The sequence below is a fragment of the Cololabis saira genome, chromosome 3 (genome assembly GCF_033807715.1).
Source record: "Cololabis saira isolate AMF1-May2022 chromosome 3, fColSai1.1, whole genome shotgun sequence".
Taxonomy (NCBI): Eukaryota; Metazoa; Chordata; class Actinopteri; order Beloniformes; family Belonidae; genus Cololabis; species Cololabis saira.
The window spans coordinates 16,670,248-16,812,952 of NC_084589.1; the positions used below are offsets into that span (position 1 = coordinate 16,670,248).

Genomic DNA, 142,705 nt, shown 5'->3' on the forward strand with positions numbered 1-142,705 from the left:
CGAAAAACCAAAATCACTCAGCTTTTGACTTTTACATTTTGGCTTTTAATGTTTTATTGACTGATTCATTGACAATGCATATACAGTTATATTCTACATATACATTAGATGTATATTTGTTATGAAATCTTAGCGGACCTCAGTGGCTCTGCTGCGAACACTGGAAACTCCTATGGAAAGCGGACAGTCTACAAAACACTTAACTTCTTCCTGTGCACTTTTTGCTTGATTTGTGTCTTTTTTGCTTGGGTTTAGATAGAAAATGGTTTACAATATAAATCCTACCGTCTGAACTGTGTATATTTGAAGTTTTTCAGTTCAAGAGCGTGAGGAGATGCAAGTACATCATCGAGATATGATCTGTTTGAGGAAAAACAAAAAGGGTTCAAGCTTTTGGAAAGGCTGCAAAATTAAGCTTTAAAAGATTAAAATCATCCTTCTATTGCTGGGACCTATCACTGTTTTCATCCAGCAATAGAGGTCTGAACATCATTATTTCTAAAATTAGCAAACATTGTGGTAATTCATTTTCATAAATCAAACTTTGGTCAAAATCGTGTAAATTTAAAGATCGTCTTGAGGTGTACTTATTACTCAGATATGTGTGGATGTTTTCAGTTTCTTGTCTAAAATCTTTTTAAGTTTCCATCTGTTTCATTTTGTTCCGCTCAGTGAAGCAATATATTTTTTTATCTTTTAGTTCAGCATTCCTGACTTGTTAATAGCCTAAGCTAGTCATGTTGTCCTAATTCCTAAAGTTTTAAATCTGTAAAGTGAAAAAGAGAATGACTCCTTAAAATAAATTGCAGCTAAAGTATAACCAGATGGTGTGTCTTTGGCATGGCAGAGCATAAAAGTTTCATAATTTTGCACTTTCCATTCATCTTTTTTCTTTTCATGTCATTTGCAGTACAGGTGGTTCTAGCACATGACATAGTGTAATTGTGTGGTGGTGTAAATGATATACGTGTTGTAACGGTTACTGCCTTCATAGTATCCATACAGCATTCATGCAACGGTGCATCAAATCACGCAAAATGTGCAGTTACACAGCTGGCACTTCAAACACCTTATTTTAAAAATAAGGTAATTATATCATTTTAGCTGCTTATGCAATGGTGCATTCAATTACACAAAATGTGTAGTTATGCATCTGGCATTTGATAGGCCTTTAAATAAGCAAATTGTTGCCCCTTTACTGCTGGTTCACACTAACTCATCAACTGTCAACCCGACTTCTTAAACACCATTTCCAGAAAAGCTAAGAAGCTATTTAAAGTGGATCAAAAACTTAAATCTGCAATGTATTAAAGGTGTTTGAAGCTTTATTACATAAAGAAAATGATTTTCGGTGTCTTCCCTGACGTATTTAATCGTATTTAGGAAATATGAACACATCTAGAATTTAATTCTGACACCATACAAAATACGGACGAAGGCTAAGAATAGCGCAAAAGTTTCTAGAATATGCAAATACCATCATTGTACAACCAGCACATTAAACAATGATAGATGAGCTCAGAATTGGTCCGGCACTCCTGCAAAATTGTAAAGAACGTGTCCTTCTCTACATCTATACCACATAGTATTGTAAAAAGACACTAAATGTCTGGTTAAATCTCAATGTATAAAAAGCTACTCCTAAAACCACTGTTGGATCTGCATGACCTTGGAGGCAAATACCACCTCTGGGCAGAAACGGCCCTGAGATGGACAGAAAGATGTGTCAGACAAACATATATTCCAGCTTAAGTTTTAGAAAAACAAATGATGGCTTCTTTGTGCCAAAGATGAAAAACATCATCCTGGCTGTTAATCAAAGAAAGGTGCAACAACAGTGCCCATGAAGGTATGGAGGCACATCAATGCCAATGGCCTGGATTACTTGCATATGTGTAAAGGTACCATTGAGAAGAGGTCTATATTGGATATTTCAGGGGCCACATGCTGCCACCAACATCGAGTTGTTTCCAGATAGGTTTGTGGTTATTTAAGCAAGGAAATGCCAGATTTCATTCTGCAGAACTTACAACAGATGTGTGTGCTTGACTAGCCCGCCTGCAGTCCAGATCTTTGTCCTATTGAAAATGTATGATACATCACAAAGAATGAAAACAGCCAACTGTCGAGAAGAAAAAGTTTGGTATGCAACGAAAGTGGATGCAGATTCCTCTTGCAAAATCAAAATGTTTAGTATGATCAAATCCTAAACCACGAAAAAGTGCAACTAAAAGGAAGCATGACGTAATGCAAAGATAAATATACCCCTCTCTACACCAGCTTTTTTGAAAATGGGGTTAATATATCAACATCTAGAAGTGATTATTTTATCTTGTCATGGATTAAAGGTTTTAAGCAAGGAATGATGATACAATGCCAAATGTCTTGACAGACAATGGACACAACCCAACTAGCTGGTGGGGAAGTCTTGGCACCAAGCATTGGCGTGTCTGGGGTAATGACACATCATAAGTTAAAACATACAAGGCTTGATTAAACTATTTCACAAATTCACAGGCAAAATGGGACAAACATCTGTTACTGTTTGCTATTGTTTTAAGGCTTTTCCTACATGCTGCTTACTACGTAAAAGTGGACCTGCAGTGGAACCAGCCACTGTAAATAATTATTTTTCTGCGGTTGATGACTCACATATCCTCTGCCACTCTATGAAAACAACAGCAATCCTAACTGTCAGCGCCATCAAAATCCTCCTGTCATCCCGTCTGTGTGGAGTTACTATAACAGTCCGCTGATGGATTTTATTTTAGTGTCACTTGGCAAAAAAGGTAAGCAAGATTTTTCTTTCAGGGAATTTTAGGAGGCATTTGTGCCACCATTCTTCCTCTTAGGAAATAATGTTTAAGTTTATACATTTCCAGAAATTAAGAACTGAATCTTAAGCTCGTTTTACTTTAAATGTCAGTTTTTCAAAGTATACATTCTTAAAATTAAACTTGTTGATTAGGTCTCCAACCTGTACAGATACAGTTAATTCTAAAGTTTAGAGAATGTCTCTGGTTCACTTGATAAAATATAAACATATTTTTTTGTATTATGAACCAGATTGTTTAAATAAGTGATGCTTTAAAAATACAATATCATGTCCTCATAATTCCTTGCAGTAGCAGCATCCAAAGGACAACTAAACAATTAGAATAACTAGAAACTATGGTTTTTGTAGCTTTTTTTTATCTCAATGTACTGTATTTCTGTAGTTCAGAAGTTTTATTTTCATAATCTATTTTTGTTACGTGAAACAGTGAGATCGGACTGCGCAGAGCAAAATACATAACATATTTTGCTTATTTTATAGAGAACAGTGGCCGTTCCGCCCAGAGGTGTCAAGTAACAAAGTACAAATACTTTGTTACCTTACTTAAGTAGAAATTTTGGTTATCTATACTTCACTGGAGTAATTATTTTTCAGACGACTTTTTACTTTTACTCCTTACATTTTCAAACAATTATCTGTACTTTTTACTCCTTACATTTTAAAAACAGCCTCGTTACTCTATTTCATTTCGGCCTTTAAAAAAAAACTATCCAGTTAAATTGCTCCATCCAGATAGAGTGAATTTGGTTGTGGTTGTTTCAGATGTTCTTGTCCAGTTTTGTTCTTACATCCGTCGCCTTCAGATTCCTGCAACTAAACTTGGATGTACATTCCAATAAAGGTTAGGATAAATGATAACATGCCTCTGAAGTTTGACTTTTTGCACCATTACAATACTTATAGGCAACTAGTCATCATATCTCCTGCTCTCTGAAACACATGTTAATGCTCAATAGTACACATATAGGGTTCTTTAATATATTTGCATTATACTAAGATGCATTCATTTTCAATGGCTTTTGTCCTTAATGGCTTTTTTCCCCCTTACATTACTTTTACTTTTATACTTTAAGTAGTTTTGAAACCAGTACTTTTATACTTTTACTTGAGTAAAAAACTTGAGTTGATACTTCAACTTCTACAGGAGTATTTTTAAACTCTAGTATCTATACTTCTACCTGAGTAATGAATGTGAATACTTTTGACACCTCTGGTTCCGCCACAGCAAATCCACACTGCAGCCTGGAGTTGACCAGACAACCATTTGGATTACTGCCACTGATCACCTTTATACGTTGCGTCTCACAATACTCAGTGCCCTTAAATAAAGTCTAATTAAAGTCTAATACCCTCCTTTATGTGTGTTTTATCAAAGAAACGTAAAGGAAACAATGTGTTTATAGAGTAGGCTGCCCTTAAAGAATTTAATGAAGGTGAGTGTTTTTATCAGCTCAGTCAAAATGTACAAGACCCAAAAGACACATGCCGTCCTTGTGGGTTGGCTTCAGCAAGCCTGCACGTTGAAAACACAACTGTACATCTGTTTTTTCTTCATGTTTTGTTGTTGATTAAGATTATGGAGAAGAAAAATGAGGGCTTTAGCCAAAAAATAACAGAAAAAATTATTCTTGACAGACACAGAAAAGTGATAGGAGGACATGGGAACTCCAAAGAGAAAGAAGGCCCCAGCCAAGATTTGAGCCAGGCACACCCTTGCTGTGCAGAAGTGTTAACCAACACAACAGTGTGAAATGCGCTGTCTCTTTTGAACTTTGACATTCAAGGTGGAAACTGCACTAAAGTGAACCTGCTGGGATGTCATTCATTGGAATATTGAAATCTGTCTTGTTTTTTCGTTTTTGAATAATCAGTCTCACTGTAGAATGATGGACTCCGAATAGTTGGGAAACGTCCTTATAGCCCTTCTCAAGTGCGATAATGGCTTGTCGAAGATTATAACTGATGTCTTTCCTACTTGGTATTCTATTAACACACGATAATGTCCCAGGTCATCAAACTGCCAAAGCTTGTATTTTTCCAGAGGTTCTAACACCTGCTGATGATCAGTTAATAAAGTGCTTTTGATTTGCAGCATCTGCTTTGTATTAACTAGTACTTGCAGAAGCAGTAGAGGTGGATCTACTTTTTTCACAAATTGATTCCATGTTTGGGTTAATTCTTTTTAACTTAATAATGACACCGAGTTGTATATATTATTTATATCCCCATTGGATAATGGGGATATAATAGCTTCATATGGCTATATAGCCTCAAATGTCACTCTTGAGTCAATACCTACCGTATCAGACCTCAGTGCTGCATTCTAAATCTATCAATCACAACATTCTAGCACTGACTTTTCAAAGAAACGTCATTGGCCTTGTTTAAGTCACTGTTATAAGACACATAGCAGTTTTTTCATGTGAACGAAGAATTTTCCGCATACGTCAAAGTTGGTCATGGTGTTCTACAGGTTCCTGTGCTTGGGCCAGCAACTTTCAATTTATTTTTGGTTCAGGGAGATAAAAATATAAGGAAGCATAACATACAAAATGTCATTTTTATGAAGATTATGCTTAATTATAGCAATCCATGAGGTCAGATGAAACTAGCCGGTTAGTTGAACTACAAGTTTGACTTACACATAAAGGCCTGGATGACTACTAATTTTCTGTTACTGAACTTAGATATGAGTGAGTAATATACCGATTACCAAAGTAGTTATTCTGGATGGCATAACTTTGACATCTAGACCTACAGTATAGTTATTTTTCACCAAGATCTGTTCTGTAATTGACACATGCCACATTTGTTGCCTGGTTAATTTAATCATAATATTGTCAAAACAAGGAAAATCCAGTATCAAAATGATGCCGAAAAACTAGTCTGGGGAAATGTGTTCCTTTAAGATTGGATTATTGCAATTATATAAAGTGACTCTGAAGAGCATGTAGCTGATCTGAAATGCCTCAGCAAGAGTTCTGATGAGGATTAAAAGAGAGATTATATTTCTCCAAATCTAGCTTCTCTTCATTGACCTCCAAGGAAATCCAGGATAGAGTTTAAAGTTCATTTCTTCACATACAAAGCCCTTAAGGACCAACTTCCATTTTCTGTTAAAGAGCTCATTGTTCCATATTATCCCAACAGAGCACTTCACTCTCAGATGGTTTAGCTGAAGCTCACAGAGTCTCCAAAAGTAGAATGGGAGGCAGAGCTTTCAATTATGAGACTCCTCTCTTGTGGAAGTGGCTCCCAGTTAATGTTCAAGGACACAGAAATACACTCTACCTTTAAGATAGTGATCCTGAGCCATCACTTTGGTTATACTGCTATAGACCTGGGTGCTGGAGGACTTCCAATGATGCACTGGCCTCTTCCCTCACTCTGATCTCCTGAATAAAAATGTATTACTAGCCATTTTTACAATTAATAACATTGTTTCTTTTATCCGCCTCATTGCATATATCCCTGAACTAATATACTCGCGTTTGTTGGCATTTCCTGTCTCGGGAAATGCCCCCCCATTGGGAAAATTTGATGCAATCTGTTGGGTTCCTTGGCTAGCTCCTTGGCTGGATGTTTTTTTGTTGTTGTTTTATGACTTTAATATCTAATAAAAACACTTTTCCTTCTCCCTATTTCCCTAAAACGTGTGAGGGCCATGAATTTTACGATGGACCTGAGCTCACATGTATCAGATGGGCTCCGCTTTTTTTCCTTTTCTATTAACCATTGAGAGACATGGCATGACATCCGCCTACGCAGGGACACCCTGGCAGTGGAGGACTTCCAAAGCAGGAATAAAGGCAGATGTGTACATGTGTAATTATTTGCAAGTGTCATGCCTCACACGTATGTCCTTCATGCACACATAAAGATTATAAACAATCCTGATCATTGCCTCTCTACGGGGGGGCTACACGTCAGAGCAGTGAACGAAAGACATTTCAAGCAGCTGTTGCTTGAACATAAAAAAAGAAAGAAAAACAGGGAAAATTGGCTGTTATCCAGCCAAAAATAGTGCATGAGAAAAGTTAATAAGAAAGAAATGGTAACACTATTGGACAATATGACCTTGTGGCTTGATGTTATCGCCTGGTAACATGATGCTTATGTAAAAAAAAAAAAAAAAAACCTATAATCAGTTCTGTGATGTTTAACACTGTAAAAATCAAACACCTAATAATAACCAGGACCGTTGACTAGTATAATATGAAAACTTTTCATGAGAAGCAGCACGCACTTGTTCTCAATTCATTTTTGGCACATTTTTGCAGCACATGCCGAGCTGCGCTCTGCATGACTGAAACACAACAGCGTTCAAAAACCAACAACAGACATTCAAGGAAAACTTAATTTCCTCTCTCACACCAATTTTTGCACCGGGGACACATATATTAGAGTTGTTGTGAAGACAAATCCTCTGCATGCTGTGTTTTTCATGAAGAGGGATACATTTGGATTTTACATGTGCATTTCTTAAATGCAACAAAGAAACTTTAAAACTGTTCCCATATGAATCTTTTGGCCTGATATGATTTACTGTAATGGACTGGCGACCTGTCCAGGGTGTTCCCCCTGCCTCCCGCCTGTAATGAGCTGGGATTGACTCTGGCAGACCCCCGTGACCCCTACACTGGACAAAAATGGATATAGAAAATGGATGGATGGATGGATGGATGGATGGATGGATGGATGGATGGATGGATGGATGGATGGATGGATGGATGGATGGATGGATGGATGGATGGATGGATGGATGGGCTTTATTCATTCAAAAAGTGTATCAATACTTGAAAAAATGTATTGCTTGATTGAGAGAAAAAATTAAAAAGCAGATTGTTTATTTTCAATTTATAGAAAATGCTATCTTATGTATTTTTAAATCAAAAACCAAATTCAGTCCACTATTGTCTTGCAAAAAGTCTAAAAGCTCAAATTATATATGCATTTGAAAACCAATTTCAAACTCAAGTATCACTTTAATGTAACTATTATTTTTTATTTTTTTTTACCTTGTCTGCACACATATTAATGGTTAATACCATGCTGGTAAGAACCTAAGGCACGTGCATTGTTACTATATTTATCACATTAATATATATATACATATATATACGCATACACATACATATATATACACATACAAACCCATCTTTTTTTGGCGGGGGGGGGTGACATCTGCTGCTAATCCAGGACTCGAGAACACACACGGAGGTGCACGTCGAGCACTGGAAATCTGCAAAAAAAAAACAGAAAAAACAAAACAGACAGGAGACCGGCACGGAACCGGCCAAAACATGAGCAGCAACCGTCCCAAGTCTCGAGATTCAATCACAATCTAAGCTAAGCTATCGCCATTAACTAACCCCAAAAACTACGGCGCAAGCATGCAGGTGAACGGGCCGGTGTATATGTCTATATATGTGTGTGTGTGTGTGTGTGTGTGTGTGTATGTGTGTGTGTGTGTGTGTGTAATAATCATATCAAAGCTCCACCTGAAGTGTATCTATAGTGGGGGAGGGGGGGGAGGCAACCCCGCCACCCGCGACACCAGAGGCCGACGAGGAAGAACCCGGAACCCAGGCCACCAGCAACCCCACAGAGGGGAGAAGAGGGCGGGAGGAAACCCACCGCCAGCGAGGCCCCCCCCCAGCGGCAGCCGAGGGGGGGACCCACGACACGGGAAGAGGCAGCCAGTTAATGTTACTATTTAAATGATTGCACCTGGGACACGTTAACCTAATAGGGTGAGCTTTGTCTAGTTACATCTTTAAATGCTTTGACAAAGTGAACTTCTCTCTGGACAGTACCTGCAAACCTTTAACACGTGATGATATACTTTCATGGCCGTTCAATTTCTATGCTGTTATTTCAAGAAACCTCTACTGTATTAACCTGTCAAAACCTCCGCTGGACTGAAAAGTTCACAAGAAGATAAAAATCACTTCTCCCAACAGATTTATCTTATAATACCTCCTCAATGCTGCCTAACATTTGTAGTTGTAGTTCCCTCAAACCTGCTCAAACATTTAAAACGCGAGTGTTTGGCTGTTTTTCATCAATCCGCCCGCTTACAATATTATCTGTGTAAAGATCAGTATTTTATGTCTTTGGCGTTCCACGTCAAAAAGGCCTCTGAGTGATATCGTGATAATGCACGATCCAAGAAAGACACGGCCCCAGAGAAGTAAAAGCAACACTGTAAAAACAAAAACTGTACGCATTTCTCAGACATGCTTGTGTCTGATGTGTTTCTAAAAACAGTTAAAAAGGCACAAAAAGGCTTAATTCATTGAGATGTAATTAAAAAAATATTTGTTGTTGAAAAATAAAGTTATGTAAAGGTGTACTGATAGGCATAGTAAAAAAAGAAAAAGAAAACACACCAAAAATGTACTTATTTCAGATAAAAAAAGACAAATATGTAATTTTTTAAACTTAACAGAAGCAGATCATGTTAAAGACGTATCTGAGATGGCTTAAATCAGTCCACACAGTAACAACGGGTGTCCAAGGTCGTGCAAACTGAAGATGTATCCCTCTGAGGCTTGGATGCTCCTGAAGCATCGATCTGAGTCCTTTGTGGTGGTCTTGCCAAGGAGGAGATGGGAGGATGTTTTCTGCCTCAGAGTACTTCTTACTATGATGTTTGGGTCTGTCTTACAGATAAGAAAGACGACGAAAACAGTTTGTCATTGGGCCCGCTCTCTTACAATTATGTCTCAGTGAGCTTGATTAAGGTCAAGCATCTGATGGAGCACTGAAGGCAAGCATTATTTGGTTTGTTGAACTCAAGAACCAAGTTATGTCCTCCAGAAGAGGCTCCTGTACGCTAGGATGCTTTCATAGCATCCATTTTATAGAAGATGGGTGTTTGACAAAAATGTGCTTTTCGACTTCTAACATGCACCTGTCCTTGTCCGTGTCGACTCTCTGTCCATGTGGGTAGCCTGTAAGTAAGGGTGGATCACACATAAAAATACTGATCTTTGCAGTCAAATGTAAACCTTATAAGATAAATCCTTACATGAGTTGAGATACTTGATGAGAAACGTTGTGTTGTAAGTCATTGTAGCAAGCTCATTGCCACGGGGACCGACCGACAGGACAGAGGACACAGGGTTTAGTGAAGGAACCGGTTTATTCACTCCTTCACTGCAGACACGCATACACCAGCACCTTCAGCAGAGACCTCTTGCTGCTGTGCAGCCACTTCTTATGAAGCCAGGCAGGGTGGAGAGGTTGATTGGGCACAGGTGGGCCCAATCACCTGAGTGGCTGCTCCTCCACCCTGCTACACACCCCGATCGCCCAACTCAGGCCGGGGTCCATCTGGCCTAGCCTAGCCAACCCCCCCCCCCCACAGCGGGAGAGGAAGCCAGGAGCTGCCGTCTGCACCTCCAGGCCTTCCCGGTTCGGCCGACCACCGAGACCGGTCGGGAGGTCGCCCTCGGACCGACCGCCGAGAGGGACGCTCTCGGGACTGGGCCCAGGGGGGCCTCGGGGCAGACGGCATCCGCGGCACTGGCCGGGTTGCGTCCAGGACCACCCCCTCCATGACGCAGCACTGCTCCAGCCACTGGTCCGCCTCCGTCTCGGCGACCCCCGTCTCTGTTACGAACCTCAGGCGTGGCACCGGGGTGGGTCGCGCTGCGGGTCACGCTGCAGCTGGGGCCGCCTCGGGAGCTGTCGCTTGGCGGCCCGCAGCCTCTGCCTCACGGCCTGCCGGCTGCGGCGCCACCAGCGCCACCAGCGCCTCCAGCGCTGCGAGCTGCTGCTCCCCCTGGCCCTGCAACAAGGCTGACAGGTCTGCCAGCGCCTGGGCCAGCGCCTCCAGGGCCCGCTCCCCGCATCCCTCCTTCATCCTGTCGGGGCCCCACGTTGGGCGCCAGTGTAGCAGGGCTAGTGCTACGGGGGCCGACCGACAGGACAGAGGACACAGGGTTTAGTACAGGAACCGGTTTATTCACTCCTTCACTGCAGACACACATCCACCAGCACCTTCAGCAGAGACCTCTTGCTGCTGTGCAGCCACTTCTTATGAAGCCAGGAAGGGTGGAGAGGTTGATTGGGCCCACCTGTGCCCAATCACTTCAGTGGCTGCACCTCTACCCTGCCAGTGTCATCTATCACACCATTTATGTGTGGCACCTGTAGCTACAGCTGTAACCAGTTGGGAGGGAATCTGTAATATGTCACACACAAATGTGCACATCTTTGACCTAAAATACTAAAAATACCCAATCTGAGAAGCTTTAATCTGAGTCAAAACAGTGTGCTTGCATTATGTCTGTGTGTTTCTGTGTGTTCCTAACTAGAAGAAAACTCTGGGGATGAAGTGCAGGTGAGTTTAATTTGTTTGGCGGCTGTCAATGATGCATGGTCTCTCGTAGCATTTTTCCTGCTTTTCCCTGCTTTTCTAGCAAGCATTCACATTGCTGGAAGTTATGTTGTTTCAACATTTCTGAAGTACCCCATCACCAAATACCTACCTAATTGTTTTTTTTTCGTGTCCTAACACAAATTTCAAGAATGCATCCGATCCTGCAGCATCATGTTGTTGAAACGGTCATGTGAGAAAGAACGCACACCCTCCTTTAATTCTCAGCTTTTACGTATCAAGACATCTTTGAACAAAATTATATGGTTAAAATATGCAAAATACATATTTTTTGTTTGTTTGTTGTTGTTTTTTCATAGCAAAGATTTTAGAGTCAAAAATGAAACCAAATATCTAAGGGTTAAAGCTTGCACAGCAACACTGATCCCGTCAGAATAGTTGAAAAAGAAAAGCATCTGTGCATTGCAATGTTCCAGTTATCAGGTAACTCACCCTTCACAAAAGGTTCAAGTTATTGCTACTAAAAATGTTTGTGAAGCTCTTACTCACAGACTCTTTCTGCATTTTGTTTTAAAACCTTCAGATAAAGATTTTGTTTTTCTTTTACTAAACTCTGACTTCCTTTATTTCACACTCTGTGAAAATCACCCTCATTTACATAGCTACACTAACTTGACCTTTAGTAGAAACACATAACCCTACTTCAAAAATAACAAACTATCCCTTTTGGGCAAAATATTGACTGAGCGCTAATCCCTTTTCTCAATTTAATAAATGACATAGTCTTTTAAAGTCTATAAAACATGCCCAGCGTAAGTCAAATTAGCACACTGCCAAATCCAGACATGCCTCTTATTTTTTATTTTTTTTTGCAGTGTGGGATAGAGAGAGATTATTCTGGATCCATGGATGGCTAACCAGATCGAAATGTTGATAACCCACATGCTCATCCTTGTTTGGCTGTGGAAGCAGAAACTCCGTCTGTGTGGGACTCACAGCTGGTGTAAACAAATATCTGTCAGTCAGTGTGCATTTACTTGCCACCCATCACACTGTTTGCTTTCTTTTGGCTAAGAAGTCTGATAACTTCAGCTGAAGGGTGTCGTGAATGTAAACTATCAGGACAAGCCAAAGACATCTCGTCTCATGAATTCATTTATTGAGTTATAGTCGGTGGGGGGACTTCAATAGTAGTCGTGTTATAATACTTAGCAAGATAAGTGCAGCTAACTTTCCTCCTATTCTTCATGTATGGACAATTTCTGTATCATCTGAACATCTGAATGGAGTTGCAAAACCTACAGTACTTGCAGGACTCCTTATGAAATCACCAGCGTCCTAATTTTCCATCCTGCTGTCTTGGTTTGATGGGGAGTTCATTTCTAGGCGTCTGATGATAGTAAGCAACTACACTCCCGTATTTCTTATCAGCTGCAGGATGGAGAAGTCCATCTAACTGGATTTAAGCTTGTCTCTGTGTTTATTTTTCTGATTGATAACGTTCATCTGCTGAACCCTGCTCCACCCTCTCTGCACTGTTGCTTTACAATAAATAGTGGCATCACAACCCAGGAAACAAAAAAAGACAAGCTACACCCACAAGGTGGTAATCAGAGACGTCTTCTTTGCAGAAGTCCTCCTGAAAAGTCATTCATGTAAAAGAGCAGTGTCCGTGTTTGTCATTCGTTTTTTTTCTTTTACACAACAGTGCAAGTATATCAGAAGGAGGTGTTTTGTTTTCCCAAACTGTTTAGAAAATGTTTATTTGGTTTTAATCTTTAAATTTCTCACCTTCAGCTCTGTGATTTTCTTTTCTGTTGATTTCAATTCCTTCCCCGATAGCGATCCCTGTTTCAGCTTTTCATTCATACTGGAAACTCTCTGATTGTTGGATTTGACAGGCGTTCTGGTTGCTGGATTACACAAAACATCACAGTCAGACCCGGTGAGTCAAAAAAATAAATAAATGAGTAAACTGTGCTTCACTTCAGCTACATGAATCATACAGACTCCACCCTGTAGCTCGGGCAATGAAAGAAGGAAATCATTAAAATAATACAAAAATAATCAAGTGAAAATGATTATAATATTGATATATTATACTGCTATTTAGTCCATGACATAACCAGGGTTGAAACACAAATCCACCTGTTCAACTCATGTTTAACGTCACCAAACACTAATCTTCCTCTCTCCATTTTAGCGACTTATATTGTCATGTTAGGGAGTGGTAGCCTAGGGGTTACAGAGGGGGCTGGATTGAAACTGAGGTCAACCACTTTGGGTTTGCCCTTTACCCTTACTGGGCACTGTGCCATTGCATGTCCTAGTTTGACTAGAAATGGCTTAAATGCAGAGACTAAAATTTCCCAATGGGAGGAAAAAGTTATTTATGTTGTTGTTCTTGAAATGTGACAGCCCCTCGCTCTATTTCTACTCAATTGATGATGGAGACACTGCTGCATCTTTTACAGGGCCCTTTAAGTCCCGTACTGGAAGGCTGCCGGCCTGCGTGGTTTGAGACGTTTCCCAGCTCTCACACACCTGTTTCTAATGAAGTGTCATTACCACCCTGGTACCGAGCTGATGGTGAGCAATTGATTTGAATCAGGTGTGCAAGAGCTGGGACGCATCTTAAACATGCAGGACAGCAGACCTCAAGGACTGGAGCTAATGTCCTAGTATCCTAGCCTGGTCAGCCATCCTCATTACTGTTTCTCTTCCATGTAAAGAATTAGTCTTAAAGTCTGGTTTGATTCAGAGGTGTCAAGTAACAAAGTACAAATACTTCGTTACCTTACTTAAGTAGAAATTTATGTTATCTATACTTCACTGGAGTAATTATTTTTCAGACGACTTTTTACTTTTACTCCTTACATTTTCACGCAATTATCTGTACTTTTTACTCCTTACATTTTAAAAACAGCCTTGTTACTCTATTTCATTTCGGCCTTTAAAAAACAAACTATCCAGTTAAATTGTGCCATCCGGATTGAGTGAATTTAGTTGTGGTTGGATGAGAAGTATAAACATAATACCATTCCGACACCCTATTGGTTTGTACGCGTCTGCTCTCTGAAACACATGTTAATGCTCAATAGTACACATATATGGTTCTTTAATATATTTGCATTATACTAAGATGCACTCCAATGGCTTTTGTCCTTAATGGCTTTTTTCCCCCTTAAATTACTTTTACTTTTATACTTTAAGTAGTTTTGAAACCAGTACTTTTATACTTTTACTCGAGTAAAAAAATTTGAGTTGATACTTCCACTTCTACAGGAGTATTTTTAAACTGTAGTATCTATACTTCTACCTGAGTAATGAATGTGAATACTTTTGTCCCTCTGGTTTGATTACAGCGTTCTGCGTTTCTGTTCACTGGCACAGATGGAAGAAGTGTGTGTGGGCTCAGTATGGCTGCGCATGTAAGAGGCCAAGAAGGCAGCATATGCATGTCGTATACCTTAAAAATCAGAAGAGTTGCTACTATATTTTCTGTGTGCTGCCAGTGACTTAATTTCTACTAAGCTTAAGAAATTATGAACGTTTGCATTCCAATCATAGACATGTAGACCTCCAAACAAAGCAGAACTGACCAGCTACCTGCTCTGTGATTTTATATCTGATGTTCATGTTTGTCAGTTGTATGCTTTTATATCAGATGTTTCAATGGATACTCTTAAGACTGTGTGTAGTGAGAGTGAACATATGAAAAAACGATGCCTGATTTATGTGTAATTGTGCTAAATCAAGATTTAGACTAGAATAACACGAGTGCAGGCCAGGAGGGGATTCACCAGGATGAGTCAGTGGTGCCTGTGGGCGGGGCCGTACAACTTGAGTAGCAGAAATGCACCCTAAAACTCAGAAATCTGAGTGATTGTGGGTTTTTTTTCTTAATCATTTCTTCTGGCAGTGGTTATTGGCCTTTAATCATGAGAAAATAACATTCACCTCTGTACTGAGAAAGCGAAGATGGAGACACGAGGTTACAAAAACAACCTGTCTTTCATTCTGTCCAACATCTCACTTGTTTGCAACTAATAGATCTGGGCCTTCCAACAATTTTAGTCCAAACTGTGACGCTGAGAAGACAAAGCTGCAGTTGTTATTCCACAGCATGGAGATGACATACAAGAAAAATCTACCTGAAAATGAATTATTTCCACTGTTTTATTTTGATTTAATTCCATTAGTTGGACTTTCTTTTTCTTTTTTTTTTTTTTTGGTACTTGGCATTGTTTCCGAGTGTATCTCCTACCCTTTCATGCTCATAGCAAGAAAAACCATGTGAATGAAAATGACTCCTGTTCTATTTAATCTATGTTGGAAGCAGTGCCTGCATCGCTTTATTTTAATACAAAATATAATTAAAACATCAGATATAAAATGGGACAGGTCAGCTCCAGAGAGGGTATCTGGTCAGCTTTGTTTTGTTTGAGGTATAATTGCTTTTGATAGAAATGCAAATGCACATAATTTCTTAAGCTTACTAGAAATGAAGTCACTGGCAGCACACGGTATTACTGAAGAACTCAATAAGAGTAAAAGATTTTGGCTGACCCTCCACACCAAAGAGCTGTTTATCTTAAATGTTTGGAAACGAAACCATTTGTGTTTGCTTGAATTATCCCAGATTGGATCCAGATACACCAAATTAAATGCAAGAAAATGTTTCTCATTGAAGGTAAAATAACATATTGAATGAATTTTTTTTTCTTGTTTTCCTTCCCTATTACTGTGTTTATTGATTTTTTTTTTCCTCCTTTTTTTAGATTAATTTTATAAAGCTGTCAAAGCAAACAGAACAGGATATGTTAATGTTGTTAAACAATCTTATAATAAATTTGTCCTTTTTAAAGTGGACATATTGTGGAAACAAAAACATTTTTACACTTGAAAGCATAAAGCAATTCAAAAAGATGAGACCAACTTTTCATTTTGAGTCCAACTAAATCTCTAACTAATGAGCTCTTCTGCTTAGAAGGATACTGTGATTTTTATCTCCACTGCATTTACTTTACCTCTGAAGTGGGAACTGCAAAGCTGTAACTCTGAATTTAAATGAACACCCCACAACAGAGGGATTGGTAAGCAGTCTAGTGTCTGACTTCACCCCCTTAAACTGGCTATAAATGAAGACATGGTTGTAAAGGGAGCTGTTGTACTGTTTTACTGTGGTATTGACACCAAAATATGTCAGACATTTCATTAAGATATGGATATGTGAAGAAATTAGTAGAGTTCAAGTAGCTTCGTTGGTTTTGTCCTCAGTGAGGTGGGCCGATGCGTCGGGATATGCTCATTTCTGACATGAATATTTGTTATTGATGATAAAGAGGTGGCTGATGGCCACTCCACTTTGTGTTGGCGTGCACCTTACCTCACCTTTGGTAACACGGCTGATGGGATTCATGCCGATGCAGAACCGCAACCAGGAGAGTGCATCTTCTTTGACGGACTCATAAAAACAAGTACTGTAATCTCAAACAGCATGTCAGCATTGGGTGCAGTGGTTACCAGGGCTGTCCACTGTAGTCTTTAGAGCTTAAGCAGAAGGGTATAACAAATATTCTAAATATGTCACGCCAGATGTGTGCATCACAGTGAGACCAAACGAGTGCGGCCCATGCATGCGACTGAGAGAGAGTTATCAATACGTGTGTGAGTCAAAGTACACAACAAAATAGATTGCATGCAAGTGGGGAATAAAAACCTTCTTTTTCTGGGAATAAATGTGATGCGGTCGAAGTTTACCGTTAACGTGACAGCTTGTCACTGCTCAGTTTAAAGTGTTGCCACATAGCTGAGGTCTCCAGCGTGCTACTTTCCTTCAGCAGCTAAAATGAACTAAAGCAGTAATACAGGTGACGCTCGCGGCCACCAGTGAGTGAATTTTGCCGTTTTGAAAAAAATCAAGTCAAAGAAAAAATAAGATAAAAAGGAATTTACGAAGACAGAACTGTGAAACGGCATTTACTTTGATTATCATCTGCTTGCAGACAGTATGAATCAGGTATATTTATCTAAACAACTTACATTAATTTGTTGTATCCATTTCTGTATTGAGCTTTTTAAATTAGCATTTTCCACATCATCGCCACTTCTTCTGATTGACTTTATCAGACAGTGACTACGTTTACATGCAGTCAAAATTCGGGTTATTACTAATATTCCGGTTACTGAAACATTCGGAATATTCCGTTTACATGTGTGAGCAAACAGGGTTATCCCTGTTTACATGGTAATTAATCATTCAGGATATCCCGATCAAACCAGCGACGCACGGAGAACGTGATGACGCAAGTAGCGTAATTTCCGCTTCTTCTTCCTGTATCCAAATTCAAAACAAATGCTGCTTCGCGCAACTTTTCGCTCACCTTCTTGTAAATCTCACTATCCCGGTACTTTCTACCGTCTACAAATGCCAAAATGTTCATATCCTTCATCACATTTATGAAGTGATTAGATTCAATTCAATTCAATTTTCAATTCAATTTTATTTATATAGCGTCTAATAGCTTTCAGTTGTACGGCACCCAGACTCTGGAACTCCCTCCCCCCATACATAAGACAAATAGACTCCATCACCACATTCAAAACACAACTCAAGACTCACCTGTTTAAACTTGCCCATTCACTTTGACCGGTCACCACACACTACCTCCCACCATACTGTTATCTGTACTGTTGCTCCTTGATTGTCTATTTGTATGTATTGTGTATGTGTGTATGTATTATAATTTCTACTGTATTACTATTATATTTCCTGTATTGTATTGTTTGTTTTTATTCTGTAAGGTGACCTTGGGTGACATGAAAGGCGCCGTTAAATAAAATGAATTATTATTATTATTATTAATACAACAGAGTTGTCTCTAGACGCTTTCCAGAGACCCATACCCAGAACATGACCCCCGAGCAGTTATTACATAAACAATGGCAGGTAAAAACTCCCCTAGTGGGAGAAAAACCTTAAGCCAAAAAGTGGCAAGGAAAAACTCCCCTTTAGGAGGGAAGAAACCTTGAGCAGGACCAGGCTCATAAGGGGGGACCCTCCTGCCGGGGGCCAGACTGGTGGGTCAGGGACGGCAACAGCACAGCAGGCAGGTGGAAGCAGCAACGGGATGACCAGGGGTGGGGACCGCAGGCCAGCACGCAGCTCCCGAAGCTCCGGCCCAATCAGCAAGTCCCAGGTTGTGCTCCGTAATGCAAGCTACAAGCCACCCACGACCACCTGCAGGAGATTCCTCCTGGTCTTGCGTTTCGCCGTGTTTAGAAGTACGTCCTGGACTCAAAAGACCAGGATTACTTGTGAACAGAGCAAGCGCAGAAAACAAATTCAATTTCCGTTTGATGGGGATATTCCGTTTGCCGTTTACATGACCCAATATTCGGGTTTTAAAAGGAGTAACCCAGGGCTCATATTCGGGTTTTTAAAAACCGGAATATGAGCAAATTCTGGTTATTCAAAGGGGTTATTGGTGTTTACATGGCCGTGCAAATTCGGGTTATTGCCAATATTCAGGTTTTAAAAGGGTTATTGAGTGCATGTAAATGCAGACAGTGTTCACTGGCTGTTATGTGACCCTCATGCAGGTCTGAGAAACAGGTTCATAGTTTGGTGGAGTCATCTGAGTTTACTCTCCGGCTGCTGACGCCTGAAATACGTCTTGGAAAACGGTCCCTTATCTAAAAAAAAAAAAACATTCATTCCATTTCTCCTACAAGTCTTTTGTATATAAATCTTTGACATTAGTTATACAGTGGGCTGCAATAAGTATGTCAAACAAATGCAAATTGATAAAATATCTGAAAGAAGATGTTTATCCTTTTAAAGAAGTGTTGCAGTCTGAGAACAATATGTTGCTCACACTGAGGGCCATACCAGCCGTCAAAGGTCCTAATGAACACCCTAATGAATCTTTCTCTACGTTCTGCTACTTTCCGTTGCCTGGCAATAGTTACATCTTATCATGACAAAGAGTTTGGACTCAGTTTTAGGATGCAACAGATGAATGACTAACACCACTTACTGGAAAAAGTTCCTGCTTATCAGTGTTCCTGTGCTTCTGAGACAACCAATCTTGAATGTATCTATCTTGAATGATCCCAGAGGGGCATAACTCCCACAGAGGAAGTGGTTTACAGGCCTACACACCAATGCTAATTCCTTTTAAATATCCACATGTGTCAGTGATTGTGGTTTAACGGGGTGAAAGCCCAGTTAGCACTGAATAATCACTGAAAAATGTTGCTTTGCTTTTAGCCTCACTTTTGTCACTGAGTACCTTAACTTGCCAGGATGGAGACATTGATGCTGATCTTTTTCTACAGGGACACCTGTGCATTCTTAATCAGATGGGCATTTGCAGAGGAACTAAAGGATGGTAAAAGATTGTATTTAAGAGACATGTTGTTGTTGTTATTGTTGTGCATAGTAGAGTTTTATTTTGGATTTCCAGAACTACTATCAGTTCAAAAACACGTATGTACACAATTGTCACTGTGATTAGAGATACCTGAGTCTTAAAATGTAGGCCAGTTGCCTCCCGATCGTCACTTCCAGTGCTTAATTGAGCTAATCCCCTTTCCTGAGCAGCCAAGCATTGCCGAATGGCCCTGGAGGTGGTGTCAAGGCAGAAGGAGGGCCATCATCTGTCCAGCTCTGTCTTTGTTTAGGACAGGCTTGCTTTGCTTACAACTCTTATTAAAAGTTAGTCACAGAAATGGAAAATTCAATGTAAGATTAACTGAGCAATTTGCTGTTGATTCCCAGCTTCCAGCACTGCTGTCGCTTTGAAAAAAACACTAGATTTCTATTATGGATTTTGAACTTTTAGACGTTTCCTAAAACACGTTTTTAAAACCCTAGTTTTAACGTACTTCTAATGGGTTTTAACAGCTCTAGAGTTTGGCAATGCTCCTGCACTTGTTGAGCCTGATTCTGGCAGTTCAGATGATCACTTGGGATTCACTTCAGTGATACCTAGACTAAACTACACTCAACATCAATGGAAAAATGCACCAGGTTGTGCAGGCCAGGTGTTTCTCCAGCAGTTTGAGATGCCGTCCGGAAGCGGTCTCGCAAGTGTTGCATCCGGATGTAGGCGCACAGATGTGCAGGCGCATAATGGTTGAGTGGTTACACCCCAGCCGGTGGCCAACCTTCCTGGAACTCATGCCAGCATGCCTAAAGCATGTTGTCGTTTGTCACGTGGGAGTCGCTGCATTCTTAATGTGTTGGAATAATTAAGTGGGTTTTTTTTTACTCCTCCTGATATACATAGGCATGCAGCCACACCCTAAAAATCCACCAAAAACTACTCATGAATACCACCGCTGGACTTAGGGCAAAAATTGCTCATAATGTGGCAAACTTAACTCATATGGTGCAGATTACATAATTGTCATGATCTGCAACAACAGTTTATACCACACAATACCAATCCCATAAATAATATAATATATCGAGTGTTGCGTTTTAATTGTGGTTGAGTATATGTTCAGTTTAGACTACTTTGGTAGGTTTAGTGAATGGATCACTGATCCTGACGCAGCTGCAGCAGTACCTACTTCCTCACATTACAGCCCAGCCTAATAAATATTGTGTTCATTGAGAATCTGTTAAAACAGCAGGGAACTATAAAGTGTTGGTTGTGTTTGTGACTTTAAGTGCAATCATCTTGCATGAAGTCCCATTTTCCAACAACATTAGTGAACTGATTGTTTCCGTGCATAATTCGTTTCACACTATGAACATCCCACCTGATACAATAAAGAAGCCGTGTGAGATTTCCTTTATGATGCAACATTCCCAGAGTGGGATTATTGCTTGGTTTGCAAATAAATACCAGGGACGATTAGGAGATTTAAGACTCGGCCTAACCTGCTCAATGGTGGGAAACTGGCAAGTGCGATGGAATTATTTAAACTATTGTGAATTTAACTTTAGACAATGATCATTTTACTACTCAATTGTAACTCTGGTTTATGTCCAGCTTTTCTTTACTCTGCCACAGCACTTTGAATTGCCTTGTTGCTGAAATGTGCTAAACAAATAAACGTGCCTTACCTCTCCCTGCCTAGTGAGCCATACAGATGCACAGATACTCAGTTGAGAGTAAAATAATCAAAACATCCTCATTTCGATCTTTACTCAACTTTACACCACACTACTTTTGTATGCCTAGTAAATATGAAAAAATATCAACACCCGTTTCAGAAGAATGGGATGGAGAGACTCACTCCACACCTAAGACCAGCTGCTATAGGTAGAGCAGTGACAAAAGCATGGCACAGTAAAACAGTAAAACAAAGTATTTTGACAACGTTTTGAAAGATAATAAGTCTCCTTCAAGAAAAAGTCTACTACTCTGGTTAAGTTGAACTCAATCAAGGTGATTGAACTTGTTCAACTTCTTAAATAGAATTAAGAAGCTCCATGTTCAAAATCCAGTTGAAGCAAAGGATTACTAATGCATTTGTATAATGTGTGTGCGTGTGTGTAGGATTTTTTGACTTTCATGTCACCAGAACAAAGCTTTACATCCTTTCATTTTAAAGTGAATTTCTATCTCATGCCTAGCAGGTAATTGAACATGTGCACATCCTCTCATGCCTCCTGTCACAAGAAGGTCTCTAAAGGGAGACAGAACAGGTGTCTCTGTTATGGAAAGTGCCCGTCATAAATTGTGATTTTTTTTTTTTTTTTTCATTAAGCATACACATGGATAAGATTTAACAAAGCTTAACTACATTTCCTTACATACATACATACAAACATGTTAAAACTTTGCAAGGCTGGGCAGTGGTTGGGTGTGGTTGTGGAAAATATCACATCTTCAACAAAGCCAACTACCGCCGGTTGCAGAGGAATCTAAACCCTTATAGAAAACTAAATACTTCTATCTGCCAGAATTGTGTGTTTCAATTTTTTAAGCAGGTGACTAAAAGGCATATACTCAAACTGGCAGCGGTTGGAAGGAACCTGTCTCTCTGAATTTCCTGGTCAGACGGTGGAGCCCGTAGATCTGATACCCTGCAGAAAACTGAGACGACCACGCTCCAATTAGACTGAGCTGCTGCTCGCCTTGATAGCCCTCAAGAGCAGATGGAGCTTATAAACATGCACATGTGTGTATTATGTGTGCGTTTTTGCATTTAACAAAATGTAGCCTGGACATTGCCACAGTGTTCCAGCGTTGCTAAAAGAGCATATATCCGCCAAAATCTAATAAAATCCATAAATTGTCCTCATGGAATGCTGTGGTCCAGTGTATGGTGAGTAGGCTGCAGGAAGCAAATGAAAACCAGCCAGTAAAGTGTGTGTGTGTGTGTGTGTGTGTGTGTGTGTGTGTGTGTGTGTGTGTGTGTGTGTGTGTGTGTGTGTGTGTGTGTGTGTGTGTGTGTGTGTGTGTGTGTGTGTGTGTGTGTGTGTGTGTGTGTGTGTGTGTGTGTGTACACACATATACAAGCAGATCTAAAATGCCAAAGCAGACCAAGTAAACCCTATATCACAAGTTAAAGCAGCACCAGAGTTGTATTTATTGTGTTCATCAAAGCCAGTATTGTTACAGTACAGTAATTCTGTGTTCATAAAAACTGTTTTTCCAAACCTAATAAAATATTTTGTTTTTAAAAATTAAAGAATTTGAAGTACTTAAATCCTTATTTCAATGCTTCACTTCATTTAGGCGACATATGATGGAAAAGGGAAAAGTGCCTAAAGCGTACGATTAACTGCACACAGAAAGTCCCGCCAGGCCCGGGAGTTCAACCAGGGACCATGCTGCCATACAGAACTGCTACTCATATCTAATCTACACAATCTGGAACAGTGTTTCCTTAAAACTTTCAGAATTAAGAAAATCCTACATTCTAACCTTTTTCACATTGGTGAAGTAATTACCACAATTATCATAATTAGGGGTGGGTATTGGGAAGGACCTCACGATACGATACGCATCACGATACTTGAGCCACGATACGATACACATTGCGATATCCCGATTATTATATTCTACATAGTTCACCGAAAAATTTAAAAATGCATTACACATCTTAAAATCCAAGTTGTATATATGTACATCAAATGATAGTGATGGATCTTAAAATCTGAGTTGCATGTTCATCAGATTATAGTGACAATTCATGGGACAAACTGAGTCAAAACAATGTTTTAGCATAACTATACAAGCTAAAGTTACAACATATTTGTATATGTTTTTCATATTATTTACATCATATGAAATTAACATTAAATTTAGTATGAGGTTGCTTTAATTATGTGGCAAATGATAATAAACACAAGCAAGATGGGTACTAAAACCAAGGACAGGCACAGTGATCAGTCAGTATAGATATAAATCCATAAATAAATAAACCTCTGTCCATTATTTTTCATTTTTTAAGGACAGGCAATTGTGTTATATAAAAAATAAATTGTAAAATGAAATAAAACTCGAAATAAAACCTGAGCTCAGTGCAGGGCCCTCCCAGGGTTGGTAGAGAGTGGCAATGCCCAGGACTGTCACTTAGGTAGGAGCACTGGGTGATTATAATGGGAAAAAAATCGGGGATAAAAAATATAAGAAAAAAAAAATATAAAAAAAAAAATAAAAAATAAATCGATATTCAAATTTTGAATATCGATATTGAATCGGCTGGAAAGGTATCGCGATATATTGCCATATCGATATTTTTGCCCACCCCTAATCATAATATATTCTGTTTTAAACAAATTAGGAAGGATATATTTCTTATGCAGCATTTTTTTAAAGATCATTTTTGAATGTATGTAGTGCTTATAGTACACATAATAACTTCCCAACAAGTTCAACATCCCAGTAAGACTTAAAGGTGCGGGGGGATACTTGAGCGGGATGATTTAACTCGTAGGAAATGAGCCGAACACAGCGGTACATTACTTCCTTTGCAGGCTCAGTAATTCATCAATAGCTTAAGCTCTGAAACTCAGCTCAACATCAGCTTTCCAGCAGAGGGTGACGTCTTGGGTTGATGCTAGGACACACAAACATCTTGATGGCCACTCCTCTGAAATCCAGTATCAGTCAGAACTACATTCAAGGGGAGGAGATGAGTGAGGACCCCAAACCTCTTAAACACTATTTAATCACTTGAAGGAACAGCAGTAACCGTGCAATCCAGCACTTACACTCCCACTAGCTATTTAAATCATCGTAATAATTGAGAATAAGGTTGATGGATGGGTTTAATAGCTGGAGAGAACAAGACCACTTACACGCTCCATCAATCCCAACCTTCTCGGGGTGGGGGGAGAAAAGACAAGAACCTTCTCCATGTCCAGGAGGTTTGGCTGCACCTTTTAGGGGAGCCTTTCCCAAATATATCAGCGTGAGAAGATACCAAGAAACAAAAGATGTGAAACTAGAAGAGTGAGGCGGATAGGGGAGCAGCTGTGAGGGATGAGAGTTGAAAGTTAACAAGAACTGAAGAAGGTGAGAGTTTGTTGGGTTTTTCCAGGGCAAAGAGAGGAGTTGATTTAAAAAATAAACTATTCATTCATGTTTCTTGTCGTGTCTGAGTTCGGGGGTGCACCGACTGGTAAACAAAATTGATGGAACGTTGTGTTTCTGTGAAAGGAATCAATTTATGGAACAATCTGAACAAAGAAAACAAAGAATCCAAATCAAACATTACATTCAAAAGAACAATTAAAGCCTGTATGTTAAGGAAATATAACGAAAAATGTTGAGTTTGATTGACATACCCGTAGGCGGTGGTAATTTTATTTAATGTTATTTTAATTTTATTTTAGTTGTTTTTATTCACTTAGTGGTTTTTTTTTTTTATTTATTTAATTTTTTTTTATTATTATTAATTTATGTTATTTGTGAAAGGGGCAGATCAGATAAGATTCTTCTTCTTTCTGCTCCCTTTTCATTCATAAGTTAGGAACATTTGTATTTGTGTTTGTATTAAATTGTTTTGTTTTTTGAATGAAATAAAGAATAAAATGAAATGAATGAAATGGTAAACAGGAATCCAGGGGGGAGACAGCAAAGAAGTAAAAGGGTGTAAAGAAAACGAGATGAGACTTGAGAAAGGTCTTTTATCGTTTAAGCCCTGTCTAATTTCCAATGTTCCACAGACAGAATATGAGTACCCAAAGTCCTGGCACCTGTTGTCTCTTCGCTTTGTTTACAAGACGGAGAACGCTCTGTATGTTTTCTAATTGTTGATTGGAAATATGATTTAAAAGGAGCTGTGGCGTCCATGTTCTGGTAGCAAATGTCAGCCAACATAATGACACTGAAAGTGACATTTTACTGTAAATGTGTACTGTAAAAAAGAAACTTCTTCAGTTGGTTGAGATGCTTTTAAACAACGTTTGAGAACGTGCCTTAAACTAAGTTATTACTGACCTGTAACCACTACTCTCACAGGTCTCACAGGTAAACCCTCTCAGAGTGCAGGGTTGCCTTCAAATGAAGCTCAGTGTATAAATAACTTCATTAAAAAGAAACATATTCGTGCAGTCTTGTGTCCAGGAAAACTGGAATCTCATTATCCCTCTTTCCCACTTCATTTTTCAAAATAAACACTCTGAAATGCTTCCCTTACTTGCAGTATAAATGAACTGCATCCCGGTCTGGCTGACCCTCAAATTCCACATTACTCTGCTCATAGCTCCCCTCGTCTACCCTGCTCAGTGGAGGAGAAGAAATATATCTAAGAGGTAAGCTATTAGGAGAACAAACCTAATCTTATTTCCTGGTTGTGCAGGATCATGTCAACATCTTAATCAGCTTCTTAATGATACCTTTGGTTTTGAAAATTTGTTTAAACCAGGCAGGATTTGGTACATTGTGAACTAATCACGCAGACATGAGGTGGGGGTTGGGGTGGGGGTGTCGGGGTGAGCAGGAGGAGAGGGAGAAAAGCTGGGACGAACACCTGCTTGCAATTTGAAAGAAAAGAGAGAACAGCTTTAAATCTGGCCTGGATGGCTGACTGGCATAGGAGCACGGCATTGTTTCTCAGATCAGTCCGATATTAAACTTAAATAAATGCCAACATTTCTGGAGTGCAGGGCTAAGTTTTGACATTTTTTGACACGCAGCCAGTAGCACCAGTGGGTATGGATGTCCTTAAGGAGAAGAATGTGATAAATGTCTTTTCCAACTATTGTAAATGAAAACGTGTCCATGTGTTCTTTTTTGAGGCAATTCTCAGTGAAACAAAATCCCTAAGAGGACTAGTCTGTTGCTGCCACTGTTCAGTTGTTAAGGGTTTGATTAGATTGAAACTGGTTTAGCGAGTAAAAGCATTCCTTAATTGTCCCACCGGGACACGAAACTAAAGATTGTCTGCGTGAGTCATATTTCTGTAATTATGCAAGTATGTTTGCCTCATGTTCTGCAACAGATCTCAAAAAGATCCCTTTTTTGTAAACGGTGATCAGATGTATTGATTACATATCAACATAGTGGTCACAAACGCGTTTAACCCGCCGCGTGTATGTGAAGCCGGTCGTTATGTCCTGACCCCCAAATACCAACATTCCCTTCTATACGATCTGAAAACCAGTTTTTGGTTCCAGTACAACTTTTTTTCTTCTATTTTCTTGTGGTTGGGTTTCTGTTTGTATGTGGATACAGTATGTTTGTGTTCACATGCATCTGTGAATGTAATGCCCCAAGTATGAGCATGCATCTGTTTATTCAAGCGTTCAGAGCCTGCTGCAGATTTGAAAATTGGAGGCGGCTGAAACCGCAGTGATGCAGTCCTACAGCTTCTTTCTGAACTGTCTCTCTCTGTCTCAGGCTGCATGGTGACTTTCAACATATCAAAGGACAGCCATTTGTTTATATTATAATCATGCGGTATACATCACGCAGTGCTGAGTTATGTGAAGCTATCTTATCTTGAAAAAGAAATAAACTGATCCAAAACTTGAATTTTCCTCCCAGGCAAGAAAGAAAGTTCAAATACTGTGTTGGGAGGATCCCTCTGGTGATTTATATCCTATACCTTATGCAGTCCCACGTTACCCTTTACTGGTAAACATGGATTTCCGATTGTCCTACTGTAACATGCAAGTCTTTGACCTGCTGGAAGAAGCTGAGCACCTGGATAAAATCCATCGATGCACAGGAAACCATTACCTTCTCTCTGCTTACTAAAGCTTGTACCATCCTGGCACCATGTCGAGCGTTTATTTCTATTAAATTAGATGTTATCTCTCAGTAACAACAATACGCTCAATGATACTCATCACAAAAAAACATGAATGAATATGGATATAGCGAAACAGATATTGCATACAGTGATGCAGCCGTCCGTATCACGCCATCATTTCTTATGAAGGTGTTCATTTCACAACTTTTACACAAACATTTGAATTCACAAATGAATTCACACTTGAAGAAACACTTTAACAGCTGTGTGTGTGTCTCTCTCTCTCTTTCTCTCTATCTCTCTCTCTCTCTCACACACACACACACACACACACACACACTGATCTCATCTCCACCTGAGAGCAGATCCTCCACCATCCACTTGGTGAACTGTGTGTAAAGTTTTCATGGTGACTGCACTTAGTTTACATTTCTCTGGAGCCGGACCACAACCTGCAGCAGGGCTGCTGCCTGCAACAGCACTACAGAAAAGTCCAACCTTTTACAGATAAGAGGAGTCTTCCAAAACAAGCATCCGATTGTGAACATGAGGCTCTGCAGGGTGACTGAGGAGTCGTGCAGATATGCACACATCAGGCCATTAGGAGCTATGAAAACAAACAACTTTTTTTTTATTTATTCACACATTCTTTTCACGGTAGAAGTATCTCTAAAATGCAGCTCAGAACAGCAGGAAACCATTGAAGGTTTAGCCTGATACTCCAGTAGTGGATAAATAGATAAATCTTCCATACAAGGCTTTGGGCAGACAAAATGTATTCACTCTCTAAAATGTGAATTATAATGCCCTGTCAGATATTTATTCACTACGCAGTAGCTATGCTCAGAAGCCACAATGCTTGGTAGATACAGTTTTTATATATGTAATATATGTCTAGCTTTAGAGATCAAAACTGTTTTTTGAACCGGGCTGTAAATATGTCATTTGAACATGGGGATCAGTGTACTTTGACGGGCCTTTGTAGCCAACCCCCAGTGGTCAATGGAGGAGCTGCAGTTTTATTTTCTTCCTTGTTAATCAACCCAGAAGCTAGAATATTGACGCTTTCATAAAATAAGTGGTACAGTGGCACTTTCTAAAGCACAGGATCTTCTCATTGTATTAAAATGCTTTGTTTCCATGACAAAACATATTTGACCAAAAGGGACTGAGGTTGATTTCAGAAATCAAACCAAGAGGAAAATGCTACAAGTTTACAAGATGATCAAGTGGACTAGACCAGAGGAAGTGAACTAAGGTGTGAAAGCCACTGAAACATGCATGTTTGGACCAAGATCTTGTGTGCTATTATAACCACATCCTGCAAGCATAATGAATTTTATAGCAATGTCATTGATGCTTTTTTGTCATATTAAATACTTAACCCTTGTCAAAACAGCAGTCATACAGTGCAATATATCCTGTGATGCATAATTCAGCACTCTGGACAGCTGAAGAGGGAATGTGTATAATTACAATACATGCTTCAGATGAAATGCTAAATATTACCCTGTGTGTCAATTTGAAGAGCTTACACAGTAATGATGACAAAAGCAATATGCTGGAGAGGAGTAATGCCTTCTGTTGTGTTAGTATTGCAGCCATTAACTGATATCTGTAGGTGCTTAATCTAAAGGATTTTCATGAATAATTTACCTCACAAATTCTAATGTAGTGAGGTAAATGAGAACATTTACACACTGCTGTCACAATAAACTCTGTAAATTTCATCACTGCTGTAATTGGGATAATTTATCTTCTACGATACCCTCTAAGCTTGCATGAATCACTCTTACGCACATCATTTTCTGAAATCTAAAACATTGTGGTGTTCCTACAATCAGACATGAGTTTCTGTACACAAGTCCCCAAACATCTTGCAAACAGACAGAGATCGTTGATGGTGTTAGTAGTCAAACCACTTAAACATTTGTGAGCAGGAAAAGTGCATTTCCACATCGTTCTCTGTAAATCTTTCCAAGATAAAACTCAGCTAGCTTCCCCATTGTGTGATGACAGACACCAGTATATGAGCAGAGATGAAAGGAGTCTTTCAACACTAAACGGAAACAAACAGACTAAAGAGCACATGCATACCTCTTATCCCCTCCTCTTTCTCCTCATCTCTCCACTTTTAACACCTCTCCTACGTGCTCTCCCTCCATCAGTCATAGGGGAGTCCTCCAAGTCATCAGTCAAGCATGTGCGGAGTTGATGCAGGGACTTTGGCTCTTACTTTGAAGATTTTCTGAACACAAAAGTTCTCATCAAATTCACCTTTTTGATCAATCATCAAATAAACAACACCATATTGCATGTTCTTGCACTGGAAGAGATGGCAGTTATAAAAAAAAACAATAAATTAAAGAAACAAAGATGTTCAATAAACCCCCAAATATACAGTATCGGCAGCCAAGGGCATCGTTATTGGTACATGCTAATGAAAGTCGTCAGTCCACTGGAACGCATGCCCAAACAACAAATATCCCAGAATATTTTTGGGAGTTTTCTGGAAAAGAAAACTTGAGCACATGGACACAGATGCAGTAGTGTCATCCTGGTCTAAAACTTCTGGTTCACAGTAGCTGATCCAGGATACAGCCAACATTCCCCTTTTCTTACTCAATAAACTTACTCATCAAGATGGAAAAGGTTTGAGGGTATGCACAGTTTTTGGTATATCTGTTTTTTTTTCTATTTGTTTCATTTTAGGGTTGTTTTTTTCAGAGCAATCTGTAATTTTCCCCAGTATGTATCACTGTAATTGCAGCAAAACTCCAATTCACCACACAAAAGAATTGCTTAATAAATAAACAACTCAAAAGTGGGACGTACACAGATTCAACCCCCAATAACGTCATTTCCACTGAAAGTTTCCATCCATGAACTCCACTGTATTTGATTGATTGTACATGTATCTATGCAGTAAAAGACACAAGAGAAATCAAAAAGAAACACTGGCTGTAGACTAAAATGTGATAAACACAGATATAGGAGCCATCATACGGTATGAGTTTGGGATGGTTTTTAGACAAAAGAAGAAGACAGGGGCCTGAATATACATACGTCTGTGGGCAGACTCTCCTTAAGCTCAGGTTTCAGTCTCTTCAACCAAACCCAACCTAACTTCAGCTTCTCATTCTGCTTCTTCTTCACCTTTGATGTAGCTACATCTATCCATACTGTTATTTTCTGGAGCTGCTCCACCACAATCCCCTTGGTCTATCAGTCTGGATTTTGCAGTCCCACATGAGTGTTGCCTTCACTCTCCATCACTCTTGTAGGTTTCTCCCATCTTCCCTTTGGGACTTAAAACCCATACATAGTGCAGATGCTCCTGTACATATTCCAGCTACCTGCCAGCATCTTACATACTGCTGTAAGCTGCTGGATCGTCTCCAGAGCACCTTTGCACAGTCTGCAGCTGGAGTCTTGTCTGGTGCGGTAGAACCTGGCCTCAGTTGTGCTTAGGGCCTGTTCTCGTGCTGTTATGATTAATATGTCTGTGTTGTCCTTCAGATCAGCCTTTTCCGGCCATCAGTAGGATTTCTAAATGTCAGCCTTCTGCAGATATGTGGGTGGTACATACCGTGCATTGGCTTCTCATTCCATGGTGTTTGCTGCTCTGTGTGTGTTTATTTATTTACATAATATTGTATTACAGATTTGAAGAAGATAAATAATATCCATTCATGTAGACGATAGGTACTATTTTGAGGAATGTTCCTTTCTTTCTCTAACTACTGGCATGGCCAGGCCTTCATGCAGACAGTTTAGTTTTAGTTCAGAACAACATACTGTATTCTCCGTTCTGTCATTTCTCTCCTGACACATTTTCATTGTTCTCCTTGACCCTAAAAATGTTCCTGCAACTTCCACGCTGACTTCATTCAGTGAATCAGTGTCTTTCTCTTGTCATGAGGATCCCAGGTTTGTATAACAGTCAGAGAGAGAGAGAGAGAAACAACAAGTCCAGGATTTTGATTCCCTCTCAGATCAGGACAAAATCCAACATTTAATTGGAGAAAAAAAGGAAAGTGCTTTAGAAGCAGCTAAATACATCAGCGCATGTCATAGATGGAGAGAAACACAACCAGACAACACAGTCTCCTTATCCTTATACAGTCTCCCTGCCTATTAATGTAAAATAGTTCTGTATATATATATTGTATGCATGTGTTAGTTATTTAATGTTAAATATTTATTGCAATTGTCTTAATATTTCATGTATTAATTGTAATGTGGTTTGTTGTATGTATATGTATGCTTTCGGCAACAATGGTTACCATTCATGCCAATAAAGCCAATTTGAATTGAATTGAATTGAATTGAAAGAGAGAGAAAGAGAGAGAGACATATGAAAGCGTGACACATCACTCAGGAAAGTTTGTCTTTCCTCTAAAACATACTCTTCTCATCAGTGAAGGTCTCTGGCTTCAAAGACTTCCAGTCCAGCCAGAGAAAGAGAACAGAGTAAAACAGTCTCACGACAGGATGCTCGGTCCTCTTAAAAACATGGATTGTCTAAGCAAACAATATATTTACCTTTTATAAATAATAAACAACTCTGTGCCAAAATATTTGATATCACTAATTAGCATGACAGTAAAAGCAGAAATATATATTTTCATGAACGAGTAAAACAACAACTTCTATTTTTCTTAAGTTCTTCTGAGGTATAAACGGTATCAAGCAAGTTTCAGTCGAAAATCCAGCATGAATGAATAAAAATGTCTTTTTTCTTTCATTAGCTGTTATGCTATTGGTAAGTAAATTTCTTCTTGTCATCACAGAAGAAAAAACACACTGGGTTATTTTGTCTTCAATAAACATCCCCAGAGAAGAACCCCAAGTCTTTTCAAAAGTCTCGTTACAGTCCTATCCTTCTGGTTCTGGCTAATCCGTCGCTGCTTGGCTTGTCTGTACTCACATTTCCTGTTTACCAAAACAATCCCCCTTCACTGGAAAACAACCGTATGAGCTGTTGGCGGCTGCACCCAAACACAGAGCTGCTTCCGTTTTATCGACTTCAGCTTGATTGTCATTTCTCTACGAGGCAAGAATTATCCATCAGCCAGCATGGAGGATCACTTATGGTGATGTGATCTATCTCCTAATGTGGAACTGATTCAGGAAGCAAAGAATAACATGGTGGCTGGCTGGTAGTGGCTTCATGAGTCTTATGTCTGCCAACAGTAATCTAAGTCAACCTCAGCATTCTCAAACCCAAACTAATGTTTTAGATGAAGAAATGTTTTGGTTTTGTTTTTTACTTGTAGTAAAGGGGTATAAATGAGCTAAATAAATCAGCAGAACCTAGAAACTGCAGGAAATCCTGTTTAGAACAAGATTTACAGAGAAGCTGATCATTAAGGTGGAAATAACTGACCATTAAACTGTTCATATGTGACAGCACTGCACCTTCTCTCTTTCTGTTGGAATAGTGTACAATGTACACCAGGGGTATTCAACTAGATTCGGCCGGGGGCCACATCTGCAAAAGGACTGTATGGAGAGGGCCGCACAATTTGAAAATGTGGGGGTTTTCAAAATGTATTTTGCACTCAAAGACGAAGACTTATGTAAATATAATACATTTGTATTATACATTTGAATATATCTAGTTTACATATGAATTATGTATTAATTGTCTCCAGATTTAGTAATTGTGAATGTTAAATATAATATTCAGATAAAGAAATATTATTTTGAATGCAAGTTCATTTTGAAACCATGCATTGTGCAAACTTAATGAAATTGATATTGACCTACTTTTAATAAAACACGCCATAATGACAAAGCACCACTTTCCACCAAGATTTCCTTATTTGAATATTATATTAAGCATTGAGCACAACCATTTTAATCCATAGTAGCCAGTTATAAAAATATTCTTAAAAAGATTTTTTTTTTTTTTTTTTTTTTTTTTTCAACAAACACCCCCTTTTTTCAAATTTGACCAGGGGCCACATAAAAGCTCCTGGCGGGCCGCATGTGGCCCGCGGGCCGCCAATTGAATATCCCTGATGTACACCATTCAGCACTCCATCTGTTGTCAGGGTAACTAAACAAATCTGAATTTACAAGGAAACTGTTAAGAAAGCAGTATTATTGTTGACTTTACAAACTCGCTGCCATGCGTCAGTTAAGAGTGATCAGTGATCAGGAGGATCAGGATCAGGATCAGGATTAAGCAGGTGAAAATGCAGGAGTTGGTCCTCAGATCAATGTCTAAACGCCAGACTCGCACCATATACTTGATGTCTGGTTCTTCTGAAGCAATATGAACAAAAACCTATTTATAATATATTTTATTTTGGTTATAATTAATTTGTGCATTTCTGAATCCTAAAGCAGTCATTGAAAATCCCGGTTGTAACTCCCACTGAAATGACCTGAAGAGTGAGGACTTTAGGCTCAGCAAGGGGGACATACTACTGATTCCGTGCATGCCTTCTCTCCAGGAAGCCTCCTTTTCACATCACACAATCTCTCCCTCTCTCAAACTAATTTAATGTTGTGTTGTGTTTTTCCTCGCTCTCTAAGAGCTTGTCTAAATGGCTGACGTTGATGAATGACACGTAAAGGATACGCTGCAGGTAGGATATGGTTACAAGCTAAGCTGGAGGAAAGGGATAAGGGGGAGGAATAGAGGGAGGGATAGTTTATAGATGGGCGTGGGGGATTGGTGGGGGTGTGCAGAGGGTCAGGATGTTTGTCTTCCAATGAGCCGTGACTCTGAGAGAAAGAGGAGCAGAGAGTTGGATGAGAGGAGGGTGAGAAGAGATGAAGGGAGGAGATTAACAGAGGGTGCCACAGCATCTTTATTGGCTGGGCAGAGGGAGGTAAAAAAGAAAAAAAAAAGCTCTTTAATACTTTACAGAGTTGTTCCTGATTATACAATAATCTGGAATACTGTGACCATATCTAACTAGTACAGTTTTTTTTGGACCATTCTGCAAAAATGTTTTGGACCATTCTGCAAAAAGAATCTGCAAAAGAGCTGGAGAAGGAACGGAGGGAGCTGCACTGGAAGTGAAAAAGTGTGCATGTGTCGGAGGGTTCGTGTGCCAGCTCTCAGTGGGACTGTGCAGTTTGTCTATTTGTTTTTCTAGATAGCTCATAAAATGTGTGTGTCTGTCTGCGTGTGTGCTATGTGTGCTAGAGCGTGGTGCGTGTTTCTCTAAGGGCATGTGCAGGGCAAAAGGGAGTGTGTTCATGTGGGTGTGTAAACACAGCACGGTGTGCAGACACACACAGACACACGGCCCCGTGCTGAGGTGTTTATAAGTCCTGAGAGTGGAGATTCCCTCTGCACCCTGAGGGTAATCTCCTTCCAAACATATTAAGATTACACATGCACACACACATACACACACACACACACGCATGAACCGAAAAAAAAAATAAAACTCAGGAATGCTGACTTTAAAAGTCTAAGAGACATTTACTTGATAATGGGATGCGGACAGAAGTTAGTTTTTTAATTATGAGGAATATACTTTTAAAAAGAGATAGAAATGCCGTAAAAAAAAAGTCAATAGAAATGGAATGGATTAAATAACTGGGATTATGAACTAAAATTGTAGTTGAGTTGGGCAGCACATTACTTCACGTGGCCTTTTTAAAATAAAATTTTCTAGAAAATATTTAAACAAGTTGCGTCACTATTTGCACACGAATAAATCCTGATCCTGTCACCTTGTGCTAAAGTTTGCTCAGTTTAAGGCCTCCGCTGCTGATGTTGCAGCTGAAAATATATGAATTGTGAAACAACTTGAGAAATGTACTTTCCTTCACGGATTGCATCACATCCTAGGAGACAGTTTCGAGACGGTTTCAGATCTTTGTACTCTTTGTACTTTGAACTCTGTGCACCTGTGAGACTTCACTTTAGTGTCCCCATGCTTGTTCATCAAACATAGCACGAGCATGATTTACTGTTGTACTTCATGTTATGGTCCACATTTATATCCATTTGTTGAAAATCACACAAAACAGCAGCACACGCCAGCTTCGTGCACGGCGGTGGAAGGCCTGTGATTCGGGCTGGTCCTGCAGCCACAGGACCTGGGTGCCTTGAAGCCGAATGTATTCTACTGTTTCACAGGGAAATGAACATGGAACGGGAGCGTGACAAACTCCAGTGAAGCTCAAACTGACAAAGACAAGAATCAAGTTGTTGAAATGATCCAGTTAAAGTTCAGACCTGTGGCGGGACCTCAAGAGACCTGTGCATAAACAAAAGTCCACAAAGCTCAGCTCACTGAAGAAGAGCGTGCCAAAATTCATCTTCAGTAATGTAAGCAACTGATAATATCACACAGAAATAATTTCTCCAAGTTAATGCTGCTAAAGGTGAATTCATAAATGATTGAACCCAAGTGTTCTCAGGTTTTCATTCACTTCAGTTGCATTTTTATGAAGTTTTTCTTAAATAAATCAGTATTTTGTATTTGTATTATTGCAGCTGTGATTTTTTTTTCTGAATAAAGTCGGTTATCATTTGTGAAAAGTGCAGAAGAAGGAAAAAAACCATTGCTGTATTGGGTTAAATTGGTGTATGACAAGCTGCAGGCAGCAATCAAATGCAACAAAGTGGAAAAAAATAGCAACAGTTTATGAAAAAAATAAATAATTTGCATTTAGTTATTGCTTGTCCTTAGAGTAATCTTTAAAAGTCAGCATTAAAAATGAGAGAAAAAAATGTGCTGGAATTTATTCCCTCATTCTCTTCATCAACTGATGCTCATAAATCTCACGGACCAAGCTGCAGCGGATTGTAAAACTGTTTGGGACTTTGGGACTAATGCGGTTTAATTAAGTTCACTTTGATGAATTGATAAGCATATCATCCCAGCAACTTGAAATGCAAAATGCTTCAGCAAAATAAAAGAATTTCACAAATTAAAAGACATCACAACTTCCATGTAAGTGTGTATAATGTTCAAAAACCATATTCTCTGTTACTGTATATTGCTCCAAGACCTCATCTGTCTTTTAACTTTAGGTGTCTGGTAGAGGTGCACATCGTGCGAGCTTCCCTTTCCTTTTATTAGTAATAGAAAGGTTGTGGATATTAACACATCGAAACGCACTTTGCAGCTCATTATTGTTCCAAATGCTTCAAGACTCTAATGGTCTAAAGAGAAGATATTTCATGACCAGAATATTTCAGTAAATTCTGCATTATTTATCTATTTAATCTTTTTTATTTTCCACATCTTGTTGGGTGTGTGTGTGTGTGTTTTTTTTGAGCAGGCAGATAATTTACGCTGTCTGGCATGGCTCATCATGATGGGAGAGACTCCACCGGCATTGTTGTAAAGATGTTCTGACGCTCAGAAAAAAATATTGAAGAGACCATAAATTCTTCTTGGCACAAAGCACATGTGGAGAAAAAGGGTTTTATCTCTTTGAGCCGAGAGGAGGGCTGCATAACACGGCAGCGGGCTGGAACCGAGTAGCTGGTTCCATCTTGTAAAGAACAATTATACTTTAATTACCTTCATTTAATGCCTTATAACAAACACATGAATCAACTAATTCATCCTGGGATTCAGCTGCTGCCTGCTGTTTGTTCAGCAATTTGTTTTTTGCTGATTGATAAAATAGCACGTCGTAAAACTTCATTCACTAGAGGCATGTCTTGAGAAAAAAATAAAAGGGCGCTTCTGAGAAGCAAAGAAATGATTTATTGGCTGTAGCGTACAGGAAGTTCTGAACTGGGTGACTACAAACCCTCTGAGACCGAAGTGGCTGCTGCCGAACGCTGCTACTGCGGTTGGTAATGTGATCTCACACACCATATCTGAGCATTGTAAAATTTATGCCACAGCTTTCTAGGTCTGGCCATCTGTGTTTTCAGAAACCACATCTTAAATATGATTCAGGAGATCACACAGTACATGCAGACACGCACCACCTGTTGATCATTTCAATATTCCAGTCCATTCCTTAGTAAAATAATTATTAATTTCATGTCTTGTGGAGATGGGTGATATCCATCACATCCCCTGGCGTTTCGGTTGCATTTCCCAAAGTAAGCTACAGCGTGCCTGATTATAAATCCCATATTATTGCATGTAGAATACTGTAAGGTACATGGCATTTCCTGGTGTGAACCGTCAGAGCCAAGCCATTTTAGTCACGATCAAGGATAAGACTAAATACTGCCAAAAAAGTCATCCAAGTACAACAAACCTGTCCACATCGTTCGCATCCAACAGCAGTCCCTGTGCACCCCCCAAATCTGCGGTGCATTAGCCGATCCCACGTTACATGTCTGTTTATGTCTGCAGAAGACTGCCCCCTGACCTGTGAGAGAGATCTCCTGAGGACAATAGGGTTCACTGATTGAAATAGTGATGTATGCCAAGGAGTCATAAACACTTAAATCAGAGTTCAGTCAAAGTAATGAAAGTCATAATGACCCTGGCTCTCAGGCTGATACTTCAGGACTCGTGATTTGGGGAATGCAGAGGCATTTATGATGCTACAAAATGTTCTGGGACTGCTTAACTCCCATAAGTAGATATGATGAATCAAGATACGCTATAAATTTTACAACCCCGGTTCCAAAAAAAAGGTGTGATGCTGTGTGAAATGTAAATGAAAGCTGAATTCACTGATTTGCAGTTCTCCAAACCCACATTTAATTCAAACCAGAACAGAAAATATATATTTAAAAAAATAGGACATATAAAATGTTGACACATTTCCTGAAAAATATTAGCTCCTTTTGAATTTGACGGCAGCAAATCACTAAGGCCCCGGTTTGTTGGGCCATCCACAAATTCATGCTTAACCTCTATCATGCATGTCCACAGCTCGTTTAAAAGGGAGTGAGGCAAAGTGGAAAGGTGTAAAACTGTCCTGTGGTCAGTTAATTTGAAACTCATTTTTTGGAAACCATGGATACCGCATCCTCCGGACTAGAATTATCAGAGCTCAGTTGAAAAGCATCTCTGGTGGTAAGGGGGTGTATTAATGGGCAGTTTCCACATCTGGAGAGAAAATATCAACTCTTAGAGGTTACTGGTTTTAGACCAACATACAGTATGCTCACATCCAGATAACAACCACTTCAGGGGATGTTGTGCATCTTACAGAAAAACAATCATCATGAAATAAAAAATATACAACAAAGAAGACTTTAGACTGAGATTTTCAAAACATTTTATACTTTTTTTTATTATGGGACTTTGATCCTATGAACTTCTTTATCCTATAATGTTCTTTACCTTTCAGAGCAAACAGGGCTACTCCTGAACTCCATCTTTCCAGTTATTAATGATTTCCTGATGACAATATAAGCTGAGGAAACAGCTACCTGCAAATGTTTTGCTCTGCCTTTTTATAGCCTTCTCCCGTTGTAAAGGCATCAATTATCTAATTTTCAAACTGTAAAGGGGCTGCATGCAGGAACACATGGTTTCTGAATTTTTTGAGGTAAAATAACGACGTATTCAGTGCTGTAACTGTGAATTTTACACCACCACCCCAGCGCTTACAGTAATTGTCAGGAGGCTATATAGATATGAAAGGATAAGTTACCTGAGAGTTCAAATTTATTTGGGTTGAGGCTTTTTATAGGATTCAGTAGGCGGGTTTCCATCAGCAGGGGTCTTTGGTAGTTAAAGCGGGCTTCAAATGTGGCGTCTGTCTCGATTACCTGGAACAGCCCAACAACGAACATTTTTGGGGACCTGCACTGGGGTGAAACATGCCCCGGCCTTGGGTTTGGGGCTACAGTGCAGGGCTGGTGTTGATGCAGTGCTGATTAGATATCCTTTAAGCAAGAAAGGACATTGTTCAGACGTCTCGATGTCCCCTTTGAGTACGAGTCGTCTCTTCTCATTCATCACCATTCATTTGTTCTTTTTGTCTTTTTTCTTTGCATACTTCTTCTATTATTTATTTATTGCCGATAGAAAATTGAGAAAGTGGTACACGACTGTCACTAAGCGGTATGATGCGGTGCTTTACGAAGTCAGTGGATCCTTCTGGGTGGGTCACTGTGACAAAGACACAAACGCTGACAAGACAGAGGACGTTGGACTTTCACACTGCCACCAGCAGGCTTCACCTCGGACATCAGTTTAATGGAAACCTGCCCATTTACTTTTAATGTAATGTACTCTGAAGTTGTACAAAACAACAATAATAAACTAATCTTGAGTAATTTCCACTTTACACAATTTGAGGATCATTTCATGTATTTCTCAGTTAAGTATTAACTATAACATCAATTCTGACCAGACATTTGCATGTCATTACGCTGGCACTATACTCACTACTATGTGGCTGTTCAAAGGTGACTGGAGCTGCGTGTAAATCCGCACTGAATGTATCCTGAGAGATGTTAATTGGGAATGTTTGCGCAAGTATATTTAATAGTAGTTGAAAAAATTGAGCTCTGACTTTGCATCCTGCACCTTGTTTCAGAAAATACCTGCCCTATGTCACAAACTCACTGGCATAATTAGACTACTGTGGCTTTTATGTGGAGGCCATTATCACTGACTATAAACAGCCATTGAAGTCAGTCGCCCCTCTCTGCTGGTCAGATGCAGGATCACTCATGTTTTACTAGCCTCATGTGCTTCACATGCGTCAAACATGTGTGCTGGCCAGCTCCACTGAAGTTCACTCTAGGTAAATACTGGGGGTGGATTTCACTTCCAGTCAGCGATTACATACAGGAGGACTTAAAAATGATTTTGAATTGTAACAGTTAGTAGCAATATTCTTTTCATCATAGTATTAATTTTGGTATATATACATATATATATATATAACACCAAGTATGTCAAATAATTGCTTCTATAAAATAATTCACAATTAAAGTACATATCATATATTACCATTTATTTAGTAATTTGTGTCTTTAGGATGTTCTATTATGTCAAATACTTTCTCTACATATTTTCTGCCTTGGTAACAGCTTCAGTGTTAGCAAACTTTTCTATGAAATCAGTTTATACATGATGACAAGTAATTATAATTAGCACCACATTTATATGCAGGGAAACAGCCCCCTTCTTTTTATCTTTATCCTATGTTTTGCAGCCGTTGCAGCTCATTTGGATTTACCCTGCGTGCAGCACACACGTAATGTCGCCAGCTAAACACTTCCACTCTGATCATTAGCAAGAATGAGCTTTGGCTTTAATTATAAAAACACCAACCCCTAAATCCAGCTGTTTTATGGGTCTTGAGTATTTTTATATGACTGGTTTTCCAACATGAAATGGATTGCTTGTGTGCACACAATCAGCAGTTGTTAATTTTTAGAGCCTCCGGCCCCTCAGAGAAGAGATTATTTCTCTTTTTCTGGTTACTATAATATCCGACCAACCTCAACAATAACAGATCCAAAACTTCAAGAAAAACACAGTATACTCTGCCCTTTTTTTCATTTGTTTGTTTAGCCATGTGTTGTGGCTTAAGGGATGTAAGATACTCCGATGCATTATGTGATACAGGATGTAAGGAAGAGAGGTCAGTTGGATTCCAAAATCTTTCATGTAAGTACCACCATACGGGTATTTTATACGTACCAAAGACTGCAATTGTTCACAGCTTGCATATAGTGCTCTAGATTTTGGCAAAATCAGTATTTACTTGTTCTCAGCACAGCCAAGGGGTGGAGGGGGTCTGGTTTGGTGGACAAACGATTCAATCTCTGCTTTTCGCAGATGATGTTGTCCTTCTGGCTTCATCACATCAATATCTTCATCCTTCCTTGGAGCAGTTTGCAGATGAGTGTGAAGAAGCAGGAACGGGAATCATGACCTCCAAATCCCAGACCAAGGTTCTCAGTCGGAAAAGGGTGAAAAATCCTCTCCAGGTGAGGTGGTGCCTCAAGTGGAGGAGTTTAAGTGTCTCGGGGGCTTGTTCACAAGTGAGGGGAGAATGGAGCTGGAGTTTACAGGTGGATTGGTGTATCAGTCTGTTGTGGTGAGAAGAAAGTTGAGCCAAAAGGCAAAGATTTCTGTTTACTAGTCGATTTACATTCCTACCCTCATCTATGGTCTCTGCTTAGGCTGCTGCCCCAAACGACCCGACTAAGCAGAGGTTAATGGATGGTTGGATGGATGGATGGATGGATGGATGGATGGATGGATGGATGGATGGATGGATGGATGGATGGATGGATGGATGGATGGATGGATGGATGGAGGATGGATGGATGGATGGATGGATGGATGGAGGATGGATGGATGGATGGATGGATGGATGGATGGATGGATGGATGGATGGATGGATGGATGGATGGATGGATGGATGGATGGAGGATGGATGGATGGATGGATGGATGGATGGATGGAGGATGGATGGATGGATGGATGGATGGATGGAGGATGGATGGATGGATGGATGGATGGATGGATGGATGGATGGATGGATGGATGGAGGATGGATGGATGGATGGATGGATGGATGGATGGATGGATGGATGGATGGATGGATGGATGGATGGATGGAGGATGGATGGATGGATGGATGGATGGATGGATGGATGGAGGGATGGATGGATGGATGGATGGATGGATGGATGGATGGATGGATGGATGGATGGATGGATGGATGGATGGATGGATGGATGGATGGATGGATGGATGGATGGACAGAATATTCTTGTAGCATAGTATTTGTCTTCAAAAATACTAACAGATTCCAAAATTGGCCAGAGGAGTAAGTGTGAACATGCATAGGGCTAATTGTTTGTCTTGCTTGTTTCCGTCAGGCCCTGTGACAGCTGGGATGGGCCTTATATTTGGCCTTCAAAATGATGAAATGCGTGGCTTCCTCCGGCTTCCTCCCACAGTCCAAAAACATGCATATTAGGTTAATTGGTGATTCTAAATTACCCGTAGGTGTGAGTGTGAGTGTGGTTGTGAGCATGGTTTGTGTGTTTATATGTGGCCCTGTGATGGACTGGTGACCTGTCCAGGGTGTAACCCCTGCCTCTCACCTGAAATGAGCTGGGATAGGCTCCAGCAGACCCCCGTGACCCCGCAAGGGATAAAGCGGGTATAGATAATGGATGGATGGAAAATGATGAAATGTGTAGGCTATATTAAGTTTTTTTATGCAATATTTAGAGTCGAATGTAAGAAAATTCAGTCTAGCGTTAGTAACATGCAGAAAATTGTCTAAGTTGAACTCAAAACTTGGTCCTCTGGCCCCATGTATGGGGAGCACGCTCCATCAGATGAATTACAAAGGTCCCCTGCCATATAATGTTTTCATTTGTGCATTATTCATAGGTTTACAGTACATTAAACACCCTCTCCTCTGCTTAGATCCTGAAAGAAGATGCTGAATTTGGGAAGCTTTTGGTGAGCTAAGTATGCTAATAGCATGCTAACATGCTGATATTAGTTTTTAACAGTACAGTGAGGGGTAACTTGCATGTGGACGCTTAGGCTTGCTCAAGCAGCTTTTGCAATTATTTTTATTGATTTTTATCCATCTATGTAACTGTTTTTAAGTATTTCTGCAACCGTTCTTTTCTCCATTAAGACACACTTGTCTTTAGTGTTTCTTTGCAATAAGAACAAACTGAGTGAACTCTGAGCTCCCTGTAAATGGGTAACAGGACTCATGCTTCAAAAGTGCAGTTTAGAAAAGAGAGACATCACTTCAGTGACTTAATGTTTGGAACATCTGAGACGCTATTTGTTGACAGTTGAAACCACGCTGTCCTAACAGTTCCTGAGACAAACAAGCTAACATTAGCCACCGGTAACTCTGTCCGAGCAGATGTGGCCAACACTGAGCTCTGCTGGAATAAGGGGAGGAAAGAGTTCAGGTTTTCTTTTTTCACTGCAGGAAAAAAAAATATGTCTGTATAGATTTACTTTATGGAGAGGCGAAATTCTCTTTACCGTGCGCTTTGCTGAGGTTGTTCCACCTCGGTGAGAAATGAAGGGGTAAATTGTACTTTCACACATGTTTTAATTCAAGCTCTTTCCATTAGTACCCCTAAGATTGAGAGGAAATTGTTCACTAGAAAAATAAAGCTCAGGCCATCTGCGATCTTTCAACTTTCTAAAGTGAATAGTCTTGAAGTTACTCAAGGGCTGTTGTAGGGGCAATGTGCTCCGTAAAAAGTCAACAGAACTGATTCACAAGATTTGAATGATAAACTAGATTCTCCAGAGAGATGTAGCTTCATAAACTTCCCATAGTGATTACAGTGTCTTGTATCTCTCAGACTACGCTCACAGAGGCTCTTTTTGAGGGGGGATGCCTGACACGGGTCCCTGCAGAGTTGAGTGATCACAGGACAAAAGTCGAGGGTTGAAAGGCCACCTGCTTTAAAGAATGAGCATAAAGGATTTTATCAGGGAGAGAAAGGAAAGACTCCCCAATGAGATTAATAAAATAACCCCAAGTTTCCTCTATACACTCCCTGATCTTGCACACCCTCCAATTCCTTCACCAAAAATGACACGCAGAATACCCATGGTCAAGCCCACTTGTTGCCTGGCAACAACTGATGAGGAAGGGAGGGAACCAGAGGTGCCCAGATAATTAAAATTTCCTGGGTAGCCATGTTTGATTCCCCAGTATGCTGTCATTGTCACTTCTCAGCGTCTTAAGAAACCCTGCGTCCGGGGTAGCAAGACAGAGAAGAGAACATAGAAACTTTCTCACTCATGTCAAGGCTGCTGATGGAGGTTGCTGGCTTTGCTCACAGACTTTTCCTCCAATTTTATGAGAATACCCCCCCACAGACCCACCCACACAAAAGTCCCCCTTGGCTGCTCCCGCCACCTTCCTTCCCACTGTCATGAGGATCACTTTGGCAAATTACTTGGCAGTCATGTTTTTTCAAAGGGAAGTGAAAAAGAAGTGCGAATGCAGCAGTTGAAGCTATATTGATGGTCAGGTTCAGAAAACTGTGCCCTTAATCGTGGGTTGTTCAGTTTATTTATAGAGCTGCTGTCAAAGAGAAGAGTGAGGGTCCCATTTTGTGATGGAATGTGAAATTAACGCCAAATTAATCAGACCTGCTGTGAGGAGGAATCCCCCTAAGGTCAGCTCCACGGTAAAGGACGTCCACAGAGAGCAGCCATTAAACTATATTCATAAGCTACAGAACGTGACATGTAATATTATGAACTCCTCCAGAAGGATAGTTGGACATTTTTGGGAAATCACGTTATCAGCATCTTAAGGTTAGATGTGCACAAAAAAAAAAAAAACTGAGCTACAGTCCTCTGATTGCCTGGCAACCTCACAATAATGACAACATTCTAGCGAGCCATTTCTCATGCAACGTGTTGAGCATGTTGCATGTTTCACAACATGTTTCCAGTCATTACCCCCGGAGAAGCAAATCCGAATTTCCTTTTGACTTTAAATCTAACGGACAGATCTGTGAGGAGTGTCCAACTTCTCAACCAATTCTTGGCAACGATGCAAACACCACGCTATCACTTTAAGACAAAATAAACACCCGGGATTGTGTGTGTGTTTTTTTGACGGATGTTTTGCAATTTATTCTTATCAGAAGGAAATAAAGCTTTAAATGGGTAATTGGTGGTAATTTTCACTTCACCCTTCTCTTTTGACCTTCTCTGTACAAAACTGTGTGACCTGCTTTCCCTCTGTGTGCACAGCTGACAGCTCTGGCTGTCTTTACTCTCTCTCTGATTATCTGTCCTTGACTACTTTCTCAATCCCTCTTACTGAGAAGTTATCCCCTCAATCACTCCAGCATGCACACGCACAAATGCAGCAAGACACACAGATACACACTTATTAAAGTGTGTATGTGTGTCTTGCTGCCTCCCCTGCCCCGCATCACACACACCTGTCTGATCCCTGTTTATATTAATGTAATCCTCCCTGTCTGTGTATATAATAGAATTTCAAGAATTAATAGTTATTTATTAGAAGTTCCAGATCCTGAATTTCTCTGTGCATGTGTGCTGTCTATTTTCATATCAGTGTAGCCCCTCTGCTGTCCTGTGTCACTGTCTCACCCCGTTTGCTTCATGCTGAGAGAATGTGTGGGATAGGCGCTGGGATATTTGCAGCTTTAATAGATGTACGGTCAGAAAAACCTGCTCATAATGCCACAGACTGCTATGTTTTCACAGACCCCAACAAGGCGCGTGCTATCAATTGCTTTCCACACTGAGCTGGGCCTAATTCATAAGCTGATGACAGCACAGTGGATCAACATTGTCACTGTCATCTGGGAATTTTATGAGTCATGCGCCGTGGAATGAAAAGATCGGAGATCAGAGGCGCGAGCTTTGTGGTCTCCCGGTATACTGCTCTGATGTAGCTGAGGATTAAGAGCACGGCTTTCTTGATGAGGTGGAGGTTAATAGATTTCTGCAATGTCACATGGACATAACAAAGCAGATATCTGCTTTATTGCATGTAGACCTATTTGTAGCCAACACTGGGGAATGATTAGCTTATTATGCTCTTTAAACCTCAGCCTCTGTAACTCCCCTCAACGGTGCTCTAATCAAAGTTACTAATATTAACAATGAGAGAAGAAAAAACAAAACTTTGCCAATTATTAAACACATGTATACTACATACTTAGTACTGAAGGAAACCAAGTGGGCAGCTGTGAATATAAACGGTCATTTAGCAACAAAAGAATGGTGTTTCTTTTTAATGGTGATAGGAATTGAAACAGATGTGAAAGAAAAGAAAAATGTATACTTAATATTGCCAGACAAATCAGAATGCATGTTAATGTTAATCAGCAGAGACACAATGGTCTTCAAATCTTGAAGGGACTATTCAACAATGGACCCGCCCATATAAAGTGTAAGTTTTATAGTAAGTTGAGGAAAGACTCTTAAAGAGGTTGTAAGAACAGAATTGAAAGGTGTCCATTCATCCAACTTTGATTATAGTCTGGTTAGGCATCTAAACGGTGAGAGAAAAGACGTTCAAATGCTGTGTTTAGTCTGAAAGTAGTTTGACGATGTATGAAGATGCTAGAATAAATGATCATGCTTTCTGAGGGTAAGATTGAACTTAGCGTGAGGCTAAAATAGGACAAGATGTACTTAAAAACAAAAAAAAACTTAGTAGTGTGCATCCATCCTTGGTCAGCTGGGTTGATGCACCTGCCAGACTTCATTTACAGGTGTCGACTGATTCTCTCACTGGACGGTCACAGGGACTGACCAAGTGACCTTAACCTTCTGCACCCCAGTGCCACATACACACCCGCACACAGCCAAACACACACAGGATCCAGCCCCCGGGGGGGCCGTGTGGGCCTGCTCAGACCGGGACACAAAGACGAGCGTTATTCCTCTATCTCCCCTGCACCAAACTGCTGAGACTGAGGAGATGGAGGAGGGAGATTTCATAATTTTTCATAAGCTTTCATCAAAATATTTTGAAGTTTTCCCCCATTCTTTTGCCAAACCATGTCAGCGATACACAAGTTTACATGTGACATTACATTTCACAGTGTGACGCAGTTTAATACCGGCCTCACCGTGCAGTTGTTTAAATACATTTCTATTTAAAAAGGCTCGGTGTTTAAACATGTGTGTATTACAGTTTCGTAAGAGTTCACTTAATATCCTTGGCAAAGTTTGGATTCAGGCTTCTGCCTCTGCAGAGGGGAAAGGGTTTGAAACAATGCATCAATCTCTGTTATGTCTCCTTGTCCTGGTCATGAGTTAGTACAGGGCAAACAGGGAAGTATTCCCATAAAGAAAAAAAAAAAGCCGACTCTGTGTTTGCATTGCTTTCTTCGCAGCACAGTGACTGATGGAAAACCAGAAGCCACAGCGAGAAAAAGCACTGGAGCCGTGCATACTGTTCCCCCTAAACATCAACACTCTAGTTAGACAAATGGGGCTTCAGTCCCGCTCTCTGCAGCTCTGCTGTGGTCTCCAGAGGCAGCAGTCCACTAAACCTGGGGGGAAATCATAAGGTTTCACAGAATTTATCACCAGAATGCCCTCGGTTATCTGTTTTTGCATGCTGAGCGATGACTACCTGTATATTTATATTTTCTTGATGTGAAATGCTTTCCGGGGTAAAATGTCCTCGATGTTATTCTCGTAAAACAACATTGCGTCTCATCAGAGAGAGGTCAAGTGCTGGAGTTCACAGGAACTTACTGATAACTCAAGCCTGTCTGTTCAGAATACTGTACGTACCGCAAGCTTTTATGGAAATAACTCCCTCTAGAGGTGATACAGAGAGATACTGCTGCTTTTGTTGAGGAATTTATCCCTCCACACCAAACCATCCCTGTCCCTCAAAATAGGACAGGGAAACTGGCTGAGACATATTGTAAAGCTCTGATCATGTGAAGTATATCTCAACATATAAGTACTTTAATTAATTAATGTATTTATTTTGACACGTTCATGAGGAGCAATCTGAAATATAATTGAATATGAATAGGAACTTTACATCCTTGGAGTACCCTGTAACTGAACTAACTTTTAAAAAAATTAACCTGTATATGAATTTAAAGAATCAAAATAAAAATCTAAGAACACTAAATTACATTTTGTCAAACTCCTGCTGTCATTTGGGGGACGCGTTATTTTCCTCCCAGTAGTCGGAATTCCAGTGTATAAGTAGGAAAAATACAAATAAATGAAAACAAAACTAACATGTTCATTGATGTCTGGGTTGTCACTTTGCTATATTGTTTTGTAAGGTCATTTAAACACGGGAATATTTGAAAATTCCAATCATATTATGTTCACAAGTGAAAGGATGATCACTGAGCGCTTCTGGATTAACAAATCCAAACAGGAATCACGAATAACAGGGAAACGCGTTATGCGTCTGAGGGCTGATTTATGGTCCCGCGTTACACCAACGCAGAGCCTACGGCGTGGGGTAGGGCGCCGACGCGTCGCCTACGCCGTAGACTACGCCGTCGATTTAACGCGGAACCATAATTCAGGCTTTGAGCCTTCGCTGAAATAACTTCAGTATGTCTCCCTCTCTGCCTCTGACGAGGGGGGCATGCCCTCTAAATAAACTCGAGAGCCCGTGGGGGGAGAGGGAGAGACAGAGGGAGGGAGAGAGAGGGAGAGAGAGACAGAGAGACAGCAGAGGGCTGAAGTCATCCGCGGGCCGCCAGAAGGGGAGTGAATGGGTCCTGCACGCAAAGCAGAAAAGCGCTGAAACTGCGGAGATATACTTTGGTTCAATTGCGGCTCAGTTACAGTGAGCAGGAGGAGGCGTGAGTTTGACAGCGAGACCTGCGACACGCTTTAAAACAAAACAAAAAAACCTTTTGGTGATAACTGCTGTTGACCCAGCGGTATTTTTTTTCTTAACTTTTGGTCCCCCCGTGATTTATACCTCAGTTGATGCTGAGATGAGGTCGAGACTCTCAGTGCGCCCGGCGCGTCCTTAGCGTATCCACACGCAGCCCGGCGCATCAGATGGAGGCACAGATCAGCCTGGAGATCTAAAAAAAATGGATGTAATATCCCAGAGTTTGTCAGAGTAACATTAATTTATAATATTTTGCGATACACACTAGCTAATGTTTGTCCTGGTCCTGTGCGTAACAGTTGGTGAGTTTACTTCTTTTTTCGACGGGAATGTTCTTCATCGCAGCAAGGATAACGGATCTCTGACTTTAGACTGGCTTTCTTGGCACATATGTGGACCCTAAACAGGATGTTACAGTCTAAACGGCCCAGGCGTCATTGGGCCACCGTTTACCATCACCATATATCTCCACATAGCTGGGCGTCCTGCTGCGTCTAGGAATTACCAGCACTCCAGCTTCTGCCTCCGTGTGAGGGAGGAACACGTACAAGAAGAAAAAGAAAAAAGAAAAAAAAAAGTGTTTTGGTTAACATTAACATTGGCTTTACGAGTCTCATCCCTGGGCTACTATGCAATCACAACTGATCTGCTTTGTTTTGACCATCTTGCACTGCATGGATTTCACTGGTTGTCAGCCGCACAGCAGCTCCAGGCACCGGCCACATAAACGTGAGTAGCGCACCATACTCCTCTCCATGTATTTATATAAGCTTAATATATTTATTTGTTTATTCTGCTCAAGACACACCGGCAGGAGATGTTTTAAATGCCACTTTATTTATTCAAACTTTTATTCCAAATCATGTCTCCAGTCCTTAAAGCGAGGATGATGTGCTGGGTTCTTCTGCAGACAAAAAATAACTTTTATTAATACGTCTTTTTTTCTAACTTTTATAATTATTAATTTGTGCTTGGCACAATATTTGGGTCTTTATAGATGATTTGTAGACGTGCGTCATCAAAAAAATGTCAAAGCGCACATATGCTGTAGATGCGCATTGTAACCTTGATTGTCTGAGACAAAAGTTTTTTACGTACTTGTCTTCTCGGTCTGTTGTAGATCCTGAATGAAATATTTTATGTGAAATTCACACTTCAGCGTTTCACTTCATCAACTTTTACAAATAGGCATAGGTGGTTTGTCCCCTACAGTGCGCATCTCTGCCTATGGTTGTACTGTGCGACCCACAGATGTCATCACTAAACATCACTTTTCTCTTTAACTGGGGTCTGAATTGAAGTGTAGTTGTAGGGGTTGAGAGTTGTGCCAGCTGAAGCGCAGCCGCGGCTCCGGTGCGCGGCTCCGGTGCGCGGCTCCGGTCCTGCTGCTGGTCGCTCTCTAGCGGTGAACGGACTTCATGCACGCAGCAGCGCGGTCATCAGAGCCCATCACTGCTCCAGGGAATATTCACACTTTCTTTCCCATATTTGGCGATGGACTGAGCCTGGTGGACTTATTTCCTTAAGGTTACGCTGAAAGGTTTCTTCTGGTGTTGGCACCAACTGAGGGTCAGGGAGCGTCAAATCGCGTGGGATTGTAACTGTTTGAAATGTATAAGTGACAGTCCATGGCTCCTGTAAATGCTGGCTCTGGTGGCATTTCACCTCCCATTTATCACCCTAGAGTCCAGCATGATATCTCATCTCTTGGGCTATGACCAGCTCTTTTTTTTCCATGACTCTATAAAATAAGTATCAATAAATAGTATTTTTTCTGCTCTGCCCACGCACACTTTAAAGCTGAGGGTCTCCAGATGTTCTCTGTGACTAACTCTGAAGAGCAGTGATAACTGGAATATTCCATGTAACACTTGCAAGCATGTGTGAAACTGTCTGTGATTTACAGTAACAGACCCTTGGAGTGATGTTTTTATCCCTGCCACCTGGGGCTAAAACGTCTTGCCGTGTTCTTGGCTTTTTGCACATAACGACAGCTCAGATCTGCACCCCTTTTATTGCAAAATGTACATCCTGTATTTTAGGTGTTAAATATGTGTCCGTACAATACCTGTAGAAAAACTGTAGACGGCGTGTGCTATATAGTGTGTAATGCAAAACGACACACAGATTCCCTCTGTGAATGTTTATTTCCTTCCAAACAATATTAAAGAGCCTCTCTACTCGGGCTGAGAGTGGTCGGCACTAGAAGGCCTACTTGGAGAAAGCTTTGTTCCTTAGCTTGAGACTGAAGACAACTTTTTACAGGTTGCATCTCATTGGAAATCATCTGTCTCTGTCAGGATTATACACCAAAATGTGTTTGAAGCTGAAAAAGATCAAATACTTTGCTATATAAGTACAACTGTCCACCCCTAAAGAGTGACCCTGTAAAGGATTACTTCATTCTTTTGAGCGACACCCAGTGGTCTCCACTCCACGCTGGCTCAGAAACAATTAATCGATGTGTTCCTCTCAGATTCCAGACTTCCGCCGAGGGTGCACATATCCTAAACTTTGACAGATATCAGGGAGGATGAAGGGATTAGTTGGTGAAGCAGTACAGACTTCAGAAGGAAACGAGGGGGCAAGAGTTAGCTGGGAGTCAATGACCATTCAGTTAACAGGCCGGAATTACCATGCAACAGACGGAGCCCGAGCCCTGAACTTCCTGTCTGTGATGATGCCTCCAAAGAATGAGGGCCTGGGTGCAGCGAGGGTGTGCATCACAGAAGATGTGGAATCAAATGCATTGCACTGAAGAAGCCTACGAAGTAGATCTATTCCCCCCTGTCCGTGATTCATCCTCACCCCGTGTGTGAGAGTGTGTTTATTTCAAACGTAAAGCCGCATCCAGCTGAGGTTTCGCTGGTGCAAGTGTAAGGGCAGGGCCAAATTCCTGCAGCTGAACGTTTCTGTGAATCGGGGCGGCTTGGCAGGAAAACATGTGGTCAAATGGACAGCACGTGTAAAGACAGTCAAGACATTTCAAACAAAGTATTTATGATATATGGTAAACTGACGGCGAAACCACAAGCTGGAAAACACGACCGGCACAAGCTTTTGGAATGAAATGCCAAAGCTGAGGAAACCCCATTCCTTGGGAGCAACGCTTATTTACTTTTAAATCTATTTAAAATGTGTAGCTACTGCAACTGTTTCAAAAGACATGTTGGAGCAGAGCATCTTTGCATCGTGGCTTACCAAAGAAACAATAACAACAAAAGTAAAAACAGCTCGGTTATTGCAGGTTTACTGGGTCTGACTTTGGCTGACACGTGCTGAGTTCACGCTCTAAAACACAACTGCCCTGCCTCCTCTCTGGATCTAACTAACGATACCTTTACAAACATATATAGTGATGTTCCTGCTGTATCATCAGTATCTGAAACCTCCTCTTTGAACTTCTGAAAATCCGAAAAATTTCTCTTCAAGAGAAGCAGTTTTTCAGTATCGTGTTACTGAAAAGAGCTTTTTCTGTCACTAACTTTATCGTGTTAACATAAACTCCATGGAACATTAAAATGCCTGCATTATAAACCTCCACATACATTTGAAATGACTCAAACCTTGCAACGCGGGAATCCACGCTTGGAGTACAAAGTCTGGTGAAGCGTCTGATAGATTAGTGTAAAGATGAGTTGAAATATCTCAACGTGAAGGACGGACGTCAGCACTTACGCACTTCTCGGCACAAGTGGTTTATTTTACATGATTCCGTTGTGTAATACAAATTTTTAATTCATGACACAGCTGACTTCAGCTTTGCACTTTAACATGAAGATCTGGGACTCCTCCTTGTGTGAAACGATGGGATGTTTCATTATACATATAAAAGCTCAGCTCTCTGCTGAAAACATCTAAAGTCATTTTCATAATGTCTTCGACCTACATGTTATCTGCCATGTGCACCTGATATGTCTCTTCCTCATTATATATTACCGACAGGACTTATTTATGAGATATGGCATACGGTTGTGTAAAATATACATCACGTAAGGTTTAATCCTGAAGTACAGACGGTGAGGCTAGAAGTAAGCAGTATGGCATCGACCAAAGTGCCACAGACCAGCGCCTGTCAACGGCAGTGAAGTTACCGACTGAAACATTTGAACCCTGAAATAGTCCACTCAGCGTCTAATGTGGGCCGAAGAGATAGCAAAAGCCTGATCCTATTTAAAACAAATGATAAATCAAAACAAAGATTAAATACAATAAATCTTATTGGATTCTTGACATTCGTGACATGTGACCGTTTTATCTGCCCTTCAGCCAGTTCAGACAGGGAAATAACGGGGAACATTTAGCAGGGAGGAAGAAAACTCATTCATTTTCCTGCCTGTGTTTAAAAAGAAAAATAGAAAAGCAACTTATCTTCCAGATAAGGGGTTTGTCTGAAGTTCCCCTGCACTGCAGTGATGTGCTCTGGCTGAGTCAATGTCAGGATGTATAATGCAGGTTTTATAATGCAAACTTAAATATTTGATTTGTCACAACGTACCTCACGAGAAACCCTCCTGCGTGTGTCAGCAGAGATCCTTGGGGGGAGCCCGGGGTGCCAGCAGTCGGGCTGTCTGACCTGCTCCGACTACAATGGGTGTCTGTCCTGCAAGCCGCGCTTCTTCATGCACCTGGAGAGGATCGGGATGAAGCAGATTGGGGTGTGCATGATCTCCTGCCCCCCAGGCTTTTACGGCACCCGCTCCCCAGAGAGAAACACCTGTACAAGTGAGTCATGACACACAAAACATTTCATGTTTAAGAGCAGGAAGATCACGCTGTGTAAATGACAATGAAGGCATCCCTTTCAAAATAAAACACCAATATAGTGTATTTTATTAGCTATTGCATAATCAGTGTAATTCTGTCTTAGATGAAGACACAAAAACACAAAAGCTGTTTCCTTAAATACACATGACAAGCGTAATTGCACTCCAAACCCCTCTATATGCCCTTAAAACTGACTATAACATGGCATCATGAGTTAATGTACTCAACTTACTGGTGTTCAGTTTCAGTAAGCATTTCACCCACTTCTTTAGAAGCACCCAGTAAAACATAAATCTGTTTGCAGTTGCTTATACTCTATTTTCAGCCCCACACACACACACACACACACACACACACAGGAACACTGTATGTTTAACCCGCAGGACACACGACAACTTGCCCTGTTTAAATAAACGCCCGCGGTGGGTCTGTGTTTCTCTGTCAGAGTGCTGGTCAGAGTGCGACTCCTGCTTCAACAAGAACTTTTGCACGAGCTGCCGAGCGGGATACTACCTTCACCAGGGCAAGTGCCTGGAGAGCTGCCCCGAGGGCATGGCCCGCAGCAACACGCAGAGGGAGTGTGTCCCCGGTGAGTCCTCTCACTTCCCATCCAGACAGGATTTTTTTTTTTCTCCACCTTTTGTTTGTGCTTACCTTGCAAAAGCTGGAACTCACAAACATGTTCCACTTTGCCAGGGTGCCCTGCAGACTGTGAGCTGTGTGTAAACAGCGAGACCTGCACACGATGCCAGCCGGGCCTGTACCTGCTGGAGGGAAGGTGCCACCACATCTGTCCGGATGACTACGAACCCAACGATAAACTCATGGAGTGCACGCCACAAGGTCAGTGACACGCCTCGGGCAGTGTTAAGAAAGAGGAATGACCCCATTTGACACGTCTCATCCGTGCCTCTTTGTCTCCCGTGTGTCTGCTGTTAGTGCACTGCGAGGTGGGCGAGTGGAGCGAGTGGAGTCCCTGCTCCAAGTCTGGCAGAACCTGTGGCTTTAAAAGGGGCCAGGAGACCCGCACGAGGCAGGTCCTGCATTATCCATCACCCTTCGGCAAACCCTGTCCGGAAATCTCTGAGATCAAAGAATGTCTGGTCAAGAGGAGGAAATGTCCAGGTAAATGAAGGACGCCGTTGTTTCTGTCTCCTTAGGATGTGTCTGAATCCCAACATCTTATTTATGAGCAAAAGTGAACCAAAAGGGGTGTGTCTGTGTACACGGTCAGTAGTGTCTGCTGCTGCTGCTCCATCACGCTCGCGGCCAACATTGTATTTGTGACACATGGCATGATTTCAGCTCTCTATGAATTCCAGACCACAAAGCTTGGGCTTGTACAACCAGAGCTGGCCGGTCTTCCGCTCCGGACTATGTCTGTTTACTCAGAGGACTGTCACTGTGGCTGCAGAGAGGGCAGTAGGGGGAGCGCACATGTGTGATGTTGCAATAGGTTTGTTGTGGGGTTGTTGTTTTTTTGTTGTTTTTTTTCTCCCCACCAGACTTCTTTGGATTTTAAACAGTGAAAGCTCTTTCACTGCTCCTAGTAAACAGGGAATCGCGTGATCATCTCTAATGAACAGAGTGAAAACTGCTTTCAGACGGGCTTCTCTCTTTATAAAATCTGATGCTTTGGTGCATTTATGGCCGCCTTGTGTTGTGTGTGTGTGTGTGTGTGTGTGTGTGTGTGTGTGTGTGTGTGTGCTGCATGTGAGTGGTGACTGAGGTGGTTGGCGGGTGCGGCTGGTTGTTTTTTCACTGGGGCTCTGTAGTGTTAAATGACAGATTGCAGACGGGGTAGGAGGCTGAGATCCAGCCCCCCTGGGGCCTCACACTTACAGAACAAACACTGTGTGTGTATGGGAGCGTGTGTGTGTGTGTGTGTGTGTGTGTGTGTGTGTGTGTGTGTGTGTGTGTGTGTGTGTGTGTGTGTGTGTGTGTGTGTGTGTGTGTGTGTGTGATGCAGCAAAAAAGCTGTTGACTCTGGGGCAGAAACAGCCAGCTCAACATCAACATCCTCCCCTTGGGAGGCACGCGGCGACCAGGGGATCAGTATTGGTTTATCCCCACAGCTGCCAATATACACACACACATACACACACAATAACCCCGTCTTTCTCACAGATACGCAGGCATCCACACACACACACACACACACACACACACACAAATGCAGACCCCTTGTCTTGGCTTTTGAATGCACACACAATTCCAGACACAGATACACCCTCTCCATTTCAAACACGCCAGACAACTGCACAAATTCTCACATGCACAGTAAACACACACCTGTGCACGGATGCACGCATTCCAACTTTCTTGCACTGAAATAACTACACAGCCATTGTTGTGGTGATCATGTGTGAGGGGAGTCCACATGGGATTTGTAATGCAGACGGAGAAATGTGCCCTCTGTCGGCCTTTGCTCACTTTCTATCTGCCTCTGTGAACTGGTACATCGCCCATCCACACACACACACACATGCACACACACACACACGCACACACTCACGCACACCACCCCAAAGAAAACATAGACCCCCATATAAGCTCTCTGTTGGAGCTGCCAGTCAGTCAGGTTGGGACCGAGTCCGTGGGAGCCTGCACGGGGAGAAATGGAGTAGAAAGAAAGAAATGTGGTTACCCCGCTGCCCCGTCTCCAGGAGCGAATAAAAGCTAATGATCTGCTTCTGCGCATCCTCTCCTCACTGTTTACTTTCTGCACACGCTAGAGGGTCAGTGGCCCGACCTCAAGAGACCCCTGTAATCCTCTAACACTGTTACATCCTTCTCCTCCTCCTCTTCGTTTCCTCCTCTTTTTTGCTCTTTTTGCTCCTCTTGGCCTCTCCTTAATACATCAGTTTACTCTTCCACTTAGTACTTTACAAATCTCTTCCTGTGCACATCTCTCAACTGTGCTGCATTTCTTTTGTATGTAACAATGCAAGTGCATGCATAGCTTCTCCTAAAAAAAAGCAATCTCAACATTTCACTCGTCTCACCCAGGCGTGAAATCTGTCCAAAGTTGTGAGATGTTGCGTGTTTCGCCTCTTCCTCCCCTCCGTCGTCTCCAGTCCCCATTTTAAAAGTGAGAAGAGATTTCAAGTCGAGTTGTGACCATCAATCTCTAAAACTTCTGGGAACTTTTCAAAATCAAACATAAAGTTATATCTGATTTGTCTGCTCATATGTGTAAAACAGCTGCCAGAATGATTGAATGATTGAATAGATGATTATCCAGTGGTAACTTTTGATTTAAGGCACATTTTAAAGCAGAGTGACTCTTTTTTTTCCAAATGAAAGATCAAACTTAAAGTTCATTGAAGTGTAATGAAGGAAACTCACAGCTCTGCAGAGTTGGTTTACACCACTTCAGAGCAGCAGTATTATCATGAAGCAGCATTGTCCACACTTTCACCACATCTCTCAGGTTAAGAGAAAAAAAAACCACACAGAATTGCAAATACACACGTATTTCACAGAGCTACCAGCCAGTTTTTTTGTTTTTTTTTCCTTTATTTATTCAGGAAAGTCCCATTGAGATACAATATCTCTTCTGCCAGGGAGTCCTGGTCAAGATAGCAGCAAAAAAATAAATTCAGTTTCATATAAAAGAAAATACATACAAGGACAAGTAACTTTACAAAAAATAAATAAATATCAAAACAAAAAACAAACATAAAACATACAAGGATCAGAAAGCTAAGAAGAATTCATGACAAGAATGACACTTGATTAAAAACAATGACATTGTTCTGTAAAAACTGATTTTAACATGTGTTTGAACATGTTAAGAGAGGGTAAATATTTAAGGTTGAGTATGTGTTGTAGCTCATTCCAAGCTTGCGGTACCAGCCAGTTTGTTGGGTGGGTTGGTGGGTTGGTGGGTGGGGGGTACTCTCACACCCCACAGCCGCCCCCAAATGACATCCTGGCAGCCATGCGGCAGGCATTCCACATGTGGGACAGCCCATAGCCTTTAATCCCAGCCTGGCTCCCGCCAAAAGCTCCCCGGACGACGCCTGCCGAGAGGATGTGCCACCGCAAAACACACAGCGACCCCCTGACCACGCACACACAGTCCCGCGCACGGACTTCCCCTCTGCTGTCTCACTTGGTCTAGATCTCTCTACAACTCTCATCTTATTCTTTGGTTCATTCAGTAATCTTGGTTTAGTTTGTCCTCTACAGGACTCTTTCGCTCACTGCTCGCTGCTCATTTTGCTACCGTTCTGTGTTCCCACTGCAGATTAACTCTTTTCCCTTATTTACTGTGCCGTACTTGACTTTTAGAAAATACCGTACAGCCGCAGGCAGTCGATCAGATCGATGTCACCGATTGTGTTCATGGTGCAAATGCGGGATGAGGAGGATAACAGATATTTGCACACATTTCTGGTCATTAATCTGAATTCTGGAGACTGTTGTCATTGTGTACCTAATGTCTAATCTTCAATCTGTTGTTACCTGCGCAAACCAGTCAGCAAAACGGTTTAAAACAATCCCTATGAAGTACTCTGTTTTGCATTTTTGTGCTTTCACTTATGAATTGTAGAAAAAACTGCAACAAGGACGTGATGTGAAGCAATTGTCACTCTTGTTTTATAGCTGTGGCAGCTAAATTAACTCCAACAGTAAAGCTGTTTGAGTTTATGAAAAAAATGTGTATAAAGAGACAGACAGGTTAAATTGGATGACATCAAGTGGGATGTGTTCAATGTGGGAATATTAAAACATGCAGTTCCTCAACTGGCCACTAGAGGCTGGCTCCAGAGGCAAGTCCAGCTATATATTAGAATGACCCGCTTTGCATTAGAAATAAACACTTACGGCCCGGTTAAAAGTAAAACGTGTTGGTCTTCATCGCTGGACACCAAGTGAATCTTTGATAAAATTACATAAAACAGTAAATCGTTGTATAATTGATGGTGTGGTCTTTTATAGGCTCTATACCTCCTATACCTGCAGCTCCATGAAAGAAGCTGTGAGCAGCAGTGACACGGGACTGCAGGGCTGCTGTGATTTAGAGTCCACTTAGGAGCCCCGCTTAATCAGAGTTCCCCTTGTCCTCGTTTTAAAGCTGACTTTATTGGTTTCAAATGTTGTTTTGGTAGCAAAATCAGAATTGAAAACGGATTGACGTCTTTGATCAGATTGAATGTAATGTAATAAGCATAATATTCCTTAAATCTAGTCAAAATTGTTTTATTTTAAGCTAAATATATTTGTCCATATGGTAAGATAGGTTTTAAGACTAGCAAAAGAGTCTTTTTTTCTTACTTAGCAATGGGTTTCTGCAGTGTGTCAGCATAATTGGTTTACATGAGCTAAGCCAAGCTAAAGTAGTAAACTGAACTAAGCTGGGCCTGTTACAGCCCGCTTATTAGACCTGCTCATTCCACCTATTTGTAATATGATAACCTGCAGTACAAAGAAAACAAGCTTCAAAACCACTTCTCAGAAGACCTACAGTATGAGTGACATCAGGGGATTTGTCCAGTTCTTCCTATACACACTATGTTTAGCCCCTTCCTCGCCACTGGTCCAACAAGCTGTTTAAGCTCCTGTCTTTCTACGCTTTATTACAGTATCTACTGCATACTGGTCTAGTATGCAGTAGATACTGTATTAGTGCTTCATATACCACCAAACACTTGACTAATGTTACTGTTTTTGTTGTAGGGGTTTATTCTTTTATGGGTGATAGCAAGTGGATGCACATCTAAAATTTCCCTAAAACTTGGCATTTGCTTACATCCTGCATACTGCATGCTATGTTTTTGCCATAATGCATGTATACCAATAGTATATTAGGACACGTTAACAACACTGCAGGGCATACACATGTATGGTTCAGATGACCCACTCCCCATGTTTTTCTCCTGCATGGCATAAGATATGAGTAGTGGATTAATTAACAATTTTAAAAAGTGCATGAATTCAGATATTCTCTGAACGGTTTCCTGCCTAACTGATGTGTGAAAATAAATCAGACATCAGACTTGTACATTTGCGTATGCCATCTAGTTTTACCGATCGTATTTTCCCCATTAATGTGACTCAGACATCCTTAAAAATGCAACAAGGGCGAGTGACATGAACATAGGTGGACAGGCTCTCCTCTTTCTTCTTTGTTTTAATGTATGCATAATCTTTTGTTGACCTCCAGGAAAACTTTAGAAAGCAACGGCTTGGATGATATGTTCTGTTGTGTCCGTCACAACTTCATGAATAATGCTTCTGTTGTTGCCATTAACTTTTACGGAAACGCCTGATAACAAAGCAGTATGAATGCACACATCATTTGGAACATGTACATGATGAGTCAATGTGTTCATGGAAATAGATCTACATGCTGCATCTTATTTCACCCGCGTGCATTTCATCTGGCTGAGTTCACCAAAGCTCAGCGCTGGTTTTTCTCCTTTACCACCCGACTTTTTCCAGGTCAACAGCCAAAGCCACTTTCCCTATACTTTGTTTCCCCAGCTGGTAATAGGTGTAAAACCAGGCATCTGATATGGACCACAGGACAGATACCGATCACGTTTAAAAAGATTATGTAAAGTATTGGTAAAATAAAACAGATATTGGCTTTAAATCAGGACTGGCCATCAAGACCTGCAGCAAAAATGCAGACTTAGACATATTTTGCATGATGACGTTGATAAGTAACAGAAGAACAACTTAGACTGCCAGTGAGGCATTCCAAGCAGCTCAGGTTTGTACGTCTGGGCTTTGTAATTTTGCTAACCATTTACATGAATAAAGACTATACAGTGCTGAAATAAAACAAAAAGGAGGAAGAGAATGGAAACAGATGGAATAAACTCTCCAGACTAAGTGGCTTTAAATTTCCAAAAATATTTCTTCTTTTTACACGGATGTATAGTATGTGTCGTAGTAAACCCCAGCTGTTCATTTTTAAGAAATTGTTACAGCAGTTAACAATGAATTTTGTTAAATCCTTCAGCTCAGCCCTGCCAGCTGATTCTGGCCCTTCAACAAAGCCAGCGCTAACAGTGTCGCGGCGGTGCCAGTTCTGCACAAATCAGACTAAAAGACCTATGAGAGTACTGTGTCTGAAGGAGGCTATTTGAGGAAAGCTCTTTCAGTATAGTGTTCACCAGTTTTAACATAACCAGAAGGTTGTTTTTCTTTAATGTTTTTCCACAGGCCAGCTTCAGTGCAACTTTTGAAATTATTCATGACAAGCTGACATTCAGGAATGTGTTAAATGTGTGTTGAAAACGTTCCAAAACCTCCTAAAGGTGTCTCGTTTTTGGACCATTATACACACGTTGACGTGCAGTTTACAGAAAGCCCATCGGAAACTGTTCCAACTAACCAAACGCAGGTTGGCTTGATAAACAGTCTCCTGATCATCTCAACACTGGCACAGATTAAGTTTCTCTGCTGGTTTGACAAAGCCAGCGAGGCTACAGTATGACTAATCCACTGAACTTGTAAATAGTTATGGTGTTAGGACAGAGAAAACAATGAGAGCAAAGGGGACTTCCTGTGTTTATAGAGGACGGGGGCATATCCTAGATGAATCAGTGGAGCATCCATCCATCCATGAAACCACCTCCCTTCACAATCTCTAATATAATCCGGTTTACTTAAAATACTCACTGTCTTACAGTCAAGACGTGAGCACTGCACGCTCCGCATTGTCCGTCCCTTGTCCTCTTTTCCTTTCAGGATGTCCAGGAGAAGATTAAACACAGCCAGCAGGGAGAGCTTCATATCACTAACACAAAATGTGTAGGTCAGACATGGTTCCAGCCAGAGACTCGTAATGATTAATGCATGTAGGGGCTTAAGTAGGGGGGCAAACATGAAGCAGACAGAGATCTCTCTTTTTTCTCTCTATGCCTATGTCTGTGCCTACTTCAGCAGTTTCACAATCCCCAACCGGCCAGCCAACAGCCGAGCAGGTCGTGCTGCTCCGTTCCACTCACACATGAGCGGCAGCCGTGTAACAACAGGAAAGGGCCTCTTCTGCTTTCTCTCGCAGGTCCTGTCTCTAGCCTCCCTCAGGGTAGATCTTGTTATTATCATTAATAACTGTGCCTCGAGAAGAGATAAACCTTCAGCATTCCAAAACTCTCCGTTTTGTTTATGAGATGGTGTTGCAAGAACAGATAAATTGGGGGTTTATTTAAAGGCTTTCTATTTTGGACAAGGGTCTGCTCATCTCAGGCAGAGTGCAGCAACAGCTGACATGCTTCAATATGTCTGTGATCCGCGGTCAAAGGCTGACCTCTAGTGGTGAACATTGAGCACTGCAGCTTCTAAAAACCCTGCACGCTGGGGTCAATTTAGTTTAAGGCTTTTTCAAATACTGTTTTGTTGAATTGATCAGAGGTGGGTAGTAACGAGTTACATTTACTCCGTTACATTTAGTTGAGTAAGTTTTGGGAAATTTTGTACTTTTAGGAGTAGTTTTGAATCACTATACTTTGTACTTTTACTTGAGTAGATTTGTGAAGAAGAAACTGTTACTCTTACTCCGCTACATTAGGCCACGTTGAGCTTGTTACTTTTCTTTTATCCCTTTTATCCACGTACGCGTCAATCTCATGACATCACTGAGTGATTCTTTGGGAAAAATGTTTGTTTTTGCATGTTTTGTCACATTTACACAGACTCAAACACACACACAGAGTTTATATGAGTTCATGGGTTTATTCTAGTTCTGCCTGGTTAAAAAAGAAAAGTACAAAGGCTTGAAATTTTGTGCTACTTGTGGTTAATTCATTTTTTTATTCTGTTATTTTATTTATTTTATTATTTATTAAAGTACTTGAATTTACTTTAAGATTATTTTAATTTAAGCTATTTTTTATTTTTTATTAATTCTAATTTATTTTATTATTTTATTGATTTAATTTACCTGAAGATGATTATTTTGTACTTTTTTCTGTTTGAATGGTTGTGTTAAAAAAAAAAAAATCAGACGCTACTCAACACTACTTTTACTCAAGTAATTATTTGGACTACTTTTTAATTCTACTTGAGTCATATTATTCTGAAGTAACAGTACTTTTACTTGAGTACAATTTTTGGCTACTTTACCCACCTCTGGAATTGATGCATTGAATTCATAATTATATATTGTTATTGAGATTTCTTTTTCTATGATAAAAACAAAGAATATTGCTCTTTATGGAACAATGATATGTTATGTTTCTAAATGAAACTTAAAATATAATTTAGAACCTACTTGACTCAACTAAATATACATTTTCATTTTTTACTTTCCTTGATTTCCAGGAGGACCCAAGAAGCCTGACCGGCGAAGGAATCGCAACAACCGCAAAGACAAGGAAAGCAACGAGGGACGAAGGGAGAGGAAAAGGGAAAGGGAGCGAGACAGGGCCACCAGTGAACGTGAAAACTCTGATAACAGGAACAAAACGGAGCACCGGCACCGCAGAGGCCACGACACAGACCCGGTCTCCCCTGAAGACGGCCTTGTGCAGTAGTCCCGGGGACAGACCAAGTCTGTGGCTCCCCACCATCCTCCTGTTATCTTCCCATCCTTCCTGCTCCACAGCATCCTCACCCTCACCTACTACCCCCCCTCCCTTTTGACCCCTCTCTTCAGGGGTTGTGCTGCTACCTGTATGATTTGAATAGACTATTTATGCACCAGCGTGACGGGGCACATTCAGCCACAAGGCTTGGGCCACTATTGACTTTAAAAAGTCTTCTATTTTCTATGCTGTAGTGTCAGCTCCTTCACCTCCACCGCTGAGTGTCTTCTCCATAAACTACAGGGGACACTGCTGGAGGAAATGAGGAGCGAGGAGAATTGTTTGTGACTGTGTGCAGGACTGTCTGACAGATGGACTGAGACATATGTGCTTGTTGATATAGTTATTTAATGGGGCTCTGGTACAACATTGTGCATTTTGGTTTTTGAATGTAGATTTTGCAGCATTATGTAGAACAATTGTTTATTATTGTTGTACCTGTTCTTTAGATCTCTATTTTGGTTTGTAAAGAAAATAATAAGTGAGTCTTTGCTTTTGACATCTTCATTATCACCACCACTGACGGATGTAGGGGAACCTGCATGCTGGGAATTAGAGGAGTACGATCAAAAACTGAGAACACGTTCAGTACGTCTTGAACAGACTCATTTTACCAAGATAAGCGATAAATCTAATCTGCCACTGTTTCCCCCCCTTTTGTGTAAATGGTTTCTGTGCTCTCAATAAAGCTCCTTGACTAGGAACCAAAAACATCTGTATGTCAAATAAAACAGTAATGGGTTTGTACCAGCGTCTGTTCACTTTATTTGCACTTCTATCTTGTGTAATCTATTGGAGCTTCCATAAAAGAGCAAGGAAGTGACACTAAGCTGTGCCGTTTTCAACTAAGGTGGAAACTTGTGCGTTGGTTGGAAAATGTGAACTTGAATGATGCTTTTGTTTTGATGGCATTTTATATCTCAAGTTACAGTTAAAACTCAGAAACTCACCTCCATGTCGTCAGCAAAATAGGTTTTATGACTCGGGTTACAACCAGTCTGAACCTGCAGTTTTATGCTACGTCAGAGATGCGTCATTCAAGTCAACGCCCTGCAGTCCACATCCAGTGAAAAAAACTGCAATGACGCGATGCTATGATGATTTAAAATATTCAAAGTTACTAATAGTTTTGTCATTTTTAGCTATTAAATTGTAAACTGACTGCAGGTATATACATTTTTTTTTCCATAAGCTTTCTACAACAAACTTTCATATTGCAAATTTCTCATTCACACATCTTATCAGATGCACGTAATTCAGTACACCTTTTTTCTCTCCAGTCATACACTGAGTCTATTAAAGGGCAGTGCAGTTCAGTTTCTTGCCAAATGGCATGAAAGCGTGGCAGAGCTAGGAGTGAAATTTAATCTCTGATTTACACTCGGATGAACTATTTTTATCATTCACCGCGTGCATTGATTTATACAATATATTAACCTGATGAACTCCCAACAAATATGCAACACAACAGATAACTCTTTTAGACTCCTCTCATATAATATCTTGTGAAAAAAGTAAAAAAAACAAAATCAGAACTTGTTTAAAGCTAAAACTGTTTATTGGTGGACTGAACATTTTAGCTCATCAACAACCACTAGTTTAAGTGCATCAGCTGGCATGACAGTATTTCCTTCCAGTTTACTCAGCAGAGACATCTCCACAAATGCCGACCCTACATGAAAATATGAACTTTTGATCAAGTCTGACATTCGCAAAAGAATAAAAGTCACAGTCATGTACGTACACAAATCATACATACGAGATAAAGCCATGTTTGAAAAGGTAAAGTTAAATTAGATAATCCTAACAACCACAAAAAGAAAATGAGAGGAAACACTGACAGATCTTAGATGACCCTGATGCATTTTTAATTTTAAGACAGAACAATTCATCCATCAACACAGTTATGGGTTTCTGAAACGGCAGCGAGCTCCTGTTCACTTCATTTTAGCTGCAAATTCCTCGCCCTTCTTGATTGACCCCTTCAGTTCTCCGATGGCATCGGCCACCAGCTTCTCCTCGAAGGCGGTCAGTTTGCCCAGCCCAAGGTTCTTCTCAATGCCGTTCTTCCCCAGAAGAAGAGGTGTGGAGAAGTACTTGCACTCCGTCTCCTCGGACCTGACGTAGGCGCACTCCACCACCCCTTCCTTCCCATTCATGGCGTCCAGGACGGAGAAGGTGAAGCGGGCGCCGGCGTACGCCATGGAGAGTGTGGCGGATCCCGCCCCCGCCTTGGCCTTCACCACCTCAGTGCCGGCCTCCTGGATCCTGCCGGTCAGGGCGGCCAGCTGATCCGCGGGGAACTCCACTTTAGGTGTGCACTGGGAAATGAGGGGGATGATGGTCTTCCCCGCGTGACCCCCGATCACAGGCACGTTGACCCGGGCCGGGTCCAGCCCCTTCAGCTCTGCCACGAAGGCGTTGGCCCTCACAATGTCCAAGGTTGTGACCCCGAACACCTTGTTGGGGTTGTACACGCCGTGCTTCTTCATCATCTCCGAGGTGATGGGGATGGTGGAGTTGACGGGGTTGGCGATGATGCAGATCATGGCCTCGGGGCAGTTGCGTGCGCATGCGTCGGCCAGGGTGGCCACGATGGTGGCGTTGGTGTTGAAGAGGTCGTCCCGGGTCATGCCGGGCTTCCTGGGCACCCCTGCGGGGATCACCACCACCTCGCAGCCCTTCAGGGCGGCGTCCAGCTGCTCGGGGCCCATGTAGCCGGTGACGTGGCCCCGGGTCTCGATGTGGCTGAGGTCGGCGGCCACCCCCGGGGTGTGGGCGATGTCGTACAGGGAGAGCCTGCTCACCAGCGGGCTGTTCTTCAGCAGCAGCGACAGCGGCTGGCCTATGCCGCCGGACGCCCCCAGCACCGCCACCTTGGCGTGGCTCTGCGGGGACGTGGACAGGCTGCGGGCCAGGCCGACGCTGGGTCTCACTGCGCGGGAAAACATTCTTCCTTTTGGTGGTTTCTTTTAGGTGATTCGGTGGAGAAATCAAGCTCTCGGTCCTGTGTGACACCAACGTCCTCTAGCCACGGGCAGACAGGAAGGCTAGCGCTGACATGCGCACTACATGAAGCTCGCTGATTGGACGCCCGGGACGAGACGTCATCACGTACTGTTACGTCATCACGCACACTTATGTGTAAAGCCTGATTTATGGTTCCGCGTTAAATCGACGGCGTAGGTTACTACGGCCACGCGTCGTCCCGTGCCATACGCCGTAGGCTCTGCGTTGGTGTAACGCGGAACCATAAATCAGCCTTAAGGATAGAGATTAAAATCCTACTGCTGGTCTACAAAGCAGTGAATGGGCTTGGATCAAAAATAAATGCTTGATCTGTTAGCTCCCTATGAAGCACCCAGACCCAGTCGGGCTCTGCAATAATGTTTAGGTCTCTCTTGTGTAGGTCATTTGTGCAATAATGTGGGCTCTGTCTGTGCAATAATTTTTTTTTCTTCTACTCAGGGGTAGTGTGTAATAGGTTTTCTGGGAACTGGGAGTGGGAATTGATGTGTGTTAACTATATAGTATGGTTTGATGGTATATGTGGGTTATGTTTTTATGTTTATTGGAGTGTGATTGTCGCCTGTGCCTCTCGTGTCCAAGATAAATTTCTCCTAAGGGAGACAATAAAGATTTATCTTATCTTATCTTATCAGACCCCTGAGGTCATCTGGATCTGGTTTGTTGTGTGTCCTTAGAACCAGAATGAACTGAACTGAAATTTTATTTCGAACATGAAACAGTAGTGAATACAAAACAAAACAATAATAATCAATGATAAATAAATGTAAATAAGAAAACAAAACTAAAATATAAAAAAAAAAACATTATGATCAAAATTAATTTAATGTCTGTACAAAACAGCAACAAAAGATCAATATATAAATAGCAATAATAATACATCCTCACACCTATATACACCCCAATATAAGAACCAAGCAAGGTGAGGCAGCGTTCAGTTATTCTGCTCCTCACCGGTGGAACAAACTTCCTGTAGACCTGAGGTCTGCTCCAACTGTAGATCCTTTAAATCAGGCCTAAAAACATTACTGTTTACTCAAGCGTACTCTTAAATGAAACACTTACCTGCTGTACTCTACTGCCCTTACTTTTTAACAACTTGTGCTTTTTATTATTTTACTTCTTTTCTTATCATTTTATTTGTTATTTACTGTTTAATTGTGTCTTGCTGCTTTTGAATTGTGCTATACAAATTTTTCTTTTTTTTTTCTTCTTTATTTAAATCTTGAAATTCAATGAAAGATTAAGATCAAAGGCAAAATACAAATACAGATAGATTCCAACACCAAATTGAAAAGAAATAAACAAAAAAATATATATAAAGGACAAGACGGTTGAATGTAAATTAAAAAGATAAATTAATACAAATAAAAACAGCATAATGTGCGAGAGTAAGTTTCATGTTAACAAATTCAGCGATTTACAGATGCCGATGGTCTTTTGTGCCTTTGTGATGAGAGGAGAAGATCGTTCTTTTTTCGAAGTTCTTTTTTGAGTATAAAGAGTTCAGGCTTACTGTGGATGAATTTGCACTTATGTATGTGAAACTTTGCTAAAAATAAAGACAGATTTATAAAAAAGAAAGCGTCACTATCTTTGTGATTAAAATTATGAAAACCACAAAAAAACATTCTTATTTTTTTTTTTAACCCTTGTGCTGTCTTTGGGTCAAGGGAGGGTGAAGGGAGAAAAGAAGGAATGAAGGAAGGGAGAAAGGAGAAAAGAAGGAAGGAAGTAGGAAAGGGAGTAAGGAAGGGAGAACAGATGGAGGGAGGAAAGAAGGGAGAAAAGATGGAAGAAAGGGAGAAAGAAAGGAAAGAAGGGAGAAAGGAAAGAAGGAAGAAGGAAGGAATGGATAAAATAAGGAAAGAAGGAAGGAAAAGCAAAGAAGGTAATAAAGGAACTAATGACGGAAGGGAGGTAGGAAGAAAAATGAGTAAAGGAGGGTAAAAAAGGAGGAAAGGAAGAAGGAAGGAGAGAGCATGGCAGGGGGAAAGAAGGATAGAAGGATTGGGTAATTTTGACCCAAAGACAGCACAAGGGTTAAAAACATTCTTATACGAAAATCAATTGTGCTTTACAAATAAACTTGCGTCACTGCGTCATCACGCACGGTTACGTCATCACGCACGGTTACGTCGTCCTCTTTATCTGGGGCTCCTTCAGAGGAAAACAAAGCCAGTTAACGCTGGATTCATTAGCATTGGACATCTTTACGGCGACGGGACTTAAAACAGTCAATGAGAGCAGCACAGGCGGGTTAAACATACAGAGGTAAGGCCGTCGGAGGTGAATGCTCTGCTCCCGTGTGTCGTCCTGGTAAAACACGCCCGCAGCGTCAAATGATCCCCGTCTATTTACTGGAGCGACCGTAGCCGCAGCTAATACTACAGTTTTATGGCTTTAAAGTCTCTCTGAGGACACAAGTCGTCCTTTAACGATACACATTCACTCCTGGTTTATATTTACACCATTATTCCCGGTTGTGTCTTGTCCTCCTTACATATATAACGTTATCCAACAAGTTTCCCTACAGACTGTCACCAGTTTGTATGTAAATACATCAACAATACATTTGTAGCTGATTATAATTCAGCAGAATTGTGTCTCTAACAAGCCCCGTTACAGGGATGGATGGTTTTAAGTTGGCGTAAATGAAACAGTTTACTCATTGTGCCCGCATAACAAAGGCTTCTCTGTCCGGGACACAAACAGGTCTTATATTTCATTTGTAATTAAGTGAATTAACGCCAACCTTCAACTTATTCACTGTAAATCCTGGATGAAAAGGTTTTGTCTTACCAGGTTCGCTGTCATCAATGATGTTCGAGGGTGATCTGGTTGTAACTGTGTTTTCACTGTTTGTGTTTGTGTTTTTACGACAGTGGCAGGTTTGAAGGCCCAACTCTCCTCATGATTCACCAGCATTAAAGTCGCTTAACGTGAGTCTTTATACCTGCTTTACTTGTAATACAGTATTTATTAGTGTTCATTTTAGTTCATCTCACGTCTGTTTGCTAATTACTGGCAGTAATGTCATTGACAGTGCAAAGTAAATGCACATTTTAGAAAAAAAGGCATCCACAATAACACTTCTCTTTTCTGATTGTGTTTATTCATCGATTGTGTGAGCTTCAAAATAATTTTACGTTTTGTTCAGCTTTATGTAATAACAGAAATCATCTTTTTGCATCATTTGATACTGTTGTTCCTGTTCTGCTGTGGTTTTATGACAGACTTCCCATTGCATGCACCTGACTGCATTTTTTCTTTTTTAAACATCTGTTGGTATTGGATTTTAATTCAACCATGCTACCAAAATGTGGTGCACATAAACATGCACATCTAAGGCTATGTTTATACTGCCATCCACAATCTGATTTATGAGCTTATCCAGATTATATCTAGACAGATTTTACAGTCTGAACAGCCAAACAGCATGTTGAAATGGAAAGTTTCATAATGGAGGTGGTTTTAAACGTGATTCAAATCAGATTTTCACTTCTTCGTCTCAATCGGAGCAGTTTCTTCATTCAAAATAACCTTCATGTCATTAACAACAGAAACAATGACTATGTTTACCAGAGTAGCAGAAGTGACAAGCGCAAAAGTGATTCTGTTGACTAGGGATGGGCGATGTTTTACCGTTCACGATATACCGTCCAAAAAATTCCCCACGGTAAGAATTTGTCATCTTGTGGTAAAAACGAAAGAAAGAAAGATATGAGCTAGAAAGAAAGAAGGATGGATAAATTCCCGTTGATGAGGTTTTTGTGTAACAAACATGGCGGGTCATTCCAGTTTTGCAGTATAGGTAAACTAATTTAATTGGTTTTTATTGATTCAATTTAATTGGTGTGGTTTAGTTGCATTTAGTATTCTTTTAGAGCAGTGTTTTGGGGGCTCCAAAGACTGAATGTGGTGATAGATTTATAGTTACAAAGGTGGAGTTGAATTAGTATTTCTTTTTTATCATCATTATTATCGTTATCGGGATAAATGCCAGAAATTATCGTGATAAATGTTTTTGTCCATACCGCCCATCCCTACTGTTGACATGGTGGAGCGTTAATGTGAGGACAACAGTCCTCTGAGAGATGCTGAAATGAGCCAGAACAGACTACCTGCTCTGTCGATGGCACTGTCGCTTAACTTGTAGGAAATTTGCCCCACAGTTCGACATAACCATTTGTGATGGTAACAGCCAGTTATCTCCCTTTTCTTTGGTTGGTTTTATGCTTGTAGGCTACCATAGCAAGCATGTGGCAAAGACACACAGGTGCAATACATGACGTAAACGGTTGGTTAAGAAGATCAGATAACCTCAGATTTAGGCTGCAGTCTGAACATAGCCCATAGACATATTTTGGTGCAAGGGAAAAAAAGATATCAGATGCACAAATGATAATTCCAAACTTAATGTAGCATTCAAAAAGGTCAAAGATAACAATGTAATGCAACTGTTCCCTCTCCTTCAGTACTTGGTAAGGATGGCTAGCTGTGGAGAGGTCGACCACTCTGTTAACTCGCTCCCATCCAGTAAGAAAGGCAGTGGTGGTGGAAGTGGAAACGGTGCGGACTCTTCCTGCTCTGGCTCTAGCAACTCGTCCCCGGCCCTCCCTGTGCCAGAGTGTGCCATCTGCCTGCAGAGCTGCGTCCACCCAGTCCAACTGCCGTGCCACCACGTCTTCTGTTTCCTGTGCGTGAAGGGAGCGTCTTGGCAGAGCAAACGCTGTGCTCTTTGCAGGCAGGAAGTACCGGATGACTTCCTAGAAAGGCCTACGCTTCTCTCACCGGAGGAGCTGAAAGCATCGGCGGGAGGTCGGGGTGCGGCAGGAAGCGATCACGCGTGGTATTACGAAGGCCGTAACGGTTGGTGGCAATACGACGAGCGAACCAGCCGCGAGCTGGAGGACGCGTTCTCTAAGGGCAAGAAGACAGCAGAGATGTTGATCGCCGGATTTTTGTACGTAGCCGACTTGGAGAACATGGTGCAGTATCGGCGCAACGAGCACGGTCGTAGACGCAAGATGAAGAGGGATGTTTTAGATATTCCCAAGAAGGGAGTGGCTGGACTGCGGTTGGACACTGAGGGTGTTACCGGGGCCTTGGGGGCGGCAAGTCGAGAAAACTCTGCTGACGGGGCCGATGCCACAATAGCAGGCACGCAGCAGCAGGTTGCCGGCGTCCCCTCTACTGCTGCGGCCCCCTCGGCTACCGCCCGGCCTCCCACCTCCCTCGGGGGGCAGGGGGGCCCCAGTATCAGCCCTTCTCTGGAAGACACGTTGTCCCAACTGCAGTTAAGCCCCAGACCCACACCTTCTCAGGAGCGGTCTGAGGCTGGGGAGGGAGAGGAAGAAGATGAGGAGGAGGAGACGACGTCCCCCTCCAGGTCCTCTGACCCTCACACCTCTGTGGACGAGTCCGGCTCTGGAGACTGGAGCGACGATGAGGAGGAGGAAGGGGGAGACGGGGAGCGCGCAGAGCCTTGGGAGGATCGACCGCGCAGACAAAGACTGACTCCAGAGGACAGAGTAGCTCCTCGTGCAGAGTCTGCCTCTCCCCCTCCTTCATCCAGTAGCAGTGGAAGGTCCAGAATGCCTGATGGCCAGTGTACAGTGACTGAAGTGTGAAGATCATAACATCAGCGCCAAATGGCCACGTTCCAGTCCATGAATCTATTCCCCACGTTATGCTGTTGTTCAGTCACGGATCTGATGTGGGTGCATTTCTTTTTTGTTGCTGCAGAAATGAGGTGACAAACGGCTCCACATTTAACTTTTGATGTAATTTTCCCTTGTCTTTTTTTTCTCTCTTTTTGGTTCATTATGATCTGAATGTGTCTTATTTGTTGGTGTCATCATAAACAAACACAGCCAGGAGTTTATTTTGATAAAGGAAGGGAGAAGGTACTGCTTGGTAAACAGTGAGATGGATAAATCAGTTAATTTGTGACAAAATCCTATAACTTATTATACTTGGCCCATGATGTGATGGAGATGTAACAGATGTCTGTGGGTGTTCAGTCTGTTGCAAGCATACTGTGTTTTATCTTTGTTTGAAATCCCAGTAAACTAGAAGTCTAAAGGCAAACACAAATTCCCCCCAACCTAGATGTTTTGTGTTTACGTTTCTTTGGCCAAACCCAGAGCCCCTTTGGCAGAAATAGGTCGGGTTTGTGACTTGAACTAAAAGAGGGTATGTGGAGAGTTTATTTTTGGAAATGGAACCGTGTCATTTGTAGGAACGACTGCATTGTAATCATCTTCACTTTAACTCTCCCAGCTAACATAGCACGCAGAAATATGGGCTCATCTGACCTCCTGCACAAAGTTTCATCCTTGATAACTTGTTCCCAGCTTCCATTTAATGATTTCATCCAGGTGTAGATGATTGTGAAGCATTTCTTTCAAAATTCTCATACTTAACCAATTTATGGTTTGAAGAAATCTTGAAGCTGTTAAAACGAATAAAGAACTGAAGTAAAGAATTTAATGATGCTTTGAAGCCATGTGGGTGTTTTATGCTGAATATTTAACATGATAATGTAACTTAGGAGCCCACAGGACTTGTGGCTTCCTGCATAGCTCTGAATAGATTTCAAGTTACTCACAGTTTTCTGGAATCCCACATTTTGTAGAGACGATAATACTATTTGAACTTAACACGTACGCATTGAATTTACTTTTAATTCTTCTTGGCTTTAAAGAATTGGCATTTTAATGTGAAATATGTGTGTGTCCTTAAAAGCTGCTGAAGCATCTGTAGCCTCATTAATGACCTTATTGTCCCTTAAGTGTCAACTCTTTCCGAAGTTCAGTGGTCTGTGTTTGCGTGAAGGGAGCGTTGTTTAAACACTACTGGCTGGCAGGACGTGACGAACTGAGGTGTTTTGGGTTCAGTTGGAGTAAATGTTTTTACTTTTATTTGTGAATTTCCTATGGTTGTATCCTGTCAAGTGTCATGTCTGAGGGAGTAAAAGAACAAGGATTTTCCATCGCTATTGGTCAGAATTTCAAGTGATGTTGTTTTTGTATTTCTTACATCCGCTCAGTTTAAAACTTATCCATTCTGATGAATAAAGTTTGTGTAAGAGTTTTGGCTTCAACCTTTCTTTGTTACATGCTTTGTAATTTAAGAATAAACTATCATTTCATCATCTTAAGGCGATATACTTGTGGTCTTCTTTTTAACTGTGTGATTGGGTTCATGGTGTTTTATTTTCTCAGAGAATAATATATCTTAAATATCATTAGAGCTGTTTTGGGTTTGATGATGTTTTGCTGCAGCAGGTGTTTGGTATTCTGACTACAGCTTGTTCCAAGACGCCAGATGGGTGTTTAGTTGGGAAACTGACCTCTGGAAGGATAACGGGAGATAAAGGCCTTCCAGCCTCCTGGGGCCTGTCCTTCAGTTTGTGCTCATCTGTCCGTCTCTTGTTACCCTCGTTTGTTGCTTGGATTAACATGCATTACAAAACCAGACATAAAATAGTCCCAAACCTCACGTGGCACTCGACATGTGCAGTATATATTTCAGCTGTTTTAATTTGCCTCAGGTGCAAAAATGATTACTTTAAAATCAAGGAATGTTGGTTGAACATTTTGCATACAATGGATAACCAGGGAGGAATGTGAGGGGTTGAGCTTAACTAACCTACAACTCAAGATAAGGGGAAAAACATTTCTCTATCCTTCAGACAGCTGTACCTTGTCATCTTAGTGTTGCCTCATCATTGTCTGGAGTGATCTAGTCGAAGGAAAAAAAGGGTTTCCTAGAGCCAGAAGCTTCACTTTCATTTACCGGTACTGATTTCATTTTACTGAGTACATAAATCTAAGTGGAATAAAAAAAGCTGTATAATTTGTGATTAAACAAACCAAAATGAGGACACAGCTGTTCATTTATTTGAATTGCCTAACCAACAACAGAAATTGAGATGCATCACTGCAGAAAGGTCTGCATTTCAGCTCCAGTCATGGGTGAGAGGAGGTATTATGTCAGACATAACTTTAATGTGAGGAAGAGAGCTCTTTGGTTCCCTGCGAGCCAGTCAACCAGCAGACTGTGACATTCTGAAGTAAAAATCCAGATTTGAATTAAAAAATGCCTCAACTTTGCCAAAGTTCAGTAATCTCCACATGTTTTGACCAGGACAAGGCCCCAACAAAAGCATCTTGGGAGGTCTTCGCTGTACTGACGTCCTCTTCAGATGCTGACACGAGCCTCTCCTGCCAAGTCACTTGTGTTTGGGTTTGGTGGCTAAGGCCTGCAGGTTGGCCGGCCCCCCCCACACCGTCCCGAACACGTCCTTCTCTGCTCTCAGAGCGTCTGTGAGAGGGAGCTCTCTCCCCGACAGCACCACTCTCTTCACGGCCCGGATCACCGGGGCGGGTCCTCTGGTGTATCTACTGAGCCAGTCCTCAGCCTGATGCAGGTGGCCGTCTGCATCGTCGGCTTCCTGGCCAGTCTCTAAAACTCCGTCTGCCAGTCCGATGTGCAGGCCGAGTTCAGGGTCCACTTTCACGGCGCCGCCGAGCAGCTTCAACGCGTGCTGGCTGCCGACGATGCGGACGAGCCGCGCAGCGCCGCCCCAGCCCGGGACCAGACCCATGTGTTTGTGGACGAACTGGATCACGCTGCCCGGTGCCATTAATCTGTGAGAAAACGGGGCGGCGGGCACAAGATTAGGAGCTGTCAGATTAAATATCAAGCATTGGAGAGGTTTATTCACCTGTGTGGATATTTTACCTAAAATCACAGGCCGTGGTGAGTTCTGAACCTCCTCCTAAAGCTCGGCCCTCCACCAGAGCAACAGAGATGAGAGGCAGCCTGCACTGAGAAAACCACTCTGTCAGCATGCTGTGGACACTAAATAACACACTTAAAATAATACACTTACTGCTGCTTTTTTGAGGTTTCCAGATACACTGATCAGAGAGCCCTTACCTGAGCAGCCTTGTGAGAGCATTCTGCATGAACATGCACATTTTCATCCCATCCTGTGAGGCAAAATGAGCATCATTTCAACATGAGCAGAGAAAAGCAGAAGGATGGAGACACAGATCTTCATAAATATGAAGCAGGAGACATACAGGACTGTCTCAGAAAATTAGAATAATGTGATTTTCTGTAATGCAATTACAAAAACGTCATACATTCTGGATTCATTACAAATCAACTGAAATATTGCAAGCCTTTTATTATTTTAATATTGCTGTTCATGGTTTACAGCTTAAGAAAACAGATATCCTATCTAAAAAAAATAGAATATTCTGGGAATCTTAATCTTAAACTGTAAGCTGTAATCAGTAATATTAAAATAATAAAAGGCTTGCAATATTTCAGTTGATTTGTAATGAATCCAGAATGTATGACATTTTTGTTTTTTTAATTGCATTACAAATACAAATAATGAAAATAAAGAACTTTATCACAATATTCTAATTTTCTGAGACAGTCCTGTAGATGCAACACAGACGGCCTCTGCTTTGCTACCTGTGGGTTAGAGATGGCTCGGACAGCGTTGAGATCAGATCCGGAGCAGAAAGTTTCACCAGCACCCCGAATAATGACACCTTTGCCGTCCGTCCAGTTCTCCAGCTGGGTCACCCTCTCCTCCAACTCCACCATCATGCTGCCTGGCAGGAGGAGAAAACATCCAAACTATGAACTGGACTGCAGTTTTATTCTATGGAGAGCACATAAGCGGCGTGGCCTTACCGGAGAAGGCGTTCATACGAGAGGGGTTGTTGATGGTCAGGACGGCGATGCCAGAGTCCTGTTTCAGCAGCTCGATGGAGCCTCCGGGAAAGGCCTGCAGCTTCTCTCTGATCTCCTCCTGATGGAAGCCATGGACGCTGGAGTACACGCAGCCGCTGCTCTGTCTCTGCAGCAGCCTTCAGCAAACACCAGGTCAGTGTCATCACTTCACCGTGTTCATGTTTACACAGTTAGATGCATGACAGCATTTAACATGACTGTTCAAATCTGATGAGTCTGTAAAGGAGGTGCTTTAAAAAAGAAAGAAGTCTACTTATAAGTAAAGATTGTTACATCTCAGGCTACCAACTTGAGAAAAAATTATCAAAAAGACAAATGTTAAAGATTTATAAGACGTGTAAAGCTCCAGAGGAAAGCTCTGGCAGCAGCATCCTTCCAGTAACAACTAAAAATCCATCTGTAAATATGAAGCAGGATTTGAAGAATGTTACAAGAGCTCACAGACTAAACAAGATTAGTGAGCCACACTATCTGTTTGTCAGGGCCTCAGCAGACGTGTTTCCATAAAACTATTCACAAGACAAGAGTATTTCAGGTTAAAGAGGTTGTATAAAATTGACTGCAACTTCACGTGGTTGGTTGTCGTAATGAGAAGAACTAGTAAGCAAATAAAAAACAAAAGAAAGAGTTCTTAAAATGAACAGGAAAATAGAAAACTGTATTTTGTTTTTGTTCTAAGACAGATCTTGCAGCTTTAACCTGGTAGGCCTAACCTTCCTCTGCGTCTATTCACGGTGACTGTAGCAACCTTACCTGACCCAGAATCCCCGGCAGCTGCTGCTCCTCAGGAGCTGCCGCCTCACTGCACACAGCACCATCCTACACACACACACACACACACACACACACACACACACACACACACACACACACACACACATCCTTTCTTAGAGAGGCAAACACTTCACTCCCTCCCGCTCGCTGGCTAGTAATAGTTCCCGTTATTAGATTTACACATGAGATTTACGGCATTATTTTCACACTGCAGCAGCAAAAGATGACGACCTTTCAGATCATGTAAAAGTAAGAGCTCTTTTGTGTGCCACAGTCTATAACATAATCAGAATCAGAAAGACATTTATTGCCAAGTAGTTCAACACACACAAGGAATTTGTTGTGGTGATTGGTGCAATACAAAAGAACAAATAACATTATAATATTAAAAGAAAAAATGTACAACATGTTTGTTTTAAAGTGCCGGAGTATGTGTGTGCTACTTTAAAAAATATATAATGCAGTTTTGGAAGTGATTTTGTCTGAAGGTGGGGTTTGGTTGGAAGTGGATGACGTTGCGTTTGGAGAAGATCCTTATGAGGTTCTTCTCACACACTTATGGGGTGACAGCATTTTTACTCCTCTTTTTCTTCTCTTCTCTGTTTAGTACGGTTTCATTTTTCTGGATTTATTGGCTGACTTGACAAAAGCCCAGTTTGGATATGAACACTTCCAAAAAGAGCCAAGAAACCCAGAAGAAAATGCCACTGCAGTTAAATGCCTCATCCTTGTGGATGAAAGGTGAACAGACCTCGATAATGGTCCTGTTGTATGCACAGGTGTGGTGTTCAGGAGCCCTCGGACAACTGAGCATCCCCAATAAACTTGAGGAAAAGAGAACTTTAACACGTACCCGTGATAAACTACGACAGCCACATTGAAGTCATGAAAAATGAGATAGCTTTGTAGCGTTTAGAGAAGCCCGTACAACTGATTAGTTTTAATGGAAACCGCCCAGAGATCATTCATGTTTTGCCCAACCTCAAACAGAAGCACAAGCAAAACATTCACAAATTCCTCTTTAAAAAAACCCACTTCCAACTGTTGGAGTGAACTACTGTACAGTATGTTTGGACCCTGAATGCTTTAAATCAGGAAGGTCAGAAGTCATGTTTACATGCGCAGATACAAAAAAACAGAGGAATGAAGTTTATTTCGTAAAACGTCTATATATATCTGAAATAATAACAAAAAACACAGAGACCAACCTTGTTAAATGACAGTCGAGTTGTGTTACTGTAATATCTGTCCGACCAGAAACTAGAGCCCACGAGATGGTGGCGAAAAAAAACAACTAATTGTACTTTCTCGCGTTTGGCCACAAGGCGGCATCAAGCACAAAGGATTCGGGATTCATCTGTGACATTATACATATGAATCAAAGTTTATGCACCTCAGAGATCTGCTCTTTGTCTGTCAAAACACTGTAAGCACAACATTCTGGGGGAATCAGCTCTGCAGACATCTCCTTATACAGTAATTATGATAGAGAGCTTTGAATAAAACTTACAAAGTTATACTTTAGTTATTGTTTTAGTTCAGTTTTATTATCTCTTCATTATTATAAAGGACCCAAATAACATAAAAATAAGAATGAACAACTTAGGAAGCAGCTGTGCTTGTTTGTTTTTATGTAAAAAAGGGATATACAAATTATTCAACCATACAGATGGACAATTTAGGAATAATTTAGATGAGCTTTGTTGTTTCTGTGTGAAGCATGATAGTATACATGGATGTGCCACTCTTCTTAAAGGTTATAAAAACTGAAATACCCAGGTATCCCAACACGGTGCAAACGCAGACTTAAATTGCTGTCAACTTGTTGACGTGCGTCAGAGCAACACTCTTTCACTACTGTTTAGTACTGAGCAGAGGTGGAAAAAGTACTGAAAAATTGTAATTGAGTAAAAGTATCTTTACTTTGCTTAAATCCTACTCAAAGTAAAAGTAAAAGTACTCATCTAAAAATGTACTCGAGTAAAAGTACAAAGTACTTAATTTAAAATGTAATTGGAGTAAAAGTTACTTTCAGTTATTTAATGCAAAAAAAGGATGAGTCACAAATCAAATCCAGCACAAGTTGCTTAATTAACTTTGAGGCATATTAAAGTTAAACATCCACACTTGTAAAAGCTCAGCTGAGGTCAGTAACATGATCCTTTTACTTCTGCAGAACAGGACAAAAAGGACAGTCACAACCTGTACTGTAAAGTGCAAACTATTTTCAGTCATATTGTCCAGCCGACAACACTAAAACCAGAATCAAAGTATTCAAACACAAAATAAAGTGCCCAATGCCCGCAGGATCCTGCTATTCACAATAAACCAAAATAAAATGCCCACAAGATTTTCACCATAAATTTTGTACTCAGTAACGTGAGGGGGTTCAAATGTAGCGAAGTAAAATACTTGGGTCAAAATGTACTCGAGTAAAAGTAAAAATTACATATTTCAAAAACTACTTAGAAAATTACAAATTACTCATAAAAAGTACTCGATTACAGTAACATGAGTAAATGTAATTTGTTACTTTCCACCCCTGGTACTGAGGCTGAGCTGGTAACGCCACACACTGCACTCCAGTCTCAGGTTTGTAGAGATTTGTCCAGTCTTCTTAAGGACGGAGATGGTCTGATAAATGTGATGGGAGGGACTGGGTGTTACAGTTGGGGCATTCAGACAGTTATTCACAAAGGCAAATACAAAGAAGACTGAGATGACACCAGAAAAAGGGAAGGAAAAGCAGGGAAATGTGCCAAAAACTGAGGGGGGTAAATCCTTCCTAAATCCTTCACCTCTATGAACACATCTACAACCACTATTCATATCCCGTTCAAGGAGAAACAAAATTAAAAGATTACAATTCAGCAGAACATTTGTATCAGATTTGATCATGCATGATAATCCGATTTAAAAAAAAAAAAAAAAAAAAAAAAGGCAATCAATTGCGTCTCTTCATGACTGGATGTTTCAAGGCAGCTGACGTCTTTCATGACTGCTGTGCAAACATTAAAGGTCACCAACAAGTATACGCTGCGCTGTATCCCGGACTGCAACAGAGTGATCTCAGTTTAAAGGTCCACACCTCTCCGATCTATTTAAAAGTGCGGAAGGAATTCAAAAAGGTTGGTGGGACTCTTCGCAGGCAGGCATCCCAGACACGCTGTCTCTGTGTCCCGCTCTGTACACCGAGTTCAGCTCGATCAGCTTGCCTGCAACCTCTCCAAACATACCATCTTGTCAAGTGCAGAAGCTCTAGGACACTGGGGCCTTATGGGATGTGGATGATTAGTAACGTCTAAGTAAGTGTGACAGATGTGCAAACCGCTGGATTTCAACACTGTAGCTGCAGATGGATAACACGAAGCAGCTGATTATGCAAGCTTTTCCAAAATGATATCTAATAAGAGATTTCACAGATGTATAAACAAATGCAGCTGCATGCACATCTGTGGATGTGTGTTTGAATGTGTGACTGTGTTGACTGAAAGGGATTTATCAGAGCGCTGATTGATAAGCAGCTGTCTGGGGCCACCGCAAGGAAATGAGGGAATGTGCTGCAGTCAGCATGGCTTCAAAACAACGCACTAAGATAAGAAAATTCAAACACACACACACATACACGGATGCATGCAGGTCAAATGAGCATGTTTTATTTAATGGCAAGAAGAATGGCAGGTCAACAGGTGCAGGCTCTGGAGGGGCGCTGCAGGATTCCTGTGAGAAGTGATGGGACGTCGCTGGAGGGCAGAGAGCCCGGATACACTGACGGAAGCAATGAAGGGGATGCAGCAAGTTAACATGCCACTGAAAACACTGAAAGATTAAATGCTTTTACTGAAATGTCTGGTATACACTTGAAGCCAACCGTCAGCTGTGAAAACTTCAACAGAATAATAGTAGTCTAGTATTTATTAAAACTACTTTCTCAACCTCACACTGGAACACACAATGCCCCAGTTGAAAATGTGATCCTGACAAGTTGTATAAAAGGGAAACAGCTTTGTAAATATGTGCTCACATACAGTACACTTAATGTTCTCTGCAGCGCTGTGGACATGAGGCACGAGAGTCCTGAACCTGCTCGCAGGAAAGTCTGCTTTCACTAAGCAGAACTAAAAGTTCTCACAGCAAAACAAATCAAGTTGTAACTATCCAGAAAGCCGAATTCCCAGATAATAAGATGAAATATGCTCAGTGGTTTCCAGAAACCTAATGTAGGGTAACATCACATTTAGTGAGCATGTCAACAGAGATGATTGTAAAAATTGTAAAATGAAATCTTTCCATCATTCATTTCTTCTTCTGACACTCATCATTTTCATAAACACCACAGTTATAACACCTTCATTTTCTAGTAACTGATTTAAAAACTAAAATACTGTCTACAGAATCTTCTGTGTGATCATAATTTTAGGAAAACTGTGGCCACTGTGTGCTTGCATGATGAAATACAGATTGTTGCATAATTTTTTTTCCAGTGTAACAATTCGAAGCAGCTCTACCCAAAACACTGAGCTCTGGTTATATAATGGTTCCAGCATCTGGACACCTCCAGACATGAGCACGGGCCATGTGCTGGGAATCTGCACTCTTCCCCAACCTTGACACGGGGAAGCAGGATGAGAGTCAACACAGCGACTGGCTGCACATCAGGAGAGAATGAAAATATTTGTATATATATATATAAATATCAGCGGCGGGGTAGGATTTCTGGCACCACAGCATTGTTGCACCTGTTATTTCAGTCAGGCCAGGGTGCCAGGTTTCAGGGTGAGGGGCTGGTTATGTGCATAGCTGCCTGTGCACAGGAGTGCATTGCTTTATACGTTCAGCAACGGTGAGTGAGCGGCCTTGGAGCTGCGGATCATTCAACCATCCGACCAGCAGCGTGAATCTGATATAAACCTATTTTTTCCTCAGGTTTGCATCTGACAAAAAACAATAATATGAAACGCTTGTATTGTTGTGTGATCTAAACCAAATGCAAGAAACAATCATGCAGCAATCCAGAGATTCTACATAGATACAGAGACCATTATAGTGGCATGCAGCTTTCCTCTGCTCCTGTTACAAAAGCCTGCAGTCATCAATCAGAGGAACAGATCAGTGACGCCCAAGATGACACCGGGGTGACACCGATGCTGGCAGACGCCCAAGATATCCGCCAGCAAGGCTGAGGCAAAAGGAGCCAGACAGTCACTCCGTTCTGCTGCTTCGGCCTTGAAAGCCGAACAGTCAAGCGCATAGAACTCCGCTTGATTCAGCCACTTTAATATTTATGTGGCATGTTTGATGTTTTAAAGTTATTCAGTAATTGCTCTCACAGCTAGAAACTGTGGAGACATGCAAAGGGTCACGGCTGCTGCACAAGTGAATAATAATATGCAAGTTAAGAGAGCTTTGGCTACTCAAATTTACTTCATCTCAGAGTTGTTTTTATTGTCTTTGTGAGCCTCGTTATGTGAGCGTTTAGATTTTTATTTGTGAAAAAACAGCCATGGACAGAAAGTATCATTACAAATAATGCGTTTAATTGTCAAATCAGGAAAATGGATAAGAAACCAGGCTTTGGTACAACATTGTAAAAAAGAAACACATTTGAATGCACCTGTTAAAGTAAACATTTTTTTTTGTTTTGTTTTTTTCAAATATGTGTGTGAAGCAGACGTTTTTAGTCACAGGCAAGGTACAGTCAAAGGCAAGGCAAAACACCCGACACAGCTTCATTCAGCACATTGAGAGAGTAATTCTAGCGGCTCCACCGTCTTTATCTCTGAGTTCCAACAAGATGCTGCATATTGTCCATGTAACATCTTACAAAAACACGTTGAGCAGATAAATACAAAATAAAGAACAAGGTGAAATCATCACTCCGGATTTCATTTGGCTGACAGTTTTTAGATCATTCGGATATGAAGTAGCACTACGGTTAAGGTGTAAATACAGAGAGAGATCAGAGAAAGAAAGGAAGAAGTGAAGGGCGTGTTGTTGGTAGATCTGCAAGGCTACACTAGTCAAAGCTAGAATCCAGACCTGAGCGTAAGGATATCCGTGCGGATGGTCGGCATGAATGAGTTACATGTTGACCGTTGTCATTCCTTGGAAAGCTGTGTTTTCACCGCACGACGCCTGGCAGGATAACTGGGGCATTCTGCTGAATAATTGAAGCGGCTCCAGACCTGCTTTGGTCTGTTAGGCTCTGCTGGACTCCACATACATTCTACGAGTGAGTCGATTAACTCATAACTAAAGCACTTCTCAGTCTGGATTCGGTATATACAAAAAGGGGGAAAAAAGGAGAGAAAAAGTAGAGTTCAAACAGTATCGCTGAAGGCTTCTTGTTGGTTCAAACACACGATGACGATGAGGTCAAATGATGACGGTCTCTATGTGAAAGCCATGAGAGTAAGTGAAGGAAGACGAGTGTTTGTGGAGGGGGAAGGATGGAGGCACGATGGGGGTGGAGGAGGGAGAGGAGGTGGTGGAGGAGGACGACGTGGAGGAGCGGCTGGCCCATCGGGAGGGCAGGCGACGGTTGGCCGGACAGGCGGGCCTCTGGAAGGCTCTCCGTGTGGAGGGAGACGGGACAGGGCGCTCGTCGTCTTCCTGCGGAGAAACAAATGACATTTACTTTTAGGGTTATCACACTGTTCTGTCTGCAACCAGTTCCACACACACAGATACTTAACATTTAGTCACGAGTTCCATCTGTTGTCTTCTTGGCCCTGGGGAAAACAACAGGCACATTTCAAACAGGAACGCTAAACGCATCAGCTCGCACACGTGAACAGATCTCCAGTAGATCCCGCTGATTTTCATCAATTCTTCTACTTCCCGGCAACCCTGACTCGTCAACATTTTAACCGCTGAACTAATGTGACTCTTATTATGTTCTTTTTTACGAGGTCAAATAAAACTGACCTCGTAATTACTTCCATAATATCTTTATCATTTGCATGACTTTAAAGTGGTGTAATTACTTGAGTGTTCTCATTTCTGCCATTTCTGTGGTCTGGCAAGGCCGTTTAGTCAGCTGGCATCTTGCAGATACTAACGTAATTACAACAGAAAGGCCAGGAAAGACGTCCACTATGAGACCCGGTGGAAGGACTGAGAGATGAAAGACAAACTGGTGTAATTACAGACTTCCCTCAAAGTTTTACACAAAACTCTTACTTTCTTGGGAGCCTTTAAGCAGTGAAATGGCCTCAATGCCTAGATTATAATGGAGGCTCTGACCCGCTTCTGTATCTCAGAACATACCAGAAATAAACAACATTCCCAACTGAGCTGTTTTCAGTCAAGGGCAATTGCTAAGTGTTTAAGAACGGACTTTGAGACGGAAATATGCAAGTTCTTCCCGGTTCACTTTCATACTTAGACTTGAAAACACAGTATGCATAAAATTATGTACTTTAGCCAAGTTTGCTTATTTTATTTTTTTGATAAAAGCTTTTAAATGTTACCATCTACCCAGATGTCATCAGGATATAAGAAAAAGTGCATCTAATTCAGTGTCAGTGTACCCACCAGCACTATGAGCTGGACCTCCGTCACTGCTTTGGCACAGAGGCTGCTGACTTGTGAGGGCTGAGACATCTGCACGTATCTGAGAGTGGGAGGTAAAGGCAGAGGGTCCACGTCCAGCATGTCCAGTTCTGTCATCTTCTCCTTCTCTCTACAGCCCACATTAGAGCACGAGCCCGTCTCGCTCTGCTGGCTGTCGTTCTGTTGTGCCCGAGCTGCACTCTCATAGTTTTTCAGAATCCTTTCCAATGCTCCGTAGTTGGACCTGGATCCCTCGGGCCGTGGGTACGCGGCCAGAGTGAGGGGTTTCCAGGGGTGCTCGTTCATCATCCTGGGTGGAGGTCTGGAGGATTCAGGCTGGTACGGAGGACCAGACCCGTGTTTTGGCTGCGTCATGTGTGTGTGTTTGTTATCAGCAGACGATTGCTGGTGCGAGACACCGGCTCTGGCTGGCTGAGGCTTTGCTCCGTGGTGACTCTCTGTCTTAGAGCTGGAGTCATCCACAGGCTGAGCTGGCCTGGTGTTTGCAGGAAAGGCAGGCTCTGAAAAAGGAGCATCTGTGGCTGCTCTGTGCTGAGATTTGATGGAGGGACCGCTTGGAGTCCAAACTTTGTGCTTGACTTCACCACGTGGTGAAGGACTCTGAGGGATGACTGAGGCCTCTCTGAGTCCGGCCGGCGGCTGCTCAGGTGCGAGTGCGGGACAGGTTTGCAGCTCTGGTCTGACCCCTTCACCAGAAGTGGGAGGACATGATGTCACCTCAGGCTTTTCATCTATGACGCCTGTAGTGGCATAAGTACAAATGGGCTGAAAAGTGGTCTCCTTTGCAGGTAAAATATCCTCTGATGACGTAAGGACTGGCAGGGAAGTTACAGAGCCGGTATCTATTACGGTGACACTGTCTTGCACGTCCGCTCCGCGGCCCATCTCCGCCTGAAACAGCGTTCTGTTGAACTCGGCTGTTTTTTTTTCCAGCACTATGTTTCTTTTGGAGTCCGAGAGCTTCGGGGTGACAGGTGGTATTTCCAGAGAGGACAGCAGCAGATCTACTGGTAATTCTTTGACAGCTGGAGGCATTTGTAGCTTCCCAAGGCCAGGGCTGTAATCTGAAAACAAGTCCTTCCCAGCACTCAGTATGTTGACTTCAGAGAAGCTTTTCTGAACTGTCCCATATGCAGACAGCTTACTGTGAGTGAACTTGCTTGCATCACAGGACCAGCGGTTGTGGCAGCAACCCACATTGCAATTGGTGTTAGCGGGAACGGGGCATTCTGTCACCGTGCCATCTTTGAAAACCTTTCCTTCATTTTCCTGCAGCATCGCCTCAAACTTTCGCACAATAGACGGGCTGCTGCATTTCCGGTCTACCAGTATGCACGGACTGTGGCACTTCTGCAGTGTAGCCACGGGAGATTCTGGGATGTGGAGTTCTGTATCTGGAAGAGTGCTGCTCAAGTTCCAGGAAGAGCTGCGAGGAGGGATGGGTGGGGCTATAGTATCGATTTCAGAGTCTACTCCAGCGCTCGGCCCTGTGGCTCTGTTGCTATCTAGATCAGCAATGTTTGTTGTCAAAGATTCCTTCAACCCTTTATTGGACTGCCAGGTATTATCTGGTGACAAGGTGATCCAATTTTCCCTCTCTAGGGCACGGAGTTCCTCGTAGATCTGGCTGAGATCATAAAGAGATTCATCTACTTGCAGGAGTTTCTCACTTCCCTTAGATGGACACAGGGATTCAGACTGATTTCTGAAAGAAATTAAAAGAATACAAGTATCCCAATCACCTTCAGTCTACGTAAAGTAAATCTAAATGATTGATTATCATAATTGTTGGTGCTAATGGGAATGTACCTCTTATCTCCACTCTTCTTTTTGATCTCATCCTGGTAACTACAAAGCTCCTCGCTGACACGAGCGATTTCCTTCAAAGCCTGCAAAGAGAAGTGGCAGAGAGAGAAAGGCAATCAGACAACCAAAGCTGGAGTTCTGACTTGGTGGAGAGGCAGATAAAGACGATAAGGGTGCTTGCTAATACGAAAAACTTTTGTCTTTTGCAAGGAAAAATAAAAAGTAAACGTGAGACAAAAAAAAAAAGTATATTAATAGAGGAAAGAAAACACTTAAAACACTCACAGCATTGAGAGCAGTGGTGTTCTTCTTCTTGTCGCTGCCGTAACTCATTCCTCCCCTGGGATATTTTCCTTGAGGACTAAAATTGATATATTTTTCACTCCCTTTAGAACCACATTCCTGTGGTACTCCAAATCCAGGAGCTCCAGAACAAACAGCATCCAGCTCCGTTACATCAACGGCCTCCTTGTTATCGGTGACCAGGTCTCGCTCCCAAGAGCCTCTGGATCTCAGTTCATCCTCCAGCTCCTCCTTTAACTGGTCATTCTGACTGAAGAGACCCCCAACCTTAAATCCACAGAGATCCTCTGTATGAGGGCAGGTGAAGTGGTGACTGTGTGCGTTACCGAAGGCACCGTGATGGAAGCCAGGTGAGGCTGGGTTCCTGCTTGGCTCTGACTGCGGGCTGCTGCTGCTGAGCAGCTCTGAGTGGGAGTTGTCACTGAGCAGACTGGAGCCGGTGCTGGTGGAGCGCATGCTGAGCCTGTTAACATCATCATCCTGCTTCCTACTATCCAGCCCCGTCCCCCCTCGCTTGGCTCTCACCTCACAGTACAGCTGGGAAAGGAAGAAACAAGAAAGAAAAAACATCTTTAAATGTTTGACCATTTCAACTCAACAATACCTTCATTTAATATACACCTCTTTTTTAAATATAATGAAAAAAAAACAAAAAAACATTCGCATCTCACGCAAAGTACGTAAATTCATGTCAGATGGCAAGACATCAAGCATGATAGCATAAATAAATCAATATTATTAGACCAGTGATGTTTAAATAAAGCATTCAAAGAAAAATGTCAAATAAAACTGGATGACCCCCCCAGCCGCTACCATGGAAACCTTAAAATAGTTACACTATTTCATGTTGACTGGGCTTACTATCCATGGAGCAATGTCAAGATGGGCCTACTGCCTTCTAGTGTGCTTTAATCCTCGTTCAAAGCTCAAAGGGGTAAATGAGAGCCACATGTTTGTTTCAGAGCAAATTGTTCCAATACTCTCTGTTTTACTGTAACAACTGCATAAGAATGGCTTCCTTGACATACAAAAGAAGAAAAAAAGCTAATTTGCTCATGTGGTCATGCCCTCTTAAGCCGTTTAATTTGGTTCTGAATTACTTCCTTATCAGTTCTGCCCTATTCCCTTATACTTGCTTGTCATTTTCATCTAATTCCTCCTTTTCATCTAACTCTGAGGGACTTCAACTTTCTCATCATGGCTGCATTTACCATTTGATCACAAAACAAAATGTATTGAAGAAATTGAGGATTCCATTTGCAAAATGTCAAAACAGCAACATTTTCAGATTCAAAAGCTAAAGATATTTACAATCACACATGAAAGATGGTTCAATGTTTGGCTCAAACTAATAATTTGTTGCAGAATTCATTACACGTAAACCAATATTTACAACTGTACATTTTCAAAACAAATAACAATGTTGGTGTTAACTGACTAAAACAAACTAAAAAAAAACCTTTGCTAAAATGCCTCTATTAAATCCTATATCTGTTTTATCGAATTAAAGCTGAATAAATCATAACAGGATATTCCTAAAAACCAAAGTGTGTGAAGGTCCTCACTTACTGGGGCATTGTTCCCTCAAACATAATGCATCTCCACATGCTCAAAAGATTCTTTCTGTTCTGAAAAATATGTTCCTCTGTGTACTTGTGTTGCACCGCGGTGTTTAGAGGCATCAAAAAATGAACTTTAGAAAAGCATCCAGCTTAAAAACTGAAGCAGGTCTAATATTTACCTTTAACTAACATAAGACCCATTTCATGAACCAAAAGTTATGTTAAATCATTTGACTTTACCTGCAAGATTGACTTAAAAAAAACTGTGTTGGTATTTCTATAAAGACCAATTATTATTAGAGTCTAGTGAATATATATCAATCTAATTTGCAAATGACTCGATGCAGTTGAGCTTCATATTTACAACGCTCAACCCTGTCAAGAGGACTAGCAGAACTTTAACCTCCTTCCCCTGAGCTCTGCAGTTTCACTGATGGGAGATGATGTTTTGACAGTGCTGATGAGCAGGGTGTGGGAAAGGGTGTTAAACACTGCAGGCAACTCTATTCCACTGGGAGCCGTATATGATGCACACGTTTTATCAAACAACCTCAGAGTGACTAACAAAATTTTAAATGCATAGTTTAAAAAACAATCTTTATCTTTGAGGACATGTGAGCATATAGATGCAGAGTCGGAGGATCTTACCTCTTCTATTTTCCTCTGCATATCCTTCAGCTGGCTCTCCCACTCTCTTCTCTCTACATCAAACCTTTCCAGCAGCTCGGCTTTCTCCTTCAACCAGTCCCTCTCGCTGTGCTCCAGCCGGCAGCGCAGGTCCATGGCTGTTGAATGCGTTTCTGCCAGGATCCTCCGTTGTTCCTCCCTCTCCCTGCGGAGCGTTGAGGTCTCACCATGCAGCTCTCTGGGACTCCGCAATGCCACCGATCCGACGCCTGGTGCCGACTGGATCCCCACGCTCAGCAAGCCTGTAGCTTTCCTCCCCTCCAACTGAGAGAACCAGACAACAAGGAGTACACGGGAGAGAAGGGAGAGAGCGAGCAGTGAGTACAATAGGACAGAGTGGGAGAGACAGTGGGGAGAAACGATGGATTGGAGTTAAGGAACCAGAGAATGAGAGCCAGATGACAACGCAGGGAAGGCACGGGTGGGAGAAAATGTCGAAATTAGAATTGAGAGAATGAAGGAGTGGCAGGAAGAGAAAGTCGAGGAAGTGGGCGAATAATGTACCAAGGGATGAGTGTGATTGGGTTCACAGGAGGGAAGATGGAGACAGATTGAACAGTGAACATATCCTGTCAGAACTCACACAGTGGGTTGAAGGGATCAGGGTTCAAGATTCTTTTCTATGTTACTTCATTAACACCGGATACATTGCAGGATGTGGCAGATGGGGGAAGAGCATAATATCACCAAACACAGGGTCCAATTGAAACAGTAGTGATCCAGCATTCAGGAAAAATACACATCCACACAGCTAGAATAAAAGATACAATGTGTAAACCCTTACACTGGTTACATTATTGAATCTTCATTGTTTTGGAATTTTTTCTTTTTACTGGAATTTCATAGCGCAGCACTTTTCAAAGCCCTGTTACAGATAAACAGCGTGCAAATGTCCCTGTGGGGTTTTCCAAGACTGAAATCTGTCATATTGCACGACAAAACACTGACCGAATTGAATGGCAACAAACACTTGAATACAAAAGACCTCTTTATATACAATAATTAAAAAAAAACAAAACATTTCAAATCTTTTCATTACTGAACTTTCTATAAGATAAAATATTTAACGAACTAAAAATAAAGATGTCTTTTGATTTATTGATTTTAACATCCTGCTGTGAACGTGCATTTTTGTTGTGGGTACAAAAAGAGAAAAAAAAAAATGTTGGCTTTGGTGCTGGAAGAGTCCCAAGGCAACGCCTCTGGATGCAAGTGAGCGTGTATGTAGTTTGTGCATACGAGCTCGGTGGAATGTGTTATTTCAGTGTTCAACCACAGACATCGACTTCTTACAAGCCTCGGTCATGGGGCTATTTATGCTTGCGGCCTGGGGTCAAGAAATTATAGAGTAGAAAAACAAGTTAACCCAGTCTGTCCGCATGTGGCTCTTCTCAAAAGATCTCCAAGTTGGAGTCGCATTAAACAACCAAGCACCTTTTTCACTGGCTGAGACAAATATGGCAAATTTTCTTCGTTAGAAACGGCTGCGTGTGACAGATGGGGGCCGATTACCAGCATCAGAGCCGTTTCAGGGAAACGCATTCATGCTTTAACATATGCACACCTTAAATCCTGTTTTAAAGAGACACCTCCATACACCCGTGGCCAGCATGAGTGTCACCGTGAAGCGCAGGGTATATAAAGGTAACTGTGTCACCAGGGTGACCCTCTATAAATAGGGACACAGCATGGTACAATGCCACATTCCAAGGGGAAGGCAGTAGCCGAGGTAAAGAGAGTAGGGGGCAGTTGGTTGCTAAGACAGAGTAAGATGTCTCCAAGCTGCCAGCAGCATTCACAAATCAGACTCATGCTGAAAAAGGCACCTGGAAATAATAGGTCCTACTGAGACTTTGGATGCCGTCTTGGTATTTGGTTGTGGAAATGCCCAATAAAAGATGAGGAAACAACACACGGTTTTAACATTCAGGCTGCAGCTATAGAGTACTGTGGAAGACGGTGTGTGACAACACTCTCTAGACTCAAATAACTGCTGATAAATGGAAAAAACATATATAGTGACCTGACTAACTTAGTAGCCGGTAATCCGCAGTAGAGCATTCACCAAGTTCATGACGATATAGTGATGACGTTTTCTGCAAAATGTCCAGATGTCATTGTGATAATATGTTGACAAGATAAATGAAAACTAAAAATGCTATTTAAGTGGAGCTCTGGGTTCCTTAAGTATCCACCACGTCTCCCTCTGCTTTTTAAGATCACTAATAAGCAAACTAAAGTTACACAAGCAGGGACATCAGAGAAAACCATGCAGAAGATTTTTCTGCCCAGTCTAAATAATTCAAGCATCTTACAGATTCTGCAGTTACTTTACATTTCAAAGTGGATGAGTCCAAACATTCAAACTGCCCTAACGATCATGTGCAACTGGTTCACACCTCCTGTTTTACACCACTTGGACTAAAAATACACGCCTGTCTCTATTGGTGGAGTAAAACTACCTTGTACAAAATGATAGTTTCTCACCAGTTGAGATTATTCACTTTTCACCCCAGATTTTACATTGGTCTGCCCCAGTTTTTTTGTTGTTGTTTTTTAGACATTCACACCCAAGAAATACTTTGATTTGTTCAGGATTTCAAATGAATGAAGTGAAACCAAACAGCACTTTGCTCCTATTATCACAAGTAATTGTTTTTTGTCCTGTATAAATGCAAAATTCAAGCATGTAAGTAAGAGATTAAAAAAAATGTTATGTTGACTTGCTTTCTTGCTTTACAGAAAGTCAAGAAAGGAAAGCTACACTGTGTAATACAATGTGATTACAAGTCTGTAAATCTTTAAATAAAATGGTTATGGATGATTTTTGAAAAGTTGCACCATATTTCAAATCTAACAGGCAGCCTTAGATTATAACTTTATAAACATATACCCAAAACTATCATCTGTGGCAGGATGTGGCGTTGAGACAAAACAACTCTTACAATAGAGTGAACTGCTCTGCGTGGCTTTACTCCAAGTCACATTTCCCCTGCCTTGTTTGTGTGATCAATATAGAGAACATGTGATGTGCCTGTCTGAATTCTCCCTCAAAGACTGCACATTTTAAGCATCCAAACTAACATGAATACTTTGCACTTATACTGTATTTAGGGCCCGAGCACTGACAGTGCGAAGGCCCTATTGTATCTGTAGTAATTTTTCTCGTTTTTTTTTCTCGTTTTTATTTTTCCGACGAAATGAGGGCCTTTTTGCCCCCCTAAACGTGCCCCAAAAGTCACCAAATGTTGCACCAACCCAGGCCTGACTAAAAATTAGATATTTAATGGTTTGCATTAATGGCTGTGGGCTAATGGCTCAACAGCGCCCCCTAGAAAACTTTGTGCCTCAAGCCCCACAATATGGTTTGACGTACATGCACGAAAATCGGTACACACCTGTATCATGTCGCAACTTAAAGAAAAGTCTCTTGGCGCCATGGCTGAAACCGAACAGGAAGTCAGCCATTTTGAATTAATCGTGTAATTTTGGCGTAATTTATGCCATTTCTTCGGCCGTTAATGCGGCCCGAACCGTAACGCGCACCCAGGTGTGTTATACATCAAAATGTGCGTCTCCATCCTGTGACGATGGGCATTACTTTTGTCAGTCAAAAGCGTTACCATGGTGACGATAGACGCGAAAAAGCGCGCGCCCCCTTCATCTGATTGGTCCATATTTGATAGTTCCTATTTTCTGCCATAACTTTTGAATGGTTTGACATAAAGACTCGTGGGTGGTGTCATCGGACTCCGTTTTGACTACTTCACCTTAATTGGTGCAAATTAGCCCCGCCCCTTCTTCTGATTGGTCGATGGGTGATAGATCCTATTTTCTTCCATAACTTTTGAATGGTTTGACATAAAGAGTCAAGGGTGGTGTGACTTAGTTTTGAGTCCTTGACTTTTATTGGTGAAAATTGCACGCACGAGGGCCCTTCATTGCTGCTTGCAGCTTTAATTGTACTTGAACTGTGAACTCTTAATTCCATGTTACTTTGTGAAATGTTTGCGTTATTGTCTCATCAGTGCTTTAGTTCCACTGCTATGCAAGTATCACTACACCGCAAGACTAATTTCCAGCTTTGCGTTATGGAATTTCTGAGCATTTTTTTTTCCCCTCTCTGTCAGATAACCATTAGATTCAAAGAGAGCTCTGTGTGAGGGGCAAATCACACAAATCAGTTTTAAGTATGTGATAGGAATCATATGGGGCTTAAATGACGGAGAAAGACACTATTGTCACAGCACAGAGAACGTACAGATATAATAAGCACAGAGATGGCCAAAGGCAGACAGTACGCAGAGACATCCATGCCACTTTTTAATCCATGAATCTTCTGATTAAAAAGCAGACTTTTTTTTTAACCCATGAATGCTGAACAAGTATAAACAAGTTTATACTTCTGCTTTGTTGCAGCCAGATAAATCTATTTATCAGAAGGAGAAAAAAAAGCAAAATCCCTAAAGCCACACTGCTTTGAAGAAAAGCTACGCATGGCTGTTGGATCTGTACCCTGCCTGACACAGCAAGGCACTGGCATGCAAGCTTAGTTAGATATTTTTCACCTAATTCAACCCCCCTTGACAGTAGGTGTCCAGTGGAAGAATAGGCCAATATTTCATCAACCAAAGCAAGCCATTAAAAACCAAGTTATGTGTTTGCGTCTGGCTGAGCGGGGATAAATAACTCCTCAGAGCAAACCTTTTGTCTAAGTTGAAGCTTGAGTTGGATGCATGCCATGGGGGCTTATCTCCCCAACTTGTGTGTGGGGAGTCCACTTTGTGCAGCACTAAACTTGAAATGTACAGACAAATGAAAATATATATCCTAGGAACAAAAACTAAAGTAAAACCATCTTAATGTTACAGAAATTAAATATTTACAGGCTCCTGTTTAGCAATATTGTTATTGTGTTTTTAAAAAGCTGACTTTTTATGTACCGGTCCATATGCATCTGCACACAGACACGAACTAACGATTTTTTTAAAAATGTAATCTGATCGTCATCCTCCTCCTCTTACCTGTGCAATCCTGCATTTAAGCTCAGCTTTCTCCACCTCCCAGGCACATTTATCTCTCGTATAGTGCAGCTGGAGCTCGTTCCTCTTCTCCTCCTCTCTCTTCACCTCCGCCTGCACCTCCTCCAAATCGGTCTTCAGGTCCAGCAGGATCCTCCTGTTCTCCCCTCCCTGCACGGACACTCAGTGAGAATTACTCTTGTCAAGTACAGTATAAAAAATTAAGACTGCATCACACTTTTAACCACAAAAGAACAAATGCTTGACAATATGCAACATCCAGAACTAGTGCACAGAAGAATATTTACATTGAAGTCTAGCAAACCAGATAGAGATGGCATGAAAAATATTTTAGTACCTCTGACAAGATTTTATACATTTCAAATGTTTTGAGCTCATTAAGTCTGAAACTGCATGTACTTTTGTTCATTCAAGCTCAGCTGGCCTCAGCATAACTTTTTGTCAGCTGTGTTGTTTTTTTAGATAACTGGAATTTGAAAGATTCACAAATCTTGTCTGTTGTAAAAGGATCTTAGATTAATACTTTACTCATCTTAAACGGCTTGAACTCCCCTAACATGCTGACATGCTGTAGTTTTACTTTTTTATTGGGGGTGGGGGGGTCTTGCACAGGACATCCAAACATTCAGAAATGAACCTTGTAGATATTACAAAATTACTTGAATGTTAGCCACTTCTCTCAACAATGACTCCTTTTCACGCATCCACTCTGCCTTGTCTTGAACATGTCGCTTTTTCAAATCCTCAAACTTCTTTTTCAGCCTTGTGTGCTGCGTCTGCTGCTGCTGCTGCTGCTGGGGAGGGAGAGTCTCGGGACCCTGCAGCCTCTCGGGTCCCGGTAGTCTTATTCCCCTGACGGTGTCCAGCTGGTTCCCCAGCTGGGTCCCCGGTCCCCCGTCCCCCCCGAACCAGGGCTCCTGGAGCTGGCTGAAGACGGCGGGCGGGGAGGAGACCCTCCGGAGCGGGCTGCGGTTCCTGCCCCGGCCCCTGCCCGGTCTCTCCACCCGGGACAGCGGCACGAACTCCCATCCCTGCGAGGGCACGTAGCCGCCTCCTCCGCCCCCGGCCCCGGCCCCGGCTCCGCTGCCTCCGTGCAGACCCGAGCCGTTCAGAAACGCGCTCCACATCTCACTAACTCATTAAAACTAAACTGACACATATAAATGTGGGCAATATTTTTTTTTTACATCCCATTCATCAAAATGTTTTTGCAAGTATCCATTTCTGTCCGTCGTCGCTTTGCTGCAGTTTTGGTGAACTTATCCAAACCCGGCCAGATCCCCGGGCGGCCACATGGCCGCGGCGACGGGACTGCAGCTCTCCTCCATGTCTCCTCAAGAAGGTCCAGCCGTCATGCTCCCAGAAACCCCCCGTAGATGCGCAGTCTCGGTGTATCCTCAGAGGACATCTTCCTTCCTCCCCGTCCCCCTCCTGCAGACAGGGCAGTGGGAGCCGGAGCCCCGGGGAAAACACTCCAAGCCAAGACGGACTAAGCTCCCAAAATACCCCGGACTGCTCTGATGTAAGAGCCGCGGGCGGGGGTATTTTTACCAGCCCTGTAACCAGGAGCCTGTCCCCCGGCCCGGGCTGCGGGCAGCGCCGTCAATAATCAGCCCCGTTAATCAGCGCTCGTCACGTCGCCACCTTGCGCCGTTGCCACGGCAACAAATTAATTCCAGCGCCTCGGCGCGACCCCTCTCCTCGCATGGGACCAGGACCAACTACGACTCAAGCGGAAACTCGACACGTCTGCTATTTTCGCTCCCCGAGTCCCGTAGTGTCTTACCTTGCTTGTAAACACATTTTTAGTCTAACGGTCCTCCTCTGCTAACCTATAAGCAGCGGCCGCTGCGGGTGACTGTCACGAGGAGAGCCAATATGGGTGGGATGTTATTAATGTAGGCAAGAGTCACCAAAACAGCAGTCAAAGTGGTTAGTTAGTGGTCTACTCAAGCTATAGTTGCAAGCTTAGTAATTAGAAGTAGGTTAAAAGTCGAGTTCGTTTCCAGATGTTAAGGGTTTAAACGTAAATTGGGTGTCTAAGTTGCGTTCAAGCACATGAAACTATGAAGCATGTGTCATATGACTGAGCTCTTACCGTGTCTTCAGTGATCTGACTGCTGCAATGAATGTCCCCATTCAAAACCACTCGGCTATATCACAACCAGCAAAGTAGCTAAAGCCATGTCTGGAATGCAATAACAGCTAAAAACAACTGCAGACAGCTGAAATGATGCTTTCATTAACAGTAATAAAATCCCCCTTTCTTTCTCCCTCCTACTAAGCCTCTCCTCCTCTTCCCTCCACAGCTGGCCCTAATACAGCATGTGACGTGCAACATCCCACCGGTGGGATGAAAGAAGTGGACCGGTTCCACCCACACCCCGGTGGTCAGGTCCGTTGGTTAAACAGATCTGCCATCTGCACATTTTTGTCCTGATTCTGGATTCTGCAGACCCCACCCAAGGGTATTTTTACACCATATGAGTGTTGCACAACCCAAATCCAAATGAGTAAAGTTCCAGTACAGAACCCCCGGTCCAAGAAGAGGCAAACAAACAAGTCCACTGAATGCAGAACCGGGTATGCAGACGGTCAGGGGAGGCCCTGGTCTCATCACAGAAGTTCATTTTAATGCTTTTAGTTCCAAATTGTATTATAATCATCTTATCGTAGGGAAATACTACCTCAGATATTCTTATTTAACAAAATGTAAGCCATAAATAATGAAAAAATTTATATGTATGGGGCAATAGCCTACTAAGTACCCCTTTACTGCTTTAAAAGGATTTAAAAGGGTAGGTTGCAGCTAGATGCTGCTCATCATCAGCCCTTGATGAAATGATCAGCCGATGGGCAGATTCTAATAAGAGCAGACAGTTTGGCCGTTTGCTGGCCTGGAGCATTCAGGCGTGTGTTTACCCAATGCCAAAAGTGCAAGACGTAAGCAATAGTTTAGCAGAAGCAGTTTTTCCGCATAAATCTGGAAAGGTTTATAAAACCATTTCCAAACAATCTAGAGTTCAACATTATACCCCTAATTTTTGCAGAAGTATGTTTAAGAATGGTACAGAAACAAACATAATCAGACAAAAAAAGAGTGAAAAAAGATTTAAAACAACCACAATATAAGTAAACAAAAACCCCAAACAATAGCCAAATGACACAGCCAGCATTAGAGACAAACAACCCACAAGTGATGTGCATGCCCAATTAGACACAAATAACTATCAGGAGTTCCAACATGCACTGCAAAGAGTTGCAAAATCGCCACATTTAAACTAAATGAGGCATCAAATGTGGCACAAAAGAAACAAGAGGTGCAAATCTACCCAAAGAACAAACAGGAATGTTATTCAAAGCTACCTAGTGATACCAAACTATAAAAATGAGACACACATGACTATAAGAACATTAAGCAGCAGATATGTAAAATTGCCACAGAAGTGATACACTAATGTGGATCATCTGAAAGTAACACAGTTATACACACATAACACCCGCAAATCATATCTGTTTGGTTTGTGTGAGTGTGTGTGTGTGTGTGTGTGTGTGTGTGTGAGAGGGGGGTATGCGTCTCTAAGCCAGTTGTTTGATTCTTCCTTGTCTCTTTTGTACTTCAAATGACTGTCTAGGTGATTTGTTAGAGATTATGTTGACATTTTATCATGGCTCAGTGACTCAGCACAGATGCCAAAGAGGAACTTGCGAGAGACACAAGCCTTATGTTTGTTTTAGTGCCGGACAGTTTGCAAATGTGTATATGGCCTGCTGTCATTACACAAACTTCAGTATTTGCCACATACTGCTCATAGGACTGTTTTTGCCATACATACTGAGTAAATGCTGCAGAAGTAAAGAAAATCCCCTAAACCTTTTGTTTCAAAGAGCTATTTCAACCCCCTGGAGACAATTTCATAACAAGATGTGCATATTCCTTTGAAACAGGCTCATTACTTACACTCGAAAAAACTGAATGACACACTCACCTATCATTTCACTGTCGCCTCCACGTTTCATTAGTGTCGAATAAATGTTGATATGATCCGAGTAGATGAGCGGCTTGAGTCTTACATGGAAAATGAGAATGTCCTGTACCTTGAGTGACCTTATGCAGCATGTTGTTCATAAAAGAATTGAAATGAACCAATAAAGAAAAAAAAGAAACAATGGAAATGTGCATAATGTGATAGCAGGCGTGTGCTTTACAGAACAAAGAAAAGGGTGAAAAGAAATACCAATTTAAAAATGGTGGCGTAAGAGAGTGACGAAAACAGAACAAGAATGAGGATCAGCAAAATAATGGGCTGAAACATCTAATGGATGACATTTGAACAGGGGGATGGAGAGCAGAATGAAAGGCAGTTAGAATGAGAAATTGCGTATATAAACATTCAGAGACATTGATTTTTTTTGTTTTGATCTTACAGACAGGGGCTCCTCTGCCTGTTTATCCTCCTGCTTGGGGACGTCAAGTCGGTCTATGAAGCTCTGCAGCTCCTTCCTGAATGCTTTCATCTGTGCGGTGATACGATACAGCAGCTCGTGCTCTCTGATCCTGTGGAGCAGAAGAAGAATTTGCTCTCTAAAGTCATGACGGGATCATCCGAAAAAATCATTCTGTCCTCATTCAAGTTCTGACTAAGGGACGACATCCTTACTGAATCTGTAGTGGAAGTGTCAAAATCTTTAGATGACTGTTATTTCTATGTATTTCGTCAGATAAAAGTCCTTTTTCATTTCATTTCATTTATTCTTTATTTCATTCAAAAATAAAACAACAAACAATTCAATACAAACACAAACGTTCCTAAATTGTGAATGAAAGGGAGCAGAAAGAAGAAGAATCTAATCTAATCTGCCCCTTTTTCCCAAGAAATAAATTTACAAATAACGTAAATTAAAAATTTTAAAAACAACAACTAAGTAAATAAAAAACTAAAATAAAATAAAATTCCCACAGGCTATGGGTATGTCAATCAAACTTAACTAACATTTTTCATTATATTTCCTTAATATACTGGCTTTAATTGTTCTTTTGAAACAAACTTCCTGTAGACCTGAGGTCTGCTCCAACTGTCAGCTCCTTTAAATCAGGGTTAAAAACATTACTGTTTACTCAAGCGTACTCTTAAACTAAACTTACCTGCTGTACTCTACTGCCCTTATTTTTAACAGCTTGTGCTTTTTATTATTTCACTTCTTTTCTTATTCTTGCCTATTTGTTATTTACTGTATAATTATGTCTTGCCGCTTTTAATGTCAATGTAAAGCACTTTGAATTACCTTGTGTTGAATTGTGCTATATAAATACATTTGCCTTGCCTTGCCTTGCCTTGCCTTGCCTTGCCTTGCCTTGCCTTGCCTTGCCTTGCCTTGAATGTAATGTTTGATTTGAATTCTTTTTAGACAGTTTATGGTTCTGGCAAGAAAATAATAGTGGTGTTTTGAAATTATACCTGCCACTCTCTTCATCTTCATCTAGCCGAAACAGCTCCCCATTGGTGACGTATACTCTTGCCTCGGCGATGATGGTGCTGGTGTCAGCGATGAGCCTGTCGATGGTCCGGCCCAGCCTCTCTGCCTCCATACGGATGTCTATCATGTGTTGCCGGTCCTTCAGGCTTCTGGATAAAAAACGGCTGTCCACCGGTGAGTACAGGGCGCGTGTGGGGGTGAGGCAGCGGATGTTTCTCACCTCATCCGAGTCACTCTCCCCCCCGATGGGGCCCTCGCGCTTGCGATGGGGCGGGAGGAGACGGGGAGAGGATGCTGATGCTGAGGGCGTGTCGTCGTCCCGACCCCCATCGCTCTCCGCATCACTGTCTCGGGGGCTGCCGCGGATCCCCAGGTGAGAGGCAAGGTCGTAGCGCTGCATGTTGGACAGCAGCACGCGGTTCTCGTACTGGAGCTGCATGACTTTTCCACTCAGCTCGTTGATCTGCAGACGGGCTGCTTTCAGCTCCTCCTGAAGAGCCTCTACTTTAGCGGGATCTGTTCCTCCTGGGGTTGAAAAGCCAACAATGTGAAGTGGACAAAAGGAACAAATTACACTTCAGTGCAAAGCTCCCAAAGAAAAGATTTGTCCAACTAAATGTGTGCAACAAACCTCCATGTCTGGATCCAGCTTCATGTGACCCAGCTTTGTACTTAAGCTTATTGAGCTCATTTGTCACCTAAAAATAAAACGGGACGTTATTGCCATCAGTGTTTTGCAAGAATCTTTTGTTCAGATTTCAAAGGTTTAAAACAAATGCCTCAAAAAAGTGACTATATCAAAAATCCAGGTATAGGGAGAAAAGAGACCCAAGGAATTTAACTTTGCTAAAAATAAAACAGCTGTGTAGCAGAGTGAAATAAGTCCAAACATCAGCATCTGTCAAAACCTGGAAAAGAATATTTAAAGCTTCCCAGTGCTAAACACGGGAGGTTGTCCCAAATAGAGAGGCTGAAGGGGCATTTTGGTTCTGAAGCAGTCACGCTGTGTGAAACAGCAACCAGTTTGAATACCTCTGAAGACTCTAGTCACAGAATTTGATCATTCACGCAGTTTACCTTTTTGTTTTCTTCTTCTACATCAGCTAAATTCCTGCGGAGGAGTTCAGCCTCGTCTTCCACCAGCTGAAGCTGCTGCCTGAGCTCAGACAGGGCCTCGCCCTGCTCCCTGCTCTGCTGACCTCCAGTGCTCGAGCCGTCCAGTCCTGCCGCCGCCAGACTACGAGAGGACAGCAGAGAAGCATGCGTATTTGTAATTAGGTGTTCAGGCCCTAAAATATGAAAAGAATCCTATCTGCTATGCCAAAAATAGCATATTTCAATCTCCCCAGTGTGGGGATGTAACATTTTTCTTGGTGATAACACAGGATAGCAGGTTTCTGTATTTTAGAATCTGCTGCAAGTTGAATCAAAATGATTGAGAGTGAAGTACCTGTCCTCCCTCATGTCATCCAGCTCAGCCTTCAGCCCCCTGTTCTCCACCTCCAGCTCCACAATCTTCCTCCCCAGGATATTTGCCTCTTCCTCCACGAGGCGTAAGCGGAGCTTGAGCTCAGATTCGCGGGTGGTGGGCGGCCCTCCGGCCTCCCCTTTGGGCAGGGGGCTGTCCACGTCCCCGTAGAAGGATCGGTACTTCTGCAGCTCCTGCTCAAGGCGATCTTTCTCCTTGTCGATCTTTGCCATCTTTTTCCTCATCAAGGTGGCTTCCTCCTTGATGAAGGCGAGCTGGCATTTCAGATCCTCATTTTCTTCCTGTCCAGAGGGAGAGTTGGTAAGAAAGTGCAAAAAAAGAGATGTAGCTTTTCCTCTTTCACTAATGCAAATCTGTAGTGACATATTATCAGCGTAGTCCAATGCTGTGTTTCGATTTGTTCAGTGTAGCGGTAGAAGAGTGCATCGTAAAATGTATCTGATTAGGTTTATTCTTTAACAGGCTCTTACTGTAAAATGCTGACTCACCTCGATTGGAGTCTGTGGCATCCTTCGCTCTACTCTCTGTCCATCCTTACTTCCTTTTCTTTTCAGGGAGAGCTGCAGGAAAACAACAGTCATGTCATTGATTATCAGCTTTTTGTTTTCCCACCTAAGGCAGTGATATTCAGTTTAAGAAAATACACATAGAAGATTAAGTCAGGAAAAACAGTACATTTGCTCCCAACATTTTTGTTAACATTTTGAAATTTAAAGCCATGAGGTTAAAAAGCAAACCCAAAAGGCATCATGTTTGTGTATGCACATGTGGAAGGATGTCCTGAACTGTTCTGCTGGCAATGAAAAGGACATGATTTCACATTTATTTCAGCCTATGGTAATACCAGATTGAGATTTTCATTTACACCGTTCTTTTATTTCAATCCAAGCAAAAAAAAAGGAAAAGAAAAGGATTCAACATTATCTACAGTTGTGTTTGAGAAAGAAAAGGTTGTGTGGGCAATACTAAGTGGAACGCTGTAAAACACTGACCTCCAAATTGTCTGGAAATGGTTTCCTAACCCTTTCCAGAGTGATTTTCAACAATTGCTTCACTCAAACCATAATTTACATCTTTCTCTTTTACCATTGTGTTGATTGACACTTGAATATGCCAGAGAAGGGAACTGCCAAAACAACAGCATTTTATGAGGTCTACATCACTGCAGAACACCAATTCATCAAGGGCTGACAGGTACCTGGCTGCAATGTATGCTCTTTAATCCTGCTGACACTAATGTGAGTTTTCTTTAGTCCTTTTTTAAAAATGTTTTGTTAAATAAATAATGACAGTGAAATGATGTGTGTTGTTATCTGTCCAAGGTTGTATTTGCCCACGACTAAGACCCACTACTATGAGATGATTTTCCTTAAATTGGATTTAAAGTTGATGTACTAACTTTTGCACATTGTTCTTAAATTTTGCCTTTACACTCACAGGCCACTTTATTATATACACCTGTTTTACCTAATAAGGTTATGAGTGCATGTGAGTATGTTGTGTCTTCATGTGCCCTATAGGTGTGCAAGGAAGGTACTTCATAGCTTATTTATGCAGTTGTACAGAACTTGTGGATGTCAAATGCTGGCTTCAAACTTAAAAATCATATTCTTGCTACTTTGAAAACACTGCTCAGTCAAACTTCTCCCTAACGTTTCACATTTAAATGTCATTAGTGTTTTCAGTTTGTGCGAGGTTTAGTGTGGCCTAAGCTGATGTTTGCATGGTTTTATTGAAAGTAAAGTCAATATAGAAAAGCTACTTTTCTCACCTCTTTTGCTTTGTCAAGTTCATTTTGCAGGGCCTGTTTGGTAACCTCCACCTCTATCAGCTGCTGCCTCAGCTTCTCATTCTCCTCCTCTGTCTTTGTCCTCTTCTCCTCCACACTCTCCAGCTCATGGTGCAAGCGGACAGACACATCCTTGGCCACCTACAGGAGGCAAAGAACAAAGAAGGAAAGATGTGCAGGGTTTAAGTAACATTATTTTGATGCTTTACAAGGAAAGGCGAGCCCACAAGCTCACCTTAAGGTCTTGTTCCAGACTTCTCAGCAGCTCCCCATCTACTTGGCCAGTTTCTGTGAAGCGTTGCCTCTTTCTTTCAGCCTTCTTCAGTCGGTATTGGAGAATCCGGCAGTTTTTGTTGGCTCTCTCCAGCTCTCTGCGCATGTCCTGCAGCTGGCAGGCATCCTCTTCGTAGAAAGTGTCCCTCATCTCATCCATCTCAGCCCGCATCTCCTCAATTTCCGTCTAACCCAAAATAAAATGCATTATTAAATAATGAAATTCAGCATGTCCATTGTTAAAGAAGCAGCATATCTTCAGATAAATAAATATGCTTTGTGGTCGCCATATGAATTAATTAATACTTTATTACAGACTCAAAAGGTTCCATATAAAATACATAAAAATTACAGGTCACACATTAAAATACATGCAAACATCTGTTCCGATGTTTCCATAGTCCAGATGTGTATACCTTGTATCACTCGTTTGATGTTAGTGAGTGCAGTTATTAGACAATTTTCTGACTCATGGAGTCGACACATAAATTCAAACATAAAATTCCTCAGCAGAGCATGGAAGGTGGGGACATAACAATTAACAAATAAAGTGCTGGCTTGTCCATCTTGGAAGCTTAAGGAGGATCCTGAACGCATCATTATATACCTGCAACTTCTTTAGCTTGGCTTTGGTGGTATAATTACACCAAAGGTGAGCTGTGTAAAGAGGTGTACAATAGGCTCTGAATAGATGTACTTTAACATCAGCTGTGCACATATGGAATCTACGGGCAGCATATTGGCCTGAGCATAGAGCTTACAGCACTGACGCTGGATGTCATCATCATCACAAAGATCTTCATTTATGATGTGATATGATGCTGTAAGAATGGGGGAAACTTTTGTTTCTGATCCTCCTTAGCTTTAACAATCAGAATAACACTCTTTTTGGGGTTAAACACAATGTCATACTGAACTCCATAGCTAGAGCACACTTTAAGCAGTTGCTGTAGCCCAGCACTGTATGGAGACATGATGACCAGGTCATCAGCATAGATGAGGTGATTAAGAATATCATATACATCCGGCCTTGCACTGACTAAGCTTCATGGAAAGATTATCCATGTAAATATTGAAGAGGACAGGTGACAACATAGTTTACATGCGAATACAACAGGTGCCAGAGCTAGAAACGGATTGATTTACCTTCAGATCGTCGTTTTCGTCCTCCAGCCTCTCCAGCTCGTCCTGCAGCCCGGGCTGGGGCTGCTGCAGCGGCTGCTGAGTGTCCAGCTCCGGGGACAGCTCCGGCTCCGAGGCCGGCGGGGATGCCGACTTCGTCTGCATCTTTGTCCCTTTCTTCCCCAGGCTCTTATTCAAGTGAAACTGTATGAGCTCGGACTGCAAGCATCCCTCCTTCCAGAAGCCGGGTCCGCATCCCACCGTGCTCTTATTGGAGCTCTTCTTATTGCTGCTGCTGCTGCCGCTGCTGCTGCTGCTGCTCGGAGTCGAGGCGGCCTCGCCTCCTTTCGGGGTTTTGCTCCTCAGTTTGGGGGATTTGGATGCACAGGGCTGGTCGGAGACCACGCGGGTGGGCTCTGCCCTGCAGGGGTCGTCGGGCGCATGCACGGCTCCTCTGCTGAGCGTGGGGCTTTCAGCACCGGCGGCCTGGACAGCAGCCGCGCCTCTGGCTGCAGGAGCGCTGCCGGCCGGCCGCTCCCTGCAGCCGGAGGAGACGGGGGAATGACCTCGGCTCACTCTCCCCCCTCCTCCTCCACCTCCTCCTCCTCCTCCTCCTTGCTTTGCTTGCTTTGTGGAGCCGCTGCCTTTCTGGGCAGGTTTGGATCCGGCCTCTTTAGGACCGGCCGGAGAGGATGAGCGCTGCTGCTGCTGCTGCTGCTGCTGCTTCCGGCCGCTGCTGTCTGGCTGCCGGGATGAGTCGGCAGAGGACGGGTTCATCATGGTGTCACAGGCTCATCCAGAGGATGGGTTCATCATGGTGTCACAGGCTCAACTCATTGTCAGAAACACCCCCCATCCTCTTCACCCATCCAGCTGAAAGAGAATCAACTTTTTAGGACTAAAAGTAAAGCCTGAATTGTGGTTCTGCGTTAAATCGACGCAGAGCCTACGGCGTAGGATACGCGGCGACGCACACCGTACGGTGTGCGTCGCCGCGTATCCTACGCCGTAGGTTCTGCGTTGGTGTAACGCGGAACCATAAATCAGCCTTAAGGCTGCATCCGGCCCTCTTGCCACTAGGGCGTCCAAGCATACAATATCAGCCTCAATTCATGTTTTCTTTGGGGGAAATAAAATGATCTAAACAAAAAACATCTGAGTAGCCTACCTTAACATCCAGTTTTTCTTATTAAAATATCAGTTTCATCTAAATTCAAAATAATATTTGATCACTTTTAGGAAGCAATAACTAGACAGTTTTTCCATCTTCTGCAAAAATCTCCCAAACTTATGGGCTCCCATTCTGGTCTTATCTTCAAATAACTGCATATCACTTATACGGCACTATGTCATACATTAATAATGATGAAACTAGCACAGTTACAGTGAACATCATGACAGAGGAAACTAAAAGACTTGAGAAAGACAAGAGCAAATTTTGAACACTGTCGTGAAAGTGGCTTAAACTCTTTATCTAAAGGTGGGCCCTCTGAGTTATGATCGTACATTTTCATAAAGTCAGAATTATAAGCTTTCTTAGTTTTTGAGTGACTTTTTTCAAATATTTGACTTTATAAGGTCAGGAGTTTGTTAGGTTTTTTTTTAATTTGTGAGTATATACAATCAAAATGTCTGGTTGTTGTCTTGCAAATGTGTAAAGTTGTGTTGAGATAATCTGCAAGTTTATAAAATCAGAGTCTGAATTGTTTTGTCTTGTAAATTTATAAAGTTAAAATTTACGAACCTTTCGCTTTCAGATTTGCAGGCTTATGAAGTCAGAAATCTTCTATTCTTTTTAGTTTCATGACATTCAGAGATTTGTCTTGTAAATCTGTCAAATCAAATTAAAAAGTCCTAATTTCTGAATGTATATTCTGACTTGACTGTCAGAATGTGAGTTTTCTTCTTGTAGCTTTAACCCTGCCATCTCCCTTAATAGAATTATTATCTTGCTAGGATTTCATCTTGAATTGAACTGAACTGAACTGAATTCCAAGGCCTTGCATTTGATCTACCACTCATTGATTGTTCCCTATTAAATCTTAGTGTGTGGAATTGTGGGATTCCACCTTTAAAACCACCTTAAATTCAATAATAAAACTGCAAAAACGAGCCATATCATCAATAAGGCTGATTACTACGCTCACACAGAGCCAATTTTTCTAAATTCTCATGTTATTAAATTTTATGATTTGTTCTATTATAAAATCATGCAAATTATGTTCAGAGCAAAATCAAAAATGCTCCCTGACTCAATACAGAGGTGTTTTTCAATTCAGGAGACTCTGTATAATCTTAGAGGTGTCTGCAATTTTACTGTACAAAAAGCTAAAAAAAAGGTATGAAAAGGAGATGTGTCTCCATTATTGGAGTTAAATTCTGTAATGATGCCAACATAAATTTAAAAACATGTCATTCTCTTTTGGTTTTTAAGAAAATGGTTTGTAAAGCTATTTTTGAAGCTTATAAGTGCGATTGACTATCTGTTAATGTTTCTTTGCTTTTCTGTTGTTTCTTTGCCTTTTGTTGTTTCTTTGCTTTTCTGTTGTGTCTTTGCTTTTCTGTTGTTTCTTTACTTTTCTATTGTCTCTTTGGTTTTCTGGAGGGTGGTAGCCAAAAAAAGAAAGTTGGTAATATAGGATAGGCTTTTATAAGCAGTTTGCTTCTGCCTATGCCTTTTCAGTCATTGTTCAACACATGATTATTGGTTTTGTGTGAAATGACAATGCTGTGCACAATGTTTTTTTGGTGTTGTGTTGTTTTTGTGTTGTCATGATTGAATAAACTGCATTCATTTATTCATTCAATTCACAAGTTTAAGGTAGGACAGTTCCTGCTTCCTCCATATAAATAATAGTTCACCTAGGTGAGGAATGAGCATACTTGTGAACTTCACACAGCCCTAACTGGGTCAGGCCCCTGCAGGTGCAGGAGACAGTGGGGCATCATCTTGACCGGTGGTGATGCCTTTGTGTGACATCAGCTGCAACTCCGGTAATTATCTGATCCATGTTTGCGTCATGTGCGCTCAGAAGGGCGTGAGATAGGGAGAGGGATGTAATGGTCCTGAAGCAGCAGCCGGCCAATTAAACAACGCTGTTTGTTGGACTGACAAACAGACGGTGCCATGTGGCCCCTGATCTGATCCCTGATCTGATCCCTGGTCTGATCCCTGATCTGATCCCATCGCTCCGGCGCAAACAAAGCCCCTGGATATGAAATGAGCCACATGCAGAGTGGGGAAGCAGAGCCGCTTCCTGCATGTCAGCCATCATCTCATTCGCCACATCCCACATGCAGGATGACTCAGTAAGCCCTCGAATTGGTGGAGCTACACAAGTGTTTGAAGATACCGATCGAAACGACTTTTTAAACCTTTTTAAATGTTGGTTCCGCCGTCATTTCTTTGTTGCTTTGGCTTTAAAAGCGCGATCGACTTCTGTCAATCCGTCGAATAATATTTCAGTCCGCACCGAGATACATTAGTCTAAAGAAGAACAAGAAGAAAAACCAAACTCCAGACTAATTGAAGCGATTGAACACAATCATCTGCATGTAAACAACTAAAAGCAGCGACAGTAAATCAACCACCTTGGTGAACTGACACAGAGCAAATTCCCTAAATTCCCCCTTGCTTTCACGTTTTACTTCCTTTCAGCTAAAACAAGACAACTGGCTGTAGGAAAACGAAGCTCTATGTGAAAATAACGATCGCACAAATGCATTTCTTACCTGTTTCTGGGTGTTTTGTCGAGTGCTGGGAAATGGCAGTGATGGAGAGGAAGAGGAGATGCTGAGTCGAGCGCCTCCCGACACCAACCTGTTTCAATATTCATGACATTACATCATGGCTGGGAGGGCCGGGGCTGCATGCAGCCATGCAGCAGGCTGCTCTCATTGGAAGAACCCCGTCTGTCCTGCTGTCTCCCTGCATGTCTGCACCCGCTCCACACTGATTGGATGGATGCAAGCACTTGCTGCTCCAAACTCACTTTATCCACTCAGTCATTTGATCTGACCTTGAATGTGTGGAAATGGTGCACGGAAAATGGGACTGGTGGGGCTGCTGTTTGGTCAGCTATTGATAGAATGGAGACCTTTGTGAAAATTTTTAAAGAAAAGCTACTTGTCAATATAGTTTCAATTTTCAGCACAGGAAGTATAATCTTCTATCTTTTATGACTAGCACCTTTTTATATGCACAATTCAAAGTTTACAGTCAATATAGCACCCTGTCTGTACAAGTGGTCATTCAGATGTTAAAAGAATGTCCAAAAAGTAAAGACATTGCTTATTAAAAGATTAATTTAGGTCATACATTAATGAGTTTAAGGGTAACGCTACACTTCAGTCGTGGGTGTTTCTATTTTAAATCTGTCGTTATGCACTCCAGTTTTCAGAAACTTGGCAGTTTCTACTCCTTTTTGGCTGCTGTTTTGTTTTTCTTCTCTTTCATCCTTACTTATTTCTATGCATAAAATGATTTCACACCCAGGAGTCAGACTGTTAAGTGTTTTGAAAAAGAGACACAGCTTTGCTTAATGTTATCATAGGGGATAAAATGGTAAATTCACTTGGAACTCTTGAAGAGATTCATTTCATTCGAAGCGTTTGTCTGAGTTTTGTGTTGCAAGAGTCAGGAAACAGGAGAAGCTTGGTCAATTTATTCTGCTTGAGCTTGTTAGACTCAAAGCATCTTCACTGTTTTTGAGTTACACTGGTCCAAATTATAATCGACTTACAAATGTGACGAACAATCTGGAAATCTGCGCTGACTGATTCTGTATACCTCCTTAGGAAAGCCATGCATGTCATTTGGTTCATTGTTGTTTACGTGTAACCACGGTGGAAGAGCCTGGGATGGACTTGGATTTAAAGCTTGGATTTTCTCTGCTCTGAAAGTTTTATGGAACAGGTTTTATCTTCCATCAAGGCTCCACTGGCCGCTGCTCTTGGCCTGCTGTCTAATCCATTTGCTTCTGTCACTGCTGGCTTTTAAAACACTCTATCTTGATTTGTTAAAAAGCACTGCATGCTCACTATTGTAATCCCGCTTTAATTACCAGGCAAAATGTTTCAGGGCCTGTCAGGCAGTTTCAGACAAGGATGATGATCCATTGTCTGGATCTCAATGCAGTGCAACCCTTAACTGATGTTAAAACCCTGAAAGATTAAATATGACAGCATTAGATCTGTTGAGTTATTTTGAATCCTGTCACTGTTTGCTGTTATTTCATGCTTCTGTATTCTTCAGTTGTCTGCATCCCACACCACTATCTGTGTGAGCTTAGCAGTGAGGAGGACGGGCTGCAAGACAGGGAGTGAGATAGAGAGGCCCTGATGGACGTCCATCTCAAAATAACACCAGCCTCATTCACATCACAAACACTTATCCCGGATCATCACACTGACACCACGTGTAGGCAGACATCCCAGGCGGGGCCCTGTTTTAATCTCTCTTATACATTACCAGGGGTAATCATGTTGCAGTTGCATTTATTCCGTCCTGCATAACTGTAAATGCATTAGCATGACTGCCATTAATGATTTTGACTGGGACCAGTGAGTATCCGTGAGAAAACCTTGCCACATTAGATTTCATGATACCAGCAAAATACAGTCAATTTTGTTTTCAATTTTTTTTAAATGTACAAGTAGCTCTATTCTTATACATAGTACGACATAGACGACTTGGAATTAGCTGTTTTTTTTATATTAATGTATCATAATGTTCTCTGATGTTCATCTCAGTCACAGCGACAAACGCAGTTTAATTTCTCCGCAAAACTAAGTGGAGTCAGTAGTTTGCACGCCTGTCGTCCAATTAATCAGAGCAGTTTGGAGCTGTGTTTCAGAGTTACGTTGACTAATATAAGACATTCAAACAGTTTAGGTTTATTGCATTCATGAGAGGTATATCCTCTGAACCATGCCTTGCAGGAAAGAGACCTCTGGAGATACAGTATATGATCAAGAGTAGCTGATCTACATATTTTGGAAAAGGATAAAAAAAAGTTTTATAAAAAGTTGCAAAGGATTTCCTGAACAGCTCAACATTATATAATCCTTCACCAAGCAAGAATGCCAAAACATTTAAATGTTTCTAATCAAAGCCAGTTGTCTCCTCCTTTTATGTTTTAGAAAATAAAACACAATATGAAATATCTTTATCTACATTACTTTCAATATTATTTAAAAAAAACTAGGATTCAAATGTAATTATAAATCATTTTAGTGGCTAGAATATGTTTCTTTTTTGTTGATGTATCCATGTGTTTTTGCATCAGCAGCCTGCAGGGAAAGAGTTGAGAGTTTTAAGGTCACGGAGCAGCATCCAAAGAAAAGGTTGAGAGTATTTTTGAGTTACCAAACTGTGAAATGAACCATAGGATGAACATAATCCAAGTGATACTCTGCAATCATGTACTTCCCACTCTTAACCTCTGCAGAAATATGTTATTCACACAGCTACACACACGTAAACATGTACACACAAATCCTCCACTCAATCCTCCACCCACCCACACAGGTGCACACACACAGACAAAGACGCACACATGCACACACACACACACACAGGCAGTAAAAACCTCTTTAATAGTTTATTGCGCTGCTGTGCTTTGCCCCACTGATTCAGGAAGAAGAGGCTGGAGGAGGGGGATCTGTCGTTGGGTAGGGAGGGTTGTGGGAGGATGGAAGGGGTTTCAGCCAGCTGCTGTGTGAGGTTGCCATGGAAACCTTTGTCTAAAGTCATCAAAATGGGAGGAGACACTGAGCAGTAATGCAAATTTGAGGAGCTTTTATAGTTTTCCTTTCCCTTTCCCTCTTTGGCACGGTTATCTTTATTTCTTACAATTCTGTTTTTGTGTGAATTATTTTCCTTTGGATTTCCAGTTTGCACACCTTCCCTTTATTTCTTGTTTTACTTTGAACTGTTTCTTGTATGGGCTTTGTGTTCATTTTGGTTTCTGGTCTGGGTTTCACACCTCGGTTCTGTTGCAACGTGTTGGTCATTACTCTCTCTACTATATCCTCCCTGAATTTTCTTTGTTCTCTGCCGCATCCTCAGTGACATTTCCAAGGTTCTACTGTTTATTCCAAGCTTTTTTTTTTGCCTACTGGTGATTGGCTTTATTTTTGGACGTTCTTTTGATATCCTGCCCTAAAGAACTTCACATTTGGTTATATATATATCATTTTACTTTTAACATGTGACTGCCTCATTGTTCCCTAATCTGCCATGACGAGACTATACATAATGTTGCTTGAGTATAAACTGTTGATGCACAAAATTGACCTAATTCACATCTAGCTGGTCATATTATGCATCATGCAATATTTTGAGAAATATTTCTTAATAGGAGTCTGCACTTGTTTCATAAATAGGCCTGCAGAGGAAGATCAAAAACAATGTAAGGAGGCCCTAAAGTACAAGTACAAGTACTCAGTTGATATTCAGGAGTGAGTTCAGCCCCATGTTTTTAAGAGGAGGCTGTCTAAGCAACATCATTGTTCAAATTGGGAATCGAAAACGCTCCCAGGCAAACTGAAGACAGTGAAGTGAAGTCAATTATTCACAGAAGTGTGGTTTTATACTGTTTCTTCAATAATTAAACATGAACCCGTTCTTCATCTTGAAAAGAAGTCATTTATTTTCCGACATCAGGAACACAGTGACGATATGGTTCATTATGGTCACGCTCTTTTAAATATGTTGGTTTGGCGCCATCTAGTGGTGGAATTTCAAAGCAACGTAACTAACTGACATGATGGATATGCAGTGAGATGTACAACGTCAGGAAGTTGATTTTGGGGCATTCAGTTTAATTTCATTGTGAGAAAAATTTAAAGTTATGATCATAAAAAAAAGAAATCAAAATCAAAACTATGAAAAAAGAGAAGCGTTGTGGACATACAAATATCCACTCTGTGCAGGATACAAAATATCACAATAGAATATGTACATCACAAAAGGAAGACAAATACACAGACAAGCACTCTAAACTAGATTGAAATTGGTATTTTACATAACATTAAATAATCAATACATTGCATCAAAAAGCATAATTTGATGGGTGATATAAAGAAGATGTTACTGGTCTAGAGCTGATTCTTGATTTAACAAAAGTATTCTTGATCGTGTTGACATATGCTGTCTCTACAGACGTCCACCAGCTGATTTTGTACAGAAATAGTAACATTTTTCTGATCCAAATCTGATAGATCTACATTCAAGACAACTCAGGCCATGAAGGTCTGAAAGCTTGGCTGAGTATGTGAAGATGCAGTACTTCATGACCAAAAGAGCACGTAAGCCGGCTCTGCATTCTCCATAAATACAGATGGGAATGCAGGATACCACAGCGGTCTCGTTTTCACCGGAGTCTAAGACAAACAACAAGTTCAGGGAGGGTATAATATAAAAAGACAGGTAAATATCCGCAAAGACAAACCTGCAGTCGCTTTTTTGTTGACGAGGGAACACGGAATATGACTGGATCTGTAATTTCTCAGGATAATATTCATTACATTTCATCACATGACAAATATGGATATACAAAATGGATTATGGTTGTAACTGATAAAAAATCGAATCAGACCTGAAATGAGCTAAACTTGATAATAATAACATCTTAAAGAAAGAAATGGTAGAACAGTTTCGTCCCACGCTCAAATGCTCTGAGATGTTGTTTTCTGTTTTTTTTTCTGTACCTGTTGATATATTTTCACTCTTTAGACTATAACCGTTCGATAACGGTGGCAGCTCAAAAATGAGAGTCCACATTATCCCAAAATAAATAAGAATAAATAGGTAAGTTTCATCTGCACAAATAATTTCAGAGGCAACAGTAGAAAGAAGCTGTACATTTAAAGTCTCTCTCATCATCAAGCTTGGAAAGGACGAGGGCTAAAGGACATGTTAGTTTTAATGATCTTCCCTTTTTGAATCTCTACAAGCAATTGAGAAAAAAAATGAATTCAGCATTTGCTTATAACAAGAGCATGTCATGTTTTTAACTCAGCTCTTTCCAAGGATGTGCAAAGAGCCTTGTAGAAGCTGTTCTCTTCTCAGGTTTGGTCACTGCAAGTCACTTTTTGAACTGTATAGAATAAAACTACTGTATTTTGAGTTATTTTTGATACCAGCCATCTTCAGCATGACCTCTGAAATCTCTTTCTAACAGAAAAACCTGCCTCATATTTTATTGATGTCAACTCAGATCATGGCTTAAAGAAACACATTTCAAGCGAACACATCCATCCAAATCTTCTTCAAGTTAAGTCTTTCATGTTTCAGCATCCTAGACGCTAAACTCAGGCCTTACCTCACCTGTCCTTCTCATCCTCGTCTAATCTCTTTTAGCACGCCCTTTCCTCTTCCTCCTGCCGTTGCTCTCGTGAGGCTTCTCCTCTTTGCTCGCCATCAGCGCCGCTCCGCTGGCGGCTTTGCTGAGCCCGTTCAGAGTGCCGTTAGAGAGAGCCTTGCTGGCTTTGGAGGACGCGGAGGCGTCACGTCGCGTGGGCTGCTGGCGGCGGTAGGTCTGGTAGTAGAAATTGCCGAACAGGATGATGAAGGTGATGGCGTAGCAGATGAGGGAGTAGTGCATCCAGTGGGGGAAGTCACAGTTGACGTAGAGCGACAAGGCTGTGTGGCCGATGGTGACGTGAAACTGAATCTGAGACGCAAAAGAGACAAACAAGGTTGTTTTTTTTGTTGTTTTTTTACTGTCTTGTGTTTTTTTTTCGTATTTTCAAAAGAAATGTACCCCTTCAGGAAGATTAAATATGTGTGTTCATACAATTTATTTCATGAGGAATAGGCCTGTTTTCTCACCATCTGGACGATGGTCAAGTACTTCTTCCACCACAGGTACTTTTGGATCTTGGGTCCACAAGAGGCCAAGCCGTAATATAGATACATCAAGATGTGGATCAGCGCATTCATGTGAGCACCAAAGAAGGCTGCAAACAGAAGAAAGCAAAAGCAATGACACTCCTTTTCTCAACCTATCTGAAGTGATACAACACAGTTTTGATTGTGTAAAAACATACTGAGGCTCAGAGATACATATCTTTGTCTAAACAAGTTGCAGATATTTCCTGCAACACAATCTCGTCTAAATGTGGTCAATTGTGGCTCCAAAAACACCAAGATGGTTATGGCCTAAATTATCCAGTGAGTGACATCACTGTGGTTACATCCACTGCTTACATTCAGTCTACGGCCACATCGTTCACTTGATTCTGTGTCAACAAATTCACCATTTTTGGGGTTGCACACAACAGACTGGGAATTGGTTTGGAAATGCAGGTAAAGGCCGAAACAGTTTCAAGATCAACACCTTAAAAAGTAGAATCTTAGAGAGCATAAGGTTGAGATTTACTGTGACAGGAGCTACTCACACTGTCCGCCTGCCACCCACTTGATGCCAATCCACCAGAGCGTGAACATGGTGCAGTGATGGTAGACGTGCAGGAAGGTAACCTGGTTGAATTTTTTCCTCAAGATGAAAAACACAGTGTCCAGGTATTCAATGCCCTTGGAGATGAAATACCACCACAGCGCTCCGGCTACCTGTCTCCAGGAGGACACGTGGAGAGGTGGACATGAAGACACGGGAGAGAAACAGAAAGCAACATAAGAATAAAAAATAAAAAAATGGAAATGCATGCACAGGATTCATATTTCTAACTTAAAATCTGCAACTGCAAAACAGAAAAATGCAATAAAAAAGAATTTGTATCAGCTTCAATGTATTTATTAATATGTCTTTTTTTGCATAAAGTTGGTAGAGGGACAATTTAGTGTAAATAGAAAGGTGAAAAGAAAAAGAGGGAGTCGTTTCAGACAAGTGAAACAACTAAAAACAGGTGATTGTGATGATCATTTGGTACAAAAGCAGCCTCTATGAAAATCTGACTGTTTAAGGAACAAAAATGAACATCTTTATGCTCATCAACATCCGTTTTTGCTCCAGACTTTTAGCATGGAAGGAAAAGCCGGGCTGGTATGGGGTTAACGGTCCGGGGCTGGATCCGTGTCCTTGACTAAGCTCATCAACACGTCTGTGATGACGGCATTAATTCAGAAAAGTACACCGAGGTCTTAGAGCAGCGCACGCTGCCTTCAAGTCAACATCTTTCCCAAGGACATGCATGCATTTTTCAACGTTCCAAAGTGCCCTGGAAAAATGGCTGCAGAGAACACTGAAAATACAATCAGGGTGATGCAGAACACTTTGATTTTCTCTGTACTTTCAGCAGAGACATTACAGTGAAAGTAAAGATAAGAATCACTGAGTTCATTTCTTTTATTAACCTTTCCCCATTATCGCCCCCAGCATTTTCAGATTGGTGGGTAAAATAAGAAGCTGCACCTACAGGAGACCAGGACCGCGCGTCTCTTTCCGGCGCTAATCTGCTTAATGCCCGTCACCTGAGACTGAAGCGCGCTACGTTTTTGTGTCGTGCACGTAACTACGTCATGGAGCAACAGAGGGGAAGGTGAAACTTGACTCCTCTTGTGTTGAGGTGGTTAAACAGAGAACGAAGCCTCTCATAACCTTGCATGACTTTCATTAAAAGAAGACAGTTATTGTTTCAAGTGTCTGTTTCTGGGAGACAAAATCTTTGCAAGGACGGTTCCTGTCCTGTTGCTTGCTTTTCGTTTGTTGTTTTATTACACTTCAGATGTCCTCGATCACTTCCTAAAAAGCAAGTATTTTGTCTCCCGGGAACAATAACTGCTTTTATGAGAGATCATAAGTGACTTTAGGAGGTCACATTCCGTATTTTTCCGCCCTCAGTACTTTTTCTGACGATGGCTAAATGACCGGGAGTATATTAGCTTTCTGTTATCACAGCGTAAAGTTTCTGTGAAATACTGACGAGGACATAATTTGGCTACGGTAGAATTCTGTGGCAGACAGAGGCCTTGGCCTGTCTATAAAATTTAGTCAAAACAAAAACCCACATGAAATGAGATGAATGAAAATGTTTATTGTAAGAGACGATTGGGAGGCGTCTGAGCTCCAAACACTCACCCTGACTTCGTTGGGGTCATCTGAATAGTCCACAGATTGGCATATGTAACTGTACCGTGCTGCCCGCGCTGCCATGAACAGCTAAAACACAAGACGTGGAAAGAAGAAGAGATATTAAACAATAGTAAAGGTTGTCTAAAGCAAAGTTTATAAGTGAGACTTGCACAGAGTCGGTGGACACAAGTTAAAGAGCTGAATAAGTTATTTGGATACAGATAGCTACCTCTTTGAAGATGAAGACGTTGAGAAAGACCATGCTGAAGTTGTAGAGGATGAGGGTTTTGCGGAGCTGGAGGGGCTCTCTGTTCTTCATGTATTTGGGCCCCAACCACAAGAAGAGCAGGTAGGACGAGCTGATGGCCAGCGTGGGCAGGGGGTTGTCCATCAGGGGCCATTTCTCCACTCGCTTGTCTGCGGACAGATGTCACACTGCATGTTCCTAACGTGCACATGGCTGACACAGAGTCCACTCATTTCAAGAGGACAAACAGGTGCTTTCAGGTCATGCTGGTCAACTTTATTCAACGGTGGTTCCTCTCGTCGCGGTGGAGTTTACAGCCTATGATGTTTGACAGTTTTCGTCCATCAGTGCTTCTCTGCCTCATCCATTCTACTCAAAATTAAAGTTAACTATACTATATACAATCTCAAATCATAAAGAGATGACTGTTGCATTTGTTTGGACCATTATCTTATTGCAGAACCCAGGATATTTCATGTTTGGTCTCCATAACCTAATTTAATTGTAAATGTCAATTATTATCACGCTTCCATTTCTGAATTCCAAAACTTTAACACATGATGATGCAATTATGATTTGGTGAGAAAACACATTGAAATTTATAAAAGCACAGTAGCCTCAAAAAAAGAAAAGAAAAAGAAAGTCTGAGGAGGATTTGCATGTTGCTAAGGATGCCTTGAATAATAATATTACAGTATTATGGATGTTTTTCGGAGGAAAAGGACCCTGTTATCAGGAACCAGTCCAAAAGTCAGGGTCTGAGACGGTACAGGGTCTATCTGTGTCCTTGCCAGTGCTCGTTTTAAATAACAAAAGGAAGACTCTGGTATGGCAAAGGTCATCTCCTCTTCTGTTATCTCAGCATTAATGCAGAAAAGTACAGAGATTTTAGAGCAACATATGCTGCCTCCATGAACCTTTCCAGAGACGTCTGTGAAAAATGTAAAACTGCATTCAGCACCTTGCAAAGGTGCAGTTAAGGAAAAGCAGTCTACATGCTTTACATGCTGATTGTTCCTGTTATGGAAAATAAAAGTGTAAAGAAAAAAGCGGTGTGGCATCTCAGCAAAGCTTTGGGAGATTTATTCAGGAGTACAGAAAACAGTCACGGTCAGAACCCCAGAAACCCCAATATGTGACATAGGTTAAATTCTTTTATACTTTCCATTTGTTGTCTCTTGGATCTCACAAAAAGTAAAACACAGACACTTTATCCTATCTGTCTGCCTACGTCTGAGTCAAAACTTCAAAGTGTTAACCTCATCCAACCTTCGGTTTACGACCTCTAGCCGCCCCGTATCCGCCCCAGATCCTCACAAGGCCGATGGCTTTCGAGTGTCGGGAGAAGGAATGGCAACAACCCAAATTGGGTGAAAGATTTGCTGTCCCAGCTCATTTTATGTTCTGTGCCAGCGATGCAAATTTGTATTTATATTACTGAATGAAATAAATCAAATAAGACAAAACTGAAAATATTTTTGGTTCATATTCTGTCTGAAATGAACGTTTTCAATGAAATAAATGGAAAAAATCTTTGAAACTCACACAGTGCTGTGGGACGGACCAGGCCAATTTTACTAAAACACAGCAGCTAAAACGTACCTGAACACTCAAAACTAGCGTTCTTGTTTTTTTCCCCCTCTGAATTAGATCCAACTCATGGGTACAACAAATCATGTGGGTGTAATACCTGCAATAGTGAGGGTCCATTTGTAGAGCTCTATGGTGTCATTAATCAAATGTGTGACAATCTCCATGGTTGTGGCTGCGACCTGCAATGAAACAGAGGATGAGAAAGTTGAGTCCTCCGACATATTGGTCATTCGCTGTAGTTTTCAAATAATACATTACTAACAAGTAGGCTATAAACTAATTAAATAAGCAGAACCTAGCCAGGAGAAAGTTCTAAATGCAGAGATGAGCTTGGTCTGTTTAGATCTTGAACAGAGCCACTTTTTGCTGTGTGTTGACTATGCAGATTCATATACCACCTTAACCACATTTGGGGAGAATTAAAATTACCTTTCTTCCTGTGTGGTCACCTTAATAAGCACATTAAAGTACTTTTTTAATGCCTCAGAGGAGGCACATGCTGTGTTGTGATGAAGGTTGTATGGCCTTTTTTAAAATGTATTTATTTTTTTACAAAACTACAGATTGACGAACACTAAATGTCTTGGTTTTTGTCTTGCAACTTTTACGAGATTGTAAAATCAGACATTCTGAGTGATGAAGTAAGTTTATAAAGTCAGAAATTCTGAGATTGAAGTTGAAATCTCCCCCCAACCAAACAGCAAGGGTATCCTTTGAAAACTGTCCAAGTTGGTCTCAGCAAAATATATATCAGCTAGGTAGATTCATTTTTAATTGAAAAATTGGATCAGCTGTTTTCTTCTTAACAGAGAAACTAATTGCCATGTCTCATCTTGGTTTCGGGCACTTTAGCCCCCCCCAAAAAAAACAAAAGCGGAAGCCTGCCCCCCTCATAAATAACATCGTGACTTTGTGGGGCACAAACGCTGTGAATACAGAGCTGATATGTGGACACCAACATCCAACCTGGCGGCTGATTTATAGTTCCGCGTTACACCAACGCAGCGACGCACAACGTACGGTGCGCGTCTCCGCGTACCCTACGGCGTAGGCTTTGCGTCGATTTAACGCGGAACCATAATTCAGGCTTTAGATGAGGGAGCACTTCTCCACAGAAACGGACCATCTCCACATAGACTGATGAATAGCGCACATTCAGTTGCATAGTGTGATTTATTGATCTTGAAAATCCCCCCCCTCCCCCACCAACCCTCCTCCTCCTCCTCCTCCTCCTCCTCCTCTCCTCCATGCGGCCCGAGCTGATGGAGCAGCGCTGCAGCAGCAGCTGCTCCATCATCCCCTACAAACTCACCATGAGAGCATTATTACTCCAACATCTCATTCATTGTATTTTAAGTTTAGTGTATGTGCTTATAATGAGAGCTTGTGTAGCCCTTCGATATAAATCCTGCGGCATAGTCAGGCCTTACGATTTCACGTGAATCCATGCCTTATTATCAATTAGATCATTAAAAATTACACATTCTCCTGAGCAGGTGCTTTTTTTTAAAGCTGTAAAACTATACACGGATTGCAAGGCTATAACAGATGGCCTTGCAATCTGAAGCTGCAGCGTGCGTGGATCACATCGCCATTGGGCTCGCCGCCCGCCGCTCCTGGTGGATGAGGATGCTGTTTAAAAAGGCTGATTTATGGTTCCGCGTTACACCGACGCAGAGCCTACGGCGTAGGTTACGCGGCGACGCGTACCGTACCCCGTACCCCTATGGCGTAGGCTCTGCGTCGATTTAACGCGGAACCATAATTTAGGCTTAAAACCTTACCTTGTCGGGGCTCCAGAGATCCCTTTATTGTGGCATTCACCGGGGGGTCGCGATGCGCGGGTTGATCTGGCCTCTAATCAGCTGGTCGAGTTTCATATGAGCTGGTCACCTGGTCGGTAATCGGAAAGGGCCGATATTTCTGACAGAAATGAGTCGTTGAGGGACCGCGGAGCCCCCACCACCACCAGCCTCGGCTGCTGCACCTCAGCCTCTCTGGAGCCAGACAGACGCGCACACATATAACCAGCGTCCGGACATGTTTTCAAAATAAAAGCCGTGACGCGCTTCAGCGCGACCCGAGACGGTTTCATATACAAGTATCCGTTTCAACCAAAGATTAAGGAAACTCACTTTAAAATATTGCACTGCAAAAATTCAAAATCTTACCAAGAATATTTGTCTTATTTCTAGTTAAAATGTCTCATTTTTAGTCAAAAAAATCTCATTACACTTAAAACAAGACTTGTCACTGGAAAAAACAACAATTTTCACCTTTTTCAAGTAGATTTTCACTTAAAATAAGTAGAAAAATCTGCCAGTGGAACAAGATTTTATTGCTTGTAATGAGAAGATAAATCTTGTCCCACTGGCAGATTTTTCTACTTATTTCAAGTGAAAATTTACTTGAAACGGGTGAAAATTGTCAAATAACAAGTTATTTTTCTGGTAATGACTCTTGTTTTGAGTGTAATGGCTTTTTTTGACTAACAATGAGACATTTTAACTAGAAATAAGACAAATATTCCTGGTAAGATTTTGAGTTTCTGCAGTGTGCATAAAGTGTACCCGGTTGCAGAATTCCTGAAAAAAAGAGTCAAGTTCAAAGTTGATCAATGTGCTTTCTGTAATGTAGCAGATTAAACTTTAGAACATATGTTTTTCCTGTGTCCAGTGTCCAGAAACTTCTGGTTAGAATTAAGAAACTGGTTAGTACTTAGATAGAGGACATACCAGTCTTTGATATCTCTCATATCTTTTTTCTATATAGATAACTTGAAGTCGAATGTATCTGACATAATAAATATAGTTATTCTCATGGGTAAATATCATATTCATTGTAATAAGTGGAGGAATAGCAAACCCTCCTTTGATTGGTTTTTAAATGATTTTAAATTATTCTTATCCCTAAGAAAAATAGACTCCAACAAAATGGGTAAAAAGATTTGTGACGATATATCTTGTTTTCTGCTTTTTTGATGCATGCCTCAGTCCTTGCTCCTCTTTTTGGCACTTTTGTTTGCCTGATTTTAAATACTGTGATACTTTTATAGTTTGCACTTTATAAAAAACCCTGTTTGTCTTTTATTTCAATATATAGTTAATTGTTTATCTATATAGTTCTATATTTGACAGCATTTCATAGTATGTCTACTAAGTATACTATCATCCTTACGAGAAGATGTTTAATTACTGTTCTATGTTGTTTTATTGTGTTCAATAAAGAAGGAAAGAAAAGTATCCGTTTCAGTTGAAGGAATATTTGATTACTTTTAGGAAGGTCATCTAGCAGGCGTTTGTCCCTGCTGTTGGAAACATGCAGCCAAAGCAACTTTTAATCCTGTCCCAGTCGTCTCTTACAAACAACCTTGTACAGCTCTTATGGCTCTGTCACACATCAACAATGATAGATTTAGCCCACAGATGGATGTCAAGGTGTTTAAGAGATTCAAGAAAGTAATAACAGAAGGGAAACGAAGAGAGCAATGGTGTATAGTACATGATTGATGTGTCATCATCAGAATCAGAATCAGAATCAGCTTTATTGGCCAAGTTTGAACATGCCCGACAAGGAATTTGAATCTGGTTATTTCACTCACTGTACCCGGATTTAAAAAATAGCAAATAAATAAACAAATGTGGCACTTATTAACATATATACAATTAAAAAACTGAAAGGTGCAGCAGTATGAGGTAGACATGGTAATGACAGCTCTTAATAACATTTATACAATATTTTAAAAAGTGAAAGGTGCAGCAGAATGAGGTAGATATGATTATTGGAAGGTGCATTGATACAGCATATGATAGTGTTATTATAAATTACTGTTATTATTGTTATTGTTATTGCACGGAGATTGATTTCTCCGAGACTCTATTAGTTGTGAGAGTTCATCACATATCTTACAGCAGAACAACCCATTTGAGATGTCATTTAAGACTGAATTAGTACAAACTGTGGATTGTCACACTAAGCTTAGTAACACGATGAGCCTCATGTTATAAAAAATGTATTGCCCTATGTAAATTCACCTGACATGGTACAAAGAAATTAAACCTGCCCCACAGATCATGGCTATGATATCTAGCTATGGAGACCAAAACTACTTTCGAACCAGGCTGTAAATATGTTTATTTCTGCTGTAAATATTTTTATTTCTGCTGTAAATATGTTTATTTCTGCTGCAAAGTAGAACATTTAAACATGGCAGTCAGTGGAGATTGACCTGGAGCCAGCCCCTAGTAGGCTAGTGACAATGCCCCAAAAATTTCGACATACCCCTACCGGGGGTAGATCAAAACCTAACAATGTTTTTCCTCATCTCTAAGGTGTCCCATATATGAAATTGATTCTTAGGTTAAAATATTTTACTGCAAACATTGTTAAATTTATACATATTGTTATGCACCCCAAACCTAAAAAGAACCAAAATACAGTCTGGCCGTATGGGAGTTAAGATATATAAACTCATGTAGATTAATAACAGAAGCTCTGACAGCTTTGAAACTAGACATAATTGTGGTAAGGAAGTTGCTTTACCTATTAGAAAAACCTGGATGTGAATATCTTGATGTGTGTTACATATAAAGACCTTTGAACACTTTTTAAAAATAAGCGGACATGCAAAAAAAGAATATCTATGCAGAATGTTCTCATTTACTTTTTAGTTGCCTGGCCAGGAATTGTCATAGAAACACATATCATGGCTTGTTGGAAAGATGGGGTTGTGCTGAATCCAGTGATACCAAATATGTAAAGATACCATGCATAGGCAATGTAGTACATCAATAAATATATGAGGTGTCCCAAATTAAAGAAAGTGGTCAGTCACTGAACTGCAACCTTTGTTACTTCCAGGTTGGCCTCAATATGGAGGTGTGATTCTTGGCACTTGAGTGATACACAAATGTTGCAAGAGAAGACAGGGATGCGAGTCCAAAGTTAAGTTTGGGGGGAGTTTGTTGATAGTAGGGATGAGAGACTCAGAAAAGTAGCTGTCTCTTTCTAAAAATAATTAAGATTTATATTTACATGTACCGGTACTTGAAAATGATCTTAAAGTGTTTCCCAATCCTGGTCTCGAGGCCCCCTCCGTCCTGCACGTTTTAGATGGTACTCTGCTGCAGCAGGTGTTCTGAACCAGAGTGGCATCTTAAACATGCAGGACAGAGGGCCCCGATGACCAGGATTGGGAAACAATATATTACTTGGTGTTGCTTTAAACCGGGGCCTGTACATGTATGGTTTAATTTAAATACTGAAATGTACACTGATACAAATATTGTGCTTGATCTACTTAAACAAAATAAGTAAACTTTTTGCATGAGATTATTATGTAGATCAAGAAAGACTAGTCTTTGTATAAACTACTTAATTTTTTGTATATAAATAATACATTTTGCAAGTACAAAATTAAGTTGACTTTACTTGCAAAAATTAAGTTGACTTTACTTGCAAATTAATTTTGTACATACTAAAAATTAAGTAGTTTATACAAAGACTAGTCTTTCTTGATCTACATAAAAATCTCATGCAAAAAAGTTGCCTTAATTTTTTTAAAGTAGATCAAGCAAGATAGTTTTTACTGTGGTGTTCTACTTAAACAAATAAAGCATGTTTCATCTAAATGTTGGTCAATCTGCCCAATAGATTAAAATTGTTAAAGGAAAAGTAAATACAACAATGTCTTGTTTTTTGAACAAATGCAGATTAAGTTCAAAACTAGATGTATTCATGTAAAGCAACACACTTCATTTTTAATTGTTAATATCACAGATTTAAATATGTTATATTTACATGCACTTAGATTTATTTTTTTCAGTGTATTCTATATACATTGAGATCAAGTTTATCCACACCAAATTCCTTTTTTGTATATTTAAACGTGTCCAATAAAATTAATTCAGATTCTGAATTTGTCCATTTCACAAGTTGTTACAAAAAACAACAATAGCTTCTTTACAACACATAAACCTTTCATTTGACAAGTAAAGTGACTCTATTTCCTTTTTGATTTCGAGTATCTATCAGCAGCTTGACGCGGCGGAGCCACTTGTTTTTTCTACTTGTCCGGGAGTGATGGAAAGATGCTCTGCGCATGCGTACTAGCGGAGGCGGTTGCAGCCGCAGCAGTGGAGCGTCAGCTTCATCAGCTTCATCAGCTTCATCAAGTCAGCCGTGAGCACGCAGGAAGAGCAGCACACGTCCCCCTGATTATACCACAATAAGATTGTCGAAAAATAGCTCGAATAACAAAAGCAACACCAAAGCCGCAGATTAAAATACTAAAATCGTCGCCTCTTATTTATTGACTATAAACTCTGCAGTTCCATTACTTAATAAGAATTTTTTAAGGATAAAATGTGAATTTAACAAAAGTTAAACAGTCATTACAAAAGCTTTATTTTGACATCCCAGACAGGAATGCTGTGTCTCATATTATCGGAGACGTTTTCTTGGGTTTTAGCTATTTCACCGGCTTCTTTGCAGTCCGGGTGGTTATTTATCACTTATATGTTTTGTGCGGTTTATTGCTGTGACGGGTGAATGCAGCGCGCATGCTGCAGTGTGGTGTGCAGGTAGAGGAAGATGCGCTCCCTGGATCCAGCTCCATGACGGTGGAGAGATCCATCCCACAAAGGCCCCACAAAGATCACTGCTGCCATCCCATCATATGATAATGCTCCGAAGAGATGCAGGCTCCGATGGTGATCTCTTCTTATGCGTCTTTTCTTTCTCTTTCTTTCTTTTTTTAAAACGTTAATGCAGACACAGTTATTGTTTGAACGATGAAGATCTGGAGCACAGAACACGTTTTCAGGTTTGTTCACTCTCTGGTTCATTTTATTAGACATTCGTGAAACTGACTGACCTGCTTTGATGACAGCTTCAGCTTCAATAACTGACTTTAAAAAGCTTTTACTGTCGATAAAGTCCTCAACTGCAGGATCAATATCCCTGAACTTGTTTCCTATTGTGTAAGTTAGTTAGTTAGTATTTCGGTCAATCACAAGCATAAAAACCAACAAACAAGATAACAGACACCCACAGTTTTTTCCCTGGTCAAAATTGTGATTATTTTGACCCAAAAGGTCTGGGCTTGAAGCATAAAACTTATCTTGCCCACCTTTTAACATAATAGAATATACAAAAAGTACAAATAAAATATCATGAGGTTACACAAAATAATAATAATAGTAGTAATAGTAATAATAATAATAATAATAATAATAATAGCTGTAATAACTCTAATAATAATAATAATATTAATAATTATGATGATAATAATAATAATGATAGCTCTGAAAACAGAAAGTGAAAAGATGCTAAAGAAACCGACAAAACCAATTTAGGTTGTCATTTCATCTCATGCATGTGTGCATTCTTCTTTGTTTGATTATTGTGCTTCTATATATGTGTCCATTACCTTTGCTTTAAATAATATCTTGCTTTTGCGTATGCTTTTATTGAGTTTGCTAATTTAAGGTCGTTGTCTAATGAGTTCCACAGTTTTACTTCTAAAACGGATATATATCTGCCCTTTGTATTTGTTCTTACTGTTGTTGTCTTAAACATTGCACAGTTTGTCCCAGAGCAGCACTTACTGGATGGTTTTTTGATGTTGTTTAAGAGTTTTTGTGACCGCTGTCTATACCCGTTGTAATCTTGCCCTGGTTTCTGTGCAGTTACCCCTGGGAGACGGTGATCAAAGCTGCCATGAGGAAGTACCCCAACCCCATGAACCCCAACGTGGTGGGAGTGGACGTGCTGGACCGTAATCTGGATGGAGACGGCCGCCTTCACAGCCACAGACTCCTCAGCACAGAGTGGGGACTACCGGGTATCGTACGAGCGGTTAGTCATAAATGAGGACATGTAGGAAATACATGTATTTATATTTGTAGGATACATACAGGAGGTTAAAGGGGATCTATTATGGCAACTAATCGTTACGTTACGTAACGACGAGCGCAGAATCTGAACGGCTCGTAGAAGCCACATCACACTGGATGGCTCATCCGGGCGGCTGTACAGACACTGCAGAATTTGGTTGCTTTCCTCCTTCTCTGAGTTGGCAGGCTGAGGGGAGACCACTTTATATATGTTAAAGCAAGAGAAAACGTGTTTTTCATAATAGGTCCCCTTTAAGTGAGTCCAAACAATCATATCCAAGCATCTTCCATTGACTGATGTGTGTGTGTTCCATCCATCCATCCATGACCGAACTCCTCACCCTAACTCTAAGGGAGTCCAGCCACCCTGCGGAGGAAACTCATCTCGGTTTGTGTGTTTCTGTGTGCAGATACTAGGAACCAGCCACACCCAGACATATGTGAAAGAGCATTCCATAGTTGACCCGTCGGAGAAGAAGATGGAGTTGTGCTCAACGAATGTGAGTTCATGCAGAGCTTTTCACTTTGAGTCCACTTATTTACACAGTTCATTCAGAAATGTGCAGCCATGTCTACATCCACAGAAAAAGATGGAATAATATGTAAAATGTAAATAAAAACAGAATGTAATGATTTGCAAATACCATAAATCCATATTTAATTTGCAGCAGTACAGTAACAGTTGAGACATGGACAATTCAATTGGCACTAAAAAGAAAAACCTGGAGGGACATCTTGCATCAATTTAGAGTAATAATTTGTAACAGGTCGGTGACATGGTTGGGTATAAAAAGACAATCTTAGTATCTCTGAAGTAAATATGGGCAGAAGTTGACCAATTTGAAAAAAAACGGGGTCTACAAATTGTGAAACAGTTTCAGGATAATGTATCATAGCATAAAACTGTGACTAACTCAACATTTACGGAACAGAGGACAGAGGTGAAAATCAATATTTGATGCACATGATTCTGGGATGGAAATCACTGGATGGGCTCTTGAACACTTGAAGACATGACTGCTTAAGAAAACAGTTCACTGAGCCACCTTCAAAGTTGTATCCTGCAAATAACGTAGCCATATCTGAGCATGATGGGAGAAATGCCACTCTCTTCTCTGGGCCAAATCTCATTTAAAGAGGACTGAGGTGAAAACTGTCCTGTGGTCACACAAATTGAAATCTGAAATTCCTCTTGGAAAACATGGGCAGAGTAATCCATATGCACATCTGGAAAGTTAACATAGATGCCGTAAGATATATACAAAGTTTAGAGCAACATATGTGCCCTTCCCGCCTTTTTTCGGGGAAGGCCTTGCAACTTTCAGCAAGAAGATGAGAAACCTCATACGGCATCTATTGTAAAAGCTTGGCTCCCCATAGAAGAGTCCAGGTGCTGAACTGGCCTGCCTGCCGACCAGATCTTTTACACACTGGAAACATTTGGTGCATCATGAAACTGAGTCTGAGTTCAGTGTAAAAATCCTGGCTGCTAGAAATCTGAACGAACCTTTCCTTCCAGATTACTCTCACCAACCTCATATCGGTCGATGAGAGGCTTGTGTACAGACCACATCCAGAAAACCCTGCGGTGTAAGTATACTTCACATTACAGTTGATTTCTAAAAGTTATTTTGTTCATTTTGGGTTTTTTTTCTGTTGCATATATTTAAACGGCTTTCATAGTGTAACATAGAGACGGGGGCAAGAAGGAGCAAGACTTACAGAAGAGTTACAGTTCTTATATTCTCTCCTTTTTCTGCATGTCTCTGCCCTCCTACCCCTCCTTTTCTGCTCTTCAGCACTGTCCTGACACAGGAAGCCATCATTACTGTCAAGGGAGTCAGTCTGAGTAATTATCTAGAGGGGATGATGGTCAGGAGCATGTCTGCTAATGCCCGGAAGGTAATGGAAGAAAAACATGCATTTATAATTGTCTTCTGCTTGTTATTAAACATTTATTTAAAATATACAGATTTTGACGGATGACAGATTTTACCAATTTTACCTTTTAAAATTTGTACCAATTTACCTTTTTTTTTAAGGTATTGCAGCCTGTCAGCACTATGGTGGTTTTGCAAATCTCTTCTACATAGCTGCCTAAAATAACAGCGAGCAGGAATGTTGCAAATCAAATATTGTAATGTGAAAGACAAATAGCTTGAATGTCTGCTTCAAAAAGGCAATTCAAAGACTTTTGTTTCATTGAAAAAGACACAGGTTTGAAAATGAGCATCTGAGGAAAGTATTTTGACAAGAAGGGTGGAGAATTTCCTAAAGAGAGCATTTTTGTGCAACCGTAGGGCACGAGGCTGGGTTAGCCATGGTTGGGTCCTGTGTTACAGTCAGTAGCAAGGGCAGCATTCACTTCTATGACAAAATACTGGTCCAAAACAAAACTCACAATCTATGATGGAATATTTTAAAAGTGACAAGCTTAAAGTTTTGCCATTGATCTCACACTTGCCAAGTTTAAACATCCTGGAAAATCTATTCTCAGACTTCAAGAGATTGATACTTGCAAAACCAGCAAACGCTCTAAAATGAGAAGACGGTTTATAGTTATCTAAAATTATCTCTATTTATTAAAAATAATACTGGGGAAATTCCTCTTGGTGGGTACTTTTGAAAATCAATCCATCATTTGACTTTCTTAGCTATTGACACGTACTGACTGAACTTGTGCATGTGACTGCAGGCCAAATGTTGGAGCCAGAGTCAAGTAAAATACTGCCTGAGTTCACTTTGCATGTTCCTCCAAAGTGCTATCTCTGTTTCTGTCTTTCTGCGTGTCTCCTCTTTTATCTTTTCCTTCTCTGCGTAGGGCTGGGACGCCATTGAATGGATTATTCAGAACTCTGAAAGAGAAAACGTCCCTCTCTCCTGACATTTACTAACACTGGTAATTGTTTTCTTTGCTTTCCTTTCGGACCTTTTATTCTTCAATCCCAGCAGACATAAGAAAACCTGTAATGCCTCACATGACAAGATCATATCATATCATATGGTGTAGTGGATTACATGACACTTTGTGGTTATTTACTTGCTTCTTTAGGGCTCCAAGGTTGCCGTGACGACCGCTCTTCTCGGCCATACCTCATAGACAACTTTGGGTCGTCTGCATTTTCAGATCCTCTGCAAACAGCGTCTGAGAGGTCTCGCCTCATACCACCCGTCACAGCTTTGGCTGACATGACAGAAAGTACATTTCTGCCGAAGATGAATGGGTATTAAAGCATGTCGGAGTAGAGTTTACGGATTGTGGGGCCAAGTTTGGTAGATGTGAATCATCGCTAACAGTGCTCATTAACCTGTTAACTGTTTGAAGAAACAAAACAGAGATACATTTACTTACAAAGCCACACATTTACTTTGAACTTGTGCCAGATCTTTAGTGTAGAAACATACTTGATACAGAATATGTCACTAATGAAAGGTTACAATATTAAAGGAGAAGTATGATGTTGTTTTTTTCAAGAGTTGGCACTATTTCTTGAGGTCTGTGATACACTTTGGTTAAAAAAATGTAAAAGAAATATACAGCACGGACTTATCCCCTTTAACCGTGTCTTCTCATCTCCCTCACACAGCAGCGTCACGTTTCCGCTTAAAGGGTAGCGCTTAGTACCATCACCATCACATTTCTTTGCTTTCCACAAATGAGCCTCATACTTGAAAACTATCCCTCCCCGATGTATGATTTCATGGACTAACACTCGTTGCATATAGCTGCAACTTGATTGGCCGCTGCTCTCACTGAGGTGGGCATAGCATCTTAATGCCACCTCTCTGTTCCTAATTGGCAGCTCTTTTGAAGTTGGTCGTACAGCTTTGTGCTGCCCCTTTTAGAAGAACAGCAAATGCAACATAATGTAAAATTAGCTGGGGATAAAGATGAGAAAACTGAAAACTCTGACTCTGATCTGTGCTGCAACAGAACCCTGTATATCTGAACTGCTCAGTGAATATTATGTTCAGACTAGTGCTGTCAGGTGATTAAAAAAATCGCTAAAGGTCCCCAAATAAAGAATTTGAATTCTAGGACATTACAAAATTACAGTGCATGAGTAATCAATTGAATACACTAAGAAGAGAAGATTTGAAATCCCCATTTTTATTGTGTTTCATAAATTAAATTCAAAAGAAAAGGCTCAAGCACATCAGCAAACCAATTAGGCCACGTGCATTATTCAAAAATGCAATGCAAATACAGTTAAATAAATACAATTCAGAAATAAAATAAGGCAAATAGGCACTTAAGCAAACTTTCAATTCAAAATTAAAACTAAAGCTGACTCGATACAGCAATTCAAGTACTAGTACCTGTAACATTTACAGACAGTGGAACTTGTCCGGTCATGTTTAGCGTTTAAATGATAATTCAGGCTGGAGCAGCTCCGGTTACAAAATGTACAAATCACTGCGTTCTTGTTGATAGTCCCGTCTTCTTTCTTTTTATACGTAAACTTGCCGTTCAAAGGCCCTAGTAAAGATTTGCTGGACTCACTCCCCTGAGTCACATCCATGGCTGTTGTCACCCTACTTTGTTTGTTGTTTTAATTTCATTTCATTTCATTTATTCCATTCATGGTATATATTCTTAATAATGTTGTACAAAATTCCATGAAGTACACATTATCTTTGACTATTGTTTGACTATCAACGCAGGTGGGAAGTGACCTGCCACTGCGAAGTGGCCTACGGGTCCCTCAATGGGCCAAATTGAAAATGGTTGCGCATTTTGCCACTCATAATTAATTGCGTTAATTTTCATAACACGTGTAATTAATTAATCTAATTAACGCACTAAACTGACAGCCCTAGTTCAGACTGAGGCATCCCCATCCAAAAGGGAAGGACTGTTTTATCTTTGAGTCCTTGAGTTGGTAGTCACTTCAGATACCCAAGTGTATGCAGTCAAGCAGAGAGAGATTTAGAGTTCCCCTTAGCAATTCTAGGTGACGCTTGACCCAGAATATCTTTGATCACATTCAGTCAGTATCTGCTCACCATCCTCCACCATCCAACAGCGTTCATGGTGGGGCGTTTTTGCTCAGAGAGCACTGGGGGAAAGAGGAGCTCGCTACTATGTTTCAAGTATCAAGAGATGTGATGTCATCCAGAAATTGCTTACCCTGCCTTTAAGATTACGCAACAGACTTCATGACTTTATTAAGTTGAATTGTTTTATGTCATTTTTCTGGATTGTCCAACGCTGCTATAGTAGATTATATACATGCATGATAAGAGAAAAATGGAAAGATGATGGTTGGTTATTAAAGAAAAAATGATAAATGTAAAGAAATATATTTAAAAAGACCTTACATTACCATCAGCATTGCCTTCTGTCTCCACACTCAAGGCATGAATACACAAACACCTTGTTATGTATCATGATGGACAGCTTTGCCTCAAACCAGCATGTTTTTAAACAGGTAAAGAAAGGTGACAAGACTGAGGGAAGTAGTAAAAACACACTTTGGCCTTCAAGGTGGGTAAAATTACCCATTTATGTGACCTTAAAATGATACCTGTGTATCATTGCTTTGGCAGCAGTGTCATGCTTCACCAGTCAAGCACGTCATGCCTCCAAATGTAATGCTAATACATAAAAAAAGCTACCTAGACACCCTGGAAATCAGGGCTGCGCTGTGAGCACAGTGTGGTATTAAGAATTTATAAACTAAATTAACTAATTTAGGTAAATGTTTTTAAAACATTTTATGAAAAGGTAGATTATTTGCTTTCATCATGTGTATTGCATATAAATTAGTGTAATTAGCTTTTTTTTAAATTGGTTTTAGCCTCACTGTTGTTCTACTACAATTAAAACAATTATGGAGGAATCATACGTTGATGCTGAATTGAATTGTGTTTGTTGTCTGAGCTCCTGGTCCAACAGCTAAATTGTGATTACAGCATCCTGCAGGCCCGTCTCCTTAAAGTAAAAAACCCTGAAGTCTTGTGGTTACAATGCACTGATCTGTTTGATTTGTTTCCTAGTAAACTGAGGGCTGAAGTGTTTGTGTCCAGGGACGTGCAGAGACCTTTGGAGGGGCAGGTGCTGAAATTTAAAAAGGAACACATGGAACACGACTTTAACACTTTCCGACAATAACTTTGTTACATTTGTTACATTTGTTACGTTGTTACATTACAATACAAAACACTGTTTTGTATAATACCTACTCTGAACTTCTTAAACCTTACCCACGACAAATACCCCGTATTATAATAACAAACTAAAACTAATGGAAAAATACAAAACTATAATATCTCTAGATACCCACTAATCAAAACTAAAGACACAAAAAGTTATTGTGGACAAACCCACTCTACACACAATTAAACCACATATCGGCTATTTTCATGCCTTAACTTGGGGAATTTGTGAGAGGATTACTAAAGTATTGTAATGAGTCACAGACCAGGCGGAGACGGCTCGTCGCTTCTACTTGCCAGTTTAATGCCAGGAAGGAAACAAACAGGTTTACAGTAATAAACAACGGCAGACTCGAACTCTAACTGCCCGGGCAACAACTCCAACAACTTAAATTAGGACCCCAGACCGAGCCTGAACTTCATCAAATGTACTCATAGAAAACTTTCTCTGGTCCAAATGCCTAAATGATTTGTGTTCACATGATTTATGTTCAAGTGAGAGTGCTGAACATAATTTAGAAATCCCCATCAGCAGAGACCCCCATCAGGAAGTGCCTGTTTGCCAACCTGAGTACCTCTACTAGGACTGGGCAGCTTTTCGCCCCATAAAGGTTCCTGAAGGCTACTTTTGCAGGGTCGTTCCTGGTAATGGAGACAGGAACAAACGGCCCGGTCCTGAAAAATGTCCCCAGAACCCCCGCTAGTGGAGACGTGCCGACAGAGCAGCTCTGTGCACCCACACCTGGTCAGCAGTGGAATGGCTACATAGAGCGGCTGTAAATGATGGATTACTGAACCATGCTTCAGTAAAATTAGTTTTATTATTTTATATGAAAGCAGTGTTTTAAAAAGGCCAGGTTCTGATACCCAACACCTTTTACAGTTCCATTCTCAGCCATTATTTGCCTTTGAATTATTTATACATCAAAACTCCAGCAACATTTCTATCCAGGTGGTAATATCATTGCCATATGGATTTATCAAATTTTTTTTTTTTCCATTCTTTTTTGGAAGGGGGGGGTGTGCTGCTGCCAACTAGTTGACATTTATAGTGAAACTCCAACTACTAATCAATTTTTGCAAGATGTAACAAAAAAGGTGAGATAACTGGTTTTGTCATATTATTGGGGGCACAAATCTTGTGAAAAAAAAAAGAAATCGGTCATATAAATGACGATTAATAATGATTAATGTAGATGAGTAAAAAGTAGCATTATAACAAGTACTGCAAAACATTTTACAGCAGTCCTCGCCCTTGCTTCCCACCACTGAGATATTAGATTGGCACCCACTCCGGCCTGTAGTTCTTAATATAGCCAGTAGATGGCACACTTTTGCTGTAAGAGACACTTATGTGCAATCATTGTTTAGCCCCAGCAGGAGGCCCGTGTTGTTGTGTTAACATTGATCAAAACTTTCAGCATTCATGTTGTAAAACAGTCAAGACTGCAACAGTAAAAGTTAACCCTTCTGTTCTCTATTGGTGAGAGTGTTGGGACCCCAGATAACACAGAAATAAGAATCTTTCATTTATTAATTCAACAGAACATAAACTGCATTGCATAGCATGTACATCATTCTTCAATGTCTGAACAGTAAGAGGCGAGCAGAGCTCAAGCTGCACATGACACTGAATTTCCCCTTTTCTTCAAAGTGTGCGCATTGAACCATTGGCAGAAAATAAAACCACAATAAATAATAACAATCAGCTGTGTGCACAAAGAAACAAACAAACACATGCAGAAGGCTTTGGAAAAGTAAAACATCAAGGGTCAGCTTTGCACCAGAGCTCCAGACCTTAACTCCTCTGTAAATTATTCAGCTGCTGATTAAAACAATAAAATAAAAGACAGCATCAGGGTGTGAAAGCTCTGAAAAACAACAATATTTAAGTTGTGCCGATATTGTTTCAAGTTTCATGATGGAAAAAAAAAAAAAAAAAGGCACGCGCCATAGATATACTGAGTCCAATCTTTGGTAATATTGCACTCAAGTGCTGCTGCCACAACTGCAATAGCAAAAAACTAAACTTTAAAAATATCAAGTCCATATAAAAGTGAAAAAGAGAAAACAAAAATATTCAGAGTTACATCTATAAATCCTCTCTTCCATTCATCATCGCGCTGCTCCAACGCAACACCATCCTGCTGCCAAAAATCTATATTACAGCCAACCCTCGATCACAACATTAAAGACACTGCACCTCTCCATTTAAAGACCGGCCTTGTAATATAACAACGTAAAAATAAAACCCTTATGTTCAAGGAAAAAGATTGAAATACAAGTTTAAAAACCAAAACCAAGTTGTTTTGCAGGTTTAGAAAAAAAAAAAAAAAAAGGGAGGTGCAATTTCAGAAACACCCATACACTATGAGTCAATACCCTTTGTTCTCCTCGCCACCAAAAGCAAAACCCAGTTGCATCCACCTCACTTTAGCTCTGCACCACATTCACTTGCTTTCAACAGTGAACCTCTCAGATGCTTCTGTGCACTCAAAACAAAAAAAAAAAAAAAACATTGCATAGTTGTCCCACTGCCTGCGTCCCCCTCCAGAGTCTTTCTGCAAACAAATATACATCCAGGACAGGACTCGACTGTGAAACGAAACAAAAATATTGTGCATTTCTATGTACAGTAACAGTATGTCCGGTCAGTTCATGGTCGGCATGTGTGCCGGGGGAGGGGTCAGAAGTTGAACAGACTGATAAAGTCCTGAGGGGAGAGGGACGTGGTGCAGCTCTCCGGGTTGTTGGCTGTGCAGGGATGGTTCGTGTCCTGTGGAAAGAAACGAGGACAGGTGATTATCAATGCAAATGTAATTGCTTATTTTGACATTTAAACTACTCAAGTCCAGCTTCACTTGCAAGAGCGTTTTAGCTTTCTTTTTGCTTTGATCAAGATCAAAGTGGAAATAAATAAAGTAGACCGTCATACAGTACCTTCCAGAAGAGGATGTGGCAGTGTGTGCAGAAGTGCAGGGTGTCACTGTACTGCTCTCTGTGAGGATAGCAACGGCTCAACTTAAAGTACATCTTCTTCCACTCCAAGTGACCTTTATCAGACATCATCAGCCGCTTGCGAATCTAAAGAGACAAAGACAGACTTTAAAAGATGCAACCCAGGAGAAGGAAGGCGTGAATTTTCAGACTTGCTGTCGTGCACTATATTCAGAGCTACACACTAAAGAGGAAGGTTTTAATAACTTTGGGGGGCAGGGGTTTCTCCCTCTGCTGTGTCAAGTTTAATTAATCAGATGTTAATTAATCAGATGTCTTACTTTAACTTTCCTGTGCTCATCTGAACCCGACATGTGGAGAAATGTTTGCAGCATTGGCTCTAAAAGGTCTACATGCCTGTCTGTCTGTGAAGTGATACTGGCAGAGCCTCTTCCACAGTAGCCGGTCCTCCGACAGGCTCCCCAGATCCGGACACACCTGGCCCAGACTGACCAGGTCCCTGCCGTCCGTAAGACGCTGCATGATGTTCAGCTGCAGACTGGCAGGCAGGTCGGTCAGAGTCATGTCTGTAGATGTGGGCTGAAGAGGAAATAAAAAGGCACAAACACTTGTAACCACAGTGGAGGGCGGTCACCCCAGCACTACTGTATTTCATTAATGGCAGAAGCTTACTCTGTGTATCTGGATGCTGTCCAGCTGCTGCTGCCACTGCAAGATGTTCTCCATGCGGTGCATCCAGATGTTGATGTTCCCCACCAGGACAGACTTGCCCGTGCCCTGAACCAGACTGCACAGCGAGATGTAGAGCGTCTGCAGCAGTTCCTTGATGGGACGCACGTTCTGTTGGTCATCTAAGACTGTGGAGTCAAACCTCAATTAATCAACACAAAGAACCTAAAATCTGATCAAAATATTTGCGAATTGGCAAGAACGTACAGTACAGTTTAACCTAAATGTTTTGCTGGAGCAGCAATATCCACCACCTGTTGCTTGCATAACATTTGGACGAAAGGTTTCACAAAGCCACCTAAACAACACGGATCTCTGTTTTGAAAAGGAACGTCTAGTTTACACTGCGCTTTGCAGAGGCGTCTGTTGGTTGTCAGTGTTTCTCATCACGGTTCATCCCCAGCCGTCGGCGGGAGCAAACAACCGAGCGATACCTCTTTATCTCCGCTAAACTTACATCATCTGCGTTTATACCTTCAGTACAATGAAGAGTCAACTATGAATGCCTCAGAGGAAAGAAACAGAGGCACAACTAGCCTAGTGAATGTACAAGAGAAAGAAGCGATGGGCTCACCTTTCTGGACTACTTTTTCCAGAATATTCATGTAGTTCTTCTGGGCCACTCCACTGAGCGAGGGGAGCTGGGACTTGGCAATGAGCTCCAGGAGCTACAGCACAGAAAGAAAGAAACAAATTTCATCCTGTCAGCTGCCGAGACACTCTGTTCACTGACTCATTACTTTATGAGCGCTGGGCTGCATTCTTACGAGAGGTACTTGCATTCCAGACAATATTGTCAGAAACAAGTTTGGAGATTTTCCACCTGGTTATTACAGTCAACTGAACGCTGCAACAACTCTTGGCTGCGATCGGTCTTATCAGAGCGCCGCTAAAGTGAAGGAGCTGCTGAAAAAGGACGTTGAACAGTCCAGGCTGGTAATATCAGCCTCCACAAATGAGCCGACTCCTGATCTGGTCATCGGGGGAATTAGCTGAATCTTTTCTTTTGTTTTTATAAAAAAACAGTGTGTTTGTGTAGTTGTTGCCATAGGCTGGTGGACAAACAGTGGGCTCAAGGACAGCATGCCTCACATGAAATAGATGCCGTGACATCATGGAGAAAGTGGAGTTCGAGCTGTGCTCAATTCTGATCCCAAACAGCGAGGCATGGCAGCGTTTCACATCTTCATTGTGTATTAATCTTAGGAAACAACTGGAGATGCTCATATTTGAATTCCCTGCCAGCTTTACAAGTTTAAAGCTTCCTTCTGGCTGTTTTTGTCCCCATTCCTGAAACCAAATCCCATGCCCTTCTTTTTAGCAGCTCATCAAGCGCTCCTCTCTTTGTAGAGCAGCCAGGCAGAACAATGAGTGCTTTCCGTCCCTACTTTTAGAGCTACGCTGCACCTCGGTTCAGCATTTAGCTCAAACTTGTTGCAAAATGCATAAAAACCATACAGTGAAATCCATTTTAAGCTTACTGATAACTTCTCTTTGACATAACCTCCGTTCACCTGCTGAGAGCAGAGAGGACGACCGGCCGGCTCAGTGTGGCGGAATCTGATCCGTGTAACCGAGACCGAGTTAAATGAACCTGCAAATGCCGTGGACAGTGGCGAGCAGTGGCCTTAGACACCGTGTCCAGGCGGGATGCTAGTGTTACATATTGTTCTTTTCGGTTGCCACACTAAAGTGCAATCTTTAACAGGAACCTTCACTAACCAAAAATAATATATGTCATATGTCTGCTATTTTGCATCTCTGGAATACATTTGATAACTCACATCGCTCGTTCTGCATGAATGGAAGGATTGGCTGGCGCCATCTAAAATTAATTAGGCCACTTCTTAATGCGAGAAGAGACGATTGTGTCAGATACACAGAATATGGGAGAGGAGGTGAAAACACACACACACACACACACACCAAAAAAAGCACAGGAGGCTTTAATCCTGATGGGGGTTCAATGTGTGTTTGGAAACACCTGACGAGCATCGGGTCTGGTTTCATAAACCCGTGTTAGGCGGTCACACCTCAGTGCACAGCTGTCACAAAGTCCTCGGCAGCAGAGGAAAACGCAACAGCCTCAGTTTACACGTGGGCCCATGTGGCGGGGGGGGGGCTGGTGCCGGGTGCAGCGACACATGGACGTACAAATTAAAATCTAATGCCACTATTGATAATGTCTTTGACACTCCAGAGTCTGTTGGCATCACTAGTGTAACTGTTTGGGCGCCGTGGGAATGTCATGGCTTCTCCAAAATACTTCATATGTAAAACTTCATTACCAAGTGAATGCTTGGCACTGGGATGAAATAAGTGATTTTTTTTCTTTCTTTTCTAAATGGAGCTTTGGTTTTAATTAAATGTGGAGATGCCAAGTGTTTTGGCAATCACAAAACTGCACACACACACACACACACACACACCCCCTCCCCGGGTCAGTATCATCAGCCCTGCGAGACCCTTGTCTGCAGAACCTTGATAAGAGCCTTGCAGATGTCTACACACCCTCTTAACTTCAACCTCTTCTCCGTCACCAACCCAAAACAACATCCACAACCAGGGCAGGAGAAACCAGAAAGAAAACAGATGAGAACTCACTCTGACAACGTAATTAAACCTCCTTGTGTCCTTGATGGCGCTGCAGAAATCCAAGCGGTTGAAGGCCTCTCCAAGCGTACAATATCCGTGGCGCTGGGAGAATTTAATTATCAGAGTATTAGATTGCAATCCTCCGCAAGAGTATAGAGTTCTCTCAGCATGTTTATACTAGCGACCACGATTGGAAAAGTTGATATGAAACTAAATGAGCTGGTTTGTTACCTCTTTGGTGCTTCCTTTATGAACATAAATCCACTTTTCCCTGTGGAAATCTGCAGGAAGAGGAGTGTTTATATTAGTGGCCTCCCCTCATTAAGTGGCTTATAAAAAAAAAAAAGAAAAAAGACTGACACATGCACGAGCACGCACCATGAATAAGACATTACTCCAGAGCTGGTACAATTGTTGACAAAAGACTTTTATGAAATGCTGGCAAATTAATTAGAAATAATCATCCTAGCAAGTTTCTCTGGCCAATATTTCCAACTTAATTTGTGTGCCTCATTATCATACTCATATCACCACACTGGAAAAATAACCGTGTTATCTTTTGGGTGTCAGAGCTGTGGTTGTTTTCACCGGGACTCACAGGGGACCTTGGTGTTGTTGTTCATGAGGTCTTTTTTCCTCTTCTTGGCAGCCATGTCGTAGCCGAGAGAGAGCAGCAGGTTCTCCTTGTTGAAACACTCTTCCTCTTTTCTGCAGAAGCTGCAACGGAAGAAAGCAGGGTTGTTCAAACAAGCATCGGCAAATCAAGAGAGTTAATTGCAGCAGAAGGCAGGATCCCGCATGAGTCGGTCCTCCAGTAGCTGCCAGGTCATAAGCACAGTGTTTCTTCATGTGAGGGGAAAAAAAAAAAAAGAAGAAGTGAACAGCCAGGCTCAACAGACTTTTGTTAATCCCTTCACTTGTTATGGGGTTATTATTAGCTCAGTGATTAGCCTGGAAGAGCAGCCTGGCAACCAGAAAAAACACTGAAGGTGACCAACTTTTACAGGCAGGCCTTCACTTTGTCTGCCAGCCTGCTTTTGTTCACAGAGCAGTTTGAGCTCTCTTCAAAACACCTCTGCCCTCCTCCATCTACACAGCTCTCTCCAGTTTAAAAACAAAGGAAACAAAAAGGATTTGCACTATCATCTGCATTTCTCACTACCCGTTTCTTCTGATAACCGACCTCTCCATCGAGACATTGTTGTTTTTGTCGTCAGCTGTTGTCTTTTTCCATCCTTCTTCGGTTTTTACCCAACTCTGACCCGGTGACCTCCAGTCCTGCCCGAGAAAAGGCATCCTGACAACAGCAGATCTGAGAGAGAGAGATGTGGGGGTGGGGGGGGGGTAAATCTGTATAAAATAAGACTTAAGTCTCCGTGGAGAGCTAAGGGCAGGGTTTCTTGTCGGGGTTTTTATCTCGGCGTGTTTCTGTGTTGTTGTGAGTGCGCAGCTCCTCTTATATCCTCCGAGTCGGAACCCGGAAACGCGAGAGCGAGAGCGAGAGCGCCGCCCCCGCTGGAAACTTCCCCGCAACACGTGGCTTTGTTTATCAACTGCAGGGTTGCAAAAGCTCCTGGAGGAGCACAGAGGAATCCATGCTCCTCCTGCCCTGGAAAAGATAGATAGCGATGGAATAACTCTGTTGCGAAATGTTGAAGTAGGCCCTTTTGAAGTGCGTTTTTGTAATTCGCCTTAGACTGGAGGAACACTAACCCGAAATATATGAGCAGCTGACTTCAGTCTTAGGTGTTTTTAGCTTGATAGATACCCCTTGATTTGATCAGAGCTGGGTAGACTAGCCAAAAATTGTACTCAAGTAAAAGTACTGTTACTTCAGAAAAATTGACTCAAGTAGAAGTAAAAAGTAGTCATCCAAATAATTACTTGAGTAAAAGTAAAAAAGTACTTGGTGAAAAAAACTGTTGAGTAACGTCTGATTTATTTTTTTAACACAACCATTCAAACAGACAAAAGTACAAAATAATCATCTTCAGGCAAATTAAATCAATACAATAAATTAAAATTAATAAAAAATAGCTTAAATTAAAATAATCTTAAAGTAAATTCAAGTACTTTAATAAATAATAAAATAAATAAAATAACAGAATAAAAAAATAAATTAAGCACAAGTAGCACAAAATTTCAAGCCTTTGTACTTTTCTTTTTTAACCAGGCATAACTAAAACAAGCCCATGAACTCATACAAACTCTGTGTGTGTTTGAGTCTGTGTAAATGTGACAAAACATGCAAAAACAAAAAATTTTCCCAAAGAATCACTCAGTGATGTCATGAGATTGACGCGCGGACGGATAAAAGGGATAAAAGAAAAGTAACAGCTCAACATAGCCTAATCTAGCGGAGTAAGAGTAACAGTTTCTTCTTCACAAATCTACTCAAGTAAAAAGTATAGTGATTCAAAACTACTCCTAAAAGTACAACATTTCCATAAACTTACTCAAGTAAATGTAACGGAGTAAATGTAACTCGTACTACCACCTCTGGATTTGATTCATTTGATTGAAATTCTTTATTCAGTCACATCACACTACAAGCATTATCAACACAAACATTATCGAAAAAGTGACTGAAAAGGCACAGGCAGAAGCATAGTGCTTATATTAATGCCTGTCCTACATACAAACAAACAAACTATAGCAAAACTAAAGCAGAAAAGGAGGACCAATAAGGTTTAGTAGTAAAGACATTTTTTTTTAAATATAAATGTCAGAGAACAGCAACAAACAAAAACAAATAAACATTAACATTTGTAGCTTTCAAAGATTGCTCTACAAATCTTTTTTTTGTAAACCGAAAATGAGCTGCACATTGGTAAATCTAGGTTAGCGTCATTCCATAGTTTAACTCCCACAACAGATATTCATCTCCTTTTAGTCTCTTTTCTAACTTTTTGTACAACAAATTTACAAACATCACGCAAATTATATTTTGACTCATGTATTGAGAAAAACCGTTGTACACAGACAGGGAGTAACTTTAATGTAGCTTTATACATTATTTGCATTATTTTATAATAAACCAAATCATAAAAGTTCATAACATGGGATTTTATAAACAATGGATTTGTATGTTCATAGTGTCCCACCCTATTCATAATACGTACGGCTTGTTTTTGTAAGAGGACTATAGCATTTACTGTTGTCTTATACGTCGAGCCCCAAACTCCCACACAATACCATATATAAGGTAGTATTAGTGAACAATAAATTAAATGTAGTGCTTTATGATTTAATATATTTCTGGACTTATACAGGATTGCTATTGACTTTGCAATCTTTCCTTTTATGTATCTAATATGTTGTTTCCATGCTAATTTATAATCAATAACAATCCCTAAGAATTTTATATCAGATACTCTCTCAATTTCAGAATCACATATTTTTAATGTAAAATCCCCAATAAATTTCTTTTCGGTTTCCAAAAACCATAAATTCAAAAATGTAAATGGCTCGGATCAGCTAAAAATCGTTCACATCATTTGACTGCAATTTAAAATGTAGTGGCTTATTAGTGCTTTTACATTGTGGTTGCATTGTCTGCAGATGTACTCCAGTAACTGGGCACTCATCATCCTCACATACTTTGTCATGACAACATTAACAATCACAAACGTTTGGATTGACTTTTAGAAAAACTGTTAGTATCAAATATATGTTGAGGTAGAATAAGTGTGTTGTCCAAACCTGCCAGTGCAAGCCTTCTGTTGATGGGAATATAAATAAAAGGGGGAAGCACATTCAGGTCACAGCAATCTGGCACCAAAGTCCCCTGCTTCTTTGTCACTCCTACATTTATAAATAGATTGAGTTGTGGTTTAGATTTTTGATCCTTGCAGAGCATTACGTTGCACTTTGTTTATCTGCAGCATGAGTTTACCACTGTATTTAAATTGTTCTATAAAGCACTCGCCTATCTGTGATAAGTAGCTCCGGGTGTTTTATTGATGAGAACATTTTCCATGGGAGATAATGTGTTGCAGTTCAGGGCATTGGGTCAGATACTATCAGTTTTTGAAGCACATGACATACTGTATTTACACATACATGCTTCCATGATCTTCAGTTACTTAAAATAACATATCAGAATTAAAACAACTCTGGCAAAGATGGATTGATGTTAGATGGCAAAGATTTTGATCATTCATCAGAGACCAACATGACACAAATCGAAGCGGTTTTGAGTTAGAGCAGAATTTTTGCAGCAAAATTGAATTTAGCATGGGAGTTGTAGACATGAATAATTATTTTAAGGCTCCGATGCAATAATATTGTTCCACTTAAGCGATTGTGTGGATAGGGACTCTACAGACAGACTAAATTGACTACCGATGTTGCACTTTCAAAGGACCCAAAAGGAGGATAATGCATGGCTTCTGCTTCTAATACTTCCCTGTTTTGTCAAAAAAATATATAAGCATTGCTCAATTTCTTTGGAAGCAGAGGCCGTGAACTGTCTTCCTTTTCCTTTTATTGATAGAAGTTTGTGTAATATCTTTACTCATTAAATTGTTTATTCAAGTTTGGGTCATGGGGGGGAAACATAAGTGTAAAGGCCCAGGCCTCCCTCTCTCCAGCCATCTCCTGTAGCTCCTCTCACGGGGGATACCAAAGCACTCCCAAGCCAGCCAAGACATGTCATGTCTTCACTGTGTTCTGGGTCAGTACTGGGGCCACTGCCTCGTTGGACGTGCCTGAAACACCTCACTAGACAGGTGTCCACCTATCAATCTGCCACTCCATGCCTCACTCACTTGTGAACAAGACCTCAAGATACTTGATTTCTTCCACTTCCAAACCAGGAGATGACATTCCACCCTTCACCAACTAAGACCCTGGTTTTAGACTT

The 142,705-nt window shown here is 41.2% G+C and overlaps 9 protein-coding genes across 11 annotated transcripts; 3 read left to right on the forward strand and 6 right to left on the reverse strand.

Annotated features, from left to right (window-relative positions):
- Positions 1-48,440: 48,440 nt before the first annotated feature.
- On the forward strand, positions 48,441-63,664 carry rspo3 (R-spondin 3). Of its 2 annotated transcripts, none has more exons than XM_061718260.1 (6): positions 48,441-49,334; positions 53,133-53,330; positions 53,818-53,961; positions 54,069-54,215; positions 54,312-54,497; positions 62,655-63,664. In XM_061718260.1, the coding sequence occupies exons 1-6, from the start codon at positions 49,235-49,237 to the stop codon at positions 62,864-62,866; spliced, it is 987 nt and encodes a 328-aa protein (XP_061574244.1). In that variant the 5' UTR covers positions 48,441-49,234; the 3' UTR covers positions 62,867-63,664. The 2 variants fall into 2 exon arrangements, with proteins under 2 accessions (XP_061574244.1, XP_061574245.1); XM_061718261.1 differs by having other exon boundaries at positions 48,442-49,334; positions 53,136-53,330.
- A 789-nt stretch (positions 63,665-64,453) lies between these two features.
- Positions 64,454-65,977, reverse strand: mdh2 (malate dehydrogenase 2, NAD (mitochondrial)). Its single transcript, XM_061716368.1, has one exon. It carries the CDS (start codon positions 65,866-65,868, stop codon positions 64,855-64,857), a length of 1,014 nt encoding a protein of 337 aa, XP_061572352.1. The 5' UTR covers positions 65,869-65,977; the 3' UTR covers positions 64,454-64,854.
- Positions 65,978-68,076: 2,099 nt separating this feature from the next.
- Positions 68,077-73,052, forward strand: LOC133426298 (E3 ubiquitin-protein ligase rnf146-like). Its single transcript, XM_061716369.1, has 3 exons — positions 68,077-68,218; positions 68,830-68,886; positions 70,423-73,052. The coding sequence occupies exon 3, from the start codon at positions 70,435-70,437 to the stop codon at positions 71,575-71,577; it is 1,143 nt and encodes a 380-aa protein (XP_061572353.1). The 5' UTR covers positions 68,077-68,218; positions 68,830-68,886; positions 70,423-70,434; the 3' UTR covers positions 71,578-73,052.
- Positions 73,053-73,794: 742 nt separating this feature from the next.
- echdc1 (enoyl CoA hydratase domain containing 1) lies at positions 73,795-77,739 on the reverse strand. The gene is made up of 7 exons (XM_061718262.1): positions 77,710-77,739; positions 76,481-76,546; positions 75,668-75,843; positions 75,443-75,585; positions 74,894-74,946; positions 74,696-74,776; positions 73,795-74,601 (listed from the first exon to the last, which is right to left on the reverse strand). Exons 2-7 carry the CDS (start codon positions 76,543-76,545, stop codon positions 74,184-74,186), a joined length of 936 nt encoding a protein of 311 aa, XP_061574246.1. The 5' UTR covers position 76,546; positions 77,710-77,739; the 3' UTR covers positions 73,795-74,183.
- Positions 77,740-82,016: 4,277 nt separating this feature from the next.
- On the reverse strand, positions 82,017-94,603 carry mtcl3a (MTCL family member 3a). The gene is made up of 7 exons (XM_061717917.1): positions 94,177-94,603; positions 93,459-93,637; positions 88,396-88,698; positions 86,168-86,722; positions 85,886-85,965; positions 84,038-85,781; positions 82,017-83,113 (listed from the first exon to the last, which is right to left on the reverse strand). Exons 1-7 carry the CDS (start codon positions 94,601-94,603, stop codon positions 82,877-82,879), a joined length of 3,525 nt encoding a protein of 1,174 aa, XP_061573901.1. The 3' UTR covers positions 82,017-82,876.
- LOC133426314 (protein SOGA3) lies at positions 93,492-104,498 on the reverse strand. The gene is made up of 11 exons (XM_061716371.1): positions 103,652-104,498; positions 102,468-102,692; positions 102,215-102,373; positions 100,932-101,003; positions 100,405-100,724; positions 100,032-100,191; positions 99,586-99,652; positions 98,936-99,479; positions 97,905-98,034; positions 97,466-97,792; positions 93,492-93,626 (listed from the first exon to the last, which is right to left on the reverse strand). The coding sequence occupies exons 1-10, from the start codon at positions 104,405-104,407 to the stop codon at positions 97,682-97,684; spliced, it is 2,544 nt and encodes an 847-aa protein (XP_061572355.1). The 5' UTR covers positions 104,408-104,498; the 3' UTR covers positions 93,492-93,626; positions 97,466-97,681.
- A 6,780-nt stretch (positions 104,499-111,278) lies between these two features.
- elovl4a (ELOVL fatty acid elongase 4a) lies at positions 111,279-119,497 on the reverse strand. Its single transcript, XM_061716372.1, has 7 exons — positions 119,290-119,497; positions 117,603-117,684; positions 115,895-116,082; positions 115,672-115,752; positions 114,032-114,203; positions 113,463-113,590; positions 111,279-113,304 (listed from the first exon to the last, which is right to left on the reverse strand). The coding sequence occupies exons 2-7, from the start codon at positions 117,667-117,669 to the stop codon at positions 112,978-112,980; spliced, it is 963 nt and encodes a 320-aa protein (XP_061572356.1). The 5' UTR covers positions 117,670-117,684; positions 119,290-119,497; the 3' UTR covers positions 111,279-112,977.
- A 4,428-nt stretch (positions 119,498-123,925) lies between these two features.
- On the forward strand, positions 123,926-128,907 carry prelid3a (PRELI domain containing 3A). Of its 2 annotated transcripts, XM_061716374.1 has the most exons (7): positions 123,926-124,328; positions 125,194-125,362; positions 125,811-125,900; positions 126,920-126,990; positions 127,200-127,302; positions 128,222-128,299; positions 128,453-128,907. In XM_061716374.1, exons 1-6 carry the CDS (start codon positions 124,297-124,299, stop codon positions 128,282-128,284), a joined length of 528 nt encoding a protein of 175 aa, XP_061572358.1. In that variant the 5' UTR covers positions 123,926-124,296; the 3' UTR covers positions 128,285-128,299; positions 128,453-128,907. The 2 variants fall into 2 exon arrangements, with proteins under 2 accessions (XP_061572358.1, XP_061572359.1); XM_061716375.1 differs by lacking the exon at positions 128,222-128,299.
- A 3,674-nt stretch (positions 128,908-132,581) lies between these two features.
- On the reverse strand, positions 132,582-139,298 carry fbxo32 (F-box protein 32). The gene is made up of 9 exons (XM_061716373.1): positions 139,025-139,298; positions 138,440-138,558; positions 138,073-138,122; positions 137,851-137,943; positions 135,821-135,914; positions 135,190-135,374; positions 134,914-135,096; positions 134,500-134,643; positions 132,582-134,335 (listed from the first exon to the last, which is right to left on the reverse strand). The coding sequence occupies exons 1-9, from the start codon at positions 139,135-139,137 to the stop codon at positions 134,246-134,248; spliced, it is 1,071 nt and encodes a 356-aa protein (XP_061572357.1). The 5' UTR covers positions 139,138-139,298; the 3' UTR covers positions 132,582-134,245.
- Between the last annotated feature and the right edge of the window lie 3,407 nt (positions 139,299-142,705).

Excerpts from the sequence above, each read along its gene's own strand:
- mtcl3a (XM_061717917.1), bottom strand. The coding sequence starts at position 94,603 with ATGTGGAGCGCGTTTCTGAACGGCTCGGGTCTGCACGGAGGCAGCGGA. Across the intron at positions 88,699-93,458 it reads TTAAATGCAGGATTGCACAG|TTGGAGGGGAGGAAAGCTAC; the intron begins GTAAGAGGAGGA and ends TGGTTCTCTCAG. Across the intron at positions 86,723-88,395 it reads TGCAGAGGAAAATAGAAGAG|CTGTACTGTGAGGTGAGAGC; the intron begins GTAAGATCCTCC and ends TTCCTTTCCCAG.
- prelid3a (XM_061716374.1), top strand. The coding sequence starts at position 124,297 with ATGAAGATCTGGAGCACAGAACACGTTTTCAG. Across the intron at positions 124,329-125,193 it reads AGCACAGAACACGTTTTCAG|TTACCCCTGGGAGACGGTGA; the intron begins GTTTGTTCACTC and ends GTTTCTGTGCAG. Across the intron at positions 127,303-128,221 it reads TGTCTGCTAATGCCCGGAAG|GGCTGGGACGCCATTGAATG; the intron begins GTAATGGAAGAA and ends TTCTCTGCGTAG.
- elovl4a (XM_061716372.1), bottom strand. The coding sequence starts at position 117,669 with ATGGAGATTGTCACACATTTGATTAATGACACCATAGAGCTCTACAAA. Across the intron at positions 114,204-115,671 it reads ATGACCCCAACGAAGTCAGG|GTAGCCGGAGCGCTGTGGTG; the intron begins GTGAGTGTTTGG and ends TCCTGGAGACAG. Across the intron at positions 113,591-114,031 it reads GTGGGTGGCAGGCGGACAGT|CCTTCTTTGGTGCTCACATG; the intron begins GTGAGTAGCTCC and ends TTCTGTTTGCAG.
- fbxo32 (XM_061716373.1), bottom strand. The coding sequence starts at position 139,137 with ATGCCTTTTCTCGGGCAGGACTGGAGGTCACCGGGTCAGAGTTGGGTA. Across the intron at positions 137,944-138,072 it reads ATAAAGGAAGCACCAAAGAG|CGCCACGGATATTGTACGCT; the intron begins GTAACAAACCAG and ends AAATTCTCCCAG. Across the intron at positions 135,915-137,850 it reads GGTTTAATTACGTTGTCAGA|CTCCTGGAGCTCATTGCCAA; the intron begins GTGAGTTCTCAT and ends TCTGTGCTGTAG.
- echdc1 (XM_061718262.1), bottom strand. The coding sequence starts at position 76,545 with ATGGTGCTGTGTGCAGTGAGGCGGCAGCTCCTGAGGAGCAGCAGCTGC. Across the intron at positions 75,844-76,480 it reads TGCCGGGGATTCTGGGTCAG|GCTGCTGCAGAGACAGAGCA; the intron begins GTAAGGTTGCTA and ends TGTTTGCTGAAG. Across the intron at positions 74,947-75,442 it reads GAGCCATCTCTAACCCACAG|GATGGGATGAAAATGTGCAT; the intron begins GTAGCAAAGCAG and ends TTTGCCTCACAG.
- mdh2 (XM_061716368.1), bottom strand. The coding sequence starts at position 65,868 with ATGTTTTCCCGCGCAGTGAGACCCAGCGTCGGCCTGGCCCGCAGCCTG.
- LOC133426298 (XM_061716369.1), top strand. The coding sequence starts at position 70,435 with ATGGCTAGCTGTGGAGAGGTCGACCACTCTGTTAACTCGCTCCCATCC.
- rspo3 (XM_061718260.1), top strand. The coding sequence starts at position 49,235 with ATGCAATCACAACTGATCTGCTTTGTTTTGACCATCTTGCACTGCATG. Across the intron at positions 49,335-53,132 it reads CAGGCACCGGCCACATAAAC|CAGAGATCCTTGGGGGGAGC; the intron begins GTGAGTAGCGCA and ends TGCGTGTGTCAG. Across the intron at positions 53,331-53,817 it reads AGAGAGAAACACCTGTACAA|AGTGCTGGTCAGAGTGCGAC; the intron begins GTGAGTCATGAC and ends TTTCTCTGTCAG.
- LOC133426314 (XM_061716371.1), bottom strand. The coding sequence starts at position 104,407 with ATGATGAACCCGTCCTCTGCCGACTCATCCCGGCAGCCAGACAGCAGC. Across the intron at positions 101,004-102,214 it reads AACTTGACAAAGCAAAAGAG|CTCTCCCTGAAAAGAAAAGG; the intron begins GTGAGAAAAGTA and ends GTTTTCCTGCAG. Across the intron at positions 100,725-100,931 it reads TGCCACAGACTCCAATCGAG|GAAGAAAATGAGGATCTGAA; the intron begins GTGAGTCAGCAT and ends CCCTCTGGACAG.